General features: G+C 36.5%; 2 protein-coding genes across 2 annotated transcripts; one reads left to right on the plus strand and one right to left on the minus strand.

The window, feature by feature from the left end:
- Positions 1 to 12,540: 12,540 nt before the first annotated feature.
- On the plus strand, positions 12,541 to 119,599 carry WDR33 (WD repeat domain 33). Its single transcript, XM_078146787.1, is given in 23 exon segments — positions 12,541 to 12,678; positions 46,517 to 46,743; positions 55,279 to 55,347; positions 56,617 to 56,721; positions 58,684 to 58,779; positions 58,975 to 59,126; positions 60,857 to 60,954; positions 95,501 to 95,627; positions 97,182 to 97,336; positions 97,494 to 97,572; positions 98,049 to 98,159; positions 98,748 to 98,842; positions 101,274 to 101,360; positions 101,756 to 101,895; positions 106,966 to 107,118; positions 108,007 to 108,534; positions 108,536 to 109,105; positions 112,063 to 112,171; positions 115,689 to 116,127; positions 117,071 to 117,237; positions 117,359 to 117,451; positions 117,760 to 117,966; positions 118,943 to 119,599. Coding segments are annotated over 22 exon segments (4,014 nt in total). The 5' UTR covers positions 12,541 to 12,678; positions 46,517 to 46,539; the 3' UTR covers positions 119,173 to 119,599.
- A 2,637-nt stretch (positions 119,600 to 122,236) lies between these two features.
- Positions 122,237 to 124,761, minus strand: SFT2D3 (SFT2 domain containing 3). Its single transcript, XM_078146789.1, is given in 2 exon segments — positions 122,237 to 124,305; positions 124,308 to 124,761. Coding segments are annotated over 2 exon segments (687 nt in total). The 5' UTR covers positions 124,731 to 124,761; the 3' UTR covers positions 122,237 to 124,041.
- Between the last annotated feature and the right edge of the window lie 5,841 nt (positions 124,762 to 130,602).

Below are 130,602 nucleotides of genomic sequence, written 5' to 3' on the forward strand. Positions count from 1 at the left end.
TGGTCCTATGATCCTGTATCTAATTCTCTGCGCACATGTTATACACAGCATAAAGTGAGTGCCTCGAGGGCAGGACTATTTTGGTATTTTTATCAGTAGCATCTAGCACTAGAGCTGTAACCAGGGAAGGGGTGACTGTCTTTGCACCTGGGTGTCAAAATTTAGTGGTTGCTGATGACAGCTGTAATTTTCAGCAAGTGAAAGCAATGAACTTAACACCTAGTTAGCAAGAATAATTAGTTTAAAAAGGAATCTCCTAGATCACATTGCTTCCAGAGAGTGCATCCCAGGTGAGCTGCTTCTTGGTCTGGCTACAACCTTATCTCTTCCCTGTAGTGACTGGGGCTCCTGGTTCCCCTGCTCTTATGAGGTGGTTTCTTGAGGTGTCTCCCTTGATCCGGTCTTGTGTCCTGAGCTTTCTCCATACCCTACCCTCACACTAAACTCCTTGCCTCCGGTACCAGAATTTCCAGGTATGGTTCCAAGTATAGAGTGCTCAGCAGGCACTTAATAGCTAACATTTATTTATAACTTATTAGCACTTTAAGGTTTGCAAAGCTTTTATATGTTATCTTATTTGATCCTCACAACAACCCTATGAAAAAGTACTTTTATTATCTTTATAAAACATTTAAAGCATTGTTTTTTTTTTTTTTTATCAATCTATCTCTCTTACTATACCACTTCCTTCCCTCCTCCCAATTGGGCAAATTTTTAAAAAAAAATCCATCAGTACATATCTACATGGTCTGGTATAACAAATTCCTACATTAGTCATGTTGGAAAATGTATGTCTTTGAGTCTGAAGTTCACCATTTCTGTCAGGAAGTGAATGGTACGCTTCATTTTCATTCTTTTGAATGCTGTAGTTTATCATTGCTTTGATCAAATTTCTAGTCTTTCAAGGTTGTTTTTTCCTCTATAATGTTATCATTGTATAAACTGTTTTCCTAGTTCTGCTCACTTCACTCTGTGTCAGTACAAAAGGTCTTCCAAGTTTCCTCTGAAATATTTCCTCTGAAATATCCATATCATCATTTCTTATGGCACAATGATATTCTATATTATTGATATATCACAATTTGTTTCACTTTTGTCTAAGAGGACAACCCCTTAGTTTCTAATTTTTGGCTAACATGAAAAAATTGCTCTTTTCTTCAGAAAAAGAGCCTAATAGTATATAGCTAGGGCAATGGGTATGCACAATTTGGCAACTTTCTAGGCATATTTCCAAACTGCTTTCCAGAAGGGTTGGATAACTTTCTGCTCCATTAGCAAAATACCTTTCTATTTTTTCCCCATTGTTAATGATCAAGTAATTTATTAATATAATCAGCCTAGAAAAGGCAAAAAGACATAAAAATTAACAAAACTGCCAAAAACAGGTTGTAATAATGTCACAGCTGGGCTTCACTTTTCTCTTCCTTCCTCACTCCCCTTTTTTTCTCCCCTATGGTCAGAGAGGGACAAAAAGGAAAGTGATTGAGGAGGAGTTTCCCTTAGCACAGTGTTCTGGGGAAACTAGGTGAGAAAGAGGCTACAGAGTAGACAGATTGTATGCTTCCCAACTGAAGCTGCTAGTTTGGTCTAATCCGGTCTCGGCATGTGTAGGTTAGCTACTATCCAAATCTTCCTGGCTCCAGTTCACTCCATATTCAGTAAGCACCTGGCATCTGCCTTTGGGATTATCATCTCTGCTTTTCCCTGCTTGTGGCCAATGGGGCAAAAAACCTTTATTCTCTCCTTGCTGTCATACCATATGGCATAACAAGCAGGGAAACGCCCAGAATGATTCTCCTTCCCTCCTTTCTTCACCTCTTTACATTTATGTACCCAAATTCCTGGGCAGAAGAATCTACAGGGCCAAAGGACCCAGAAACCCCAATGAACCTGGGTAACGTCTATGTGTACTCATTCTAGTTCATGAAATCTCTATGCCCTTTTGTTCTCTAAAATGCCTATTATACTTCTGTGGAAGCATTGAGGTAGAGGGAGCTAATTTCCTGTCACTGGAAATTTTTGAAGTTCCTTGGATAACTTGACATCTGGAACATCATAAACGCAGTATATCCAGAATGGCTATTCAGATATCACAGGTAATCATTGATAATACCATTGACCTCATATCCACTTTAATATTACATGTAGTACACATAGCACCATACAAAGCATCACTTGATTGGTTGCTTCTAAATTATATATTCTAAATGACTTTTCTCACAGGCCTCCTCTAGAAAAAGGACACGACTCAAGTGGATCCTTTGGGTTTCAGTGTTTGAGACAAGGAGGCAGATTTTGTCTCAACATAAAAAAACCCATTGCTGCCCAACAGACGAGCAGGCTACCTTGAGAGATAATGTACTAAGAGGTTACTGGATGTGATGTATATCTTGGACATTCATACATAAATATAGCCTCCTCTTTTCCTGTTCTGCTTTGTGTATAGAACTGTTCACAGTTTTGATGTTTGTTATGTTCATAATAATAAAAAGAAAAAAGGATTGAGGTCATTGGAGGTATTCTTAGGATTGCAAATCTAGAAGTGAAAGGCCTCAGAGGCCACATAATCCAAACCTTTCACTTTACAGGGAGTTTAAATGATTTGCCCAAAGTCATGCCATAGTGGTATGTCAGTGTCAGAGATGGAAGTTGAACCCGGGTTTTATTCACTGGATCAGAGATTCAGAGCTGGAGAAGACCTCGGGGGCCATCTAGTCCAGTCCCTTCACTTTGCATATGAGGAAACTGAGGCCTAGAGAGGTTAAGTGATTTGCACAAGATCACACAGTAATAGTGGTTGGATTTGAACTGAGGTCCTCTGAATCCAGATTTAGTCCTTTCTACTCTACCATGCTGCCTTGCAAACAGAGGTTTATTGATCAGCTGTCAACAGATGCTACAGAAGGATTCATGGGATTAAAAAATTTAATGTTGCAAGGGACCTTAGGGAACCCAGTCCAGCTCCCTTATTTTGCAAAGGTAGAAATGGTGCTCCCAAGAAGAGATGTGGCATATATGTGTCACACATATCAAATGACCAAAAAGGACTCTCTTATACCATTCCTCCATTGGGGGTAAAAGGATAAGCCTGGAGTTTTCTAAGATCCAATCTCCTTCCAACTCTAAGATGCTATAACTTTTCTACTTCAGTAAAGATGAAAAGTTAATAAAATGAAAAGCAAACCGGACTTTGAACCTGAAGACCTGAATTGTTTTTCTGGTTTTGTCCCGTCCTGGCTCGTATGACTTTGGCCAATTTATTAAATACCTCTGAGCCTCAGTTTCCTTACTTGTAAAATGGGAATAACAATTACTTGCACTACCTACCTTATAAAGCCTACATTTTTGTTGTCGTCGTTCAATTGTGTCCAACTCTCCATGACCCCCATTTGGGGTTTTCTTGGCAAAGATACTGTAGTGTTTTTCCATTTCCTTCTCCAGCTCATTTTACAAATGAGGAATCTAAGGCAAACAGGGTTAAGTGACTTGCTCAGAGTCACACAACTAGTAAGTGTCTGAGGCCAGATCTGAACTCAGGAAAAGGAGTCTTCCTGATTCCAAGCCCAGTACTCTTATCCACTGCACCACCTAGATGCCACTGTACTTGTTACTAAGTGGCTATCAATCTTTTGCATCTTGAGCATTTTCAATAAGCCACTATGGCTGCTGAGGGGTTAGGAGGAGGACAGAGAAATTCCTACCCCTACCCTTAGATCTAAGTCTAAGGGAGAGAAAGTACTAGAATGGAGTCTGATCAGAGAAAAGCCTAAAATTCAATCTATTCTTTCTTTAAAAAAATATTGCTTTCTTTTGGTTTTATGTAGGCAAAATTTCTTACTGCTTTCCTCTCAGCTATATAAACAAATAATTTTCTTAAATGAAAAAAGAAGAGAAAAAACCAGCAAAATCAATCAAAAGATTAAAAAAATCTGACAATGTATATAATATTCCATACCATTGGACCATTCTACCTCTGGAAGCAGAGGGTATGGGAAGTAGAGCAGGGGGAAGTCTTTTCCTTGACAAGCAAGGGGCTGTCATTGTATGGCTCAAAGGGAGGCAGAATAGATATCTCTAGCCTTTTCTCCCCTACCCTATTCCAAGAGAGATTTTCATTCATGCCAGGAGGGGAAGCAGGTGTTTGGGGCTGGAGGCTACCACTCTGATCTCCTCAGAGAGAGCCGGGTACCAGGCTAGAAGTATATCTATGGGCTTCCTTAAATACTATTAGGCTAGGAGATATGATTGAGTTAAATCTAACTTCTGATCGTTTTTTTCATAATTATTGGGAGGAAGGAGGACTCTAAGCTTTACATTCAAGGCTTGACCCCTTTGCCATTGAATCTCAATTCCACAATGAATACACATAGTGGATATCAAAGAAAACCCATTTATCCAAATTGGTAGCAAAGCAAAAATCAGAGAAGGTTATATGTAGTAGAATATATATAGAGAGAGAGAGAGGAAAAGAGCTCTCCAATCAGGAGCAAGGTAACTCAGTCCAACTAAGAAAGAAGGTCCTGGATATCCCAAGGGGAAACTCCCCAAAGCCTCTAGATGAGCAAGCTAAGGACAGGGATTATTGATCTATAGTTTTCTTTCTTAACTTTTTCATTCCCTAGTTTAGATCAAGACCATACTTGTATCATAAAAGTCATGTGGGAATATACCTTCTTTTTTCTAATCTTGCAAACAGTTTGTGTGATATTGGAATTAATCTGATACTGGGGCATTTTTCTTTGGGAATTCATTTATGTCTTGCTCAGTTTTTTTCAGAGGTCTGAGTCAAATTTATAAGAATACAAATAATTTCCCAATTAATAAATGGTCAAAGGATATGAACAGGCAGTTTTGAGATGAAGAAACTAAAGCTATCTATAGTCACATGAAAAAAAGTGCTCTAAATCACTATTGATTAGAGAAATGCAAATTAAAATAACTGAGGTACCACATACACCTATCAGATTGGCTAACACGACAAAACAGGAAAATGATTAATGTTGGAAAAGATGTAGAAAAATTGGAACACTAATGCATTGTTGGTGAAGTTGTGAACTGATCCAACCGTTCTGGAGATCAAATTGGAACTATGCCCCAAGGGCTATAAAACTGTGCATACCCTTTGATCCAGCAATACCACTACTAGGTCTGTATCCCAAAGAGATCATAAAAATGGGAAAAGGACTAATGTTTACAAAAATATTTATAGCAGCTCTTTTTTGTGGTGGAAAGAATTGGAAATTAAGGGGATACTGATCAATTGGAAAATGGCTGAACAAGTTGTAGTATATGAATATAATGGGATACTATTGTTCCATAAGTGATGAGCAGGCAGATTTCAGAAAAGCCTGGAAAGACTTATATGAACTGATGCTGAGTGAACTGAGCAGAACCAGGAGAACAATGTACATACTAACAGCAACATTGTGTGATGACTGACCTTGTTAGACTTAGCTCTTTTCAGCAATGCAATGATCTAAGTCGATTCCAAAGGATTCATTATGGAAAAAGCTATCCACATCCAGAGAAAGAACTATGGAGTCTGAATGCAGATTGAAGCATACTATTTTCTCTCTTTTTTCTTTCTTGTGGTTTTCCCCTTTTGTTCTGATTCTTCTTTCACAACATGACTAATGTGGAAATATATTTAATATGATTGCACATGTATAGCCTATATCAGATTGCATGCCATCTTGGGTAAGGGGGAGGGGGCAGAAATTTAGAACTCAAAATCTTGTAAAAATGGATGCTGAAAACTAAATAAATTAATGAATAAAAAGATTTTTAGTGTCTTCTGTTAATGATTTCCTATTTCTCTTATATATAGCTTGTTTGTATATATTCGTTTGTTTGTTGTCCCTGTTATTAGATTATGAGCTCCTTGAGGGCAGGGATTGTCTTTAGTCTATTTTTTTTATCTCCAGTACTTAATAATGTTTGATCCTCTAAGGCCCTTTATTGAATAAAATTTTTATTGCATGATGTTCAGTAAAGGATTTGTTTAATATTTCTGATTTCCTTTATCTGTCTGTGAGGTTATTGTGTCTTAATACATTGTCAATTTTTTGTAATGTTGCAATGTATGGATGAAAATATGTATGTTCCTTTCTATTCCCATTCATTACACACCAGAGTTCTATCATATTTAAGTTTTCTAAAGTTTATTCAAGTTCTTAACTTCTTTCTTGTATATCTTTTTGTTAAATTTGTTTAAGTCTGAAAGAGGTATAATGAGGTTCCAAATATTATAGTTTTACTGTTGATTTCTTTTCTTTGAATTATGTTTTATGGTTTCCTTGTCTAGATAATGATTGCTATGCTTGTTCTTTTGAGGTCACAAGAAGTATAAAAATTCTGTTCCAGTCCCTTGTTTGACCTTTGTGACCTTTTTTTGTGTTTCAAGAGTTTCTTGTAAACAACATATTATTGGAGTCCACTATCTAATTTGCCAACCTCTTCTGTTTTATAGTGGAGTTCATTCCATTCATGTTTATTATGTATTTCCCTCTATCCTATGCTTTTATACTTTTTCTTCTATTTATCTTGCCCCCTTCTTACAAAGTGGAAAAAGATAGAGTATTTTCTCAACAGTATTGGGTCCTCTGCTTCCATTACCCTGCCTCCTTGATGACAAGTTTTTACCATTTCTTTTCCTTTTAATTTCACAAGCCAAGAATCAAAGTTGAAGTTGGCTGATGAGTATTTCTTTTTTCCCCTGTATTCTGAGTCCTTTACCTTTCTATCAGGAGATGGGTAGGATGTTTCATGATTAGTCATCTGGAATCCTGGTTGGTCATTTCTTCAACACAATAGTACTTCATCACATTTATATACCACAACTTGTTCCTCAATGGATGAGGAAACCTCAATTTATGAGTATCCCCCTCATATTCCCATTTTTTTGCCACCTCAAAAAGAGCTTTAAATATATGTGTACATTCTCAGAGTATGTTTTGCTTAGGACTAATCCCTCCCTTAATCTACCCTTGTTCTAATTCCTGCTCCCCACTCTCCTCTTTCCCTCTTATTTCCCCATTGAGTGAAATATATTTCTGTACCCAACTTTGTGGGTATGTATACACATATACATACATACATACATATATACATATTTATTTAAATACACACACACATATAAAATCTTTTTTTCTTCCTTCTTTTGACCAGTTCAGTTGAAAGTAGGTTCAACTATCGGCTGCTCTTCTCTACTGCATCCTCCTTGTTTGTACAGATGTCTGTTTATATACCCCTCACCCTCCCAGAGTATTCCTCTTCCCCTTTCTTCCCATTCTTTTCTTAAGATCATCCAGACATAACAGAAGCACTCCCAGGCCTTGTCTAATTGGACTGCCTCTACAAATCTTGATGATAGGAGTTGGAGAGGACATGTTTCACTTCCTCATAGCTGATTTTAAGCAATTTATCCTTGTTTAGCCCTTTATCACTGTTCATTTGTGTTTACCTTTTTAAGTTTCTTTTCACTCCTGTGTTTGAACTTCAAAGTTTCTCCACAGCCCTGGACTTTTATATTTAGAAATGCCTGGAAGTCCTCTACTTCATTAAAGACTCATTTTTCCCTGTAGCATTATACTAAATTTTGCTGGTAAGTTATTCTTGGCTATAATCCATATCTACTGTCTTCTGGAATATTATATTCCAAATTCTCTGTTTCTTTTTAGTAGTGGCTTCTAAAGTGTGTATGATCTTGACTGTAACTTGTTGGTACTTTACTTTTTTCTCTCTGGCCACTTGCAGTATTCTTTCTTTGACCCGGAAGTGCCAGAATTTGCCTATGATGTTTCTGGAAGTTTTCATTTTGGGATTTCTTTCAGGAGGTGATCAGAGATTCTTTCTATTTCTACTTTGTCCTCTGGTTCTAAAAGATCTGGGCAGTTTTCTTTTAAGAGTTCTTGAAATATGATCTCTATGCCCCTATTTTTGGTCATATTGTTCAGATAGTACAATGATTCTTAAATTTTTTCTCCTGTATCTGTCACTTGTTTTTGCTATGAGATACTTTACATTTTCTTCTATTTTTCTAGCCTTTCAATTTTGTTTTAATATTTCTTGTCTCATGAAGTCATTGGCTTCCATTTGGTTCATCCTAATTTTCAGAAAGTTTATTGCTCACACAAGGTTTTGTACTCTTGTGCCAAGCTGTTTGTTAATTCCCTTTTCAATTTTTTTCAATTGCTCTCATTCCATTTATAAAAACATTTTTTTTTGTGAGGCAATTGGGGTTAAGTGACTTGCCCATGGTCACACAGCCAGTAAGTGTCAAGTGTCTGAAGCTCGATTTGAACTCAGGTCCTCCTGACTCCAAGGCCAGCACTCTAACCAATGTGCCACCTAGCTGCCCCCATAAAAACATTTTTCAACTCTTTAAAACTCTTGCTTCATCTCTTCCTGGAATTCTAGTTGAGTTTGTGCTCAAGCTGCGTTCTTCTCTGATGCATTGTTTATAGATGCTGTGAAGTCATTCTTTTCTTCTGCGTTTGTATTTTGAGTGTTCCTGCCACATATACTAACTCTTCTTACGGTTTGGTTTTCTTTCTGTTTGTCCATTCTTCCAGCCTACTTCCTGACTTTGGACTTGATATTAGGGCTAGGCTCTCCCATACTTCTGGAGGAAAGTTCTAGGCTGGACTTGTTGCTACTTTCTTGGATTATAGAATACAGTTTTATTTCAGGATCTCAGGGACAGTTTGGGGACCTTCAAGCTTTAAGTGCTCCCAAAGTGGTCTGTTCCAGAGCAAAATCTAATTGCATGGTTTGAGCTCTGCAAGTTCCTGATTTGGGTTTGAGTGGGAGTAGACTGCTATTGGACTCCACCTCTATCAGTCAACTCTGTTGGTTCAAAGAGTGGCAGAATTGTAGCCTCTCCAGTGGTCAGGTATTCCTGCCTTGGTCATTTGTCTGCAGGCTCCTCTAGATGCTGGAAGACCCTGCTCTGGCTTGGGGATCTGAGCCATACTTCTGCTGCTGGTTTCTGAGTTGCCTCCTTTCAAGGTCCCTTCTTGGGGAACATGACCCCCCTGTATAGGTTCCCCTTTTTCAGTTGGCCCCAGATTTGTGACCCAGAACTGGGTAGTAGGAGCTGCCAATTGGCACTTGTCCACAGTGCAGAGGCCCTCTTTTCTTGCACTGGTACACAGCCCATTCTTTGGCACTGCAGTTCAAATCTGGACTCAGACACTAGCTGTGTGGCCCTGGGCAAGTCATTTCTGTTTGCCTCAGTTTCCTCATATGTAAAATGGGGATAATAATAGCACCTACCTCTGAGAGTTGTTATAAATATTAAATGAGATAGTAACTGTTAAGTACTTAGTATAGTGCCTAGCAAATAGTGTTATATAAATGTTAGTTATTGTTGTTGTTACTGGTTCCCAGTGTCCAAAGACCTCCCTGTCTCTATACTAAGTTCATCTGGACAAATGACTCACTGTGACTTTTTTTTTTCTGGATTTTCTCATCATTATTTGGTCGGGTGCATTTTCTAGATTTCACTGGAGTGGAGCTTACCCCACTGCTTCTTACTACTCCTCCATCTCAGCTCTTCTTCTATTTTTCTAAGAAGGCAAAAGTACTTAACTGAAGGCAAGTCACCTACATTTTCAAGCATCAACATCCTTCATCTGAAAAATGGGGATGACTGCAAGTAGCTAGTAAGAATCTAGTGAGCTAATGTCTATGAAAGACTTTGCTAAACTGTAATATGGTTTAGATGGCTTTTCTTCCGCTCAATTCATACACACCACAGGCAAAATGCACGAGTTCTTTGTAGGAAGATAATCACCACATTGAAGCTTAGGGACATTGAGAATGACAACATTTGAGATGTCTGGTGATGGGTGATGTTCTTTTAATTATTATTTAGACCTAGCATTCACCAAGCAGAGTCAAAGGAAAGAGGAAGATTCCCCAAGGCATTGTTAGTAAGGCTGTAAATATCAATAAAAACATATTGTGCCCTTATGTCATAAACCCAAGATATTTTTAACACTTTAATACAAATAATTACTAGACAATACAGAGGGAAGGAGCTCTCCCTTTTGGAGCGAGATAACTCAGATCAATCAACAGAGAGAGTCCTGAATCTCATGCTAAGGGAAAACTCCCCAAAGTCTTTGCAGTAGCAAGCTACCAGTAGAGATATGATGAAGACTGCCAGCTCCTCTGAGGTCTTCCCAGAGTCTTTTACTTCAGCAACCTGAAGTGAGACTAGCCTCTTCCACTTTCTCTCTCGAAGCTGGAAACCCACTGTCAATCCGAGAAAGCTCTAGCTTGGAGGTCCCCAAAGTGAGGACTCAAAGGTGACTTGAGAAAATTGAAGCTCTCACTTCTCACCAACTTTATCTCCCCCAGTAAGAAGACAGTCCCATACTAATGGCTTTAGGACAGCAGTTACACAAATATCTAACTATAATGGTCTGTTATTGTTTGAGTGGGGAAGGAGTGTCATCTGGGAATAAAAATAGATGGTAATAGCACCTGATCCAAATTCTCCTGACTAAAAGAACCATATAATCATTGAACCGGAAGGAACCTTAAATATCATCTGATCCAACTCCCTCATTTTTACAGATAATGAAACTGAGGCCAAGAGTGATGAGGTGGCTTGCTCAATTTCATTTAGCAAGTTAGTGGTATAGAAAAGGCTAGAATTCAGGGCTCTTCTACTCTTTGTTGTGACTTCCTCAATGAATATGGATATGAATTTAACACTGGGTAGAATTTCCTTAGAGCAGTGTTTCTTAACTTTTTTGTGTGTGTCATGGACTCTCCCTGGCCCTTGGCCCCCCTTGCTGCAAACCTCCCACCTCACCTGCCAGGACTTCTCAGAATGTTTTTAAATAAACATAAAACAAAGTGCTTGGGCTTACAAAGCAAACCAATTATGTTGAATTAGAGTGTGTAGACAGGAAGTCTTTGATAACATGTAATTCAGAGTCTGGCCAAATAACTACAATAATTTTGAAGTAGTGATGAGAGTAAATGATTGTTGAGATATCTATCTGTACAACTGTACCGTGGTATGAAAGTATCTGTGATTTCTACTGGTGATAAGTCACATTCAATATTCATAGTATTGTGGTTTATTGCCTACATTCATAATTGAAAGAAATGCTAAATTTCAGTTAGCAGTTAGGGAAAATAAAGATGCAATATTTTTCCCCATCCAAATAGAGACCCCCCTGAATTCTATTTTCATGTTAAGAACCCCTGTCTTAGAGGGTAGGAAGGCATTTGTAGCCTATGTGTCAGGTGGTAAGATGCATTTTGTAGCATCAGAAGAAAAGCAGGGAGAAGGCATGGCAGGTAGCCTTTGGACCTTCATAATGGTTTGTATATCATAGGAATTTGTTAGTCCAGCTTATTGTAAATCATCTCTTCTTGATGACCTCAACCATCACCCTGACAACCATTGTGCCTTTATCAAAATTGGAAAAATTGGTGCCTAAGGACAAAAGACCTAGGGCCCTGTAAATGATAAGTCACTAACATTTACGAAACTGGTTATCTCATTTGTTTAGGGCATAATGATAACACCGGACCCAACTGTTCTTTCTCTAGGTCTATTAGCTTTTCTTCCTTTCATACTCACAGACTACCTCTACATAACCTGTTACTGGTCACAAGGAGGGCCTGGCATGAAAGTGTGAATGGTTCAGGCGAAGCCCCTATTCATTGCTGGAGCTACATTTAAAGTTCACCTCTGAATATTTTGGTGGTTCAAAAAACATCCCCTTTTACTTGTGGAGGACAACACATCATTAAGCATTCCTTTGCCCTGGCAGGGATTTATAGCAGTTAATGACCAAAAGTCTAAAAATAGGTATAAGCATACAATCAAAAACTTGAGAGGCCCAAGCAGCCTCTAAAGAAGTCTTCTGGTGCAAACCCTTTGCGTTTGGGCAGGTAAGTTATTATTATCAACATTTAACACAGGAAAACAACTGAAGCCCGAACAGATTATTCAAGTCTTGGCCAGCTTCCTTCCATAGATAACACTGGCAAATCTTAGAGGCCTTTCACAGGTCTGTGAAGACAGGCGCTGACACCCAGGTACGCATATGGTCCTGATCCAGAGACCAGAGGAGAGCCCGAGAGGAAAAGATGATAGAATCCAGAGAAGTTCTACGCATGCTGAATTTTGGTTAATGGTTTATTTTGGATGTACTTAAAGAAACCATCTAACCCTTTTGGATGGCAGATGATGCTTCAGAAAAACGAATAAGCACTTCCTGTGTTAGTAAAATAGGGAGATTCGCATTTCCGGGTTTTTAAAAGAAGGTACGCACCACTCCTGGCTAAGCTGTAACAAAGGGGAGCCAGAACCACCTCTGCAGATTTCAGAAAGCCGACGCTTCCTCACCTGTGCGCAAGCTCTGATCAAGCCTCAAAGCTAGCAGCGCCTCTGGCCATCTAAGTTCCGCCCCAGCACCCTTTGACCCTGAGGCGCACCAGGTGCGTGATGACGCAAAGGCGTGCGCCTGGTTGCTCGGAGGGGAAGATGGCGGCCAGCTTGGGCCGGTGAGGCTGTAACTCCTGTGGTGGGGAGAGAGGGAGTGGAGGTGGCGGGAACGGGCCAGACGGGGGAGACCGCTAAGAGGGAGCCAAGGCCGAAGACCCCACCCTTAACTTGGGCGGAGGGGAGTCCAGCCCAGAGACTGGACGGTGAGTGCGGTGCCGGCGAGGGACGCGGGGCGGCGTGAGGCGGTGGCGGCTCCTTCTCCGCCATTTTCAGGCCCGGCCGTTGCGTGCTTCGGGGCTGGAAAGAGTCGCCGCTGCCGCAGGCTGCCCCCGGGGCCGGGGGAAAGGACAAGAGTCGGGGGGGAGGCTGCGGAAACCGTCGCCGTGGGGACGCGGCCCCTGCCGCAGAAGGAAGCCAGGGGCGTGGAAGGCCCGGCGGGAGGTGGCCTTGGCCGAGGACTGCAGGCGGGGGCTGGGCAGGCCCCCAGAAAACCCCGAAGTTTGGTGGAGACAGGCGCCCCCCCCGCGATGCAAGGTCGGGGGTGCCCGCCGTGGGCCGGGGGCGTGGAGGGGAGCCTCGTGAACGCTGTGCGTGGCGCCCGGAGCCTCCGGCCGCGGGGGTCTGGGACCGGAAAGCAACGTGTGTCATTTTCAGGTCGCTCCGGGGGGAGGCCCTTGTTTGTTTGCTCTGCAGCGAAATCCATTTTTAGTCGAGCGTATTGCTTTTTTAGAGATAATGTTTGTCTTATTTTTTTTCTGCCTCTGTTTCTTATTCTAAACTGCAGACCATGTATTGGTAAACTTAATATCTACGGTCATAAGCCCAACCTTATAGAAATACTAAATGTTAGCCATTTGAGTTTTGCATTTGTAAGCTTTATCTCTCAAGAGTAGTGCTGCTTCATTGGCAGGGGCGGGGGAAGATACCCAATTGTGGAGCTGGATCCAGGAAAGCATGTGTTACTGGGTCAAAACCTTGAGAAGAAGAGCGTATATCTGCAAATACTAGTTAACTGCTGGAGCCAGAATCTTTGCAAAGAATTGCAAAGAATATTTTGCTATTAAATCACTTTGAGATCAAATGAGGTTATTTGTAAAGCACTTATGATAGGCTCTATATAAATGCTTATTCTCTTCCCTCCTTTCCACTATTATGATCAGCTTTATAAATAATGCATTTAAAAGGGAACTCTCGAGATCCCCAGGGTTTGGGTTTTTTTTGCTGTCATAGATCGATCTTATAATCTGTTGCTTCGGGCATAATTTTTTAAAAAATATTTAATTCGGTTTTCGAAAACATCACTGTCAAATACTCCCACACATTAGAATTCTCCCTTATGACAAATACAAAACAAACTATAATGCCGTATATATTTCCTACTTGCCTTACCATAATATAGCCATGACAAACAATTCTGATACTTTGAATGTGAAATAAAGGTTAGGGTACACTAGAGATTGGCTGTTCAGGAGAGAAGTTTTTAGTTAGCACTAAAATTGCATTGATAAATATTAAGATATTGATGGAATTAGAAATATGCTGTATTTTTCATGAACTTCACGAGAGTATAGGAATTTTACTCATGCCTTTTAAGTAGTTTTATCAGGTAGGGCAGAAACTCCATTGGGGGAGGTCTGAAAGGGAAGGCACCAAGATTAAGGAGGATTGGTAAAGAATACCACCTTTTCTAACACCAAGATCTTATCAAATTTTAATTTGGTCACTTGGAATGGCCAAAGTTTTTTTTCTCAATTATATTTCATTGCAGTGAGTAGCCTCAGATCACCATTGAGCTTCCTGGTCAAGTTTCTAAAGTTTTGGTTTAAAATGTGGGGAACAATCAAGTTAGTTTCCTACCAACACAGCTCATCTCCTGGACAGAAATTTGACTTAGCTCTGTGGCGAAGCGCTGTTGTGAAAGAAAGGCTGCTGTTATATTGATGGATTTAGTACACTAGAAAACCTCTCAGATTGATGTCATCTTCCTGGTCCCTGAAGTATTTTCTAAATTTTGTAGTGGGGTGAGGGATTAACTAAATGTAGGTTTTGTAGGATACTGTTTATATATTATTTGAACCTGATATCTTAGTCAACAAATATTCGAATGCTTCCTTTGTGCTGAGTCCTGTGGGTGACTCGATGATGTTCAGATATAGCCCATACCAATATACCATATAGTTTAGTCTTGTTGGAAAGACAGTTTACATATACGAAACAATTAGAAAGGAAGATAGTATATAATAAAATCAGTTATGTGGTGGCAGTCGTAATTGCAGTACTTTGCAGAAACACATCATGGGTTATATATAGTTTCTGGGGAAGGTTTCATGGAGGAGGTGTGACTTAAATACAGTCTTGAAAGGTAGAAAGAATTTGAATCTTTAAAGAAGAGGAAAGGAAAATGCATTCCAGGTAGAGGAAATGGTTTGGACACCATATTTCTAAGACATAAGCTGTGTGGAGCTTTTGTGTTGGAAAGTAGTGGGAAATGAGGAATTAGGTTTATGTTTGATTTGGTAGGTTGTGGGGAGCTACTGTCTATAGGATTAATTTCTGATTTTATAGGCTTGCCTTCTCCCTACCCTCAGATTTTTCCCTCATTCACCTTATTCTTCCTGCCTCAGCTTTTGTTCTTCTACTTGTTCCCAAGTAAGAGGCATATCCTATCTTTTTTTGTCAGACTAAATTCTATCCATCTTTCAGATTGCTGCTGGAGTATTTCATACATAAGACAATTTGTTATAGCGCATCTTGTATGATAAATGGATAATACAAAAGTTCAGTTAAAAGCTGGTTTGAGAGAGAATGGTATAACGGAGAAAGCCAGCCTCAGTTAGTTAGCTTTGGGTTCAAGATTTTGAACCTAAAGTTTGAAGTTTGAATATTGACTGGGCAGCAGTGCCAGTGTCCCAGCCAATTCCTAAGACCATAAGTTGCCAGGAGAATTTATTTGCATGTTATGTGTCTGAGGCTAGATTTGAACTCAGGTCCTCCTAACTTAAGGGCGATCTGTCCACTGCACCACCTAGCTGCCCCAGAAGATGGAATCTTAACTGAGACTTGAAGGGAGCTAAAAAAGCTAGGAGGCCAAGATGAGGAGGGAATGAGGGACAGCTGATGAAAATAGCTGAGGCAGAAAACTTCAAAGGTAGGAAGAAGCCAGGTTTATGGAGGACTTTACAATACAAACACTATTTTCTGTTTGATCTTGGAGTTGATTAAATATGGAGGGTAGGGAGAAGAGGTGACATGGTCAAACTTGTACTTTAGAAAGATCTGTTTGACAGGTGAGTGGAGAATGGACTGGAGTGGGAAAAGACCTAAGGCATGGAGAACAACCAGCAGTTTATTGCAATAATCCAAGTTTGAGGTTATAAGGGCCTGAAAGCCAGGGTGTTGGCCAGTTCATCAAAGGAACTGTGAAGGAATGGTCAAACAGGTAGGAGGAGAACCTGGAGAAAACAATGTCGTGAAAAACTAGAGAGAAGAAAGTATACAGGAGAAGAGGGTGATCAACAATGTCAAAGACTGCAGAACAGTCAATGAAGGATAAGGTTTGAGAAAGGGCCATTAGATTTGACAGTTAAGAGATAATTGGTAAATTTGGAGACAGCAGTTTCACTTGAGTGATGAAGTCAAAGCCAGACTGCTTTGAGTAAGAGGAAAGGAAGTGGAGGCATTGATTATAGATAGCCGTCTTTTGGAAGGGAGAAGTCTAGCCAGAAAAGGGAGAAGGAGATATAGGGTAATAGCTAGCAGGCATGAATGGGTCAACTGAGAGTTTTTTGAGAATGGGGAGACATGGGCGTGTTTGTAGGCAGTAAAGAAGCAACTAGTAGGCAGGGAGAGATTGAAGATAAGAGAATGAAAGAGGTATGAGACAGGAGGTAATCTGTTAGAAAAAAAAGGGGTGGAATGGGATTACTTGTTTGTGTTGAGGGGTGAGCTTTGGCACGGAGAAGGACCACCTCTTTGTGTGAAACATGAGTAAAGGAGTAGAAAATGACAGAAGGCATGTTAGTGGTAGAGTGATGAGAAGGGAGTGGAGAAGAGGGAACTCATGGTGAATAGCCTCAATTTTTTTTAGTAAAATATGAGTCAGGGTCAGCTAAGAGAAACCTTCCTCATGGGGGAGCCATGGGAAAGGTTTGAGAAGTGACAAAAGGGTTGAAAATCCACCTTGATGAATAGGTTAGTTAATCAGTTAGGGAGGTTTAAAAGGATTGCCTTGCTCTTATGAGGGCCTAGTTGAGATAAAGTAACAAATTTGAATGAGGCAGCTAGCTGGCTCAGTGGATAGATAACACTGGTCCTACAGTCAGAAAGACCTGAGTTTAAGTCTGGCCTCAGACACTTATTGGGCCGGGCACTTTAACCTCTGTTTGTTTGCCTTAATCCCTGGAAGAAGGAAATGAATGGCAAACCAATCCGATATATTTGCCAGGAAAACCTTATGGACAGCATTGGTATAATATGGTCCATAGGGTCTTGAAGACTTGGACACAATTGAAAAACACCACAAATTTATAGTGGACCCAGTCAGCATGGTTTTTTGCCAGCTTCATTCAGCAGTACTTGTGTAGGGGTGGAGGCAGGGCAGGGAATGATGGGAGTAATACAGGGCTGTGGCTTGGTGGGATATTTTATACTAGAAAGTGTAAAATATCAGCTTTAAATTATGCTAACCTCAAGACTCCGTAAATTACTCCATTTTCAATTAAGTTCGTATGCACTAGATAAAAGGCTTAACTTTATGTCCTCGCTGCTAACCTAAGCACCCAAGAGTTAGAACAGTTGAATTCTGGTTTGATAGAACTGGTTATTAAGATGATTATGGGGGCAGCTAGGTGGCACAGTGGATATAGCTCTGGCCCCAGATTCAGGAGAACCTGAGTTCAAATTCGGACTCAGACACATAACACTTACTAATTGTGTGACCCTGGGCAAGTCACTGAACCCCATTGCCTAGCCTCCCCCCCCAAAAAAAAAGAAGGTGGTTATGGATATCAGTGGTGTCCAACTATAATAGAAATGGGGGCCATTAACTGGACATAAAGATTCCTGCAGGCCACATATTGACTTATTTTTGAAAATGTAATATTATGTTTTGTTATATTTTTATTTGTTTTGTTAAATATTTCCCCCTTACATTTTAATCTAAGTTTGGCAGCATGTTTGACACCTGATGTGCATAGTTCTCACATAGACTTAATTACCTTTTTTTTTTTTTTTGGCAAGGTAATTGGAGTTAAGTGACTTGCCCAGGGTCACAAAGGTAGCAAGTATCAAGTGTCTGGTCTGAGGCCAGATTTGAGCTCGGGTCCTCCTGACTCTAGGGCTGGTGCTCTATCCACTTCACCACCCAGCTGCCCCAGACTTAATTACTATTGAAAAACTAGGAAATTGAGGGTATAAAATTTTTTAAAAATTTATTTTCAGTTCCAAATTCTCTCTTTCTCTGCCCCCTTACCACTCAAGGCAAGAAGGTGAGAACTTGATAAATTTTGAAGATGTTTTCTGATCACAAGTTACTAAAAAGGTGTGACCTTAAGGTAATTTCTAGACCAATTTCAATACTGTTTTTTTAGACTGCATCTTTAAAAAATTCATAATTTTTTTTTCTTCCTCATCTCTTAATTGTGAGGGAGGGCCTTAGACTAGTGCTCGATGGTCACTTTCATCTCTGTGATCTGTGATCATAATCTTATTTCATAGTATTCCTCTTCACATATACCATCCCAGTCAGACTGGTCTGCCGGCTCTGTCCCTCTGGTATGCCGCTGTACAAGTGATTCCCTGTGTCTGGTTTATTGTGCTTGGTTAACACCTTGAGCTCTAGAATCTCTACCTTCCTTCAGAAGACAGCTCAGGTAACATAAAAGGCCCTCCTAATTTTCTTCCCCTCCTCAATTATCATTGCTTTCTTAGATGTGAAATTTTGTGTATCTGTGTTACCAATACAGTAGCTCTTCAAGGATAAGGACTAAGTTTTTTGGTTTGTTTTTTTTTGGTAGCCCCAGAACCTTTCACAGCGCTTTGCCTGTAGCAGGTACTTAATAAACAAACGTTGGTTTGATTCAATGGTTCTGTGAAATGCTTTATATTTAGACATTTAGGTAAAGTTGCTTTTTTTCGAAGTTTCAGTATTGGTTTCATTCACTGTATTGAGAAACAACGCCTTTTTTGACTTTTAAATATTTAGTTTGAAATCATGTAACAATTTCAGATTATTCAATAGTTTAATATAAGGAATTAGTTTGTACTTTGAAGTTATGGTGAAATGTAAATATTTTGGAAATATTTTACAGTAAATTTTAAACAGTATGACAAAGAATATTCTGCTGAAGTACTCTTTTCTGCAAGGTCTCATTTTAGCGTGGAGGTAGCTTGGATTCCCGAAGGTGGTGGAGTGTAAGTTCTGGTTAGGCCTTAATCACCTGGAAAGGCTTTGAGTATAGGTCCTGTGATAGATTGTATGTTATCTGAAGTTCAGAGAGGCTCAAGATTGGTCAGTGAAGAGTTTTTAGGCTTTAGCAGCTGGTTGCTGAGGTTAGGGAAGTACCCCTACTGACCAAAATTACAGATTCATGAGTTACATGAAATATGAAAAAAGAATATTGTGCATTTAGTTTTTATCAAGCTTAACTTTTCCACAGAAGTCATGATAGGTATAAGAAGTTTGGGACACACACACACACACACACACACACACACACACACACACAATGTATATATACCTATATCTTTTAAAATATGTATATTTTGAAAATAAAAGGGGAATGTGTATCCTTATAAATTACCTAGTGGATGGACAAGTGTAGTGTTCTGTTTTAGTCAAAAAATGTGTAAATAACATTATTAAAATTCTTGTTTGTCTAAGTGATTAGGCCATAGTTAAAAATTTTTTTTACACTGAATATTTACTTTTAAAAAGAAGCAAATTTAGGGTATGTATTTTAAAATAACTTTGATTTCTGTGTTTTTTTGGTCACTGAAGAGTGAAGAGCATAAACTGTGGTCATAAATGTTAGTATGAACTATTCTTTCCCAGCTAGTTAGAAAGGTTTATATTTAGGCATCCAAAGGCTTTCATTATGTAAGAAGTTGTTTCATATGCCTATTCTATAGATTCTGTCCATTTCCAGCATTTAGTAAATTTAACTACTATTTTGGAAGGCATGAGATGCATGAAGTAGTAAAAAGCACTGCCATCAGAGGTATTGAAGATTTAGATTTTTCAGTTTAGTATGCTGTTGCTTTTCTATAGTGTTGCAGTTAAATGTTACCCTAATAATTCTGTAGCTTACAACATGTGAATTTTCTTGCCCAGGGGAAGAGAGCCAAGTTACACTAGTGTAGATTGTTGTGTTGGTATAGTGTAAGCATTAAACCTGTACATAGGCTTTTAGGGATTTGGTAGGGAGCATTGATAAAGTGCCAGTAATGGCCCTCTCTGGAAATCATTCCTGATGGACATTGAGAGAAAAGTAAGACATGGAAATTTGCCAAAATGCTATGTTATACTACAGAATTTGGTAGGAGATTTTGTTGAGGGGGGTGAGTTTATATTTACACTTCATTGTCTGAACTATAAGCCTTTCAAAAACTAAAAGGTGGCCACTTAGAACATGGAAGGATAATTTTATAGAAGTCTTCAATATGTTTGGAAAAGATTTGTACACTCTAGTCTTTGGAAAAGTGGGAGAGCATAGGCAAATAACAAAGAGCTTTAATATATAAGATAAGCAAAAACTGGTTCTATAAAGTATTTTGAAGTTTCACTTAAAACTTAAAACTTTTCTAAAATGATTTTTTGAATGTTGAATTTGTGGTTAATCCTTTCAACTAATTTATTTTGAAAAAATATCTGAAATTCATTTTTATAGTTGCTTGCTATTCCTTTGTTAACAGGCCTCTGAAATTACTCACTTAAGAATGATGAGTTTTGATACTTCAGTGCAGTGAATACAAATTGAATCTCAATTACTATATTAAAATGGTGTACTAAAGTATAAAGACCACTGGTCTAGGATTCAGGAGATTGGGTTATATATAGCCTTTGCTCTGATGCTCATTACTTGTATGGCTGAAGACAAATCACTTTTCTCTGGGCCTTAAGGGAGTTTGTCTGATTTTGATACACAAAAATTAAAAGGCCTTAAATGTTTCCTTGTAAATTTGTTTTTTTGGATTTGGTACATTTAAATTTCAAGTTGTTAAACAGTCTCTGATAATCATTGATACCTTTTTTTCATTTCTATAGTGACAGCATTTAATTCCAGGTAAGGTGAAGAAACTAGACTCTAAGGGCCAATCTTATTTAAAAAATTCTTTTAAGACACTTTTGCCCCAAGTCTAATCTAAATGCCCTCTGACCCAACATAGTGAAAGCATCCTATGTAAGAGTGTTTTAGGTGGAACTTGGGTTGGTCTTTTATAGGATTGATATTTTTGAAACATTTCATTATTCTTTTTGTTCCTGGCATGATTTTATAATTGACTAAGAGAGCCAGTCAAAACCAGAGGGATGCCCTAAATGTCTCATTAAAAGTAGCAGTTCTTTTTCTGTTCTGGTCACTTTCCTTTTGGAATGTTTGCAGGAAATTGTTTCAAAGGCTTTCAATTTTATAACATCCTCTTTATAGTCTGTTTAATTCCATTTGCAAGCTGGGTGGTAAACCAGTTATTTGTCATATTTAATTGTTGATGAAAAGGTGAACTACTTAGAGTCCCTTGGTAAAAATATTTCCAGGTTTTCATATACGTACTCATTCCATGCAAGTCATAGAATTTAGAGCTAGAGATAAGGAAATGAGGTTCAGTGAGTTAACCTTAATTGCTTCAAAGTTATAACTGGTTAATGGTAGAGTTAAAACTAGAAGACAAGGGTTTCTGACTAGTCTTTTGACAATCCAGTGTTCTTTCAACTATATTAAACTAAATTAAGAAAGTATTTTTTAAAATAATATAACTTGAATCTCTTTTGGAGTTTGTCTTCAGATGACACCTAGCCTTGCAGCTGTTCTAATTTTAGCTGACATTCAAATAACTTGTAATAAAATACACAGATCAGATTTTATTACAACAGAAATTTAGTACTTTGATGGACTTGCAACCGGAGCTTTTGAAGTATTGTAATTTTAGTGAATGTTCTGTTGTGTTGGTAAGTGACTTACTTGTAGAACCTTGATCAAGGGCTTTGGCTGAAACTTTCTTAGGAGATACTTTTCCTTATCCCCGTTACATACTTTGTTAAATTTTTTTTTCTATTATACATTAAGATTACAGTAGAATGCGTTTCTTCCTGGGACAGGTGTGTATATCCCTGGAATTAGGAGCACTAAAAAAATTAACCAGTAAGGTACCAGTGGTTTGGGAGTAGTAGAGACTTTTGCAGTAGAGGCAAAAAAGAGAGTAATTAGGAATTTGAACAACTTGTAGTTAGGGCTCTTATTTCTTTAGTCTGGAGGTAATAGGTTTTGAGTTGCAGCTTTAATGGGTTTAGCCCTCTACTCTCAACCTAACTCCCCATCATCTCATTTTAGTACACTCATATTTGTTTAATATTCAGTTATAGAACATTTTATATATTACACAAAGAATTTTGACAGGTCCATGGGAGAGACTGTGTGGGCAGAGTACCTGTCTTTGAGTCAGTATGACTTGGATTCGAATATAACATTTGACACATATACTGACTTTTTGACTCTGGGCACATCACTTAATCTCTCAGTGACAAGGCACGCACTTGTAAGATTCAAAGTTGTAAGTTTCAAAACAGTTGCAGATCCACACTGGTATAGGGAATGCCCTACACCAATGAAATCACAGTTCTGAACCACCTTTTTGTCTTGTGGTCTGTGTCCCGTTCCTCTGATGCCCCCCCCCCCAAACCCAGCAAAAAAAATTTAGATTATGGGAAAATTTGGTTGGGGTGCTCTGTGAGAAACAATGTTGATGTTGTTAGTTACCCTTACTTCAATTCACTTGACATGCTATTGTCAGACCGATCTTTGTAAGATTTTGTCCTTTCCCTTCACCGTTCAAAACATTCCTCTTTTCATAGTCTAATAAAGGATTTAGATCTTGAAGGGATCTTAAAGAACATCTAGTCTAGAAGTGTCAAATTTGAGACCTGCAAAACTGTGATTAAACCAGGTTAAAAAAATTTGGAAGTGTTTAATAAATAAAAATACAATTCAACATAGATAATGTTGATTAGTGATTTTAGTCAATAAGCAGCCCGTGGGGATCCTCCATTTCTTTCTGAGTTTGACACCGCTGATCTACTTTATTCCCTCATTGTACTTTTAAGAAAATTGTGAGGGTCTGAGTTGTATGAAGTTAAAACTGGCGTTTAAGTTCTCCAAAATGTGCTTGTGGACAAGAGTGACTCTTAAAAGCCTCTCTGCTTGAACATAAGCAAACCCCTTAGAACCAGATATAAATATTTCATTAGGAGTCTTCTAGATTTTATCTTAACATACAGATTTTACAAAAGAAAACCTTTAATAAATGTGGATTGTGCCTTATCTGTGCTAATAGCCAGTATTGCCCTTTGATCCAACTCTAGTAGAACCCATCTCTTATAAGAGTTGACCACACATTAGGCCAAGGAGTCAGATTCGAACTTTTAAAATTTATAATACCTTTTTCTTTGTTCCAATGATATGCTTTCCCTTTGTCCCAGAATTATGACATCACTATTGAGCTTCTTATTTCTGTCTTGAATCTGTTCTGTCCCTTTCTCTTTAATTCTTTAGAAAGAACATAGATAATACCCATCAGTCAAGCTGTGTTTTAACAGACATTTAGTAAATATTATGTTCAGTCTGGAAGCTGAGAGTAGGATATTTCGACATGAGTTTTGCAACCCAGATAACCTGTTCTCCACTATTTAAAATGTATCATATCAATAAGGTTTGGATTTGGTTCAGTGAATATTTATTAAGGATGTACCATGAGACTGAAGTGGATACAAAGATGAATGACATGGTTTTTGCCCTCTCTGAATTTATAGTATGTTAAGAGATAATAAATTGCAATTATTAGCTTGAAAAGTCAAATTCTATTCCAGATTTCTTCTGAATTTCTTGTCAGAGAAACAGCATGTATTAAACAAAACATGTTCCCCCGTTAAATAACACCTTTATATTAATGAGATCGTTAGTTGTCTTAGCCAAATGGACAACTGACAACTTGAAATACAGAATATTAAAACTGAGTCTAAAACTAGTTATTCAAAGTACAAGTAGATACATGAAGAAAATATATTTATAGCAGTGCTAAAATTCGAACGATTATTGTCCTAATGAGTACCTTACAGAAGTTTCAAAGCAAGCATTCAGTATCAGTGCTGTTAAAGTATAAAATTTAAATGGGAACAATATATACCGTTCCTATGTTACCTAGAGGCTTATTTGTATTGAGAGTTCGAAATATCTTATTAGCCTTCAGACACCACAATATTTGCTACCAGATATATAGAAATATTCCACAGTTTATGACTTCAGTAAATTCTGCTATATCATCAAACTTTTCAGCTAATGTTCTTTTCAACTCTTTGTTTTAACTTGTGGTTCACCTGCCCTTTGCTTCTTTTATTCCTCCCGTTTCCTCCTATTCCATCCAGTCCCCCTTTATACACACATGCACCTAATCAAGAGAAGTGTGCTTATTTCTGCTTCCAGATCTCTACTTTGATTCCAGTTCTTTAATGCTACAAAACTGTTGATATAAATGTTTATGTGCTGTATATGGAACCTTTCTTTTTATCATTGACCTCCTTGAGGTGTATGCCTGGCAGTGGGATCTCTGGGTCAAAGTGTATGGACTGGGATCTTTGGTCCCTTGATCCATACCTATTCTTTTTTTTTCTTTCTTTTTTTCTGTGTGAGGCAGTTGGGGTTAAGTGACTTGCCCAGAGTCACACAGCTAGTAAGTATCAAATGTCTGGTCTGAAACTGGATTTGAACTCAGGTCCTCCTGACTCCAGGGCCTATCCTCTATCCACTGCAGCACGTAGCTGTCCCCATAGCTATTCTTTTTTTTTCTATATAAATTTATTTATTTTTAGTTTTCAGCCATAGCTATTCTTTTAATTTAGTGATTTGCAAACTTTGTTGATTCTTCACTCTTATAAGTAAGCTACTTTTCCAGCATGTACCTCAAAGTATATATTTATTTATTTAAAAATTTAAATACCATGCTTACCACTGTACTAATTAATTATGTATGTTATATATTTTATACAAAAATGAGGAAGTTTAGAACAGAAGTGGTTTGGGGGGGAAGTAATGTCATTAGATTTGGGGTTCAGATTAAAGCCTAGCCATACTTTCTAATACTGTGTTCACTCACTAAGAGTTGGAGGAGGGTGGCAAGGCTCTTACCAGTTACTGCGTGGAATGCAGTCTGTTCTTCAAGGGATACCTGTCACAGCCACAAGGTGATCTAAAGGGAAGAAATGGGTATACTTTGAATGAGGGAAGATTTTCCCAATGGCATCTGCACAGTTGCTGCTGTGGGTGCTTTGGTGACTGGTTATAACTGTTGTCTTTTCTTTTCTTTTCTTTTCTTTTTAATTTTGGAGGCAATGGGGGTTAAGTGACTTGCCCAGGGTCTCATAGCTAGCTAGTGTCTGAGGTTGAATTTGAATACAGGTCTGCCTGACTCCAGGGCTGGTGCTCTATCCACTGTACCACCTAGCTGTCCCTGGACTGTTTTGAGAGATACATTCCTGATTCAGGAGAGAGAGAGACAGAGGAGAGAGAGAGAGAGAGAGAGAGAGAGAGAGAGAGAGAGAGAGAGAGAGATTAGGAGCTTACACATAGGGAAGGATGAGTCAGAAGGAGGTGAGGGGAGTGTTAAAGGGAATGAGGATAGGTGTAGTTATGTTGTAGGTAAGCCTTGTGATTGGCTGTGATAGTCCTAATCTGTGCCCACAATTATTTGTCTATTTATTCATCCTTGATACCATAGTTTCCCCCTACTTTTTATTACCCCAAAATCCTTGTTCTCAGGATTTTCCTGTTTCTGACCTGTTGAGCTTTGAATAAACTAATAATTAGTTCCTAGTAAACTAAACTACTATCAAGTTATCATTCACCAAACTACTAAAATATGTGATAATATAACCACAACTGAAATGGCTTTTTTTTGCCCTTATTTTATTGCTTTAACGTTTCTTTCTCCAGAATGACTGTTTTAGATCTTTTGAGTATGTTTTTATTCATATTTTTATTTTGATATTGTCTATATCAGAGGTGTCAAACATGAGGCCATCATTTGACCCACAGTACTCTTATACTTTAGAAACCAGATTAAAATATAATTAGGGGGGCAGCTAGGTGGCGCAGTGGATAGAGCACCGGCCCTGAAGTCAGGAGGACCTGAGTTCAAATCCAGCCTCAGACCAAACACTTGATACTTACTAGCTGTGTGATCTTGGGCAAGTCACTTAACCCCAATTGCCTAGCGCATATATATATATATATATATATATATATATATATATATATATAAATTAGGAATAGTTAACAAAATAAAACAAAATATCGATAATATATTTCAAAACTAATTCAGTATGTGGGCTACAGATAAGTGGTCCTCCTTTCTATTTGAGTTTGATTCAGAGTATCCCTCCTCCATTCCTTTCCATCTGCACTCCAGAAGGCTCATGTCTTTATAAGGAAATTATTTAAAAAGAAAAAAAAGAAAAAAATTCACCAAAACAGATTAATATATTGAAAAACTGTATTAGTGTATTGAAATGTATTGAATGCAATTTTCCATAACCATGGATCCTCTACCTCTGCAAAGAAATGAAAGGAGTTAACTTATTATAACTTTACTTTGGAACCAAGCTTGTTCTTTATAAATTTTCACCATTTATTGTTGTAGTCATTGTGCATATTTGTGTTGTTGTAGTCATTGTGCATATTGTTTTCCTGGTTCTGCTTAATTCAGTTTGTAGCAGTGTATGTAAGTCATTCCATAGTTTTATGTATTTGATATGTCCGTTATGTCTTATAGCACAGAAATATTTCATTACATTCATATACTACAATTTGTTTAGCTATTCACCAGGCAGTGGACATATACTTTGTTTCTAGTTCTTTGCTACTACAAAAAATGCTGCTATATTGATGTTTTTGGAGCCTTTTTGTCATTGAACTCCTTAGTATATGCCTAACAGTGGAATCTGTGAGTTAAAGGTATGGACATTTTAGCCACTTTATTTTTGTAATTTCATGCTGCTTTCTAAAATGGTTATTCTAGTTCCAGCTCTGTACAACTGGGCATTAGCATGCTGGTCTTTCTATAACCCTCCAACCTTGACTATTCCCATCTTTTGTCATCGTTGCCAGTTTGCAGGACGTAAGGGGAAACCTAAAATTATTTTATTTTAATTTCTCTTATGTGGAGCATTCTTTCTTACGATTGTTAATAGTTTTCAATTCTTTTGAGAACTGTTCATATCTTTTGACCTCATATTTATTGGTGGAATGGCTTTTGGTCTGATATTTTCAGTAGAGTGTAAACTTGAGGGGATAGACTATTGTTTCCCCTTGTTCCTTAGGCAGATTGTTATGGCTGACACTTATAGGTACATAATAAATTCTTGTAGGTTTCTCTTTAATTTTCTTTTTATTATGAATTTGAATATTTTATTGATTTGACTTATTTCACTGAGAATACTGAGGTTATCTGATGTCAGCTCTTGTTAGTTCTCTTCCATTCCTCAAAGCTTTTCACCATCATTTCACACTCTGTACTAGACACAGGTTTACTATTTACTAAGACTAATCCTTCTATCTATCCTTAATTCCATTCTCTTCTAGCCTATCAAGGACATTGTTCTAGCAGTCTTCCCCACTGTTTTAGATTTCTCCCATCTGCCTACAAATATGAGTATCTCCCCAATCCTCAGACACTTTCCTTCCCCTTCTATACCACCCAGCTACTAAACCATTTCTCTCTTTTATACTTAGAAACTTTTTGAGAGTTAGAAAAGAAACCTCAAGGTCCGGCTAGTCCAACTGTTATTAATTGAATATTAATTGCCTACCATGTGTCAACCCTTCAGAGAGACCTTATTGGAGCAGTCTTTTCTGTTTAATGTTTCTTTCTCTCTTTTTAGGAGGTGGAACTTGAGTTGTTTTTTGAAAAAGATGGAATTCTTAGAGACAGAAATGAGGAAGGAGTGCATCCTAGAAATGAAGACCCACATGAACTAAGGTGTTATCTTGTGGGAGTAGATAGCAGAAGATAGATGGATGGTGGAAATGGAGTGGAGGTAGAAATGAAAAGATTTGACAACTGATCAGACATGAGGGGCAAAAGATTGATGATTCTGAGATTTCAAAACTGGATAATTGGAAGGAATGGCAGTATCCTCAATAGAAATAGGGAAGTTAAGAAGAGGAGTAGATTCTTGGGGAAAGATAGTAAGTTGTTTTGGACATGTTTAGTTTTCAAATACCTATGGAAATCCAGTTCTAGATGTCTAAAGGAAGTTGGTGGTGTGAAACTGGTCCAGAAATCCAAATCTAATGTGTAGAAGTTGAAGAGAGAAAAATACAAGGTTGATATCAGGAAAAACTTTGTAAACTACTGGAGCTCTCCAAAAGGTAAAGTCATTGTCATTTTGAATAGTTCACTTTCCAAATTTCTGTACTTAGTGCAGCACTGAATGTGCCACATCTGTTCTTCATTGCTGTCAGTACATAACCTCAACTTCCTTTCTTGTTCATATATGTATACTCAATGACTTTTATATCACTTCTTGTGTACATCTTGTAAAACTGTTTCAAGCTACTTATAGTCGCTTTTATCTTCATTGTGCTTTGGGTAAGCTGCAGTTTTGGTTCTTGGAAGGTCATAGTATTCCATAATTTTCAGCCATTTCCAGGAGAATTTGGGTTTGTAAAGATGGGCTTTTATGTCATGGAACAGCTTTGGTTCTTTCAAAGTACAGGATATTTAATAAGATAGCTCATGTGTGTAGTTCTTAAAAGGTTTGCAGAACACTTCCTTTGTCCTACCATACTGTTCTGAGCATCCCATGTAATTGCTAGCTGAGTCAGTAATACATGTATCATTTCTGTTTTACAGATGAGAAACTATTTAGTGATTTGCTTATGGTCACAGAGCTATTTAAGTACCGGAGAGAGAATTTGAACTCATCTCTTATACAAGTCCATGGCAGAGAAGGGGAAAGAAGCGGGGGTCCGGGGGAGCGGGAGAGAAAATATGAGAATGAATGCATGTAGTGCAGTTCTACTGTCTGCTGTTCATCTTATCTAATTTGTCTCTTTTGGAAATACAGCCTTCTGTTGTTGTATTGACAGGCAGCTTCCACTGTGTTAATGAAACCTATGAGATCAAATATACCTCTTTACATTAAGGCCTTTAGTATGTTAACCATATTCTGCGCATTTATATATAAATTTCTAGAGCTCTGAGTTATTCTGCCTTTTCTAGAGTATCGTGTACAGATGATTATTGGACCTCTCTATTGATAACTTTTAAAAATGTCATACTTGTTACTCTGCATGGTATCTGGCTTTGATGGATGTAGATGTAGATGGAGGGCGCTCTCCTTTCTTTTTCTGATTTAAAGCCTTCACATCTTCAGGCTAATAGTAGTGTTTTAACAGTAAAACATTATTTGTTGCCTTTTGTTTTTATATGGCATTTATTTCCTCCCCTCTCATGCAATTTTCTTTTGTAACAACAGATATTTAAGTAAAACCTACTGGCACATGGACCAAATTTTATGCTATATACTGCATACCATATTTGTGTTCTCCCATTTTTTTGAGGGTAGTGAGTTATGTTTTTGAGTTCTGAGACTAGGGGACTGTTTATGCCATTCTGCATAGGACTCTTGGTATTGTGTACAGCACAATATAGCCATTACCATTATTGTAGCCATGTATTTTGTTTTTTGGTTCAGCTTTCTTCACTCTTTATTACTTTATTCAAGTCTTTCATGTTATCTGGATTCTTTATATTCGTTTCTTAAGGTTCAGTAACAATCCATTTATTTGCCACAATTCAGCTTTTCCTCTGTTGATAAGCTTCTATTTCATTTTTAGTTTTTTATGGCCTCGAAAGGATATTCAGGCCAACAAACAAATGAATGAATGTCTTATACGTAACACATATATGATTTTCTTATATCTTAATTTATGGTCCAGACATCCAGACCCAATTCTTGAAGCATACCATCTTTTAAAGTAGTTTTTCATTCTCTAAATATGCATTTTATGTAAATTCCTCATTTGAAAATACTCTCTTTAGTGTCTTTCCCAGAACTTTAAATTGTTAGGTTTTTTATAGTGGCACCATTTTTCTCCGTAAGAATCACCAGAAGTACACAGTAGATCTCTGATTTTTGCAAATTCTAGTAACTAAGGCTCATATTCTAACAGCATGCCCAGGGAAGGCAGCATATTTCCTTCTTCTTCTTCTTTTTTTTTTTTGGTTCATGTCATGCCTAGATTTATTGTTTCCTCTCTACTCCTCATCAGGGAGGTGCCAATCACCATAACTTAACCTACTTTTACACTTCAGTTAAAAAAAATGACTTCAAGTACAAGATTGGGGAGGCATGCGTGGTTAGACAGCATTTTGAACAAGATCTGGAGGTTTTAAGGGACTTCAAGGGCAATGAGTCAGCAGTGTGATAATAGCAGCCAAAAAAATCTAAATGAATCTTAGGATGCATTAAGAGGAGCATAGCTTCTGGGAATAAGGATGTGACAAATGATCATATCTTGCTCTGGTCAGACTTTATCTAGAATATTATGTTCAGTTCTGGGCAGCACATTTTAGGAAAGAAATCAATAAACTGGAATATCTAGAGGAGAATAACTAGTACGATGAAATGGGTCTTGAATCCTTGCTCTATGAGGATCTTTTTTAGAAACTGGGAATATTTAGTCCCAAGAAGAGTAGATTGGTGAAGAGGGGTTTAGGATGGCTCTCTTAAAGTATTGAAGGATTGTCCATGTAGTAAGAAGATTAAGTTCTGTGTTTGGCCTCACAAAGCTAAACCATGAACAAAGATTATCATGGAGAGACAAGTTTAGTCTTGCTTTTATGAAAAACTTCTAACAGAGTCATTTGAAAATAGAATAGGTTTCCTCTAGAGGTAGTGGGTTCCCCTTATTGAATTTAGGTCTTGAAAGTCGAATTTTCTATTCAGCTCTGGCCTTTTCAGAAAGAGTGCTTGAAAGTCCTCTATTTCACTGAATATCTATTTTTTTCACCTGAAGGGTTATTCTCAGTTTTGCTGGGTAGGTGATTCTTGGTTGTAATCCTATCGCCTTTGACCTCCGGAATATTATATTCCAAGCCCTTTGGTCCCCTAATGTAGAAGCTGCTAAATCTTGTGTTATCCTGATTGTGTTTCTACGATACTTGAATTGTTTCTTTCTGGCTGCTTGCAATATTTTCTGCTTGACCTGGGAACTCTGGAATTTGGCTATAATATTCCTAAGAGTTTTCCTTTGGGGATCTTTTTCAGGAGGAGATCGGTGGGATTCTTTCCATTTCTGTTTTGCCCTCTAGTTCTAATATATCAGGGCAGTTTTCCTTGATAATTTCTTGAAAGATGATGTCTAGGCTCTTTTTTTGATCTTGGCTTTCAGATAGTCCAATATAATTTTTAAATTATCTTTCTGGATCTATTTTCCAGGTCAGTTGTTTTTCTAGTGAGCTATTTCACATTGTCTTCTATTTTTTCATTCTTTTGGTTTGTTTTACTGTCTTGATTTCTCATAAAGTCACTAGCTTCCTTTTGCTCCATTCTCATTTTTAAGGAAGTAAAACTTCAGTAAACTTTTGGACCTTCCTTTTCCATTTGGCCAATTCTGCTTTTTAAGGCATTCTTCTCCTCATTGGCTTTTGGACCTCTTTTGCCATTTGGGTTAGGTTTTTTAAGTGTATATTTTCTTCAGTATTTTTTTTTGGGGGGGTCTCCTTTAGCAAGCTGTTGACTTGTTTTTCATGATTTTCTTGCATCACTCTCATTTCTCTTCCCAGTTTTTCCTCTACTTCTCTTACTTCTCAAAATCCCTTTTGAGCTCTTCCAAGGCCTGGGACTGATTCATATTTTTCTTGGAGGCTTTGGATGTAGGAGCTTTGACTTTGTTGTCTTCTTCTGGTGGTATGTTTTGATCTTATTTGTCACCAGAGAAAGATTCTACGGTCTAACTTTTTTGAGCAGTTTGCTCATGTTCCCAGCCAGTTACTTGAGTTTTAAATAAACTCTTTGTTTAAAGTAGGGGTTTGCTTCCAGTGTGGAGAGTGTACTATCCTAAGCTTTGGGGGTTTTGTGCAGATGTTTTCAGAGATACTTCTAGGGACCTGTAAAATTTCAGTTCTTCCAAGGTGGTACAATCTTCCAAGGTGGTTACTCTTTTCCTGGCCTGTGCTTTGGTCTATGAGTGACCACAGGTGCTCTTTTCTGCCGTGGAACAGTGAGTAGGCTTCCTTCTGCACTGCCACTATGAGCTCCGCCACACCAGTGTTCCTCCTTGCCCCAGGTTTGCCCTCCAGAACTGTGACCCAGATCCAAGCACAGGCAAAACAAGAGAATCCTGCCTCAACACCAGCAAAGAGATCTCTGTGATCCTCCTCTGATCAGCCACTTGATTCCCCCTTAGTCTGTGGGGTGGAAGCTTGGGAAGCAGCCGCTGCCCCAGGGCTGTGCCTGGGCTGGGGCTGGGATGGAGCTCCTCTCTCATTACAGCTGACAGATCTTTCCTACTGGCCTTCTAAGTTGTCTTTGGTGTTTGTGGGTTGAGAAGTCTGGAAACTGCCACAGCGGCCCATGATTCAGTCCCTTGAGGCCTGTTCTAGGTTCACTGAGACCTGGTCTTTGCCTGTGTGCCCATTCTGAACTGTGCTCTTCTCCCTGCCCGGCATGATAGACCTTTCTAATCAACTATCCACATTGTCTTGGGCTGGAAATTTATTTCACTCTGTCTTTTTGTGAGTTCTGCTTTAGAATTGGTTTGGAGCCATTTTTTACAGGTATTTGGAGGGGTATGGGGGAGAGCTCAAGCAAGTCACTGCTTTTACTCCACTATCTTGACTGTGCCCCCTCTTAACAGTGAATTCAGGTCTTGAAACAGAGGCAGTGTGACCACTTGTTAGGTATTTTGTAGAGGGGATTCTTTTTTGAGTATCAGTCAGTCTGTGTGGCTGCTGAGGTCACTTCCAACACTTAAATTCCATGAGCATGTCATTTTTCTCTCAGTACTAGATTGCTGACCTTTTCCATATGGATTGTTTTGTCTACCATAAACATTGAATATGAGACACTATTCTCTCCAGAATATAGCTCCCCAGCTCGTCCCATAGGAAGACCTTCAGAGTTGTTACATAACTTCAGAGGTTCAGGAGGCCTTCTTAACTTTCTTTTCCAAATCACATTGTACTAACTAGCCTCCTGACACAACCTTTTGCATCCTTAGAATCTTTGTTTTCCTTGAAGTCTTTCTTCCATTCTTTCAAGCAACTTTAAAAAATTTAAAAAAAATTTTTAGTTAAAAAACTTTAACAAATGTTTATTTTTTCTTCTTATACCCCCACACCCCCAATATCTTTGTAGCAAATAAACAGAAGCAAAAAACTAGATTTTCGTATTGGCTGTGTCGAAAAATCTTTCTTCATATTTAGTCTAGCACCACTTTGGCAGGAGGTAGGTAGCATGAGTCACTACAGTTCCCCTGGAATTGTTATCAGTCATTGCATTGATTAGAGTAAGTCTTTCAAAATTGTTTGTTTCTGTAATGTTGAAGTTATAGTATAAATTATTCCCCTTCTTTGGTTACTTCATTGCATACAAATCTCACTGGATTTCTATGAAGGTAGGCTCTTCATTTCTTAAAGCATATTAGTATTCCTTCACATTGATATAAGTTTTTTATCTACTACCCAATTGATGAGCGTCTCCTTATTTTCCTTTTTTTTTGCCACCACAAAAAAGAGCTGCTATAAATATATTTGTTCATATGAATCCTTTTACTCTTTCTTCAGTGTCTTTGCTATGTTGGCCTAGTGGTGGTATTGTTCTTCTGTCCATTAAAAAATGCTTAAATAACCCAAGGGGAAAGGGTGGCAGCAAGGTAGAAGGGTGGAAGGCAACCCTTTCTCTAGTTTTTCTTATCCCTCTCCCTATTTTCCCCCATTGAAAGAGAAAAGCAAAGTCTTTTTGTTTTTAAACAAATGTGCATGGTCAAGCAAAAACAATTCTCACATTGGCCATATCTCAAAATGTGCTGCTCATTCTGTACCTTGAATCCATAACCTCTGTGTCAGGAGGGGAGTAGATAATAATTGGTAGTCTTGTAAAGTGTAGTTCAGTTACTCTTAGCCTGGCTTTTTTTGTTTTCAGAGTTTGGCTGATTAACATTTTTTTCTTTGCTTGCTAGCAATTAGAAGATAAAAGCAGATGTCTTCCTTTGAATAATTTAAAAAACACTGCCTTGAATGTTTTTTTTTTTCCTTTAAGAGCTTGATCTGTGAGAGGTACGTGTCTCTAATTGATCAGAGGGGGGGAATTGAGAACATTGATCCTGTATCATTTTTCCATTGATTCCATTTACAAGTAATTGATTTTGTCCTGTAACTGCTTAAGTCATAGTCCTTTATCTCTGAACTTAGTTCAGAGTTCAGCTGGCCAGTAGTGGGTTAAATTTAAATGTCCATCTGTTCTTGCCTCAAGGATTTTTGCTAACCTTGGGAGATGTATGTGAGAAAGCAAGGAAGTTTGAGCTTGATATCTTCATGTCACCAAGCTATCCTTCAGGGATGTCTGTTGCTATACAGAAGTCTGGATCACTCTCACACCTGGCTCAAACAAAGAGCTCTTCTTAGTCTCATGAGGCAAGAAGGGAGGAGGGAGGCCATTGCTCAGCCTCAATCACCAAATTTCCAACTACTCATATTCCCTGTGTCTCAGCTCTGCAATCAGACATATTGCCCTTAATCACATGATGTCACATCTATTCTTATCTGTTCTTCTGTATTTCCTAAAGCCCTATAAAAGAGGAATTGTCCTCTTGCTTGGGTTCTTTGGCATTAATGGAGGCAAGCCATTGACCTATTTGACAGGTAATATGCCCCTGCATATCTTGCATGGAAATCTGCCTCAGTTTACCTTTTTGTTAAAATCTCAGTTGTGAGAAGTTTATTACAGTTCTAAATTGTGTTTGTTTAGTTAATTGTTTACTCTTCTGTCTCTAAGAATCTTATTTTGAGAGATGTGTTTTTATACTCAGGGGAAGAACTGTGGTGAGGATTTCCATTCTGCCGTCAATCACTTTGTTGAATTTGTTGTTAAAATAGACTTCTTCATATTTAGAGCAGCGTGGGAGATTTGTATGAACTCACACTGAGTGAAATAAGCAGAACCAGAACAATATATACAGTAACGATAACAATATAAATGAAAAAAGATCACTTAAAGGAAGCTGTGAACTCTGAGAAATTGAAAATCCTATAATGTTCCCAGGGAAGGAATAATGAAATAATACCTCCCCCCTCTTGGCAGACAGGTATAGGTGACCATGAAGGCACAATGATTGACAAATTGTCAGGCTGTTGACTGTATTAGATATTTTTGCTTAGCTGTTTCTTTTTACTGTAAGGGAAGGTTCAGTTTTTGCCTAGATTGTTGGAACCAGGTGGGGAAGGGAGGTACATTCAGAAGTGAATATTATGTAAAAACAAAAGGCCTTAATAAAACTTATTTTAAAGAAAGAAAAGTCCTCATTTGAAATTCATAAATTTTCAGACGGCTTGGTATACAGTGTAAAGTATACTCAGCTTGAATCAGGAGCTGGATTCAAACTTAAATGGGTGACTTTGTCAAGTTACTTAACCTATTTGGCCCTCGTTTTCCTCATATGTGAAATGAAGGTTTTGGACAAAATACTTTTTCCTGCTCTGCCTCTAAATCTGTGTTCCTAAGATGTTAAGAACTTAAGCTATTAAAGATTGTTGAACAGTACCCATGGCTATAGGAACAAAAGTAATTTTTCTCAATTCAGTCATCATAAGGTAGGAAAAGTAATTGCAGTGTTGTTTAATTGCTTTGGCTTTGAGGGAAGGAGGTGCAGATAGAGAGGCTATCATAAGGGTCAGGAGCAGTGCACTAGCCTATCATTGACAGAAGAGTTGGTAGAATAGAATATAAGAGATTTGTATAGTGTTTTACAGTCTGCAACTGTTTGCATTCTTTTTTGGCGGGGGGGAGAAGTCCCACAGCTAATTAAGTGTCAAGTGTTTGGTCTGAGGCTGGATTTGAACTCAGGTCCTCCTGACTTTAGAGCTGGTGCTCTATCCACTGCACCACCTAGTTGCCCCTACTGTTTGCATTCTTGATAAAAGTTAATACTTAAAAATGATAGAAGATAAGGCAAATTTAGAAATTGTAATTTTGAATATATATGGATTTAATTCCCCAAATAAAATGAAAGAGGATTGCAGAATAGGTTAAAACACATAATCCATTAATATGGTCTTGATGTTTGATATTAAAAGATGTACATAGATTTAAAGGGCTATCAAAGCATGTATCCTGTTCAAGAAAGTTGAGTGTTTCAGTGATGACATCTGACAGTTGGATTCAAACCCAAAGAGATTGGGAGCAATAGGAATTGGTATCCTTTTAAAGGTACCCCGGATAATGAGAATATAATTTTGACTGTATGTGCACCAAATAATAAATTAGTTAAATCTATAAAAAGGAAAGATAACACTTTTATCAGAAAATATTTTTCCAAAAAGAGAGTCATAATAGCTCTTAGCTATAAGACAACTATAAGAGAAAAAGGACTTAAGATTGAAGAAAGTGGATTTCATAGAAATAGTGAGGTGACAAAATGGATGATGCAGGGAATATATTTTTCACATAACACATGGAATACACCAGTTATTTTTTAGTTAATAGAAAAATCAAGTAAATTCCAAAAGCCAGAAATTGTAACTTTAAGAACACAGTATACAAATTGATAAAGTAATCAGAAGATGCAGGGTTTGGTCAAAATTTAAAAACAATTTGTTTTGAATGTCTGGATTAAAGGGCAAGGTATATAAACAATACAAGATTAATAGACATGACAGTTCAGCACATCAAAATTTTTGGACTATAACCTAACTAGTATATGGAGGATAATATTTTTGAAGCACTAAAAATTAATTTCACAGAAAGGGCAGTGGAACAGTGCATGCACCTGCAACATATTGGTTGTGTATCAAGGATGAAAGATGACAGGTGAACAGTCTGAGTGCTCCACTGTTAATCCTTCTGATGTGTGAGATTCAGGACCTCCAGAGTAAATGGACAAGAATCCTACAGGATGAGGCAACCTGGATAAATTGTGATCTGTTTTGTTGGAGGGAACAAACAAATATTTGTGGTCACAGATCTATTTGAGAGCTTTAGTAATATTCTGTGGCAAATTTATAGCCTTAACTTCCTGTATTTATAAAGGATAAAAGGAGGAGAATAAATTATTTGCATTTAAAAAAAAATTAAAGGTGAACCAAGCCTTGGTACCAATTGTACTTTAAAAATTTTATAGAATTTTCCTGTGGAGAATTTCTAACTATTAACCACATGGATGAATGCTCCAAATCATTAATAATGAGAAAAATGCATATTAAAACAACCCTGAGGTTTTAATTGACCTATAAACAGGCAAAGATGACAGAAAAATGGGAATATTGTTGGAAAGGTTGTGGGAAGATAGGAACACAAGCAAATTGTTGCTGGAGCTGTGAATTGACACATTTATTTTGGAAACCTATTTGGAATTATGCAAATAAAGTGACTAAAATGTCCATACTCTTTGAAAATGACATTCCATTATCAGGCTTGTACCCCACAGAAGCCATTGTTAAGAAGAAAGTCCCCATATTCACTAAAGTATTTATAGAAGCACTTTTTATAATAGCAAAGAATTGGAAACAATTGTGCCCGTTTGAGGAATAACTAAACAAATTATTGTACATCAATATAATGTAATATTTTGTGCTGTAAGAAAATACAAATATGATGTCTATAGAAAAGCATGAATGTTGCAGAATGAAGTATGTAGAGTCAAGAAACTGTTATACTCAGTGGCTACAATAATATAAATATAAAGAGTCAACCACACACAAAAAATAAAAAATGAATTTTGCAAAATTACGAAGAACAAGCATGGCTCCAAGAAATGATATAAAAAGACACGTCCCCTCCTTGAGTATTCATATATTTTCAGACTTCTTAGATCAGTCAGGTATTTAAATTTATTTTTGGCTAGGCAATGGGGTTAAGTGACTTGCCCAGGGTCACACAGCTAGTAAGTGTTATGCGTCAAAGGCTGAATTTGAACTCAGGTCCTCCTGAATCCAGGGCCGTTGCTCTATCCACTGCGCCACCTGGCTGCCCTGATATATCATTCAGTTTTGCTGGGTTTTTTTCCCCTTTCTTTTTCTTCTGTCTTTAAAAATTATTTGTTATATGGGACGGGGCAGGTTACTGGGGGAAATTTTAGTGATGTAAAAAAAGCAAAAGACATCTATACAAATTTATTTAAATAGGGAAGTGAACAGAGTCCTCCATATCTCAGTTCATATTTGCTCACCTCATCCACTTTGCTCTCTGGAATACCTATTCTATAATTAACAAATCTCTTTTTATCTTAAATGTCCTTCTTTCTAACTCTTTTCACCCTTAGGTATTCAGTGATGACACATCACCATCTTTTCCAGCACTGGTTGTACTTTTACTTATACCTTCATTCACTGGTAGACGATTTTGAATTCTTGTTGGAAGTCACTCCCAGGCTGTCCCTTTATCACCTTTACTTAGTAACCTTTTCTTCTTTCAGATTTAGGTTATCCTCATTTATCTGTGCCCCAGTTTAGTTCCTAGTGGCATTATCAACCTCCCAGGACATTATCCTTTTTTTTCCCAGTGTATTCTTTGCCTGGTTTACAATCATTCTCTCTACCCCAACTTCTACCCTCATGTCAAGGGATTTTAATATGCATATTAATGCTCTCTTAAGTACCCAAATTTCTCAGTTCATCTCAGTTTCCATGACCAATTCTTTACCCCGCCTTAATTACACCCATCATATACTTGATCTTACCATCACTCACAAGTGTTCCACTTCCATGTTGCATAATCTCAGCTGAGGCAAAATAATAAGGCTGTTCCTTTCTGATAGATTTTCTAACCTGCTTTCTGCAGTGGCTGTTCCAGACATCATCCAGTGATACTGGCCTCCTTGTAGTTCTTTGAACAGGAAACTCCATCTCCCCACCCCCTACATTTTCACTAGCTGTCCACCGTGGCTGGATTTTTTCCCTTTTCCATCTTCATCCTGGCTTCCCTGGGTTCATATCTCAGATAAAGCGTCACCTTCTTCCAGAAGCCTTTCCTGATGCTTCTTAATGTTGATGTCTTCCCTCCATTTATTAGCTCCATGTTATTTTGTATATAGTTTGTACATATTTCTTTGTATGTTGTCTCCCCTATTAGACTTAGTTCTTTGAGTGCAGAGACTGTCTTTAGCCTTTCTTTCTATCTTTGGTGCATAACACAGTGTCTGGTATATAGTAGAGGTTTAACAAATGTTTGTTGACTGACTCTTCTCAAGACTCCTATGCCCTCTTTGCTGAGCACTTTGCCTCATCCTTCCTTGTAGAAATTGAGGTCATTTACTGAAAGCTCCCTCTTATTCTCTCACAACATTTAGCTGTCTTTCCCCTACTATCTCCTACATCACTCTGATTTGTGTTGAGATGATCTTTTTCCTTGTTAAGGCCAATCCCTATTCATGCACCCATGATGGTATCCCATTTCAGTTTCTCCAGCAGATTGTCCCTGCCATCTTCCCTATTCTCACACTTATCTTCAATTTCTCCTGACATAAAGGGTGTCCCAAAAGTTTTAGTGAAATTTTAAGCTTCAGTAGCTTCTTATACTGGCTGCTTCTCCCTGCCTGCAAACTTGCCTATGTTGTCTCTGTTCATAAACACTAACTTGATCCTGCCATCCCCCTCTAGCTATTGTTCTAATTTTCTCTCCAGTTTGAATGAGCTTTCTCTGTAGAGAAAGTCATCTCTACTAGGTGTTCAAGCGTTTTCTTCTTTCATCTTTTTTAAAAAAATACATTTTTATTTATATTTTTTGTTTTTATATCACCTAGATATGCCCTTGCATCCCCCCCGAGAGCCATCCCTTATGCCAAAGAATTTTTTTTTAAATGAGAAAGAAGAAAAAAATAGTTTAGCAAAATCAGCTAACACATTGGGAAAAAAAATAGATGTATGCAATGTTGTCCCTCTTCTCTCTTGCTCTTTCTTTCTCATCTACTATCTTTGTTTCCTGGATCCTTCCCTGCTTCCTATCAACATGCCCATCTCTTCATCCTGAAAAACTCATTAGACCCTACTATGCTTGTCACTTTTTCTTCATCATCTGACCATGTTACTTCTTTCCTTAATAGGCTCCAGTGCCTCCTTATTACCTCCAGGATCAAATATGTGGTACTTACTTTGGCATTTAAGGCTCTTTATACCTTGTCTCCCTTTCTGCCTTTCCAGTCTCCTTACTTTTTACAGCCCTCCATGCACTCTGATCCATCTACAGTGGTCGGCTTAGGATTGTTCTTATAGGCACTCCCATCTCTTTTTTTTTTTTTAATTGATTTTCCCCCATTCCTGAAATGTACTTCCTTTTAGTTTCCCTGACTTTCTTCAAGTCTCAGTTCAACTCCCACCTTTTATATCAGTCCCCTCTGAGATTATTTCCTGTGTTCATATCTTGTTTGTACCTAGATAATTAGATGTTGTTTCTCCTTTAGAATGTGAGCTCCTTAAGATCAAGGATTGTAGCTTTTTTTTTTTTTACTTTTTCTGTATTCACAGCACCTAACACAGTACCTGGCAAATAATAAGCATTTTATACATGCTTTTTGAATAATTAAAACAAAGCGGACTGAAGACCAGAAATTAATAAAAGTCAAGCACATATCAGTAATTGAATTAATAGCTAAATCCAAGTGCCTTTTATTTTAATTAAAAGAAATTTAAAGTATTTTCCCCTCTGTCCAATTACTCCCTCTTTCCCAAATAAAGAAAAACTGAAACCCTTGTAACAAATATGCATAGTCAATCAAAAGAAATGCCTGTTTCTTTTTAAAAAATTTTTTTTTTTTAGGCAATTAGGGTTAAGTGACTTGTCCAGGGTCACACAGCTAGTAAGTGTCAAGTCTTGGTCTGAGGCTGGATTTGAAGTCAGGTCCTCCTGACTTCAGGGCCGGTGCTCTATCCACTGTGCCACCTGGCTGCCCCTAGAAATGCCTGTATTGTCTGTGTCTAGAAATGTATGTCTCATTTTGTGTTTATGACCCATTACTTCTCTGTCAGGAGATTGTCCTTACAACCAACCTAAGGCAAAATGGTTGATCATTGCATTGATTAGATTTTTTTAAGTCTATAAGAATTGTTTTTTTGGGGGCAGCTAGGTGGTGCAGTGGATAGAGCACCAGCCCTGAAGTCAGGAGGACCTGAGTTCAAATGCGGCCTCAGACCAAATACTTAACGCTTACTTAGTTGTGTGACCCTGGGCAAGTCATTTAACCCCTGTTGCCTAAAACAACAACAACAACAAAACAAAAAAAATTGTTTTTTCAATGTTCAACTTTTTAAAGTTATCCTCTTGGTTTTGCTCACTTTCCTTTGTATCATTTCATGCAAATCTAGGTTTCCTAGAGATGCTTTAAAAAAAATTCAATATAATTAACAATTAATTGAGGAGAAAGGAAAAAGAAATCAGTAGCAAAATTGGAAATCAGAGTGGGGAGATCACAAGGAAAAGGGAAATCATAATGAATGCCAAAATTTAAAAAAAAGGACTATTAAATACAGCTTTACATCAGCAAAATTTGAGAGTCTTTTACCCAAATCATGTGCCACGTAGATTTAGAGCTGAAAGAAACTTCTAAGAGCGACAAGTCTAATCTGTTGCTTTACAGATGAGGAAGCCAAAGTCCAAAGAAGCTTAAGTTGGTTGTGTAAGGTCACAGAGGAGTTCATGTTGAACCCAGTTCCTCTAACTCCAGTGCCTGTGCTTTTCTGAGAGTACTGTGCTCTGAATATTAATTAGCAAGTGTTCAGTTCTTACTGTGTTGCAGGCATTGTCTGGGGGTGAGTTGGGACATACAAGTAGAAAGAATGAAGCAAAGTTTCCTTCTTGAAATGATCTTTCATTTTAATGGGTGTGAAAAGTTCATATAAAATATATATAACAAAAATAGAAAGTTAATGTATATTCATAGTACTTAATATAAGGTACTTCAGGACAAAGAGTTCTAGCATTTAGTGCAGTCATAAAAGGCTTCATGCAAGAAGATGGCACATTAGGTGTGTCTCAAGAGATATTCTGTGAGGTAATGAAGTCAGAAGCAGGAGGAGGTGTAAATAAGGAGCAGAGAAAGGTCTGGGTTGGCTAGATAATACAGTATGGGAAGAGGGGTACTGTCTAATGAGATTGGAATGGTAGGTTGGTGCCTGGTTGTGTAGGGCTTTAAAAGCTAAGCAGGGGAGTTTATGTTTTATCCTACAGGCAATAGGAAGTCACAGGAGTTGGTTGAGTAGGGGAGTCACCTGGTCAGATCCATGGTTTAGGAAAATTATTATTATTATTTTTATTTTTTTAGGCAATTAGGGTTAAGTGACTTGACCAGGGTCACACAGCTAGTAAGTGTCAGGTGTTTGGTCTGAGGCCGAATGTAAACTCAGGTCTTCCTGACTTTAGGGCAGGTACTCTATCCACTGTGCCACCTAGCTGCCCTGGAAAATTACTTTTTGGCAATTGTGTGTAGGCTCAACTGGATCAGGGAGATGCTTGAGCCAGGAGGACCAATTAGGAGGCTGTTGTAATCATCTAAATGAGAATTATTGAGAACCTGAACTAAGGTGATAAAGCTATATTGGTAGAGAGAAGGGTTGGATTTGAGAGATGTCTGGAAGGTAGAAATGACAAAATTTGGCAATTTATTGAATATGTGGAGGGAGGGAGAAGTGAGGATAATGCTGAGATTTTGAAATGGATGAATTGGAAGGATGATACTTATGCCTTTGACAGGAATAGGGAAGCCTGAAAGAGTGGAGAGTTTGGGGAAAAGATAATGAATTTATTTACTTATTTATTTATCTTTTATTTATTTATTTGTATTATTTATTAATTTATTTTGATTTATCAACAATCACTTCCATATGCTTTTGAGTTTAAAATTTTTCTCCTCCTTCCTCTCCCCCACCCTCCCCAAGATGGCGCACAATCTGATATAGGCTATACATATACATTCCTATTAAACATATTTTCACATTAGTGATGTTGTAAGTAAGAATTAGAACCAATAGGAGGAACCACCAAAAAGTAGAAACAAAACTCAACAGAAGAAAAAAAAAGTAGCAAATAGTATGCTTCGATCTGCATTCAAACTCCATAGTTCTTTCTTTCGATGTAGATAGCATTTTCCGTCACTGGGCCTTTGGAGATGTCTTAGATCCTTGTATTTCTGGGAAGGGTTAAGTTTATCAACGTTAGTCATCCCACAATGTGGTTGTCATTGTGTACATCATTCTCTTGCTTCTGCTCACTTCACTCAGTATCAGACCATAGAAGTCTTTCCAGGTTTTTCTGAAGTCAGCCTGTTCATCATTTCTTATAGTACAATAGTATACAGTTTAGTGCCCCCCCCCCAATTTCTATTTGAGTTTGACATCACAGGTGTAAATAAAAGGCAATGTACATTGTGTCCCCAAAGGCTTAGGGCAGTTTTAAGCTATTAGAGACTTTTAAGACGTCCTATATGCTGTGTATGGCATTTAGTGGCATTGAATATCAGGATTGCCTCAGCTTTTACATACTAGTACAGTTGCCCAGGATCTTTTTTTTTTCTTTTTAATTTCTCTCTTTTATGGGTTCTGAGGTAGAAATTGACACGTATGTTGCAATTCAGTTTAATCCAACAAGCATTTATTAAGTACCTACTTAATATTGTATGCCAGGCACTGTGCTATGTTTTGGGGTTATAAAGACAAAAATAGAAATGTAAGTGCTCTAAATGCACTTACATTCATCATTCTAAATCTCATTAGTAGAATTATAAAAATGATAGGTTATTCATGCTACTTTTTTTTGGCCTTCTATTTATGTGTTTTTAAACATTTACATGAAAAAAATTGTTTGATGCCTTCAGTGGTTTTGGGATATGCCTCTTTGTCTTTCCCCTTGACCTCCAGCCAAATGAACCTTTATTTGTAATCCAGAGAACCAAGAAAAATAATTCAGTAAAACCAACCAACGAATAGCAACTTCATCTGATGGTGTTTGCACCATTTCTCATCCATGCATATTTCCCATGACAGAATGAAGGTACATTTCTTCGTATATTCTCTGACCCCAAAATTGTAAGTTTATAATTAGTCTTTGGTTTCCTCATGGAATTTAAAAATGTTTTCCCCTCCATTATTACAGTCATTCGACTTAGTGATAGTACTTTACTCTGTCACCGCATACATATCTTTCATATTTCTCTGAATTCCTCATATTTGTCATTTTTTTAAAAAAGGCAATTGGGGGTAAGTGACTTGCCTAGGGTCACACAGCTAGTAGGTGTCAAGTGTTTGGTCTCAGGCCAGATTTGTCTCTTTTTTCTTCATACTTTTCCTTCAAACATACTCCTCTTCTGAAATTTTTTATTTGTCATGAGGGCAAAACTGTCCTAACACCCAGGTTAGAACCTTAACTTCTCATTTTGAAATCATCTTATCCCAGTTTTCTTTAATACTTCAGTGAATCCCTAATCTCATAGTTGTGGGCATTTCCCCCAAAGATGCAGAACACAACCCATCCTTATCTCCCCATTTTCTCTGACTCTTGACTTTCTAGTAGGTATTTATCACAATGTAGAGGCCTTCCTCTAGATTTCTTGAAGTGCTCCTTAGATTCTTAGTTTACTCTCAGGAGCTGAAATAACAAAGGCAGACCTGAAGTCAGTTAGGAGTTGACAACTTGGCACTACCTTAGTTGCATGTTCCATCCATTTCCCTGATTTCAGGTTGCATAGATATACTAGTGGAACCCACAAGTTGTACACTATTATCTCTTCTTCTAACTATGTAATTGGCTCATATTTTTCCTGAGTCAAATATGTCTTTTGGTAATATGTTGACTTGAGCATTTCTTCATTGTATAATGTGCTCGCTCATTCTATGTGTGTCTCTCCATTATCTTTTTAATGAACCTTCACTTTAATTCTTTGACAGTTTGACATATTTTATCCTTAATATGCATATAGCATCACTGGAAGATTAGCATATAACTGGGGGCCTGATTTTTTTTTAATTGTATGATCTAAAATTAAAGATCATATCTGTTTTGAATTTTATTGTGTAATATGGTGTGAAGATGTTCTACACCTAATTTTTGCCAGTCTGCTTTTCCAGTTTTCCCAGCAATTCTTGTCATACAGCTAGTTTTTTCCCCCAGGCATTTTATATTGAATTAAACAATCTCTGATTTTTCTTTGTCTAGTGGGGTTCATTGATCATCTTTTTCTTTTTTAAAATCAATACCAAATGGTTTTGGTAACTATTGTTTTATAATGTCTGGAACGTCTTGACAATTTAGACCTTTTGTTCTTCCACATGAAAGTTATTATTTTGTCTCTCTTTCTGTAAAATGTTCCTATGGTTTGACATTCCTCCAAATTGACTTTGGTAGTAATTGACATTTTCATTATATTAGTATAGTCTTGAATTAGTACTAAATATTTGTCCAACTATTTAAGTCCTTTATTTCTATAAGGAATGTTTTGTTATTGTATTTATATAATTATTTAATCTTTGGTGGATTGACTCACACATTTTATGAATTTCTGTGCCTCAGATGCTCTATCTTTTTAATAAATGCCATTTCCACTTGGTCATGTAGCGCATAAAAATTATATTAGCTTCCAAATATAATAGTTTCATTGTTACTAATGATGAAAAGTTTGTTATAAAAATCTTTCCTATCTCAGTCTTAAACCAAAAAGAAGTTTACTTAATATTTTTTAACTAGCCTTGCAAAGACTCAGTATTGAATGTTACATAAATTTGAATGTAATTGTAGTATTGGTAAAAGTAATTTAGATTTAATAGAAAAGCACTGAAGCTGAAAAAAATTGTTTTACTATTGTCCAAGTATTTTTTAAGATTTTAGATTTTGGGTTAATATTATTTTATATTATCTTCTGGCATGTAATTCCAAATCTTACCATGTTTTTAAATAACAGTTTTCTGAGGTATTGGCCACAATTTATCCTATTTTGTCATTTTGAAGCCAGTAGATAAAAACTCATGTTTTTTATTCCTATGTTCCACAAAGAAATGTTGATCACACACACACACACACACACACACACACACACACACACACACACACACACACACACAGACACACACACACACACACACACACATATATGTATAGAGGGATCTGGGGTTATGTGACTTGCCCAGGGTCACACAGCTAGTAAGTGTGTCAGGTGTTTGGTCTGAGGCCGGATTTGAACTCAGGTCCTCCTGATTTCAGGGTGGGTTCTCTATCTGCTGCTCCACCTAGCTGCCCCCAAAATGTTGATGAGTCTTAAAGGCCTTTTACAACTCTTCTTTCCCCCCACATATGTCAGAGGCTCTTTTAAAGAACTACAATATTCTTTCCCCCTCATTGTGGAATCAAACAATAAATCTTACTTATGGATCGTTTGGGCAGCTACCCGCATTTGAATAACATGACTATGTAGCCTCAGTTTCAGTTAATTTCTGCATTAGATTGATGGAAAAATAAAAATTTCTTCAGTTTTGAAAATGTGAAGCAAACAGTCATTGACTGCATGTTTTTAAAATGTTTTCTGAGATGATACTTTACTATATTTATATTAAAAGGAATTTTTAAAAAATTTCTTTCAGTATCCTAGAAGGAAAACATCACCATGGCTACAGAAATTGGTTCTCCACCTCGTTTTTTCCATATGCCACGGTTCCAGCACCAGGCACCGAGGCAGCTTTTTTACAAACGACCAGACTTTGCGCAGCAGCAGGCAATGCAGCAGCTCACATTTGATGGAAAACGAATGAGAAAGGCTGTGAACCGGAAGACAATAGACTACAATCCCTCTGTGATCAAGTATTTGGAGGTAAGTTCAGTTAGCAAACCATATAAGAAATATAGCTGCATTTATTTGTTTCTTGCTGCAGAGATTGTACTTCAGATAAATTCCTAAAACTACACTTAGTTACCTATGACTGTATTAGTCAATTGACTCTTGTTTTTCTCCTCCCTAAAATGAATAAGGTTGTGCAGCCTGTGCTGAGTTTAGTTTGGAGTAAGGTGGGATGCTATTCCACCTTTTATGAGAAGGCCCTGAAATCATACTTTTCTTACTTTAAGTACCAATGTGTAGCTAATTCAGAAATAATTTATGGACTATGGGAAATGCTTGATTTGTTTCTTCAACAAAAACATGTTTTTCATGTGGAAATTCATTGCAGTTCAAGTAGGAGCTTGAGTCATCTTGTAATTCTGTAAATATTCTTAGAACCTTCTCATTTCAGTTGTTTAAACATAGTCCAACTACTCCATCTAATTTTTGGTGTGCCTAGCTTACATCTTAGAGGCTTTAGTAATGGATTCTTTCCATTTAAAGGCTAGAGGTATGCTTTGTCTAATGTCATTGAATGGCTTCTTCAGAACATTAGGTGAAATATCATGGGGTTGGGTCTACTGTTTATGCATATGGTTTTGTGTTATGGACAATCAATCCATGACAATATAACATAGTTCCATGGCATTGTGGTTGAACTCAGGCTATAATTTACTTAAAAAAAAAAAAAAGAAAGTACTGATGGTGTTATAAACTAATGTGGCCATGAGAATGTTATTCAGGCTATGTCTGTTTTAAAGGGTTCAACAAAACATTATAAAACAGAAAAAGTGATGAATGATGAAATTGCAAGCAAGATAGTTTTACGTTGGAATAATCTTCATACAGATATTTAAGGATTGAGGACATAGTTCTACATTTCCTATGTTCATAAATCAAATTAGGGAAATATTTTATCTTTTAAAAAGATGATTGCCATTTATTTACTTTTGTTAATATTTTTTTGGGGGAATGTTAAAGAGGACATCTATATTTTGGCATTGAGAGGTTGCTGTATATTAATACAGCATGATCATAGGAGCTTAGCTGCAGAGCCAGAGGGACCCAAGAAAACATCTAGTTTTATACCTCTAATTTTGTAAATGAGGAAATAGCCTCAAGAAAGTTGTGACTCCTCCCAAAGTTGCACAGGTAGTAAACATCAGAAGCAGTATTTGGATTCACTTGCTTTGATCCTGGAATCAGTACTCTTTACACTCTGTACCACACTGCATTCCAATATTTCAGATAAATCCAGTTTTCAATTGGTGATTGCCTTATATTCTGTTCTAGCAGTTATAAACCTGACAAATATATGAGTAGAAGTAACTGCCAGTTTTAAAGAGTTTTGACAGGGACCCAAACAGTGATTGTGGTATAACTGCTGCATTTGAGATTAACGGCATTAATCTGCAGTTGTAGCTGTTCAAATTTTCCATAGGATAAAAAGTTAAAATAATGTATTTGTTTTATTGTTCAGATCCAAAAGCACTTAGTAAATTCATTCAGTTAGCAAGAGCAATTTGTGACATAGAGGAAAGAACAGTGAAACTTGAAATCTAGTGAGACCTGGTTCGAGGCTTGACTCCATCATTTATTAATTGTGTGGCCTCTGTGAAGCCACCCAACTTCTTTTAGTTTACTTATCTTATAAAAAGAGAGGATGCTTTTAGTCCTTAAAGGGTTGTTGTGAAATTCACATGAAATAATGAACGTATTATACTGTGCTTTATAAACGTTAAAGCACTATATAAATTGACTTCAGTCCAATGATTCATTTTGGTTTCTTTCTTGAATCATAGAACCAGACTCAAAGGGTTATGTAATCTTGTCAGTTAATGGTTCCTCTACTATTACACATTGCAGCCTATCATTTGTGACTCTTGTCTGTGCTCTCTCAGTATGGTTAACATAGATCATGGCATGCTGGAGGTCTTCTTCACTTTCTTTTAATATCTTCATCATACCAGTAGAGCACACAGTTTGGTCACTTAGCTCTTTATTTTTGCCATGTGATCAGCTCATCTTCTTTTTAGCTATACATTTATCTAAGCATGTCCTTTATTCATTTTCTTTATTCCATGTGATGTATTGCAGCCTGCTGTCACCTACCACTTGCACATTTATTGCCTGGGGAATGAGTCTCATTTTTATTTCTTCAGAGATTGTAGTTTTTCATACTTTATGGTTTTATACAACACTGATAGAAACCTGATATTCAAAAGGTAGGGCTTTTGTTTTTAAGAGATGTTGAGGCCATTGAATAAGTTTTGCTTCTGGTACTGTCTATATGTGTGGCCTTGGGCAAATCCAACCTCAGTAGGACTCTTATCACTAAATTAAAGAAGTTGGATGAGATGACTCCTAAGATTGGCCTTTAGGGGTCCTTCCAGCTTTGAAACTATGATCTTACTGACTGATAAATTCCATTTCTGGATAATAAAAATTTAAAGAGATGATGGTTAAATTGTCAGTGGTTTTTGAGAAATCAAAGAGAAATGCTTTGGAAATGAAAACAGGTACTGTTGTACTAGTTTTCAAAAAGAAGAAGTTGGATTTAACAATTCCATTCAACAAATATTTATTGAGCACCTATTATATGCATGACACTGTTTGGCATTAAAGACACAAAGACAAAAGATTATTGTCTTCAAGAGCTAATATTCTGATGGGGATAGAATACCACATTTCAGGTTAGAAGCCAGTGAGCTTGATTATCATTTCTTGGCAAAATTGTGGGGTGCATTATTATAGGGATAGTTTGTGAGCACTTAGAGAAGTGCTACCTCTAATCCAGAACGGGCTCATGAAATACAGATCATAAGAGGCTAGCTTCATTTCCTTTTTAACAAACTTACTAATAAATAACAAAACGTACATTAAACTTTAGCACCCTTATGGAAAAGACAGAGATAGACCATGTGACAATATATTTATACAGATCTGGAACTCAGTGAATAACCAGAATTACATAGGCATGATAGTATACTTCCTCTGTTTTCTGCCACTTTCTACATTAAGTTCTGGACCACATTTTAGGAAATAAATTGTTAAATATGGAGAGTGATCAACATATTGGCAAGACTTATAACCATTCTATAAGAAAATCAGTTGAAAGAACAAGAGATGTTTAACCCTAAGAAAATAAGGTTGGGAAATACTGCTGTACTGTTTGAATGTTTGGAGCACTGTCATGTGGAAGAAAATCACAGAGAACAAACTTAGAACCAACAAAAAGTTGCCATAAGTAGGATTTTTACTAAATATAAAATTTCTTAACAATTGAAACTGTCTAAAAATCAGTGAGCTGCCATGATAGACAGTGAATCTCTGTTACTCATGGTCTTCAAATGAATATTTGTCAGGAATGCTATAAAGGGGTTTCCTAGTCAGGTAGGAAGCTTTCTCTGAGGTTCTGTCCTTGTAAAGAATAAAATCAAAAAGATATAGAGTAGGAAGAAAATTCTGTCTTGACCTGAAGGTATGGGAGGTACAACCACTTTATAAAACCTTCGCAAAAGGCCCAACTAAGCCAAATCTCTCAGAACACTTAAGGAGAAAAATGGGAAAATTATGAAGAGGAAAAAAAATGGAAAAAAATCTGTTTTTTTTCTTGATATCTTTTGTCTTTATATTGCCTAAATTTCTCCTTTTATTTCTTTTCCCCTCTCCCAGAGAGCTATCCTGTATAACAAAGAATATCTTTAAAAATAAGAAAGAGGAAAGAAAAAAATCTGCAAAACTAAACAATGCATTGGAAAAGTCTAAAAATATATGCAACATTTCACACCTGTGGGCCTCCCATCTCATCTATCTTTTTTGGTTCCATACTTGCTCTTTGTAATGTTGCAGCATTCACTTTTGATTATTTTATGGTTGTTTTTTCCACGTTCATTTTTGTAGTCATTGTGCATTATTTTCTTTGGATCTCCTTACTTTATTCTGCCTCAGTGCATGCCTTTCCATGCTTCTATGTATTCATATGTATTGTTTCTTAACATATAACATGCATAATCTTTCATATATATAATTTATATAATGTAAAACATTACATTTATGTACCATGTTTGTTTTGCCATTGCCTAATGGATAAGCATCTACTTTGTTTTCATTTTCTTGCTTCTGTAGAGAGTGCTGCTATACAATACCACTTCCAGATCTGTATCCCAAAGCGATCATAAAAACAGGAAAAGGACCCACATGTACAAAAATATTTATAGCAGCTCTTTTTGGGGGGGGGGGTGAGGCAGTTGGAGTTAAGTGACTTGCCCAGGGTCACATAGCTAGTAAGTGTCAGCTGTCTAGTCTGAGGCCGTATTTGAACTCAAGGCCTCCTGACTTCAGGCCTGGTGCTGTATCCACTGTGCTGTCTAGCTGCTCACATAGCAGCTCTTTGTGGTGGCAAAGAATTGGAAATTGAGGGGATGCCGATCAATTGGGGAATGGATAAACAAGTTGTATATGAATGTAATGGAATACTGTTGTGCTATAAGAAATAATGAGCAGGTGGATTTCAGAAAAACCTCGAAAGACTTATATGAACTGATGCTGAGTGAAATGAGCAGAACTGGGAGAACATTGTACACAGTAACAGCTACATTGTGCAGTGACTGACCTGGATAGACTTTACTTTTCTCAGCAGTACAAGAATCTAAGACAGCTCCAAAAGATCACAATGGAAAATGGCATCCACATCCAGAGAAAGAACTTTGGAGTCTGAATGCAGATGGAAGCATACATACTATTTGCTCTCCTTGTCTTTTGTTGTTTTGTTTCTTCTTTCTCGTGGTTCCTCCCATTAGTTCTGATTCTTCTTTACATAGTGATTAATGTGAAAATATGTTTAATATGAATTATAAGTAGAGCCTGTATCAGATTGCATGACATCTTGGGGAGGGGGGAGGAGAGGGAGGGGAAAAAATTTAAAACTCAAAATTTTGTGAAAGTGAATGTTGAAAACTAAAAAGAAATTAATTTAAAAAAGAAAGTGCTGCTATAAATATTATGATATGTATAGGGACTTTTCTTCTTAGCAGTGACCTCCTTTCTCCTTATTCTGTACATCATTCTCCTTGGTTGAGAAAACAGAAGTAATAATGGAGTAGACCAGCACTCTTGCATCATCAGTTTTCTTCACTTCCAACTTCAGAGATTGTAGTGTTCCAGGATTTGCAACATCAACGGGAGAATATTGATGTTAAAGATAGTGAGGGTGTGTGTGTGTGTGTGTGTGTGTGTGTGTGTGTGTGTGTGTGTGTGTGTGTGTAAATAGATTGGGATGGTCTATGCCATTTTCCAAATACAACCTAATCTACTCTTTTTTTCCTTTTCAATTCTGGGTCCAGTTTACTGTTCTTTAGCAAATTCTATTTTTAGCTAGATTTACTAATATACTATATACTATCTAATTGCTTGTCATAGGAATTTTTTATTAATTTGGTATTTTTCTTTATAGTTATTAGGGCATGCTTTTTTGAGGAAGGCCCTTCACAGTTTTGCCCCTTTCTACTTTTTCAGTCTTCTTATATTTTAATCCTTTCTCTAAAACCTAGAATCCAGCTTTCCTATCTTACCTGCTTTTCTTCAAATATAACAGACCATCTCTATATGCCTCTCCCTTCTCATATCTGCCTCCTGTGACCTCTGACTTTATTAACAACTCAGTTCAAATTCCACTTTATATGAGACCTCTCACTGTATTGACCCCTCTCTTGTTCCCTAATTGCTATGCTAATGCCTTCCCTCTGAGATTATTTCTAATTTTTTCTCACATATTTCTTATGTACATGGTTTGCATTTTGTTTTTCCCCATTAGAATGTGAGCTCCTTGAGCTTAGGGACTGTTTTTGTTATTATTTGTATCCGTATTCCTTAACACAATGCATGGTACATAAAAGCGCTTGATAAATTGTTGACTGAATGAGGAATTTCATCTTGAAGGCCCTTTATTATTCTGGGGCTAGAATCAATCAACATTATATCATCTGCAGATAGTGGCATCTGCATGACCTTGTGCTTTGTATGGAATCTTACTTTTATTTGGACCTCATATAGGACATAATCCTTGACAGTGGCAAATCATAAAAGTATTTTTATACAATTGAAATAAAACAATACAGAATAGGTTTTTACTTTTCAGTTTTTCTTCCAAATCAAGAAACATTTTATCAGGTGCTTGCTGTGTGCTGGCTATGTAGTGGAGCTACAAGAATAATAAAAGGTGGGAAAAAACAGTCTATTGTGGTAATACAGTATTTTCAAAAATCAGTTAAGTAAAACATTTACCAAGTACAAAACTTTTTCTTTTTTGCTAACTTCTTAATATTATAAATAAAATATCAAAACAACCTAGCATTTCAATTTTTTATATTCCAGCATTTTGTATATATCTTTGATTTCCTAATAAAAATCAAGAACATTCCCATAGTTTATGTTTTAATAGCTTTTAACCAATATCACGTCTTTTTACATTGCTTAGACCTCTTCCCTCTTATTTTTGGAGACCCATATGTACAATAAATATAGTAATACAAATTAATTCATTGATAAGCAATATATGCTTTTTATGGGTGAAATGATTTGCCCAGAGAGCAGTACAGAAACTCACTTTGATGTTCATCACCGTATAATATGTTCAGATATCTATTATGTCAGTAATGAATGAAAAGTAGTAAAATTTTAGTAGTCTACTTTCTTCAGCCTAAAAGGGGAATTGGATTAGGTGTGGGGTGGTAGACATTTGAGAGCATGATAGAAAAAGAAGTTGAGAGAGTCGAGCAAAGGCCGGAGAAGAATTAAGGTATGAATGTGACTGCTCTGGCACTTTCCTTGAATTGGAGGTTCCCTGTAGACTGGACACGTTGAGGAAGGAGCCATAGGACCTCTTCAAATCTCCAGGGACTACCACCTCCAATATGTTAACACTTTTAATGTAACATAGTTCTAAAAATGGGCTCTTTCAATGGTCTGTGGCAGCAACATTTTAAAAATCCATGAAATGGCACATCTTCTAATCAGAGAAGATAATATGATCATAAAGGTAAGTTATTAAATTCCTTTTTTCAGAGGAAGACATTAAAATAGTGAAGTAAGATAAAGAGTATTGTGAGGGCAATGTTGGGTAATGGAAAGCGCTTCGGAAGACTATAGGAAGTGACAGCTAGGTGGCGCAGTGGATAAAGCTCCGGCCTTGGAGTCAGGAGGACTTGAGTTCAAATGTGACCTCAGACACTTGACAGTTACTAGCTGTGTGACCCTAGGCAAGTCATTTTACCCTGATTGCCTCACCAAAACCAAAACAAAAACTATAGTAACTTGAATTGTAGCCATTTGTTAACCATGTAGACTTGGGCAATTTATAGAATTAGTTTGGAGCTCATTTTCCTCATCTGCATAATGATGGAGTTGGACTAGAATTCAGAGGTGGGGAACCTGTGGCCTCAAGGCCACACATGGCCCTCTAGGGCCTCAGGTGTGGCCCCTTGACTGAATCCAAACTCTACAGAACAAATCCTCTTTAGGTAAAGATTTGTTCTATAAAACTTAGACTCAGTCAAAAGACTACACCCAAGGACTGAGAAGGCCAAATGTAGTCTGGTGACCACCCCTCGTCACTAGATGATATCCAGAGTCTTTTGTAGTTCTAAATTATTACAATTGTAGATTAATTCTGCTAGGAAGGTTGAAGTAGTTGGATTGAAATATTGCAGAAATGCCAAAGGACATAGATAAGTTAATGAAAATGAGTTTGTGAATGTGAGAAAAACTCAAGTGTGAAGGCTGCTTAAGCCATTGCTGGTAGATAGTTTTGTAAGGAACCCAGTTTTCTGTTGATTGTTCTGTCCATCACTTTTATGAGAGGAAAATAAGACAAAATTTAATGAAAAAAGCATATTTCAGGGTATAGCTTTGTGGCAGAACAAATTCAGTGTCTCAGCTTCTATAAACTGTATCATAGTTGATCAAAATGAAAATCCTGAGCCCTCAAGTAAAGGTGATTATGTTCAACATTCTCTTTACTAAAGTAGAAATGTAGAACATTTTAGAAAGGCCTTTTTAAATTTTAAAAAGGGTGGAATTGAATCATGGTACCCAAAGAGTTACACTTTTAACGGTCAGTGAGAATTCCTTCCTTCTACCCTGCAAGGAGAAAACATCAAACTTACTCATCTTTGTACTTAGTTATATTGTTATTATATTTCATTGTTATAAAGCATCAAAAGAACAAACGTTCAGTAATTTATTGCAAGTTATGGGTATAGCATTTGCTTTTATCAAATTAAATAAATTTTAAAAGCACAAATCCTCTTTAAATCTTGACTTTGATCTTTAAGTGCTTGTATTCTCTTGGCCTTGATAGATTATACAGTCTTCAAAAGATTCCTTTGCTTAGGAATTTCACAATATTCACTGTGCAGTCTCAATCCTGCTTTTTTCTCCTATTACTACATATCCTTTTATTTTGCTCATGACTCATTGGAGTACAGAAGTGAATATAATCAATTTTTTATTTTTTTAAACAAACTACAGAATAGAGTGTGGCAGAGAGACCAACGAGATATGCGGGCAATCCAACCTGATGCAGGATATTATAATGATGTAAGTATTAGTTTGTCAGAATCATAATAAAGCATCCTTTTTTGGAAGGTTTGATGAATAGATGATACTCTGAGCTTTGAAGGTACCCTAAGAAATAATGCTTCTCACTTTTCTACCACTGTGGAGACCAGTTTAGAAGTGTGCCCAAAGGGTTATAAAACTGCACACTCTTTGATCCAGGAATACCACTATTAGGTCTGTATCCCAAAGAGATTTAAAAAATAAGGGGAGAGAGGGAGGACCTATTTATACAAAAATATTTGTAGCAGCTCTTTTTGTAGTGGCAAAGAATTGGAAATTGAGGGGATGCCTATCCATTGGGAAATGGCAAAACAAGTTGTGGTATATCATTGTAATGGAATATTACTGTGCTGTAAGAATAATGAGTGGGGGGATATCAGAAAAACCTGGAAAGACTTATATGAACTGATGCAAAGTAAAATGAGCAGAACCAGTAGAACATTGCACATAGTAACAGCAGTACTGTACTATGATGAACTGTGAATGACTTAGCTATTAGCTTTCTCAGCAATGCAATGATCCAAGACAGTTCTAAAGGACTCATGAGGAAAAATGCTTTCCACCTGTTGTGAATGAACTGATTGTGTCTGAATGCAGATTGAAGCATACTATTTTTTACTTTCTGTATATTTTTCATGTTTTTTTTTGGTCTGTTTTTTAAAGCATGACCGATATGTAATGTTTTGCATAATTGAACATATATAACATATCAAATTGCTTACTGTTTCAGGGAGGGAGAAAGAAACTTGGAGCTCAAAATTAAAAAAAAAAATTGTTAATTATCTTTACATGTAACTGGGGGAAAATAATGTTATTTTAAAAAATAGTGTTCTTGAGATATTCTTAAGTATGAAAGATATAGTTATTCCTTGTCAGATCTTACATGAAAGGCTCAAATGGTATTTCAGGAGATATGTAATGTGAAAATTATATTGAGATTTGATTTTCCGCAACACTTTAGGATGCGCTAGCTTTCTTGCTGTTAAAAAAGAATTAAATTAGATTCAGAGATTTTAATTTTTTACCATAAATTTGTGTATTATTGATGGACTTTTATGCATTTATTTCTTAATCTGTTTAATAACTTACTCCTAATTCAAGAGACTGTTGTAGTGTTGTATAGAGCATTTTGTAACCTTTAAATGCTTTAAAGAAAAATAGCAAAGATTACTATTATTGCTACTTCATTTGCTAGAATTGTAATGCTTATTTTGTTCCATACTCTTAACGTGCTTTCTTCTTTTGTAGCTGGTTCCACCTATAGGAATGCTGAATAATCCTATGAACGCAGTAACAACTAAATTTGTTCGGACATCTACCAATAAAGTTAAATGTCCAGTATTTGTTGTTAGGGTGAGTATTCTTTTAGATCTTTTTGGGAACTAATCTTAATCTGGGCATTCCAATTTATAGTATAGATTTTTTAAAATGAGGGAACTTCTCATTAGATAAAACTTTAAAATGTATTCCTGAGGCTCTGGGTCTGTTTAACTTCTTTATCGCATATTTAGTACTCTACCAAACTGCTACTCTAGGCTAGTTGTTGTTAAATTATAAGTTTACAAACAAATCATTAGAAGTCAAAATTAATGAGTTAGTTACCTTGCTTGGAGGGAAGGGGCATGGACTATCCCATCTTTCATGTCTATTTGTTGTGCATTGTAGGATATACATTCCTTTCTGGCCTCTTTCTTGATGTTGGTAGGATATATATGAGTCAGCTAGTGTTACTTATTTTACCAGGCCTCAGACTTTGCCTTCATAAGTATTTTAGTTTTTTGGCTATGAGGTATCTGGCAGTCTTCACTATCTGGTATGGTTGTGAACCTTGGAGTATGTAAGAAAAATGTCTCCACATATGAACAGTAACATAAAAAGCTTAGGTATGCTGAAGGATTTCCCTGATGTCTTGATTGGTCTTTTTTGCCAGCAAAAAGGAAAGGAAAGAGGATTCATTTGCTTGTATGTTGTATTGCCTAAGACACTTAACCAGTGAAAGAAAGGGGCAAAAATGGAGGCAACGCTTTTCAATATTTAATGATCAAAGAGTTGGCAGTATAATGCACAAGAGTGGCAAGAATCAGAACTACTGATGAGAAAAAAGAATTGGCAGAATATGGAAAGAGAAATAGTAATTAAGGAAAGAGGAAAACTAATTAATAAATGGGCTGGGGAAAGTCAATTCAAGGCCATACCACCATACATACCTCATTCCTTTTGAGGGGATCTATAGATGGAAAAAAAATACCAACTGTAAAAGCACTGTTGTCAGAGGTCATTTAATGTTGGGGCAAAGCAGGCCCTATGTCTGTGCTATGGTTTAGGAAAATATCCATTTTTAAGAGGTAAAAGGAAAAAGAAAACCTGGGGTGGTAAATGGTTAAATTTAAAATGCATAAATTATTTTGCTATTCTTGAAAGATCTCATCTCCTGACTGTGCTAGATAACTCGATTATTGCTCTAGTTGCCATTTGTATTGTTTCTTTACTAAAGTACAATGTTATACTACTAGTCTAATACTAACTCATCATGAATGTATATTACATGAGCTTAGAGAGGCTTTTCTGAGAATTATGAACTTGGCTAAATTTTGGGTGAATTTATAAATTAGCATAATTTATAATTTTAATATAATTTAACAGATCAGCACTTCATGGGTGCCTTTTCATACTGCCCTTTTAATGTTTCTTCCCAAATTGGATCACCACTAGTTGTAGAAAGTTGTTTTCATACAGTTACTAACCAAATGAAAACAAGCTATAATGATAATTTTCACATTTATTTCTTGGAATATATAGGCTCTTTACTGAGACTGGTGTGTGTTTTACATAAGCTTATTGTGTAACTTGTAAAATAGATTCTGTATGTCTTGTTTGTAGATATACCATGCACGGGTGGTTTTAAATACATGTGAAATTCATATTTATTCTATTTCATTGCTTTCTGTCCAGTACGTCAGAACTGTTTTGAATGAATGGAATAAAACAGTGTTCTTTAACATAATTTCACATAACTCTGAAGGAGGTATTTTTAAGCAAAAGCCAAGATTTTCTATTTATATTAATCAGGAAAGAATATAAAGAAGTTTAGGGGCAGCTAGGTGGCACAGTGAATAGAGCACTGGCACTGGAGTCAGGAGGACCTGAGTTCAAATGCGGCCTCAGACACTTGATACTAGCTGTGTGACCCTGGGCAAGTCACTTCATCCCACTGCCTCAAAAAAAAAAAGTTTAAACATTATTCATGAAGCAGTGAAAGTCTAGGGAACTTTGACTTTTTTAAATTTCTTTTTTTTTTTTCTTCCCCTTCCCCAGTGGACTCCTGAAGGGAGACGGTTGGTTACTGGGGCTTCTAGTGGAGAGTTTACCCTGTGGAATGGACTCACTTTCAATTTTGAAACAATATTACAGGTAACTGTATTCATCAGACGGTGGTCCCATTCTCTTGGACTATAAAGAATGTGAAGTATTTTCATTTTACATAATTTGAAACACAGACAAGACTAATCATTTATGTAACACAGAATCACAGTATGTGCTCCTGTAGGTCTTGTAGATCAGATAAGCTTTGAAGAAGTATCTGACAAATATTTTGTGATTCCACAGGCTCACGACAGCCCAGTGAGGGCCATGACCTGGTCACACAATGACATGTGGATGCTGACAGCAGACCACGGGGGATATGTGAAATATTGGCAGTCCAACATGAACAACGTCAAGATGTTCCAGGCACATAAGGAGGCGATTAGAGAGGCCAGGTTTATACACAATATACCATTTTCTGTAGTTCCTATTGTCATGGTTAGACTGATCTCTAAATGTATGCTGGGTGCAGAGATGCATGGGCTCTGTCAGATTCTGGGAAACTTTGTGCACCCTAGAAACACAATATTTTCCTTTGTTTCCACATACTCAACATTTTGCTGGCACCTTTCTGAAGTAGTATTGTCCCAGTATCCGCCTCTGCAATATGTTAGAGATGTATTGTCTGCCGCATTTTGCACTGGTATTTTTTTCTTCATATATATGGTTTACAATGTATTTAAGTTATTCCTTTTTTATGCTCATTGTGTAAGACAAGAATATTTCATTCCAAATAAAGAATTCAGACTTTAATAATCCAAATGAATAAAATATAAAGCCTACAGAAATAAAACACCTACATAGTTCTCACAAATACAAGAAAAAGGCTTAAGTGAAGAACTGGTTGGCTTGGTTATTCCAAGACTTCAGATAAGAAGTATTAGTACTAAAAACCCTTACAGATAAACTCTCTGGTTGTGAAAAACATTAAAGGATTAATGAATGGGTTCTTCAAGCTTTGAAATTGTAAGAAGCAAACCATGACAAGAAGACTGTAGGACATTTCTCCTGATTCACTGTTGATACATCAGTTATGAAAGTGTATTTTTAAAATAGAGTTTAAAGTGATATTTTCAGCAAGCTGTTAAACATAATCTTTCAGTATGTACAGTAAAACTGAAGAAATGTTTCATATCAATTTCATATCTGAAGAATTGCTGCAGCCTCAGAATAAAGCTATGCAGCATTCCTTTAGATTGGTGTGGCCCCTGTGTGGTAGAAGGTTGACATTGTTACAAAAACACCACCCACAGCAATCACTCTTCTTCCTTTTGTGTCTTATGGAGTAGTCAGATAAATGTACCTGTGCTTAACTGTCTGGTTTAGTGTCATCCATACACTGAATTGCCACGTCAGTCCCCCTTAGTTATGACAGTGATGCTTTTGAAATGAATTAGTGAAATTTGGTAACCTTTAACTGTGTTGAAAAGGAAGTGACTGCCTTTCCTTTTTCCCTGTAGTTACACCATAGGAAGCAGCTTCTATGGGGTTTTCTAGGAAGGAAATGGGGAAATTCTTCATACAAACATTTTCAAATGAGTTAGAAACATTTTACATAGGACTCTTTAGCAAACACTATACAACTGTCTTCCTACTTCTACTTATATTTTTTCCATAAAGACATATCGAGCATTATTCCTACATGTTTCACAGTGGCATGTTTTCAGAAATATTGCCAACTATGTAATTAGTTTAGTTCAGCTGTTCTTCAGTTTCTCTTTGTGTCTTTCTTTGTCTTACCCCTGACCCTCACTTCTTAACACCCCCCCCTTCCCCTCCCCTCCTCTATCCCTTGTTTTTCTTGCTGGCACCAAAGGACAAATCTATATTTTGGGAACGTATGCAAAATTAATGTTAAGAGTAAATCGTTAGGCCACTTTTTAAAATAAATTCTCAGAATAGAGGATTGAATACTAGGAAGCAGGAATAAATACTCTGCTGAGTTCATCTTTTGATGAAATGTGCCTTTCAGCTGGAACCATTCTCCAAGGGCACCATTGTTGGATGCTTTCCCTTTCATCCTATTTATAACGCCATACAGTATTTTATTTTGCCCTGTCTGAGAAGCACAGATAATCTGTTAAATGCTGACTTCTTTCCCCTGCTGTGTGTCTTCATGTAACAGTTTCTCACCCACGGATAATAAATTTGCTACATGCTCTGATGACGGAACTGTTAGAATCTGGGACTTTCTACGTTGCCATGAGGAAAGAATTCTTCGAGGTATGTGTATCGACAGTACTGATTGGAATTATTTAAATAGGGAAGACACTTTTAGCTAAGTAATCACAATACAACAGTACCAACTTTCTCCATTCTACCTTTAAATCCTTAGGCATAATCTTTAAAGAAAGCAGAGCTTTCAGTGATCCACAGTTGTTTTAAAGTCCCACTTTCCAGATTTCTAGTATTTTTCTAGTTAGTTTAGTCATGGAGTTGAGTACAAGTATGTTTTCACATTAGTTGCCTTTGTATATGCCTCTTATGAAGGGGACCTGATTCCTTCCTGTTTCTTACTTTGGGTGCCATTTTTATTATTAATAAACACTGAATATAAACATGCTGATGACATTTTATTCAGATTGCTCACATCCTCATGGCAATAACTTTTAGAAATACTCTACTCACAAATTTTATTATGTAACAAGTTCCATTAACTACGTTTTTTCTTTATTGATGCATAAATTAAAGCAGTAAGTTTTTCCATGCACCACCTTTGGGCCACATTCCTCAACTTTGCTTAATAGTCACTCCTAAGTTATGGAGAGCTCTCTTTAAGCTATAATTTTTTGGTATTTAGAAACTACTGCTAGCTTGTATGAATTACTCTTTTGTTTCTGAAATCCCATAATACTTAGGCTTTATATAGAGACCAAAGAGGATGGGGTAACATTATTAATAAAGGTAAAAATTAAAGATGAAATTTTTTTCACTGCATTGTGTATATTGTAATAGACAGCTACACACATTTACACAAACTGGAGCATATAAGCTATATCTTGTACAAGTTGGTTATAACTCTGGTCCAGAAGTTTTATTTTTTAAGAATATGGCCTGAACTTACACTGTTTTAATCATAGTCAATAAAAGTACTTATGCACTCTTAACTCTTGATTCCAGTATACTACAAACTTAAAATCTTTCCCCTGATACATACAATCATGGATAAATAAAAAAAGACTGGGCTACAGAAATTGGTGTTCAAGATTTTCATTTCTGTTCACAGTTAACAATATTAGTGTAACTAACTCCCTTGTGAATAGCTAAAAAATAGATCCAGCAATTCCTTTTGTGTATTTCCTCATACGGTTTGAACAAGGGAGAAAGATATTGTTCCTTTTTATCACTAAAATTGTTAGGTTTTACTTTTATCTTATTTACAGAATAATAATTCTATACCTAGAATGAAGACACAATATCTTCAACTTACATATTGTATATACACTTAAGATTATGTAATTGTGAAAATTTTTGACAAAAATAATTTTAGACATTATCTAAAAAATTGTGCTCATTTTGGCCTATATATGACTTGTTCAAGGTCACCAAAATAATTTCTTACTGATGTGGTACAATAGAGATATGCTGCATTTAGATTTGGAAGACCTGGGTTCAAATCCTAGCTTTGCTATTTATCTAAATTGCTACCTTGGACAAATAAATCACTTATCTTCTCTGTTTCATCATCTGTAAAATGAAGGAATTGGACTGGAGGCCCCTGAGATTCTTTTGAGCTCTAAATCTCTGATCCTCAGATCGTGTTAGCTGGGAATAGAACCCAGATCTCTTGACTCTTATTTTCCCTTTTTTTTTTTTTGCTGTTCCCTCCCATCTTTTTTCTTTGTCATTAGTACTCTTAACTCTTATTTTAAGTACATAAATATAAATGAAACACAAATTTTTCCTGTAGTTATGGTTAGGAGAAAATGAAAGAAAGTGAAACTTGGAATATAAAACTAGATTTGATTTCACTGAGGACTAGAACAGCAGGTGAGAATGATGTACCTATGAACTTCATCAGTGGAAGGAATGGCACATAGAATAACCCTCCATAAATGCAAATCAACAACTAGTCTATGAATTATCTTAAAGAGTTGCTTCTGGCACTAAAGGGATAAGGATCTAGGGTATGTATCAGGGAGGCTTGAACTCAGTTCTTTCTGATTTCAACCTGGCACCGTAAACACTATTCCATGAAGACTGGCTACCATAATCTCCTTTTCATCCAGTGTCTCCAGTTGTTTTTTTCTCCAAGTTTGACTCACAAAGTAAGCTCTAAGGAGGTTATAAATGTTATTCAGAAATTATATTGTAAGATTTTGTTTTTTATTTATTTCTTTCATCCCTTCATTCCCAACTTTATTACCATAAACATTTAAAAATTGGTTAAAAGTTAAGCTAGTTCTGAAGAGATTTTACTTCTAGTGATGATTTTATGATTTGTACTTTTATGCCAGATAGATAATATTGTATGATGAAATCAAGGTGTAAGAGTTACCAATTCCAAAGGTTTGGGAAATCACCTTTTTACTTTGTTAGTGTCCAAGTAACCTGTGTTGGTTTTTGTAATAACAACTTTTGTATATTATGTTACCATGTTTATATTTGAATTTTATGATTTATAAGTCCCTAGCTTTAGATTTGTAAGGGCTGTGTTGCAGACATTGATATTGATTGGGACCCACAGTTTCATGTTGATTTTTTTTTTGTGCCCTTTTTGAATCAGCTTGTACTGATGCAAAAGGAAAGCAAGTTATAGAGGAGAAAATCTTTAGTATTTTTCAGGCTCTTGTATTAATCTAGGCCGGCCTCTAAGAAAGAAAAGAACACTGTGTATAATTTCTGACACATGAAATGGCCTGGGTTGATTCCTCTGCAGGCAAAAATGATTTGAAAAAAGAAAAATTTGTTGAACCAATTCTCTTACAAAATGGTACATAGTATCATAAATCAGTTCACTGCTCACTGTCATGCAAATCATATTCATTTAATACACTCTTATCACTATGTTTCAAAATAATTAATACTGAGGAGAGAATGATGTATCAGATAATTGTGTATCTTGAGAAGTAACCATTTGGAAAACTTGAGTCTAAAAGAACCCTTAGCTTATTACTCAGTTATGTATTTGATTCTAACCTAAGTAGACCCTTACTTTAGTAACTTAAAATCAGAACTCTTTATTCAGCAGATATTTATTAGGATTTTGCTTTCTGTTTATTGCTCTGTAGAGTTCAGAATTATTATGAAGAGACCCCTTGTCTTCAGTGAGCTTTTAATAGTCTGATAGAGGTAAATAGTACATAGATATATCTCATTACTTACGTGATAATTACTATGTGAGTGGTATAGACAACATGATGTATGGGTACAAATATCAACCCTTAAATCTCATCAGTTTTATTATCTGAGATGAACAGTAAAAAGGATGGAAGAAACAATATGGAATCTACAGAAAATACTGAAACATCTATAAATTAGCAGAGTTATTAATCTTGTGTACTTTCTGAATCTGAATAACACATTTGTAAAAGAAACATTGTAATATAGAAATGTTCAAAGTATATATAACATCGAATTATTAATTATTGAATTTTATGTGTACAAGTTAATTTTGTGGAACAAATATCTGAGTAAATAATTTGTGGATTATTTTGGCATAACATGGAATAAGATCATTTGTTTTATGAACCAAATATGTGGCACGAGTGCTTAATAAATATTTGTTGTTGAAGTAAATTAAGTCTAAAATAGATCTATCAGCAGAAAGCTAAATTTCATATACTTTTCATTTTGTATTCAGTGAGAAATTTAGGAAGCAATTCAGGTTATTTTTTTCTTACCAAACTAAGCTTGCAATATTTCTTCCTGAAAAAAAAAAGGCAATATTTCTTCCTGGAACACTTTCATATTAATTCCGTATTAAAATTATTGTTTATTCCATGATAAACTTCAATTTCTATCTCAGATTTCAGCCTTAGATATATATAAGTAAGGTGTAGATGTATAATTTGGGTATGTATTTTAAGTGAGGTCATAGTCGCTTTGGAAAATGCTGAGCTCTGTCTGAAATTCGTTACTGATTATTTTGTCACATCATTAATGTGCATATTTTCTGCATCTGCTCTGATTATAGTCCATGCAGCTTATGTTTTTTCACTTTAGTTTTATAGAAGAGGAATTAACAAGCTGCTGTTCGTATGGGAAACTGATAAGAATTATTATTGGTATCTTGCTTGCTTTCATAGAAATAGGTGCTACTAATATAGTTGAAAAGTTTTCTTAAATACTTTAAAGGTACTCTCCCATATAGCTTTTGAGCTCATTTGATTGTTAACATTTTTTATGAGTTTTGTGAAGAGAAATTTAAGATATCCAGATCACTAGAGTTCTGAATTTATATGTTCAGAAATAATCAGGTTTTACTTTATTATGACCTTTATTGTTTTACAATTGGTTGAATACCAGTGAATGAAAACATACCTTGGAGAAGAGGGAATATTATGTTGCTCTTTTGATATTTTCTTTTGGCTGTTACATTTTTCTGTGCCAAATAAACGAAGTAGGGAATTTGGCATTTCATCCTTTTCCTTACAATAAGAATATTCAGTATTTTGTTCTTTCATATTTCTCAAAATACACAGTATCTTTGGAAGTTTACTTTCTATCTGTTGTATGCATAAAAACTAAACTACGAATGCATATTTTACTTAACTCAGCCGTTCTTGCTGTTGGATATGTAACGTGCTAAAAAAGCATTCTAATTTTAGATGAGTCAGAACTAAAAAAATATTTAAGAGTGATTACAATGATAAAACTTACTTTGCTATTTTATTGTGAAATAAAATAAATGATATTTAGGGGAATAAATGGTAGATTTTGAGTAACTAATGTTTTAAAAAATCCTCTTTCATAGAATATTACTCAGAAATAGAATTTTGCTTAACCTAAAGCAATCCTGAAGGAAAGGCTACCTTTTTTATCTTTCAGATTTTCAGCCAGAAAAGTTTTTTAATTCAGTTTTTAAAAGGTCACCTGAATTGTACCCTGGGCAATTTGCCATTGTTCTCATTGTTGTAGTTTTGGAGTGTTTTATATATAGATTAATTCTTCGAATTACTTCCACACTTCAAGCTCCCTTGGTGTTTTTTAGCTGATTTTTTGGAAAATACTAATGCAACCTAAACATATTCCCTGGTGAGTTTTTTACACACACACACACACACACACACACACACGTATATATTAGTTTGATGGATTTAGGACTAAACCGAGATGCTTACCTAAATGCTGGGACTATTCCATGTACCCTGTATCTTTCCTGTCTTTGCACACTTCTCTTTTTGTCATCATAAATTGACACACAATGTGGAACTCGCCTTCTGAGCCCTACTACATCACCCATGCTACTACTGTTGTTGCTGGGTTCAATTCAGTTTAATAAGTAGTGCCTATTGTATGTATTACAGTCTACTTGGGCACACTACAGTTATCTGAAGTTCCTAGAGCTTTTTATGTAACGGCTTTCTTTTCTGGTTCCTCTTTTCTTTTTCATAATTAAGCAGTGATATTTTTAAAGACCTAATCCTTACTACAATATTCACAATTGCCTCCATTTTCCCTTTCCTTTCTTCTCATTTATTTTCAGCATTGTGCTTGGGAGTTCCTAGTTTTGTGTCAAATGGCAGAAGTTCACATATTTAGATGTACTGTTGAATACGTAATACAGAATAGTGTAGTGTATGTATAGTATATAGTATATAGTATATGGTATATAGTATATAGTATACTATATAATAGTATGTATGGCTTTGAAGCCAGAAAAATCTGGATTTGAGTCCCACCTCTGACTCACGTAGGCTGTTTGACCCTGGGCAAGTTTGTTAACAGTTTTCTAGGCATCTCTTTCTAAGAGTTTAAGTTGCTAGGTAGATAGTATGCTGCATTGGTAAGAGGGAGTTTCCTTACCTGGATTTCACTGTATTTAATGAAATCACAGGACCAGTCCCAATCTCTGTGCACCATAGAATTTAATGTGTAGCAAATGTAATAGGTCAAGTGATCTTGCAACCCATGTGTAATCTTTAAGGCATCAAAGAGAACATGTAATGCTAGAAGATTGGAAATGGAAATTCTACATGACAATTTAAAAAAGGCGAAAAGATGGATTCTGCAAACTGATGAGCAAGATGTAGATTTCTGTCATTAAACAGGGTAATTTAGGTATAACTGGAAAGAGAAAAGAACGTTAGTGTCCATTTGGATTTACTGAACTAACAGAGAATCCCATCAAACAACATTTATTAAGCATTTTCTATGTGCTGAGCATTAAGACTATCTAGACAAAAACACCTGAACAGCCCTTACCTTCAACTCACATTGTGTGGAGAGAGACTGTACTAATACATTTACAGAACATATTCATGCACAGTAAATTGGGGTAATTGGTTTAATGTAAGAAGTTGCATTTGAGCTGAGCTTTTAAGGACACCAGGGGTCATAAGAGGTTGACATAAGAATGGAAACCATTCTAAGGCATAGTTGGACAGCCTTAGCAAAAGCAAAGAGATGGAATATGTAGTTATCACATATGAGGAACAGCAAGAAGGCAAAATTGGCTAGACCATAAAGTGGGGGGGTGAAAAGTAATGTATAAGAAGGAAAATGAGGTTAGAACCATGTTATGAAGAACTGTAAATGCTAGACAAGTTTGTATTTGATTTTAGAGTTAATTGGAAAGCATTAAAGTTTACTGAGCAGGGGAATCAACATGTCAGACTTGGCTTTTCTATCACTTTGACAAGTTGAGTGGAGGATGGATTGGAGAAGGAGTGATTCTTAGGCAGGGAGACCAATTAGAAAGCTCTTACATTAAGTAATCCTGGGAAAAGAAGAGGAGAGGGTCAAACAAGGATGATGCCAGGAAAGGGGCAGATGGGAGAGATCTTATAGAGGTTAAATTGGTAAAAGATTTAGGTACTGCATGAATGAGGGAGAGTGAGAAGATGAAGATTACCCTAAGGTTGAGAACCTAGAAATGCAAGGAAAGTAAAATAGGGAAGTTTTGAAGGTAGGTAATTTTAGTGGGGAAAGGTAATGATTTTAATTTTGAATGTAATGATCTGCATTTAATCAAAGTGTTTGACCAATTCTCATAATACCCTAGTGAACCTGAAATGTTTCCTGGATAATATAGTTAGGTGGAGTCATAGCTGGTTTAACTATCCATACTCACTGTAACACAGTGTTCTATAGATGCAGTCTCAATTTAGTTCTGTTCAAAAATGTTTATCCATAAATCAGAGAAGATATGTAAGACATACTTTAAAAAATTTGTGGGAAATACAGATCTGGGGGGGCATAGCTTTTACACTGATAAAATAAGTTCAGAGTGGAAAAAAAAATCTTGATATCCTAGAACTGGGGTTATTAATTTGTAGTCTTTGAACTTAATTTTTTTGTTTGTTTTTTTTTGCTAGGCAATGGGGTTAAATGACTTGCCCAGGGTCACACAGCTAGTAAGTGTCAAGCGTCTGAGGCCGAATTTGAACTCGGGGTCTTCTAACTCCAGGGCCAGTGCTCTATCCACTGCGCCACCTAGCTGCCCCAGTCTTTGAACTAAAAAAAAAAAATTGATGACTTCAATATAATTGCTTTCCTTTGTAATCTTTTATCCTTTATTTTATACATTTAGAAACATTATTCTGAAAAGGGGTCTGTGGGGCTTGATAGGCTGCCAGAAAGGTCCATGATACAAAAGAGTAAACTTTTGTTCTAGAACAAATTGAAGTTAAAATGTGATAGCCTGCACTTGCTTAAAAAAAAACTGTACTGCTGAAGCTTTGACGAGGCCTGAATTAATGACTTTATGTTAAAAAATAAGCAAACAACAAAAATTTCAATGTGTTAATTGACTGGGCTCATAATAAGCAAACAATTCAACACGAAAGCGAAACAAGCTAATGTGATCATGTGCTGTCCAGAGAAAGTGTGGTTATAGTCCCACTGAACTTTACTCTGGTACCACATCTGGAGTATTATTTTTAGTCCTGCGTGCCTAATTTTGGAATATCGACATTGGTGTATGTTAAGGAATGGAAAACTAGGAAGATGAGATTCAGAGCTGTCACGCAAAGATTAATGGAAAGATTCAGTGATCTTTAGATTTAGGGGAAATTATAGGGATACATACATACATACATACATACATACATACATACATACATACATATATATATATATATATATATATATATATATATATATATATATATATATGAAAGGGTTGTTATGAGGAAATACGACAAAATTATGAAGACGTTACTAAATCTTTATGCTAGGGACTTTGGAAACAGATTGGATGTGCCTCATGGGGTTGAGGTTGCTCACTTCTACTATTGTCCTTTTGTTGAGTTCTAAGACACATTAAGATACATAAATAAAAAAGTACCTTCAGAACAATGTCTGTACTTTGAGCAGAGTAGTCTTTACTGAAATAAACCCAATAGTATGTTTTTAGTTCTTTATAATATTCTTTTTTTTGTTTTCTGTAATTTTCTAGTTTATTTCAAATTTCTCTTGTACATAATTTTCCTTGTAATTGATTTATTTTTATCTTCCAAGTCCATTGCACATATGTAGCTGTTAACACCTTTTTCTCTTTTGATTTTTTTTTTAAAATTTTCACTTTCCTCAATAAAATTCCCAATCTTTCATCACCCTATGGGTATTGAGAATCTTTTCTCATTTTTGGCACATTTATATAGAGTTATCTGTTTTCTTTTAGAAATATATTTTCTTCATTTTGGAAATGGGTAAGATGGGCATTCACCTTTTTAGTATTGCTACATTTTTGTTTTACTAATTACATCACTTTTAAATGACACATTATTTACTTTTAATCATAGTGTTAACAAGTAATCAGAATCCCACATGGCTTTTAAAATTGGTCAGTGAACTCTACAGTAAAAAGTAAAACTTATATAGATGTCAGCCACAGCTTGTCAATTGCTTAGAGTATAACTTAATCTAATTCTGACTCTTGTATATATTTGGATTTTTTTGTTAAATTTTTGTCAGTATGTAGACTTTACTCTTAAGTCTGCTTTTCAATTCATCATAGAGTTCCATTGCATTTCTTTGCTACAGTTTGTTTAGACATTCATGAATTGTTTCCCATTTTTCCATGTTATAGAACTATGAACCTTTTGTTCAGTAAGTAATGATTTCTCTTGAGGTATATTCAGAAAAGTGGGATTATTGGTTCTTATGATACTGTTTCATGTCCTTATTTGAAAAACTCATTTAAAACAGTCCATTTGAAAATTGGGAACTATTAGTCTTCTAGAAACCAGTTATAAATCCACTTGTCATTTAGCATGCATACTTAAAGTCTTATTCTACAGTTTAATCAAGTACAAGTACCTGAAATATTTTTTAGTGTTAATTGGAATTTCTTATATTTTTGTTTTAAGAATTTTAAATATATTATTTAGAATTTACTTCAAAGACATTCATAGAATTGGTTAGGAATTATAGTAGTTGAGTAGATTACTTGTTACCCAGATTCTAAATTTATCGTAGAGATGATTCTACCCTTTTGTGTTGACATTACTTTATCATATATTTTATTTTAAAGAATGGTACAACAGTGTCTTTGTCAAATTTAATTTGTCAAATATTCGACATAGATTTCACCAAAAATAGTTTCCAAATCCTTTAGCAAAGGTGAAGAAGGCAAATTCAGGCTTCATTAACATTTAACAATTTTTGTTGAAACTTTTTTAGGTGGTGGAGCTGGGGGAGGAGTTGGGTTATGAACCTATGATTATAGTCATGTAGAGAATTCCCTTTACTAAGGTATGTTGGTGATATAGTTTCCTGGGACACCAAATTAAAATTAAATGACTTTCCTAAGGTCACAGAGAAAGATGTGTTGGAGATGAAACTTGAACCCAGAGCTCTGTATGTGATACTTCCAAGGTGAAAACAGAAATCTCAAGACATCACTAGGCTTGGAGCTTAGCTTATTCAATGCTTACATAAGCATAATTGAGATTCCATGAAAGTGTGGCTAATTATTTTATCTGCCGTTGTAGACTAGAGTTTAATTCATGCACAAAACTGACAAGAAAATGAAGCCTGTCTTTCTGTTATGCTTTCTATGAGGCATGGCCAATGGAAAGTCATCAAAAGGGAGAGGACTAAGGGATTTGGCCAACTCACATAATAAATGATCTAAGTAATTGAGGTTTGACTACTTAATTAGGAAAGAGGCTAACAGCTGTCAATTCATTTCTGATTACTCAAATCATAAGCTCCTTAGGGGCCAGGGACTACATAGGTTACCTTTATAAAGCATCTAGCATGCAATTGTTGCCAAATAGATATTTGTAAGTATTTTATGATATTGAGATCCTATTTTTGGTTTATTAATGCTTTAAAATTTAAGACTTAAAATACAAACTCCTTATTTACCATCAAAAATCTGTTTGCTTAAAGCAAACATCCTTCAAATACAAATTCAGTGAAGTATTTGGTCCAATTCTCTGGAAGGAAGACCAGTAATGTCACCTTAAAATTAATAAAACTGTTCATTTAGCTTTGAATTAACTGATTTTAACATTTAATTTCTTAACATTAAAGTGGGCAAACTAGTGTTAACATTTTCTATACTTTTTCCCTCACACAAGAAGGCATCTGAAGGAAAAGCACGTTGAAAATTGGACTGAGAAACCTTATCAGAAGCAACATAGTAAAGTGCTCTTGCAGTGGCAGATAATTGTAGAACTTATCTTAGTTTGGTTTTGGGAGGGGCTAGCAGTTGTTGCCAGTACAGGGTCAGAGCATCAAGGACAATTTAAGTTCTTTTCAAGTTTCTCAGTGATGGGATTTGCAGCACTGAATTATAGTTGGAATTTATGGTGAATCCTTGATCCAAAAACTAATATTCAAATTAAACACTGATTGTTTTTTTTCCCTTTTTGCCCTTAGGCAATTGGGGTTAAGTGACTTGCCCCGGGTCACACAGCTAGCTAGTAAGTGTCAAGTGTTTGGTCTGAGGCTGGATTTGAACTCATGTCCTCCTGATTTGAGGGCCGGTGCTCTATCCACTGCTCATCTAGCTGCCCCTTAAACAAACACTGCTTGAAAGATTTATAAGCAAAACTGGTAGAGAAGATATACTTTCCTAGGTTTCTGTCAGTCTGATAAAAAGTGAAATGAAAATATAGTATACTTTTTTTGTTGTTGTTTTGGAGGCAGTGGGGGTTAAGTGACTTGCGCAGGGTCACACAGCTAGCTAGTAAGTGTTTGAGGCTGGGTTTGAACTCGGGTCCTCCTGACTTCACTACACCACCTTGTTGCCCCCAATACAATATAACTTATTTATTTATTCATTCATTCATTCACTTATTTATGTATTTATTGCCTTTTGGTGAGGCAATCGGGGTTAAGTGACTCGCCTGGGTTCAGACAGCTAGTAAGTGTCATGTGTCTGAGACTGGATTTGAACTCATGTCCTTCTGACTTCAAGGCCAGAGCTCTATTCACTGCGCCACCTAACTGCCCCCCCCCCGTACACTGTACTTTTAATTCATTTTGCTTACTTACGTTATCTACCTCTTCATCTGTGTAGCTGTCTGTAAGGCTAAATCACTTTTCTAAGATTAACCCATATCCTTCTTGTCATTATCAACTCTGTATGTATTAAATTGTTTAAAAACACATAAAACACTTCTCAGACATTTCTGGAAACTGAAGGTTCTCAGTTTTAAAGCATTGTTAGGCAGGAAGATGCTCATAGTTAATACATACTGTCTTTTAAACCCTGAGGAAAGTTCCTCCTTCAGGTTTAGTCATGTAATAGATGTCTTACTGTGTAGGCACATTTATCTATGGAACATAGGACGCTTTTTAGTTTTCTTAACATGTGATTTGCCCTTCTAAAATAATTACATGTACAGATTTCTGCACTTGTTACCTTTTATACATGAGTGGTAGTCCATATTTTCTTAGAGTTTCCTGAAATTTTGTAGTGCTTAATATCTCTACTGGCAGTTGAAAAACGTTATCCTTAACTCCATAACTTCAGCTGTATACAAGAGGAGTTCTTGTAGTCCAAGAATTAAGATGTTTTTATTCACCCATCTTTGCCAAAATGAGGACCTAGGTAGGCCATCTTCTTATAGTAGATGGATTGTCTTCCTTTCTAGTATTTTTTAATCTTAATTGCCTATTATCAGCAATACTGTTGTCAGTAATACCTTGTACTTAATACCTCTGTCTTAAGAGTTTAATATTCTCTATCAAAAGTGTTGAAATGAAAACAAAACCAGAAAGTCTAATTCCAGAATACTTCAAAAAGCTCTATTTATACTTTTCTGCTATTCTTTAACCACACAGTTTTTGTTCTAAAATGTTTATTACTGCTTAGTTGTAGTTTGCTTGTTGCCACTGTTTGTGGAGTTCAGCAAGTAAAAATTAAGAGTTTAGTTGTTGTGTGTCCCAGATCTGTATATGAATATGGAAACAACACAGAACTAGAAGCACATTTGCTTGGTATTACTTCATCTCCTCCCCTAAGACAAAACTGAGAACTATTAAGTACTCAGCAGCATCCCTTATGGATGTTTTCATGTTGGCTTGAGGAAATAGTTGAAAGTTCAAAAAGAACTTATTTGAGATTTGTTGGATTAATCTCTGGTGATCACTAAAGAAGACATACCTCTTAGTAATGGACCTTGGTTAGCAGTTTATAGTGAGGGTTATTATTTGATAGTAGACAAGAGCCAACCAATAATTTTGTTTTTAGCTTGCCTTGGTGCAAACCATTAAATAAGTTTCATATTATATATGTGTTTCTTTTGATCTCAGACATATTTTTAGAAAAACATCTATTTTTAGTAGAACTTCACATTTTTTATTTTTATTTTTTTTAGAACTTTACATTTTACTTAAATGAATCAATGATTCCTGAAGAGGATCACCTTTTTTTCCTTTATTATAAATGACAGGTGAACAATACCCAGCATTTAAAGAATTAGCAAAGGTTATATTTTATTATGTTATATCGTGTTATATCATATTATATTGTTATACAAATGCTAATTTAATTTATAGCAACAACTTAAATTTTTTCTAACTTTGAGATTCTCTGCTGTGCTGTTTCTCTGAATAGCATACATTATAATGTCTTACTAAGATTAGTTGTTCTGGTAAGTATAAATAGATAACTCAAAAGCCAGGAAGTTACTGCTGTTAAATCAAAAAACAGACATACCATGTGCCAGGCGCATAAAAGAAAATATTAAATTTATAATTTATGACAAAACCGTTGCTAATTTCCAAACTGAATGACTTTCTTAAAATATCCTTCATTCCACATGTATGTACTATAGTCATCATTCACATGGCGTGTCCACTGGAGACTTGACTCCTTAATGTTACATTGTAGTCTAATTTCCTTCTTAGTCCTTGATACCTCATTTTTTGGGGGCTTAATTTTAATATACAGAGTTACACGGTGTACAATATGCAACTATTATATTTTATTCTTATTGTGAATGAAATAGCTTCCACTGAAGTCCTACTCGTGGACCTCTTGTATCATGGAGAGATGTCTATAAATTTTTTTGAAGGCTGTGCCAATAGAAGGGATGCTCTAGTAGATCCCTACAAAGGAAACTGTAAAATAAGGATCTGACAGCAGATTATTTATGTCTTCAAGTACCATTGCAGACAAGTTTAGGGACATTTTCACTAGCAGTTTGACAATGATAATAAATTTTCTAACCGTAACAGTTCATAAAGTCTAATAAGGCCCCAGAAGGGTTATGATTTTTGTTGTTAATTGGATTACTACACTCAAAAGCGTGTCTTTTTCAAATCTTTAAACCAAATAACACATTTGATGGGTGGCAAGTAATGAAAGAAATGGAAATATTTAGCTCATTGTGCAAATTATCTCATAGGCAGCCAGCCGCAGTTTGTACATGTTGTTCTGATATTTCCTTTTTGCCAGGAATGGACTGCTTACAGCATTGAGAGCAAGACAAATTTTCCTCCTTTGAAATCTTTGTGATACTTGCAATTTTTTCAGTTTTTAGTGGTAATTCATAGATTGGATGACCCTCTTCCTTAGGTACTAGATTGAATCTCGTATTATATTATGTGCCTCTATTCCCCATAAAAAAAAAAAGTGATGGCAACTTATAGTGAACTAGAAGCTGGGGCAAAAAAAGTTTCATTATTAAAATTTTTGTCCAGTCTGTCCTCCTGAAGAAGTTAGTTCATTGTGAAATGTTTGAAACTTCAAAAGAGCAAAAGGTTTGCTCTTATTTGTTTAGCACATTATTTTATGAGTAAACAAAATGTATGTTTTTCAGAATTGTTGGTGTTGTTCTGAAGGGGCTTTGAAGAGTTCATAAAGGATGAGGAATAGAAATGAGGTCATTAATTGAGGAAGAATTAGTGTGAGCGTAGCTAAAACGGAGTTATGAAAATGTTTTGACTGATGTTTGGCTATGTATTACATGCCTCTCTGATACGAAGTCATTAATATTGTAAAACACACTTAAATGTGATAGTAAAATGGAATATTGACTTTTTTAGTCAGTTTACTCTTTGCTTTTCCCTCAGGTCCTAATCTCACTTTATTGGTATAGAAATATTCTTAAATATTTAAATGGTTTCTTAAAGGCTGTTCTTGCAGAATGCAACTTAGATCAGGTTCCAGCAGATTAGGAAAAATTTCCAGTGTGGTCCTTATGTGTCATTTGAGAACCATGCTAATTAAATGTAGAGAAGCTCATTACTAGATGACCACATTGATTTTTCAAAGGGTTCTTTGAAAGAGTAACTACACTGATAAAATCACAGATCTTTTGAAATAATCCATTGACACTGTATTCCTTACTACAGTACTGCTATAGAGCAGAAGCAATAGAAAATTATGCCTAAAAAGGTTAGCAGAATCTTTTGAAAATACTGTCTAGAAGCCTACAAATATTGGATCTGATTCTTCAGGCATCTTTCTTTTTCCAGTTGTCTTGGTGACTTGGTTTTCCTTCTCTGTCATAAAAGTGGCTGTATTAACTCTAGCAGATCTTTATAGTTTTATGCCTCCTAGTTTCCTCATCTCCAAAATTTAATGATCTCTTATGTCCCTTCTGCCATTATCTATATGCAAAGATTGAAAAGCAGCTACAATCATAAGATTCCATCTGTCTATTAAAATTGGGCTCCACCTGAATACTTGAAGGAGTTACTCCAAAATGCAGGATGTCTGAAAAGTCACAGTGTGATTTTAAGCTTTGATAGCTCTTATGCATTGGGCTAGAACCATTGATTCAACTCTTGTGAAGGTAACTCATTGAAATTTGGAGGCCATCTGTCCTTTCTGTTGTTAATATTTTTTATTGGTATTTATAAGGAAGATCAAAGTTGGGTACCATTAATATTTTCTTTTTTTTCTTCCTATATTTTTCTTCCTTTTCTCAGTCATAAAAATAAACAATTGGGGGTTTGGGGGGGATCATCTTGAAAATCCATTCCAAATGCATTGCTAAGACTAAGATTTTCCCTTTGCTTTCATTTTATTTAGAGACATTAGATTGCAGTGTGGCCCAATGGCTAGTAATAAAAAATATTTTAATTAGATTGGCGAAGAGAAATAGATAGAACTACCTGTATATTTTCTCTCTAGTTCACCTTCCTAAGCCATTTTTTGCTTATTTAAGCCTCATGGCAGCTTCGGTCATATATCTTTACATAATAGTATATAAAGTATTGTAGATTTAGATCTTACTCATTCAACTGGGACAACTTCTGAATTATTGATTGCTATGGCAATCACATATATATATGGTTATCTAGCAGCCAAAATTCATAATCATGAAGGTTTGTGATATACACTTAAGTATATTCTTTATAATATAAAAATGTTATTGAACCACTGTCAGATCATGTGTTTCGAATTGTTGTAGCAGTTGTGGATTTCCATCATTCCAGAGTCTTTATGAACATGGCATAAAATTACAAAAGTGACTGGTCAGACTTCAGTCTCAACATAGACCAAAATAACTAGGCTAGATGGGAGTCAAAACTGTAACCATGATCTAATGATTACTATGTTCCAGGTAACTGACCAAAAACTGCTTGTAACATAGTATATAAAGCTATAGAACATTATGCGTGGGATTCTTTTTCCCCCTTGTCTGAACAAGGAAATAAATGTAATCTATAACGTGGAAGTAAAGTTTTGATTTCTCTGTGTGTATTTGTGGGGAAAAGTGGTTAATAGTTTGAAACTCTTTTCATCATGATTTGTAATAGAAACTCTTTGCTTCCTAAGTACAGTGATAACTTGTAGAAGTATAGGGTCACAGATTTTGAATGGAAAGGGACCTTAGATTAAGTGACTTGACCTGTCACTGATTGTGGTTTTATTATGCTTTTGGGGTTTGGATAATGCTTATTATTAGCACAATGTCTGGCACATTGTATGCCCTTAATAAATACTAGTTAAATAAATATGTGAAAGGCTAGGATTTGTGTTAAAGGAAGATAGGCATAGATGAATGAAATAGGTTGGCATGGGGAGAAGAGGCAGATAAAAGGTTTATGCAGAAATGGAAGTGAATGATAATGTTTATAACCTGAATGTTTCATATAGCATTTTCACTGGCTTCCAAGGTAAGGCAGGACTTATACCTGTCAACTTCTCTTGTCTTTAGGGTTATGGCAAATTAGATTTTTGAGATATCCTTGTACAGAGCCTATTAAAGAGTATCAATAAATTGAAAACAGTTTCTGACTAGATGTGGATTGTCTCCATATGTTTTTTTTTGAAGTTTTTACATTTTTATTTTTATAGGATCATATATATCATATATAGCTGAAAGGGATTGTAGAAGCCATCTTGCCCAACCTTCTCTTTTTATAGATGAGGAAACAAGACTATTGGGAGATGAAATAATTTGGACATGGGTCAATCAAATGTTTATAGTTAAAATCTAAGGAAAAATGGAGAACTGGGAGTTTTAAAAGAATGATTACACAAAATATTTCATAGAATCTAGACTGGATTAAACAAAGACTGTCTAGTGTGTGACTTTGGACAAGTGACTTAATCTTGCGCCTCAATTCCCTCATCTGTAAAATCAGGGGATTGGACTAGATGGCTCCTGAAGTTCCTCCCAGCTCTGGATGTGTTTCCCGGATATAAATAAATAACCGAAAAATAGTGAGGAAAGTTTCTAAAAGATTATACTTTATGAAGCCTTAATCAGCCACTCTCAATAACTGATCTGATGCTGAGATTTGCTTCCTTCTAAAAGGACTTGAACATCAACAGGATGATTATTTCCCCCCCTCATTTTGGGGATAGGATCCTTACATTGTGATTGTATGAGTTGCATTACAAGTAATAAGTATCTTATGAAATTAATATTTATTCTTTTCTACTTGAGTTCAATTTTTTCTTTAAGAAAATTTAAGTCACTTCCAAAGGTCATCTCCAGCTTTCCATTCACTGTAGGAATCTCTTCAGTGTCATCTCTGACAGGGTACATCCTGTTTATACTGATATTTATGACAAGAAGGTGTTCAGCCATAGAATGTATGCCCAAAAGAAATTCCCCTAGTGATTCTGATTTCCAAGTTGATATTTGGTTTAGATATATTGTTTAGGACTAGGATATTTTCTTATTGAGATCAACTGACACTTGAACTAATGCACTTATTATACATCATTGTCTTTACTACATTTAGAATTGCTTTGACATGATAATTTTTCTTTACCTGCTCATACAACTTTCAGAATATTAAGTTTGAAGGAGACTCCTTAAATCTTAAATTCTCAGCTGGGTAAAGTTGATTATTTCCTTCCTACAGTTGAAGGAGGAATGTCAGATTGTAATATAAAATGGAGACTGTTATTGTTTATTTCATTTCCACAACTACCTGAGGAGCAGTATTTTAACAAGCTTTCAATCCATTTTTTAAGATATTGATTTCTTTTATATCATTACTTTACAATAATTCCTTTCCTCCATTCACCAAATTGAACCTTCTCTCTTATGAAGAATTTCAGTTGAGAAAGACATCAACATATTGCTCATCTGTGACAATATATGCTTCGTTATGCACTTAAATTGTACTGTCTCTCTGACAGGAGGCATGCTTCACCATCAGTCATTAGAGGTTACAGTTGGCCATTGTGTTAATTAGAATCGTGAAGTCTTTAAATGTTCAATTCATTTTCCCAGAGAACATTTTTACTGTTCCAAGTCTAAACTTAGAGTCCTCAGTTGACTTAACTAGTTGACTTAACCATTTGATAATTTAATGACTCATATAACCTTTAGGCAGATGAATTCTTCATTATTTAATACATAGAAATCCCACCTAACATTAAAACTGTTAGATGAAAGAACGTTACCCAGAGCAATTTTGTTACAGAGGAGTAATTTAATAAAGAGATGATTCGATGAATGGTATGGTAGCTAGGTTTAAATATGTTAGGGTCAATTTTCACAATGGAGTTGCAACTTTATTTTAAAATGGTCTTTTGTTAGACTGATATAATATTGCGTATGCTTGCATAAAGGTGATGTTGTCTTTAGATATCCATGGTTGAACTAATGCCAGTTGAATATTATGTGAACCCCTTTCTATAATTCAAGAAATTATTTTCTTATATTGACTTGCTTATTCATCTGAAAATCCTTAAAATAAATTTTTAATAATAAGCATGGAGAACTTTGTAAAAAAGTTATCCAGAACTCGGTTTAAGAAACTCACTCAGCCATCCTGTTTCTATTTTGAATCACATATGCCAACCTCCATCAGTAAAACTAAATCTCAGTGCATTTGTATGACATTAAAGGTCATTCAGTTTATAGTAATTTTTACCAAGTCAGATATTGCAGAACCTTCTATGGATTGTATGAGAACTGACCGTGCTTACTAAGGCCCAAAGATTTAAGTACTGTATTTACAGTCCTTGGTAGTCTTGACATTTCTAGATTTGGGGAAGTTTAAGCATTATTATCAAGACCTGGCTATACTTTGAAGTCTTTCTGTTCTCACCTTAACTCAAAAATAGCTTTTTGTTTTCCTTTTTTTTTGGTGAGGCAGTTGGGGGTAAGTGTATTAATCTTTTTTTTGGGGGGGTGCTAGACAGTGGGATTAAGTGACTTGCCCAGGGTCACACAGCTAGTTAGTGTCAAGGGTCTCAGGCCAGATTTGAACTCAGATCCCTCTGACTGCAGGGCTGGTGCTCTATCCACTGCACCACCTAGCTGCCTTCTTTTTTTCCAATTAATAAGCATTTTCTCTTCCTCTTCCCTCCTTGAACAAACATAACAAAAAAATGAAAACTTTATGGCAAATATGCATAGTTGAGCAAAGTAAATAATCATGTTGTAATTATCTGGAATTGTATGTCTCTTCATTTTGAGTTCATCTCTTTCAAGAGGTAGCGTGCTTCCTTATTTTTCTGAAATTATGGTTGGCTATTGATTAGAAAGACTGAACAAATTATGACATGTGAATGTTAATGAAATACTGTTACACCTTAAAAAATAGCCAAGGAATGGATGTAGAGAAACCCGGAAAGACTTGTATGAACTGATGTAGAATGAAGTGGGCAGAACCAGGAGGACAAGTTATATGGTCAGGATGAAAAGACAGCTTTGAAAGGCTTAAGAACTCAGTGTAGTGCAGTGATCAATAAAAGCTTTTTATATTTTTAAAAATAGTATTTTATTTTTTTCCCCAATTACATATTAAGAAAATTTTTAGGTAACAGCTTTTTAAAGTAATATCTGGGAGGAATCAGTTGTTACCAGCATTTTAAGAAGAATGTATCTTGTTTCTTCCTGACAGGCCTTTTTAATTTAAAATTTTTTTCAATAATCAGGCATTAATTCTTTTCTTCCACCTGATCCCACCCACTAAAAAAAGAAACCAGGTACTATTGGTTATGTCAAAAAATGAATAATCATGATGATCCATTATTTTGTCTCTAAACAAGGTGCTCAATCCATTGTGCCACCTAGCTGCTCTGCAAGGTGGGCAGCATTCTTTATTGGACCTCTGGAATCATGGGTGATCATTTAGTTGATAAGAGTTAAGTCTTTCAAAGTTGTTCATTTTTAAATAATAGTATAAATTGTTCTAATTTTGTTCATTTTGCATCCGTTTATACAGTTCTTTCCATATTTCTTTGAAATGATTTTTTTTCTCATTTATCATGCTTCTGTCATATTCATGTACCACAGTTTGTTCAACCGTTCCCCAGTTGATGATAAGTTTCCATTTTTTGCTGTGTCAAAAATGAGAAGCTATAAATATTTTTTCACATCTTTTCATCTAGGAGCAGCTAAGTGGTGCAGTGGATAGAGCATTGGGCCTAAACTCAGGAGAACCTGAGTTCAAATACAGCCTTGGACACTTAATAGCTACGTGACTCTGGGCAAGTCACTCAACCTCTGCCTCAGTTTCCTCATCTGTATAATGGGAATAATAGCACCTACCTCCCAGGGTTGTTGTGAGGATCAAATGAGATAATGGAAAGCAGTTAGTACAGTGCCGGGAACATAGCAAGTGCTGTATAGATGTTATTATTATCATTTTTATTTCCTTTGAGTCAAAGAGCATTTACCCTTTTCCAGACTTTAAGTACCACTCATTTTGCACCCTTTCAAAGATTACTAACAGTGGCCCAGTTCTTTCTGTAGTTAGTTCATCTGGGTCTAGTGTCTTGAATTTGTCAAAGACAGGTGCTTTGCCCCATTTGTTTTTGGTTTCAGAGTCCTTTTTAACAAATTCAGCCCTTTGAAATCCAAGATAATTTTTCATCGTTCTTTTCCTGCTATTCCCAGCACTTTACTTTCTAATGTCCCCGGAATAGGAACTGTACCTTGGAATAAGGTTTTACCATTTCTAGAGGCATCACCAAAAAGACCTACCAGATACACCAAAGCCAATTTGGATTCCTCTTCCTCTGTACTGATGCTCCCACTTGAATGAGCTCATTATCTTCTAGTCCTATAGCACTGTGCCAGTTCTTCTGGGCCAGTCCCCTGGAAGCTTAGGTTCAGTATTGGAATAAAATGAAGCACTCATTCAGCTATTAACAAAAGATTTTACTTAGCCATTGACAAAAGTATATTCAACAGGAGAAGGCATGGAGGTCACCTCAGGCTCAGCTGGACAAGATTCACTTGCCTGCATTGCCCATTGTGAGCCACCAGAATTGTGACACACCCTTCTGCTATCTAAGACTACACAGGATTTTCAAAGTACTTTACTCGTAGCTCTCCCTTAATTTGGCTTTTTCCTACTTTTTTCATTGTTTCTCTAACTATATTAAAGGTGGGGAGAGAATGCAATTCACTTTCTTGGAGGAACTATTTGACATTTGAATCATAAGAAATATCGTATATAGAATGAACACTGAAAGAGATCTTTGAGGTCATTTAGTCCAACTCTCCATGTGAAGAAGGTGAAGTAAGTTGTCCAAGATCAGTACATCTGTAGAGATCTCTGATTGTTATTTGTTGCTTGACTATTTGTAAAACATGAGAATTTAAGACTTTGAAATATTCTTTGCTTCCTATATTTCTTAATTATTTTGCTTGATAAAGTAGAAGGAAGGGTGATGATAAAGAATCATACTTTTAATCAGAATCAGGAGTATATGAGGATTCTTATGAAATACCAAGATTCAAAATTGTTTTTATTTCTTTTGCTATAAGCCTGTTCTACAGAATTTTTTATTTCTTGCTTTAGATTTGTTTCATCTTTTTCCATTTGGTTTAAAAAGTCTCTATTACTACGTTATCATTTTACATTGTTCCTGCAAGGAACAATACTGTAGTAATCTACTAAAGAGCACCTCCTCTTTTGCTTCTGTCATTTTGTTTTCCACCTGCTCCTCTTTTGTTCTTAACAATGAGCTTTAACTGTAACTGTACTCCTTGGTTGGGTTTTTTCTGATACACCAAGACCTGGAACTTATTTATGTTTTATTATTAGTACAACTCTAAAAGCTAGGAAGTACACATGTCATTTAGGAGTTCTTTTTCTCAAAGCATTTAATTTGGAAAGTACTGTGAACATTGTGTGTGTTTTATTTTCCTGTAGTCTTAACAATGTTAGACATTGTTACCATGTTTCCTTTGATTTTTTTAAAATTTTTCATTGTCCTGCTGGGTTTTTTTTTTGTTTTTGTTTTTGTTTTTTTGCTTTCTCTTGCTTAGAAGACGTAGAAGGATAGGGTTTCAGTTTGTGTTACATTTTTCTTTACAAAAGCTGTCAATGCTTTTCTTACTACCAGTAAATTAATTGTTAGATTTGGTGTGCTTATAAAAAGTTGAGAAACATTTCTAAGCAAATTCATACATTTAGTCAGTTTGAAAGAAAAAGATCTCTTATTTGTCTGAATTACCACAAGCTGTTTAGGGATACACAGCTACTCTAAGAATAATGACAAAAACCCTTTGGAAAGTTGCTATTGCTATGTAGTTTCTGGAAGGAAAGTTCTGTGGAAATTTTCCTGTTTTTGTTCTCTAGTTAAAAATTAATTAACTTCATGCCCCTGATGGCTTTGAAGGACAATGCAGGAAAAAAATTCAGATAGCATGATGTAGTTCTCAGATTTATCCTTTCTAACTTGAAACTGCTTATTACTACTGAATAGTATAGGGAAGATGTGCACTGAGATAGTCTGGCGCATTCTCAAACTCACTGGTACTTTTACATTTTATCAGTTTCAAATTTTCTAAAATAAGTAGTAAAGATGCAAGTATGCTCTGAAATTTCGTTTTTATCTTCTCTTTTTACTACACTATGGAGAAGGAAGTGTGTTTTGAATCTATTGGAAAGAGCACAGCAAATTTGGGGTAACGTCTGGGTTTAGGTTCTAGTTCTTTTTCCTGTATGACCCTGGGTGTTCACTTAAACTCTGTCCCTCATTTCTACACCTATTAAAGTGTTATCGTAGATGTTTTCTAAAGCCCTTCCAGCCATAAGCACTATGATCTAAGATGCAAATGAAGTTTCTTCTTTTTATTACCTTTTTCTCTTCCTCCCCCCCCCCCGTATTTATAGTTTTGCTTCATGTAGATTTGGGGAAACTTTAGCTTTACTTAATTTTCGCTCTTTGCTTTCTCCACAATATTAATCTACCCATACCACATATATGGCAGTATCAGATAATGTCCAATCTGAGCCCAAAGTTATGCAGCACTAAGTGCTATGACTGATGTTTTAAATTTTAATTTTACTGATCCACACCATAATTCATTTTAGGCCCCTGACATTTGGCCAGTCCTTATTTACATTGTTGACATAGAGTTTGTCTGTGTCTGTGTGTCTTGTCCGTCCTTGTGTGTCAGTGTGTCCCCTTGTACTTGACCATCCTCTCAAGAAAAAAAATACTTGGGGCAAAAAAATCAGCACTTTCATGTTAATCTGTCTGTTTCCTTAATACATGTAAGTTCTAAGTTTTCTTTTTTTATGTCCTTAGCTAACAACATAGTTCCGTAGAATGAGTGTTAGATTGGGAATCAGCAGACCTTAATTTAAGTACTGGCTCTGCCATTTATTAACTTAGTGACTGTGGGGAAAGTTAGTTAACTTGGTCTTATGCTCATACCTCTTTTGTGCTCAATTTGTACAATTTTCAGAAGCTTGTTTTGTGATCTTGGAAAATTGTACAATTTTTTTAAAAATGGAAAGTAAGAATACAGTCATTAATACCTTACTTTGAGTTACATTTTGATAATTAGATGGTGTTTCTTAAGTGATTCAGAATTAAAATATTAATTTTTTTATTCTTTGAATCATATCCATTTATTTAAAGAGTATATTGCTCTTCCTCTAGTTGATATTTGACTCTTTGGTTGTAATAAAGAAGCTAACCATGGATCACCATTTTATTACCTTCCTCCCTAATTGCAACTATTAAGATTTTATATTGGGGAGGTTTGAGATTTTCATCTTATTGTTTGGAATTAGTTTTTTATTATTGTAATGTTTGATATTTTATTTAGTAACATTATCCCTACCGTTGCTGTACAAAGGAGTACTTGGATTATTTATTTGCTGTTTTCCTTTCTGTATCTAAAAATCATGCTACTGTTTGTAAGAATGTGTAAAAAGGGAACAATTTCCAACTGGTTCTTTTTGTTGATAAAATTACCCCCCTTCCCCCCAAAATAAAATGGGATGAACACAATTTCAAGCCTTGTAAATCTTCTTAAAGTAGTAATTTTTCAGACAGATTTTGACAGAATGCTTGATGTCCATAGGCTTTTCTGTAAGAGAAGTGTAGTTGTGCCACGTATGTTTGAATTTTGTCATTTCTACCAATACTAAGCTTTAACTTCTCACTTATCTTTTAGGCTACTGGGCTTCAAAAAACAACATAGATTCCACAACCATAGAAGGTTAAAAGACCCTAAAACATTTTCTATGCAAACAGTTACTTCAGCTTTGGGTTTTAAAGATGTTCAAGAGACTATGGTATTATTTTGATAGAATTTAGATTTTAAAACTGAATACTATATTAATCATTTATTCAATTGCTATGAATATCATAAATTTAGATATGGTCATCTAATTGGTTTGACTAGAAAGGATTTTTTCCTGCCTTGAGTTTACCGCATAAATTTTTTAAAACAGTGCAAATATATATTAGGGTTTACATTTTTAAAATTCAGATTTTCATCTATTCTGATGATGAACATTTTCCTTAAAAATTTTTTTCTTGAAATCCTTGTCTTTGTTAAATGATATATTAATACCACATTGCAAAGGTTGGTTTTTTTTCCTAGTAGTACTTTTTTTTAATGATTTTTTAAAAAATCAGCTATTTTCCTGTAAGGATACAAGCCAGAAGTGCACTGTTCATGGTAAATGATCAGTAGATGTTTGTTAATTATGATCATGGATTGAAATGAATAAAATCAAAATCCTTTATTACTAACCTGAAATTAATTGTTTATACAGTCTTGGCAGGTAGCTCTTTGCAAAGCTTCATAATAATGGTAGCAATAGCTAGCATTTATTTAGTACTTCAAGGTTTGCAGAGTGTTTTACAAATGTTATCTCTTTTGCTCCTCTCAACAATCCTGTGAGATGGTTGCTATTATGATTATGAAGTATTTAAACATTTCAGTGAAGTTCAAAATGTGCAAATGATCATCTAAGTCTACCAACACCTTTTATGTAGCTAAAACAATAACAAAACCCCTAAGAAAACACTACTTATTTGCTTCTCGTTAAACTAATGAAATAAGCACCAGATCAAATCAAAATTTGAATTGAATCCATTACCTTAGCCATTTGACCTCAAGAATAAAAAAGAGCACTTTGTAGTAATTTTAACCTTAATTTTTCCCCCAAGGTAGAGTCTTTTACTAGATTAGTTAAAAAACCCCACAACTTTAAAGCCCGTTAACTATCACAGGTTTTCTTCCTTAGGCACTACCTGACATAGTTGGTTTATAAGTAAAACTAAAAATATACTTCCATTTAAGGTCCCTTCCAAGTTTTAAATATTGTGATTTGGATCATTTGTTCAGTGTGAAGTATAACTTTGTCTACAGTGAAGAATAAGTGCTTTTCATTATTTAATCTTGTAAATATTTGTAATACCAGTATAAAATAATATGGTCCTAGTTTTCCTTTGAAGGAAAATTTCTCAATTATAAATTCATTTTAAATGGATCTGTAATTTTAAGTGGATACTCAAAGATGCAGATTGAAATTTATCCATAACTTTACATTCTTTACAACTTATCCGTGTTGTCCTGTAAGTCTTCTAAAGCAGGCATTCTAGTTTTCTTGTCCTTGAGTAAATACCAGTGGACTCTTCGATCATTAACCCTTGTTCCAATGTCACACCCACTTTCTTTTCCAGTCATATATTTCTGTGATGATATTCATTACACAATGTCTCTTGTGCAATTCTCAGTTGGGAATGTGTTATAGGCACATGCACATGCACGTTACCCCTCTGCTTTGCCTTTGAATGACCAGCAACTTTAATTCTTTGGAGACAGTGTTATTCAGTGATTGTGGTATTCTGTGATTCAGTTACACAGCATCACTGGAAAAAGAAACTTGTTTTTAAAAGATGGGCTTCTGTTTCAGGGAGAAGATTGGGGTCAGTTAAAGAAATTCAGTTTTCCCATAAGCAATCCAGCCCGCTCGTTTCTCTTTCTATTTTGGGTCTGGTTTATTGTCTATCCTATTCTCTCTCTCCCTTCACCTCATTTCTGTCTGTCTCTCTCTCTCTCTCTCTCTCTCTCTCTCTCTCTCTCTCTCTCTCTCTCTCTCTCTCTCTCTCTCTCTCCATACTGGTGGATCAACTGGGTTGTTCATGAAATCCATATCATAGTCTAAACTAGTAAATATTCAAGGATTTGACATTTCTAATATGACTAGACCAAATTGTTTTAAATGATTATAGTTCTCCTTTAGGAGTTTCTGTAATGTTCTACAACTTGACACAGTCAGCACAAGGTCATCTGCAGTTTGGAGTATCAGAAAGAACTTCCTGTTCATGGGATTATATATTTAGAGCCTGATGGGACCTTTGAGGTCATCTAGTTCGGCTTCCATATTTAACTGGAGCCCATAGAGTGACTTGTCCCAGATCACACAGGTCAGAGCCAGAATATAAAACCATATTGTCTGACTCTTTGTCTGTGGCCCTTCTCATACCTTCAGGGATGTCCTTGATGAATATGTAAGTACACAGATATTTCGTAGAATGGGACATAGTAGGTTTCTGTCCCAGTAGTTATTAGTATTTTGTTGGTCACTTTGGATAGAAATAAAATTTCTAAGATTTTTTTCCTCTTATAGATGTATCTCTGAACTCTGTTCCTCAACATCCTAAATATTGTGATGTGTCATGCAGATGTTTGCTTTATTTGATACACTTTCACTGTTCTTCCCATCTTCATTTTTTTGGGTACTATTTCTGTTTTTTTCATATAGTATATCTGGTACTATGATTTCAAATATAGTAGTTGAACTATAATTGTTAGAGAAAATAATTCTTTTCCATTTTTCCCTGTTATATGTTTATTTTGTTTCTTCCATTTTCATCTCATTTATTTGCATCACTTCTAAAATGAGGAGATTAGGATTAATTCATAGAATCACATACTTCTGTGCCTAAATGGTCTGTGGGGTCCCTTTCACTCCTAGAACTGTTATTGTATTGTTTTCCAAGTTCAAAATCAGATAATTTACTTAGAACTTTAAATCAGTTTTCTGTAGGTGATGATATTTTAGATTCTTAAATATATAGCTTGAAGAGATTTTTAAGAGATTAAGTGACTTGCTCAAGGTTGTACGGGTAGTTTCATTTTTCCCATGCTTGAAGTTATGACTGAAAATTTAGGTAAGAAGCTTTGGTGCAAATCTCTGCAAGCAGAATACCTAAAGATTGCTATTTGTGGATGCATCCAGGAATCTGTCGATCACTTTTTGAAGCCCTTGTTCAAATTCTCACTTTTCATAATTTCTGTGGAAATATGGGTGAAGCCACAGAAAGTCTCCATAGCTTTTTAGAAGAGCTTACCCTGATGGCAGTCTGTATATCCCTAAATTTTTAAAGCCATAGCTTCCAAACACTGCTCTTTACATGATTTTTAATTCAGCTAGTAATATAGTCATAAATGAATATTCATCAATATATGCTCTTTGGTCATTAAATTGTTCTTAAGCTCTTTTTAATAGTTTCTGTAATGCTCTTGACCATCTGGAAGACAAGTTCTTAGAAATTTACGCACTCACTATACATTCAACTTTAGTTTCTTCATCTGCAAAATAACAATAATGATAATGATAGAAGTTAGCATTTATATAGTTCCTACTATGTGCAGACACTGTGCCAAGTACTTTGCAAATATCTCATTTTGTCCTCAAAATACCCCTGGGAAACAGGTGCTACTATTATCCTCATTGAAGAAACTGAGGCAGACAGGCCAAATAACTTGCCCAGTGTCAGGTAGTAACTGTGAGAGCCCAAATTTGAATTCAGGTCTTCCTGACTGACTCCTTTACTACAGTTTAATCCACTGTGCCACCAGCTGCCTGTGGGTGTGAGAACAGCACATACTTTAACAGGTTATAATGAGGACTATATTATTACTGCTGCTACTGCTATTACTACAGTGGTACTTACATATCAAATTGCTCCTTGAAATATGTTTTCATGTTGCCATGGGATTCCTTACTGTTACCTTCATCCCTGTTTTTTGTTTTAGTTACCTACAGTTTTCAGGTGCTTAATATCTAGCTGTCTAAATCATTTAGATTACATTTTGAAATAAAATGCTTGTATCAGTAGGAAGAGCTTACATTCTTAAATGATTCATGTAGATTTCTTCAAAGGCTCTAAATGTGGTTGTGCCTTTGCAAATGCCAATTTAGATAGTGAAGACTATTTGACATCTAAGGAGATGTTACCAGTTTTTAGAAAGCTTCATCTTTTGCCATTAGTATGCTCTTGGGTTTCTTTTCATCATAATGAGAAATAACCATGAGTGATCCTGCCCTGCTATTCTTCTAAAAGTTGGCAGATTTTTAATTCTAAAAAGGAAAGAAAAATAATAATAAGTCCTTATAATACTACGTAGACATGTTTCCCTCTCTGGCCACCAACTAGTTGTGTTGACTCAAGCTAATGTCTTCCTACTATCCCTTCCATTTCAAAGATTCACTTTCTTCACCTGTAAAATAAAGGGGTTGCATTAAATTACCTCTGAGGTCTCTTTTAGTTCCAGAGACATCCTGTAATTGTTCCAAAAGTTTATTTGCAAATCAGTAGTTTAGAACTTGGGATAAATACAATTTTAAAATGCATAGATTCCCATTCCATGCCTCAAAAGTTCAAAATAAAAATGAAGTTTAGCAGTTTTGGAACTGTACCTAAGTGTTATTTACAAAATTCTGTGGGAAAATGCATTCATAGTTCCTTAGTTCATTGTGTTCTTCTTTGTCATTGGAAGATGAAATATAGCAGTAACTTGTTAACTCAGCTTACACATAGGATGAAGCATTGATCTAAGTAAATAATTCTTCAGATGTTCTGAATTGGAGAGTGTAGGTCAATTGCTTGAGGATGTGTTAAGGGGGAGAGTGTTGTGCCAGATCTTAGACACTTTAACTTAGACTCCCAAGTTGTAAATTACTGACTTACAAGGAACAAATAATTCCATTACTTGTTCTGTGTATGACAGTGAGTGGCCCAGAGAATAGAGCACTGGACACGATATCAAGAAGACCTGAGTTCAGATTTGTCCTCAGACACTTACTGGCTCTTTCCTAGGTGAGTCACAACTTCTATTTGCCTGAGTTTTCTCATCTGTCAAATGAGACTAATAATGGTACCTCTCATCCATGGTTGTTGTGAGGAAAAACAATAAGATAATATCTGTAAAGCACTTTGCAGCCTTAAGCACTATATAATTGCTAGCTATTACTACTACTATTATTATAAGGAGGAGGAGGAAAGAAAGAGTAGGTCAGAGACTGCATGGAAGTATGATTAATTTCCTTCCCCTTTCCCTCTTAGGTCCAATAACCTTTTTTTTTTAAAGTGTGCCTAATGAGTAGCCAAAGAAAGAATTTTTTTTAATATGCCACCTTTTTCCCCTTTCACCCACAAAGTACTAGTCACTTTGCAGAATATTGTTAATGAACTGATATCGCCACAGTGTCAATTCTTTGACCATGCCAACTAGTGAAATACATCTGAGTGATAGTATCCCAGTGATGGCTAGAAAGTGGAAGAATGTATTAAGAATCATGCATTTTTTAGGGGCAGGTAGGTGGCACAGTGGATAGAGCGCTGGCTCTGGAGTCAGAAGGACCTGAGTTCAAATCCAGATTCAGACGAGACACTTGACACTTACTAGTTGTATGACTCTGGGCAAGTCACTTAACCCCAATTGCTTTAAAAAAAAAAAAGAATCATACATTTTTTAGAACAGCTTGAAGTTTTGATTTGACTGTTGGCACTTTAAATGTGAGATCCTTGTCTAGTGATCACTGAGTAATCATACTGCAGGAGAAGATGAATCTTAATAATTTTGACTTTCTAACGATAAAGAAAACCAGAAGAAAGAAGGTTGCAGCTTAAAGGTGCTCCTTGGAGAGGCAAAGAAAGGAGTTGATTTTATGCTGTGCTCAAAGGCAACAAGAAGCATTATTTCTAGGAACAGTTGGTCATCCTGTATTGCATGCTGATAATAAATATTTTCAAAAATACCATGAAAAAAATTGTAACTCATGCACCAAATTGGTTGTAGAACATTAGGAAGTAGAGAGAACTTTGTGAGACCCTCCAAATTATATGAGCATACTCTCTAATACCCTGACTTAAGGGAAGGTATTGGAAATTAAGAGAGCATGGGGAGAAATATATCAGAAAGCATGGGCCAGAAAGAAATGACAAAAGGCCAAAAGCTTATAGTGTACAGAAAAATATGACATCATTACATAATGAATTCTTTTTCTGAGAAAAAAAATTAGGCAACATACATGGCAAGCAGTATAATGAAATTGGTTATGTTTTAACAGGAAAAAACCCTTATTGTGGAAGTCACCCATGAATTAGCTGTCTGTGTACTGTCAAGCCCGTTCATTTGGTTAAGATCAGAATTACAAACAAATTAAATTAAAAACAAAAGACAGAATAATCAGAAAATAGATAAAATTTAACCAATTCTGTTGATAAATCAAAGTCAAGTGATCTTGAAAAATGGATAACGGACAGCAGAAGTGAATGATGTGACGACAATTATAATAATTTTATAACATTAAACTAGTGTAAACCAATTGCCATGTCAAAACCAAAAAAACCTAAAAAACCCTTTGGATGCGAAACACTTCACTTACTTGCCAAGCAGAAAGAGATGCTAACTAAAGTCATTACCGCTTTAGAATATGATCTCAATTTTGAGATCTTATGAAAAAATAAAATGATTCAGTATGAGTTATATTACCTCATAAAACAAAGAAACAGTAGAGGATAAAACCAGTTTGCCAAAACACTGGAAAGAGCTCCAACTGAGAAAAATCAAGCCAGGGGTTTTTAAGGATGAAGATGCTAAGGACAGCAACAAAAAGAAAAATGGAAAAGATCTACAAAGGTTTTCTTAATGAATTTTTTTAAATCGTTAAGGACAATGCAATCAACACAAATGAACTTTTAGTATTATAATAGTGGATGTGCTTATGGAAGAGGTGGAAATGGCCAACCAACTGGAAAACCAACTGGGTTGAACCGAGTGTGCACACATCCATGTTTGTGGCTACAGAAGAGAGCTGTAACAATTCTAAGGGTTGTTGACAGATAATTCGCAAGTTATCCAAAAGATACCAAGGCTGAGAAAACAATCTCACCTATCCACCTGTATTTCTACATTGCCATCTGTTTAAAATCTTCATGAGAATTATATACAATTGCATCACCTTGATAAGATTATCAGTAGAAAACAAGCAGACTTTTACAAGTAATACAACATTAACATCTTTGTAAATATGATGTAGAGTAGAGGTGTCATGCTTGTACAAAATCCCCAAGTGCAGCCAGAACCAGATTAATTGGCAAATGTTTAACAAAATGAAAGTAAACATGACATAGATAACATAATTTGTGGCTTTCTAAGTCAATTTGTGGCTTTCTGGGATTTGTTTCTTTTTCTTTTTTTCTTTTTTTTTTCCCCAGGCAGTTGGGATTGAGTGATTTGCCCAGGGTCACACAGCTAATAAGTGTCAAGTGTTTGGTCTGAGGCTGGATTTGAACTCAGTTCCTCCTGACTTCAGGGCTGGTGCTCTATCTACTGCGCCACCTAGCTGCCCCTGTGATCTGTTTCTATCTGAGTTTGACACCACTGACGTGGAATATAAGCTCCCACTTTGCTTTTATCATTTAATGAAAAGGCATTTGACTTGGTAGAGCAGAACACTTTAAAAACTTTCTTGTAACAAGTAATATCATTTATATATCAAAATTATTCAAGATTCATTTGAAGATACAAGAGAAGTAACTTGTTCAACCATTCTCTGATAACAAACATCAGCTAAGGCATAAAGCAAGACAGCATATGCTTGCCAAATGTGTTTGCCATTGGAATAGAAAAGATCTTTTGCAGTGTGAAGGATTCCGTGTGGATGGTGAGGTCCTTCAGATGCTCCTGTCTGGAAATGACATTGTGCTGGTTGCATCAAACCCCAGAGGATTATGGGGGAATCTGTAACCCTCTAAAAGAGTTTTGTCTGCTCATCCACATAGGAAAGATCAGTGGATGAAGAATGTTTGTTGCCCACATTATGACATGCAGTTCAATAGAGCTTGTTTATCAGTATGTATTATCTGGGACAGGCAATTCAAGTGGATAGTTAGTTGGGCCAAGAATTAAACAGGAGATGGAGATCAGGCTGGATTGCACTGTGACTGGGAAACTGCAGGCTCTTTGGTAAACTTCATCTTCTACTGGAAACAAAGGCCTCTCTTTTTAAAAACAATATTCTACTAGTATACCATTGCATTAGAGTACAACAGAGAGACATGTGCTGAGTGTGTATAGGCTGCAACATATTACCCATGAGCAACTGTAAAGACTACCAGGACTAAAGGTGTCATGAAGGAAATGTATGATAAGAGAAGATAGGCTGGTCATGTGATGAAGGATGACAAGTAGATAGCCCAAGTGCTCCAATGGTATCCTCAGGGTGTCAGGAAAAAGCAAGGAAGGCCCTCAGTGTATTGAATATACCACTTTTCGTAAGCTTTTGTGAAATGGCTAATTGTTGCATAGGTTGGGCAGCTGTGGATGGATTGCAACCTGCATTCTTGGAGGGAACATTCATATTCATGAGATTTTAGGGTTGTTATAGGGAGGAAAGATCATGGATATATCACCCCTGATTAATAACTGGTGGGAATTGATGGAATTGGATGATTTACACACTTTTGGAGTCGATTCAGATAAAAATGTTTTTGAGTGATTTTGAAATGCAGTAGTTTCTTTTGGATATACACTTTGTTCCCAATCAGTACCCAAAGGTTAAATTTTTTTAACCATTTTTCCTAAGAGTATTCTAGTCCTCAGAAAATTAGCTGTATGCATAGACCTACTTTATATATATATATAATATATGTGCTCCTGTAAATAGAATTTTAAAAAATCAGAACCTGTTAATGTAGATCACAGTTTCCCAAGTGAAGACTTAAGTATTATGGGATCTTCATTTGACAGTGGTGCCTGACCCTTTAAGCTTCTCTGTACTATATGTCTCATGGTCAAATAGAAGGAAGTGGAGAACATCGTATTTCAATTTTTTGTTTACTTTAATTAACTTCCTCCTTTTGAGTAAGTGCAAATAATACCACTTTTATAATCTTCCCTTTTTCCTATTTTTTTTTCTTGTCCTTATCTTTTTCTCTTGTGTTTCTTTCTAAAGTTGAAAGATATTAGTGGCTATGCTTAAAATTGGGAGTTGGGAGAGAGATGGGGAGATTCCTAATTATTTTTTAAATTTAAGTTGCAAGTAAATATTTTCTCTTTTAGTAAACTTGCCATTGAAAGGAAATTTGTCATATCTTTTAGTTTGTTTGTTTTTAGGCATTTGGGGTTAAGTGACTTGCCCAGGGTCACACAGCTAGTAAGAGTCAAGTATTTGGTCTGAGAACGGATTTGAACTCAAGTCCTCCTGACTTCAGGGCCAGTTCTCTATCCACTGTGCCACCTCGCTGCCCCAAATGAACGAGTTAATTGAAAGCTTCATTTTTTTTTTTTTGCTTTTAGGCAATTGGGGTTAAGTGACTTGCCCAGGGTCACCCAGCTAGTAGGTGTCATGTGTTTGGTCTGAGGCCAAATTTGAACTCAGGTCCTTTTGATTTCAGGGTCCGTGCTTTATCCACATATCTCTTTGTAAGACAAAGAATCCTTCTACTTTTTTTTTAAACAACTTTGTAAGTCTTGATTTTCATATATTGATTTTTCATTTAAGAAACATTCAGCATGGCCTAGTGGATAGAGACCTAGCCTCAGAGCTAGGAAGACCTGGGTTCAAGTCCTGCCTGTGCTGTCAGTGTGACTTTGAATAAGTCCCTACCTTATCAGGACTCCAGGCAACTCTCTATGAGAGAAGCCACATGGTAGAAGAGTATTCCTCATAACAACCTGGGCATTCCTTATAACAATGAATTAAGAGATCCAGTCCTTAACATATAAAAGAAGATGAAGCAAGCATTTTACACGATGATGGAAAACTTTGACGTGTTTGACATGACGGGAAAATAGTTATGAACTAATTAATTAATAAACTGTTTTGACAAGAACACCGTCTGTGATGCAGAATGAGCTGCTTATGCCTTATTTTTACACCTTAATAAAACTTGGACCAGTCTGTCAAAGAGCCTCAATTCTACTACTAGCTAGTGGGAATGCTACGTAGTTAGTCTCATGTTGCTTTTATGTGGCTTTGTCCTACGGAGGGATGAGCAATTCCGGATTCCTAGCACCATAAGGTGCTTGACTATTAACGAATGATTTTGGAATGATAAGACCAAAGATGTCATCTCCTAAAAATGAGATTTAGGGTCATTTAATGCTGAAGTGAAAAATAAATGTTTAGAAGGTCCCTTCACATCTTCTTATACTAAGTTAGATTGTAACCCTAAAGATTTTTAATTATTAAATTATTTAATTGACTTTTGTGTTTCCAACAGGGCATGGTGCAGATGTGAAATGTGTAGACTGGCATCCAACAAAAGGTTTAGTAGTTTCAGGGAGTAAAGACAGTCAACAGCCAATTAAGTTCTGGGATCCAAAGACTGGGCAGAGCCTGGCAACGCTGTAAGTGAGAGGAGCAAAGCACTCTTAATTTATCAGTTTGTTTGTAATGTTTAATTATTTCTCATTGGCAGATTTTCCTGGAAAGGTAAGCATGGTGGTTTAGTGAAATAGGATGCTTTGGGGTTAGTTTGGATAACAGATTTGTTTCATTAGCTTTTTGTATTAAATATTCTCCATCCACCGTGTGAAACAAACTTTTGTTCTGTCTTCCACATTTGTTTCAGTTTGAGTGATGCCAATTAAAGAATAATATTACCCATACAGTTCATTGTTTCACTTACCTGTTTATCATTGAACAATGGGAGGTGTAATCATTTATGTTAGTTACCAGAAAAAGCACCACTTTCTTCTTACTGTTCCTTCTGATAAGATGTCATCTTTATATTTGTAGCCCAATTATTATCATGACTGATGAGCATTTCATGAGCTCTTGTTGGAGTTACATGGGCAGATTTGTATTATAGACAGTATCTGCACTATAATAAGAATATGCTATAGGCACTGTTTGGTAATATTACTACAAATAGCTGACATTTTTGTGTCACTTTAAATATGTTGTTTCATTTGATCCTCACATTTCCACTGTGAGATAGGTATCATGGGTGTTATCTTCATTTTACACATGAAGAAATTGGGTTTTGTAGGCTATCAACTTGCCCATGGTCACACAGCCAGTAAAAGTCAATGATAGAATTTGAACTCAAGTTTTCCTGATTCCCAGTTCAGTACTCATTATACTACTTCCCTTAAAATCTGAGTAATAAAGGACTTTAGAGGTCTTATAAGATCAAATCCTATCTATAACAGTATTCTGATAGTCAGAGTGAATTATCTTACATGTCATGTAGATTGGTCTTAAGTGTCCTGTAACCATGTGGTTAAGTCATCAAGGGCAGTGTGACAGAGTAGAGTGAGGAAGTATATCTCTCCCTGTAAAGGATGGGATTTGGAACATTTCCTATAGCATTGGACCTGGAGTTGAAAATTCCTTTGTTCAGATCTTGCCTCAGACGTTTATTGACTGTATGACCCTGGGCAAGTCACTTAACTTCTCTAACTCTTAATTTCTTTATCTCTAAAATGGGGATAATAATAGTATCTACTTTCACATAGTATCTACTTCACATTTGTGAGGATCAAATGTGATAACATATGTAAAGTACTTTTTAAGCTTTAAAGTATTAGATCAGTGTTAGCAGGTACTATTTATTTCTTTGTTCATATGCTCTACAAATCAACTTTTTACTTCAGATTGAAGCTTTTCTGCTCTTTAGGCTTGTTAATGCAAAACCTAAGGGGTTTCTCTGGAGTTTTTCCATTTAGTTTCTTAGCTGTCTTTCCAAAAACAGACTTCTACTACCTTTGGTATCTGGAAGTAAATAATGCTGGGGTTCAAATTCCTATAATAAATGCTCAGTTTATTAGTTTTAGCCACATACCCTTCTAATCTTGGTCCTGTTATTTCTTAATTGAAGAGGTAGTTATCTTGTTTTGTTATGTTTTCTTAAATTTCAGGGACACTGCTAATTTGTTTCATTGGTAATTTGTTTCTAGACATGCCCATAAAAACACTGTTATGGAAGTGAAATTAAATCTCAATGGCAATTGGCTGCTTACAGCATCCCGGGACCACCTCTGCAAACTTTTTGACATTAGAAATCTAAAAGAGGAGCTTCAAGTCTTTCGAGGGCATAAGAAAGAAGCCACAGGTCAGTGACCACATTTGTAATTTTTGATCATGATGCTATAGATAATCTATAGCATTCTCAACCGCCTAACTTGTTGTTTTGATCTTAGTTCAAAGAGACTCCAGCTTTATCCAATGTATTCTTTGTTATAATTGTTTCTTTGATTTGTGTTTTACAGCGGTAGCCTGGCATCCAGTTCATGAAGGTCTTTTTGCTAGTGGAGGATCAGATGGTTCTTTATTATTCTGGCATGTTGGGTATGTGATTATTTCCTGAGAAAATTTATAATTTTGTGAGGATGATAGAACTAAAATGCAACTTTCCTACTCTGTGGCTCTGTATTCTCTGTCAAATTCTGCATCTGTAAATATCAATTTCTAAGCCTAGCCTAGGATGGAAAATTTAAAATCTCTTTTGTTATTAATGTTTGAGAAGATAGAATATATTATTTTTGTGTTAGAGAGTATATTAGTATTATTTCTTAATATCAGATAAAATGTCAGATTTTTTTATTCAGGTATTACTTGTATTTCATTAACACATACATGGAACTGTCGATAAACCAGGGAGAAAATAGCATAGTGTCTGGCACATAGTACATGCTTAATAAATGTTGACTATATGCTGAAATAAGCATATTGAAGAACAGTTTAAGAAAACAAAAAGAAAATGTCTGTTTTCAACTTATGTGAAAAAAATTTACCTATATAATATTTTTATATTGTGGTTTTAGGGTAGAGAAGGAAGTAGGTGGAATGGAGATGGCCCATGAAGGAATGATCTGGAGTTTAGCGTGGCATCCTCTTGGACATATTCTCTGTTCAGGATCAAATGACCATACCAGGTAATTTTAGGTACTAAGAAATTGCAAGGAATAACTTTATCTACATGATGGCAATGAAAATTATATAATTGCATGACTCTAGGTTTTATTTTATATTTTAATACAATATTGTGTTTTATAGTTATTTTATTCTTTTAAACTGATCTTTTTAACTTTTTAATTGCTATAAGAGGTTGGCTGTTTGGGAGGGGGAAGATGAATGTGTGTATGTTATGTTTCAAGAGTCTTAGTGTCATTTTAAGCTTTAATCACTTAAGGCTTCACTAAGGTGTTTCAGATACCCTGTGTATGGAGGAATGTTGGTAACTTAAACAAATGGTATTAATAAAAATTAAAAGAAAAAAATAAAATCAATATAAGACAGGGATAACATAAATCTTTTTTCTCATACCTGTATCTCTAATTTTTTCACATGTATTTAAAACTGATTTGGACTAAACTAAAAAAAGACTTTGTATTTACTGTTTGGGTTTTAAAAGGACAATCCCTCCTAAGAAAAAAAAGTAGTAAGTGCTAGCCTTATATTTGACTTCTTAATACCCAGAAATAGAATTGAAGCCATACTTTTTTTCCTTTTTCCTTGCATAGCAAATTCTGGACCAGAAATAGACCTGGAGATAAAATGCGGGATCGTTATAACCTGAACCTACTCCCTGGAATGTCAGAAGATGGAGTAGAGTATGGTGAGTATAACTCATTCCTCTTTTTTGTGCAGCTGCAGTTTTTCAAAATAATGTCATGAAGAAATTTGGTGAAAGAAATGGGTGACACAGTCAAAATTAGTTTCTGCTCTGTAGTTCTGGAAACCTTTAATTTACCAGTGAGGAAGTGGTATGGCTTATCAATTGGAAATGTGCATAGAAATTTACTGAAAGACAGTCCTCTGATATCTCATCATAATCTATTTCTTGCTATTACTTTCTGTTCCACATTCTTCCTAAATCTGTTCTTCATCCTCATTCTGACTTTCAATCCCTGTATCCCCTCAGTACTATATCAGATATCTGATGTGGCCCTATTCTTTTTCTGTCTTCTCAATTCTTGACTTCTTGGTGAACGAGTTCAACTCTGCCCTATCTTCTGCTGTTGAATCCTTTGTTCCCTTTTCTTATCATTGATCATATCTTGTCAAACCTCATCCCTGGATTACTTCCTTTTTAAAAAATTTTATTTATTTATTTTTTTACTTTTTTAGGCAATTGGGGTTAAGTGACTTGCCCAGGGTCATACAGCTAGTAAATGTCAAGTGTTTGGTCTGAGGTCGGATTTGAACTCGGGTCCTCCTGTCTTCAGGGCTGGTGCTCTATCCACTGTGCCACCTAGCAGCCTCCCTGGATTACTTTCACTATCTCCCTCCTTCATTTTTGCTCACTTGTGGCTGAAAAGAACTGCAGTCAGTCATCTCAACTAGACCCTTAATCCAGCAAAGCAATCCTACTTCTCCCTAATTGACTTAACACTTTGGCTCTTCTCCTTAAGTCTCTCATTCCACTTCCTTCTCTGTTCCTCTTTATTCAAGACTTCTTTTCATGCTTCGCCAAAAATATAGGGGCCGTTTTTCAAGAACTCCCTCTTTTCCACTCTTCATTTCAATAGTCCTCTGACATCATTCCCTATTATCTCCTCTTGCACTCTAGTCTTTGATAATCAGGTCACCTTTTCTCCTTGTCAAGGTCAACCCTTCCACATGTACCTTTAATCTCACCCCTTCCAATTTTCTCTAGTAAATTGCCCCTACCATCATCCCCACTTTTTAATCTTCATTCTTTATTTACCTGTTCCTTTCCCACTACCTACAAACATGCCAAAGCCTTCCCCATCATTGTAAAACCCTCACTAGTTCCAGTCATGCCTGCCAGCTATTGCCCTATATGTCTCTTCCTCTTCTTAGCTAAACTCCTTGAAAAAGCTGTCTGCACTTGGTAATTCTATTTTCTCTCATTACACTCTTAATTTCTCTGCAGTCTTGTGTTTGATCTCATCATTCACCTGAAATTGTTCTCTCCAAAGTTGCTAGTGACCTTTTACCTAGCAGATCCAATGTCCTTTTCTCTATCCTTTATTATTGTTGATCTTTTCAGTCTTCTTTGCTGAATTTCCATCTATGTCATGTCCCTTAACTATAAGTGTTCCCCAAGATTCTATCCTGGATCCTCTTCTTTTCTGTCTGTATTCTTTCACGTGGTGACCTTTCAGCTCTTAATTTGTTCAACTATCATCTCTGTGCAGATTATTTCTGGATCTGTTTGTCTAGCACTAGCCTTTCTCCTGAGTTCTAGTCCCATATCACTAAATGCCTTTTGGACAATTCAAAGTGGATATCCTCTGGGCATCTTGAACTCAACGTGTCCATAACAGAACTCATTTTGCTCCACAGATTCTCCCCTCTGAAGTTTCTTATCGCTGTTGAGGGAATCTCCATTCCCCGAGTTTGCAACCTTAGTGTGATCTTGGACGCCTGTATCTCGCTCAACCCACACATCCTAATTGTTGCTCAATCTTATTGTTTCTACTTTCACAACATTTTTTATATGTTCCTCTCTCTCTACTCACAGTCACCATCTGGGTTTAGGTCCTTGTGCCAATTGTTGCCTTAACTATTGCAATGGTTTTTAATTCAGTTCTTTATATTGAATATTTCCCCACTCTACTTTTAACATATGTGTGCCTTGCTACACACTCTGTGGTCCATCTATACTCACCATCTTGCTGTTTCTCAATGAAACACTTCTATTTACCATTTTTGTGCTTTTGCATGGGCTTTCTCCTATTCCTGGAATGTTCTTCTTCCTTGCCACTGACTTAGAATCCTTGGCTTTTCTTCCTTTTGTTTTTGGTTTTCTTTAAGGTTCAGATCCAGTCACTTCCTCTGAGAGGACTTTTCCAGTCTCCACAGTGCTACTTCACCACTAAAATTTCTGTCTACTCTGTATTTATTATATATGTGTTGATTTATGTTGGTTGTTTCCTCCATTAGAATATAAGCTTCTTCAGAGAAGGGATTGTTTTTTCCTTTGTATCTGTAGGTCTTAGCCCAGCATTTGGCATAGTAAATATTTACTAAATCCTTCTTGGGTAATTGCTGATTGATTAATAATATGTTGTTATCTGCAGATGACCTTGAGCCTAATAGTCTGGCAGTTATTCCAGGGATGGGAATACCAGAGCAGTTAAAACTAGCAATGGAACAAGAACAAATGGGTAAGACATGGAAATTATGCATAGAAAGCTTACTTTTGTTTTTTTTTTAAATTTTTTTTTGGTGAGGCAATTGAGGTTAAATGACTTGCCCAGAGTTACACAGCTAGGGAGTGTTGTGTCTGAGGCCAGATTTGAACTCAAGTCCTTCTGACTTCAGGGCTGGTGCTCTCTGCCCCAAATCTTACTTTTGAAACCATTTTGAAGGTATTGGCCCCATCTCTTTGGTCTCCTTAAATTATAAACTCATTAAAAATGGTATCTTTAACAGTAGGTCCCCAAGAGCACTGGTAAATGTCATCATGATAAACTCTTTCATAAAGGTAGAGAAATGGGCAGCTTTTTTTTGTTTATTTTATATATGAGAAGTTCTGAACTTATTATCTTCGTGCTTACAGGGAAAGATGAGTCAAATGAAATAGAAATGACCATTCCCGGATTGGACTGGGGAATGGAGGAGGTAATGCAAAAGGACCAAAAGAAGGTGCCACAAAAAAAAGTTCCTTATGCAAAGCCTATTCCAGCTCAGTTCCAACAAGTAAGTATGGGAAAATCAATCTTTATTTATAACAAAATCTGTATACAGTGATGAGATACTTTTTTAAAAGCACTATTATTAACAGTTAATCTCTTTGAATTGTATTTGACCTGTTGCCAATAAAAATATTATTTCTCTTATTTTATTTAAGCATTCATTTAAAAATTTTCAGCTGCAAATCCCCTTCCTTGCTCCAGCCTCTCCCCATTGAAAAGGCAACCAATATGATTCCCGTTAAACGTGTGAAGTCATGCAAAACATTTCCATATTGGCCATGTTGTCCCCAAGGTGAAAAAAAAAAAGGAAAGAAAAATAAAGTGAAAATAAATGTGCTTCAGTATACACTTAGTTCATCAGTTCTCTCTCTGGAGGTGGATAGCATTTTTCAACATGAGTCCTTTGGAATTGTCATGGATCATTGTACTAATCAGGGTAGCTAAGTCTTTCATAGTTAATTATGGTTACAATATTGCTATTGTATGCAATGATCTCCTGGTTCTGCTCACTTTACTTTGCATCAGTACATATCAGTCTTCCCAGGTTTTTCTGAAACCATCCTACTTGTCATTTCTTATAGTATAATCATATTTCATCACAATCATGTAACACAGTTTGTTCAGACATTCCCTGATTGATGGACACCCCCTCAAGTTTCAGCTGTTTCCCACCACAAAAAGAGTTACTCTAAATATTTTTGTACTACATGTACAAAAAGGGTGTGTATGGTCTTTTCCCTTTTTCTGATCTTTTTGAGATACAGACTTAGTGGTATTACTGCCATCGAAGGGTAAGCAAACTATATTATAAAAACAGTAATCATCAAAACAATCTGGTATTGGATAAGAAATAGAGTGGTGGATCAGTGGAATAGATTAGGTACACAATATACAGAAAAAATGACCACAGCGATCTACTGTTTGATAAATCCAAGGATAAAGCTTTTGGGACAAGATCACACTATTCAATAAAAACTGCTGGGATAACTGGAAAGCATTCTGGAAGAAACTAGGCACACACCAACATCTCTCACCATATATCAAGATAAGTTTAAAAATAGGTACATGATAAGGATGGTTATCATAAACAAATTTAAGGTGCGTGGAAAAGAAGGGAAGAATTTATGACCAAATAAGAGATAGTGAAGATCTGGGAGTGGGGTTAGTGGGGGTAGTGGGGGAGGGGAAGAGATGATGAATAATTTTGATCATATTAAAAGGTTTTTGTACAGGTAAAACCAATGCAGCCAAAATTAGAAGGAGAGCAGGAATGGGGAAAAAATTTATGTCAAGTTTCTCCAATAAGGGTTTCAATTTCTCAAATATATAGGGAATAAAGCCAAATTTATCAAATAAGAGCAATCCTCAATTTCTTGAAAGGTCAAAGACTACAAATAAGCAGTTTACAGAAGAAATCAAAGCTATCAGTAGTCATATGAAAAAAATGCTCTAAATCATTATTTATTAGAGAAGTGCATATTAAAATAACTCTGAGGTACCATCTTATATCTCTATCCTATTTTTCCTCATTATCCTTCTTTCTATCTTTTTACTCTTTCCCTTCCTCAAAAGTCTATTTTACTTCGGTCCACTGGCTCCCTTTATATGTCTTCTTTCTTATCACCTCCTCCCTCTGCCGCTGTAATCCCCTTTCCCTCCAACTTTGGGTAAGAAGGATTTCTATACATATGTGCGTGTACACACACACACACACACACACACACACACACACACACACACACACACACACACTCACACTCTATTCTTCCTTCTTTGAACCAGTTCATATGACAGTAAGGTTCAGGCATTGCCCAATCCCACTATTTTCCCCTTCATTGTAAAAACCCTTCCTTGTACAAGTTGCCTATTCTGTGTGAGATAAATTTCTCCATTCTTTCTCTCCCTTGTTCCTTCTCCCAGTGCATCCCTCTTTCTGACCCTTCCATTTTTCTTTTGAGATCATTCCAATATGATCAGCTCACACCAATGCCTCTATGTAGACTTTGTCTAATAAGCTGTTTTAATGATGATAATCTTCTTGGGGGTTGTATGTATGATATTCCCATGTAGGAATATACAAAATTTAATCTTAAGTCCTTTATGATTTGTCACTTATGTGTGCCTTTTTATGCCTTTCTAGAGTTTTGTGTTTGAATGTCAGATTTTCTATTCAACTTTGGTCTTTTCATCAGGAATGCCTGGAAATCCTTTTATTTCATTACATTTTTTGTCCATTTTTCAAGAATTAAACTCAGTTTTGCTGGGTAGGTGAATCTTGGTCATAATCTTCATTCCTTTGCTTTCAGGAATATCCTGTTCCAAGCCCTCTACTCCTTTATTGTGGTAGCTGCTAAATCTTGTGTAATCCTAATTGTGGCTCTACGATATTTGAATGGTTTTTTTTGACTACTTGAAACATTTTCTCCTTGACCTGGGAGCTCTGGAATTTTGTTATAATATTCCTGGGAGTTTTCTTTCTGGGATCTCTTTCAGGGGGTAGTAGATTTTTACAATTTTAGTTTTCCCCTCTAGTTCTAAGATAGCTTGGTATTTTCCCTTTATGATTTTTTACAATATGATGTCTAGACTCTTTTTTTGATCATGGTTCATATAGTCCAGTGATTCTTAAATTTTGTCTCTTCTATCTGTTTTCCAGGTCATTTTTTTTTCCCAATGAAAATTTCACACTTTCCATTTTTTTTATTCGTTTGACTTTGTTTCATTTTTTCTTGATGTCTCATGTAGTCATTAGCTTCCAGTTGACCAGTTCTTATTTTTACCTTCTTCACTGAGTTTTTGCACTTCTTTTTTCCAGTTGGCCAATTCTGTCTTTTAAGGAGTTATTTTCTTCAGTGTGGCTTATTTTACCTCTTTTACTATTTGGATAATTCTGCTTTTTCAGGATTTATTTTCTTCAGTATTTTTTGTGCCTCTCTTACCAAGCTATTAATTCTCTTTTCATATTTTTTTTTGTATTGCTCTCATTTCTTTTCTCAGTTTTTTTTCTCTACTGTTCTAATTTGGTTTTTAAGATTTTTTTTTTGCTTTTTTTTAAATCTCTTTCTTTAGCTCTGTTAGTAATTCTTGTTGAGCTTGTTTCCAATGTGCAATATTTCTTTGAGGCTTTGCTTGTAGATATTTTTTTAAGTCATTATCTTCTCCTGAATTTTCCTTGAGTTTCCCTATCACCATCAGAGTTTTTTATTATCAGGTTCTTTGTTGTTGTTGTTGTTGTTGTTTTATCATTTTTCTAGCCTATTTCTTGAATTTTGACTTTATGTTAGAATTTTGCTCTGTGCCACTGGGGTAGGGGTGAGGGTAGGGTTACTGTCCCAAGCTTTAGGCTTTTTTGTCCTACTGTTGTTACAGCTAATTCTGGGGGCCTGTAAATTTTCAGTACTTCCAAGGTGGTGTGATGTGGGGAGAGGTGTGGTCACTGCTCTCCTGGTCTCCTCTCTGGGCCTTGCTCAGGTAGGGCTTCAGTTTTCTTATGTTCACAAATCCTCTCCTCCCTACAACTATGAATTGTACCCAGGTTGGGCCTTTGCTCCCTTGTGACTGCCAGGTCTCCTCCTCTTCTCCGGAACTGTGACCTGGAATTGAGTAATGGGCAATGGAGTTGCCGAATGGCACCTGGTCCTGTGCCCAGTACTAGCACAGGCGTCCACTGTGAATCTTTGTTGTTAGATATTGAGTCCCTTTATTATTTCTGGGCGGTGAGTACTCCTGGTACAGTGTTGCTGTTATACGACCTCTAAGACCCACAGGCGATATTGCTACTGTACTGTGTTCCTGATTAACCCCCACTGCAATGCTACTGACCTCTCCTGTTTCAAGTTGTCCTGGGCTGGAAAAATATGCCATCCCGACCTTTTGTTGGCTCTGCTGCTTTAGAATTTGATTTGACTTGTTTATTTTAAAGTTTTTTAAAAGGAAATGTTGGGAAAACTTGGATAGAATGCTCCCTTTATTCTACCATCTTGGCTTTGCCTCCCTTAAAAAAATGTTCTCATCTGCTACAAATTCCTTTGGAGAATTCTCATTGTCATCTGTGTACATCATCTGTCTACATATTTTGCTTCTGTTTGACCCAAGTTATTAATTACATTTGTGACAAACTCTTACTCTTGCTGTCATTTATGTTATTGTAGTCATTATGTATATTATTCTCTTTGTTTTACCTTCTTTTAGCGTAGTTCATTCAAGTCTTCTCGTGTGTTTTGGAATTCTGCATATTTGGCATTTTTATGATATCATAGTATTCCGTTGCATTTATTTTTTGTTTTATTTTAAAGACTTTTATTAAAGCCTTTTGTTTTTGCCTAACATTCATTTCCAGGTATTCTAACCTCCTCCAGGGCACTGTCCCTTCTAACAAAATAAAAACAGAAGTAAAATTAGTTCTGGTTACTTTGCCCCAGTTCAAAGCCTTCTTATTTTTCTGAACTCCTAGTTGATTTTTTCATATAGCTCGGTAATATTACATTCTTTTCCTATGCCACGTTGAGGGGACTCCATTTTTGTTTCTAGTTTGTTATCCAATATGCTGCTCTTTTGTTGTCTATAGTATTTTTTTTCCTGGAAACTGGCCATAAACCTTTTACTTCAGCTAGTTAACTTTTTTTATTCTCCATTCAAACAGATCTAGGCTGTACTTCCATATCACTAGGGCCTTAACAATAGGGAAACAGATAGCTTAAGCTGACATTATTTATATCCTTCTTATAAATTCTTTAGCTTTTCTCCTATACAAAGAATATGAACCCATTAATGACTTATAGATAAACTTTATATAATAGACAATCATGGGTTTTTTTTTAAGCTTTTAACAGATTATTAGTTTCTAATTAGAAATATGCATATCCTAGGTCACCTAAGGATTAGTATTAAATAAAAGTGTTATACCCCGGTGAACTGAACAAAGTCCAATTCTTCTGAAGTGCATCACTGGCAGTGCAGAATTTTGTTATTAATTGAATACATATAGCTCATACATAGCAGGTTTTGTTTTTAACGTAGTAATCAGGTTTTGTTTTGTTTTTTAACTCTTCTCTCTTTTTCTTCATCTTTTTAGGCCTGGATGCAGAACAAAGTTCCAATTCCTGCCCCAAATGAAGTACTAAATGACAGAAAAGAGGATATTAAACTTGAAGAAAAGAAAAAGACACAAGCAGAAATAGAGCAAGAAATGGCAACATTGCAGTACACTAACCCACAGCTTTTGGAGGTATGTGAGAAAGCTTCAGGTTTTCTTCATGTTTAACAATCAAGTGATATTCCTCTTTCTTTTACGGTGTCTTGTGAATATAAAAGTCAAAAGAGGGGAAGGAGGGAAGAAACTAAAATGTTAAAATAGAGTGTTATTATTACATAGTGTTTAAGTCCAACCAGCCATCTATAAAGCATTTTAAAGGTAGTGTGTGAATACCATTTCTAAATCTCAGTTTTTTGGTCAGAGAAGTTTATCGTGCTATTTAGGTCTTACCTAGTTAAACAGATTTGTGAATTTCTGGCAAAATAGAACATTCATCCTTATATTTAAACTTCTTTTCCTACCACATATCAGGAAAGATGAGGAAGTATATTAGCTTTACTTGTTTCCCTTACTAAGATGAATATGGTTCTATTTTTCCCACTAGCTAAATGAAAGACAATCATTTTAAATTTTAATTAAAAACCAAATAAGTTTTAATTGACATCTTTCATTTTTACATCACCTACATTGCTCATGCTATCTCTCCCTCACCCCTTTCCAGAGAGCCATCCCTTATCATAAAGAAATTTTAAAATAATGAAAAAAGAAACAAAAGCTAGCTAATAACATCAAAAAAAGTCTTATATGTGGTATCCCACATTTGTTTCTGCAAAGTATTCTGTCTAAATTGATTTTGGAAGCCTGAGTGGTACTAACATTAGGGATTTCACGAAATATTACTTTTTTTTTTCTGAAAAAAGGGACAGTAAGTCTTGCTATTCCTTTTACAAAGACTTTAAGGAATCGAGAAATGTATAAAATGAGAGTCTTTGTTCTAGAGAGGTTTATTTAACCAGTGTTATTACTATTAAATGCTATAGACTTGTTTGATGATTATGATTTTTTGGTCTTGTTTAATAGCAACTCAAAATTGAAAGACTTGCACAGAAACAAGCCGAACAAGTCCAACCACCTCCACCACCAGGGGGTCCTCTACTTGGACCCCAGCCTTTTCCAGGACAAGGTCCAATGTCTCAGATTCCTCAAGGTTTTCAGCAGCCTCATCCACCCCAACAGATGCCAATGAACATGGCTCAAATGGGACCCCCTGGTCCACAAGGACAGTTCAGACCTCCTGGACCTCAGGGGCAGATGGGACCACAAGGCCCTCCATTACATCAGGGAGGTGCTGGTCCTCAAGGATTCATGGGACCACAAGGACCTCCAGGGCCCCAAGGCCCACCACAAGGACTCCCAAGGCCTCAGGATATGCATGGCCACCAAGGAATGCAAAGACATCCTGGACCGCATGGCCCAATGGGACCTCAAGGACCACCTGGGCCACAGGGTAGTTCTGGGCCACAGGGTCCCATGGGCCCCCAAGGTCCACCTGGGCCACAGAGTCATTTGGGCCCCCAAGGTCCACCTGGTCCCCAAGGTCATTTAGGCCCCTCAGGGTCCACCTGGTACTCAAGGGATGCAAGGACCACCTGGTCCAAGAGGGATGCAGGGACCTCCTCATCCCCATGGAATGCAAGGAGGACCAGGCTCTCAGGGGATGCAGGGTCCTGTGTCCCAAGGGCCTCTAATGGGTCTGAATCCAAGAGGAATGCAGGGACCTCCAGGTCCGCGAGATAACCAAGGACCTGCTCCACAAGGGATGATGATGGGGCACCCACCTCAAGAAATGAGAGGACCTCACCCACCAAGTGGACTACTGGGACATGGTCCTCAAGAGATGAGAGGTCCTCAGGAAATGAGAGGCATGCAAGGGCCTCCACCACAAGGGTCAATGCTGGGGCCTCCCCAGGAAATGCGTGGGCCTCCTGGTTCACAGGGACAGCAAGGGCCACCCCAGGGTTCTATGGGACCTCCACCTCAGGGAGGCATGCAGGGTCCCCCAGGACCTCAAGGACAGCAGAACCCTTCAAGAGGGCCTCATCCTTCTCAAGGCCCATTACCATTCCAGCAGCAGAAAACACCCCTTCTAGGCGATGGTCCACGTGCACCCTTTAATCAGGTATTTCTGGGTTACACTTTATATAGGCATTTGCACATTAAGAATATATATTCATACTGCATAGGCCCAAATGATCATATTATACAGAGCTAAAAGGGAAGGGACCTTACCTATATCATCTAGTCTAATACGTATATTTTATAAATGATGAAACCTATGCCCAGAGAGTGATTTGCCCATGGTCACACATATAGTAAGTAAGTAGCAGAGGTGGCTTCAATCTCAAGTCCACATTAAAGTGTGTGAGAGCTGAAACCTGTATTGATTTGAACATTACAGAACATGAAAAAAAACCAAAAGAACTGATTGATGGATAGACAAAAAATGGTGGAATTGTATGTAGTTTAGCATAATAGCCTTGAGGCTGGAAAGCCGTATTTTAGACAAGTTTATATGATCCTCTAGTAATCTCTTTAATCCTTTTATAAAATATAAACTACTTGTAATAGAGTTGTAACATATAATAATGACAAAGTGAACTAAAAGAGATCAGTTATCAATTTTCAATATACATTAAAATGATACTCCTGTACCATTAATTCCTGAATGGAAAATTGTTTTTGTTATAAGTTTTCCATCTATTTTAAGTCTTCTCTTTAACATTGTACTGAGATGTTTAGAGGGAAAGGGGATAGAAGGTAAGGCAAGAAGAGTTTACTTTGGTGGTGCTATAGAGAGAAAACAATATTGGACTGTCCCTTTTTTTTTTTTAAACTAAATACTGTGGTATTTGAAGTATATTATTTTCTTCAGTATTTGATGGTGGGTTTGCAAATGAGAATCGGACCTGTGAAAGAAGTGAACAATTGGATTCTTTGGGTTCAAGAACTAAATTTATTCTGAAATGATGGTTCTTTGGAATATTTCTTAGTCCACATATGCAAATACTTTTCAGTGGGATTTGGGGAAAGAGAATATGTGTTAATAAAAATAACTTCATTTTTTAATAAACTGCATATACAACTCATTATATATGTATATACACACATATAGATAATATAAATACAAAAAAAATGAGCTTACCAACCTTTTTAGATAAACATATTATATATATTGGTAAGCTAATGAGTTTACCAACCTTTTAGGTAAACTGCCATCAACCTTTGAGTGTTTTTAGTGAGCAGTCCAAATAATTTTCAGTGTTCTTTCCATACTTAATGTTAAATTAATTGATTATGCTTGATCTTGTTTTCAAATTTTTCTAAAATTCTTAACTTTCTTGCTGGCTTTTTTCTTTTGGGCTTAGTCTTGTTTCTGAAAGAGGCCCTGGTAGTAATTTGCATTAAAACAGCAGAAAGTTTCACTAAAATTTTATTTTACTAAATAGGTACAATTGAGGTTTTATCTTCAGTGTAAGGAAGAAAAATTTCCCATACAGTATTTTAAGCAAAGAAATCAAGAGAAGTGACAATATTTCCTTGAGAGAATTAAGAAATCACATTTCTAGTAAAACCTGTCTTTTGCAAAATTTGCAGAACAGTTAAAAAAATTAAGCTGCAACATTAATAATTATTTCTCTTAAATTTTAGAGGAGGTGAAAGTATAGTATATGCTTATTTTTTTTGGCTAGGCAGTGGGGTTAAATGACTTGCCCAGGATCACACAGCTAGTAAGTGGCAAGTGTCTGAGGCCGAATTTGAACTCAGGTCCTCCTGACTCCAGAGCCAGTGCTCTATCCCATTGCACCACTTTGCTGCCCCTGAATATGTTTTTATTAAGGAGAACGGGCCATATGGCTCCTTTTCATCTGTGCATGTGCATCGTGGGGGATTTGTAGCCTAAGAAGTTGGCTGAGGAAAGCTTTTGATTTTATCTTAGTCCCTAATTGAATTCTCAGCCCATGGCCTCTACTTGTTTAGGATTCTCCAGTATGTGGACCAGATTAATCCTGGAACAAACTAGAACTTTTCATATCAGTATTGTTTTCATTTTTATATTAATTGTATAAGAGTTCCTTTGTGATAAAAGTAGCAGTGTTATGTTGATAATCTAAGAGGTAATTTTATTAACAATTCATAATACAATTGTTCAGGCTTTAGTCATGACTATGTCCTTATATAACTAGAAATAAAACAACATTGCTATTTTAATTTTTTTTTCTTCTGGGCTAGTGCTTTGTTTTTATTTGTTGAATGACTTTTTCAGGTCCATCTGATCCAAAGTTCTTGGGCTGAATGTGAAGAGTTATTTATCTAATTATATATCTAATATACTCCCATTTATTCCCAACCTCCTTTCCATACTCCAGTGGCAAATGACTTAGAGAAAGGTCTGAGGGGAAAATGTTCCATTAGGATTATTGATACCAGTGTTTGGGTCCATGAAGTCAGAACCAAAGGTTTAGGTAGAATAGATAGATCCTAGGAGATTTTAATATGTCCTGAAGTATTGGTGGTGGTACCTTTATTTGGAATGAGTAATAGAATGCCTGGAAAGGGAGGTAGAAAGAAAGAAAAAGGAAGCAAATGAAAAACAGAAAGAAGGAAAATTAGATCCTCATTTGTGGCATTCATCTGTTAGGTAGGATTATTTAAATATTTAGTACAAAAGGAGTTAGGAAGGAGAAAAACAAAAATAAATACAGATTTGTAGATTCAAATTTTATTGAAAGTGTGTATCTGTATAGCTGCTATATATTGTAATCCAGACTTTATAAGAAACAGATATTATGCTACATTTTCTGATATCCATTTAAAATTCGTGCCTGAAATAATTGAACCCATGAGTCTAAAGTGTCTATATTTCCTATTGTCATAGTTTCCTATAGTAAATATGTAGAATGTCATTAATTTTGAAGTATTTTTAAATGAAAGTTTACCTTAATGTCTTTTGCTAAGTATTTCCCAGTGTATACTTTGAGACCATCTAATATTACTGTTCTGTTGCTTGGTGATGAAATTGTTATTCATGAAATACAAATCTGTGATTTCATTCCATTTAAAAAAAAATCTTTTCAGGAAGGACAGAACCCAGGCCCCCCACCCTTGATACCAGGACTAGGGCAGCAGGGATCACAAGGTCGAATCCCCCCTCTTAATCCGGGACAAGGACCTGGCCCTAATAAAGGTAAATATGTGGTTGGCTTAATAAAAGAGACCATACTTGACCACTTTGACAATAAGCAGAATTGAAAAATACTTTGTTCTTTTGGTAAGTAAATAATAATATGATCATTTGAGGCTTCTAGAAAAGAAACAGAGGACAGCCATTTGAGGTAATTGCTATGTCCAGTTTTGTTTTCTTAATAAATTTGCCTTAGTAACTCATAAATACCGAGAAAAAATAATTTGGCTCTTTATCACTAGGAGTTAGGAACTTTGAAATCACTTGATAACCCTAGTTAGCCAGGTTGATGTTTGCAATGTTCATGGTCTAATTTATTCAGGAGAGGCAGCTTGGCAGCTGGATAGAGTTCTGGATTTGGAATCAGAAAGAACTGCATTCAGATCCTGTGTCTGACACACAGCCAGGCTGTGTGACTGTGGCAAGACACTTAACTTGTCAGAATCTCAGTTTCCTCATGTGTAAAAATGGGGATAATTTCTTTAGTAACCTTCTTCACAGGGTTATGAGGTTCAAATGAGATGTGAAGCTCTCTGCAAACTTTAAAACAATACATAAATATTAGTTAATATTGCTCATTTCTTTTGAAAATTTATGGTCTTTAAAAGTGGTTTCCATTCTACATGATCATAAATGAGTGCTTTTAGTCACTTTTGGAGGACCAAAGTGAGCATTAAAGTTTAGATTTTTTCCATGGAGAGAAAAAAACAGAAGTTTCAACTGACTTTTAAAAATAATTGTGTCAGTTGTTGGGTCTCAAAGTGATAAATCACTTTGAACTGTAATTGAAAATGAGAAAATAAGCAACAGTGTCAGCATTATGCATTATATTTATGAAGTTTGAAATTTTATAAGGGGAATTATAGGCAAAATTGTGTCAAATTGTATTCAATATTTGAAGTAAGAGCACATGGGAATCATAATTATAGATTTGGAAAGGACTTTGAAAAAGGCCATCTGGGTTAGCCCCCAGTCTTTAGGCAAGTAAATATATAATGGTTTCCTTAAAGACCTCCTGGGATGGTGAATATGTAACTTACATCAGTGGTCATTGTTATGTTTTATGTTTCAATGACAATGAAAAGTTAAGCCATGACATAGTGTTTCACCAGTAGTGATAAAAAAATTTGCAGACATTTTTTAAGTAAAGAGAGTAACTTTATTAAATGTATAAAGTGTTAAGACCATTGGGTACTCTGAATTCAGGGGAGAAGTAAGCAGTGGAGTGGTATCTAAGTCTGTATTCAGTCCTTACAAGAGGTACCTAAAATAGATAATTTTGGTGATTACTTTGTAATTTATTTACAAAGAATTTCACAATTCTTTTAAACATTTTGTTAGATAAACCCTATACCAATTAGAGATATGTTACCTGCATTTTACCAGATGTAGAAACAAAGGAGTAGTCCTAAGACTTCAGTGTTCTTACTAACATTAGAATCCCCAAATCCATTGTTTATCTCTAGAATTTTAAAATTTGAAGTACTTTAAATTTTATAGGTTTATATACTTATTTTAGGCATAAAGTGTGGATAGAGAAAAGTTGTTAGAGGAATTTATCTTAATCCCATCAGCATGGAAGGTAATAGTTAAAGTTATAAAGAAGGAAGTTGGCCAAGAGGGAAAATATGGAAGAAAAGATTCCAAAGCCAAGCCTTTAAATTATTGGGACCTCCATAGAGGAAGAGTTTTGCCCAGAGGTGGAGCCATCAGCAAACTGAGAGCCCCTCCTCTCTCTTCCTCTCCCCTACCGTCTGTGTCTGTCTCCATCTGTTTCCTTTTCCTTCTTTCTCTCTCCCTCTCTCTCTCTCTCTCTGTCTCTCTGTCTCTCTCTCTCTCTCTCTCTCTCTGTCTCTCTCTCTCTCTCTCTCTCTCTCTCTCTCTCTCTCCCTCCTCTCTTTCTCCTCCCAGGGACCAAAGGGAGAAGGGAGAGCCGAGAAAGTGGCCCCGCCATCCCCTACTGGATTAATCAACGCCGCCGCCCTCATCACCGGTGGCCACATCCCTTCTAATTTGTAGTGGTGGGTTTGTTTCCTTGGAGGAACAGGGTGTGGGTGAGACTGAATATTTTTTAAACAGATAGGAATGATAGGAGGAATAATACCCATTAGGTAAGTCATAGTAGTGTGCCTTGAACCTCCTCAGGTAAAAGGTCTGCTCTGTCAGAGGCTGCACCAAGTTCAAGAATCACAAGGTGAGAGAAGCTGCTTTTTAGCTGCATCTGTTTGAAGAATGTGGGCCAAGTAGGTATAGGATGTTTGACAGTCAGTTGAATGATTTATGAGGGTACTTCTTTCTCAGGTATCTTCCTGAGCAAAAATGGCCTAGAGATGATCTAGTTAATGTAACTTAAAAGGAAGAGGAGATACAATAATGAAAAGGTTATAAAGGAAGGAGATATTTCTCTAAACGTTGTCTTTGTCCTAAGAACCATAAGTTTTCATATATGTTCAATTTTTTGGAGGGGAAGAAAAGTGAAAGAAAAGAAAGTGATAAGAGGGATATTGAAATAAGAACTAGAACCAGTCTTAAATGCATGAGAGAAAAACTTTGGGCATGTGACAGTCTTAAATTGTATCCTTTTACTTTTTCAACAATGCTTCAATTGCTGTACGTGTTGACAGAATTTTATATAATGAAGCTATATATTCACTAGCTAAGGAAATGACACGTTGAAAAGTTAGTAATTATAATTGTAAATATGCCACAGTAAATCTAATCAGCCACATAATATTTTTATTCATTACTTTGTATAAATTTTAAAATGTACTCAAATATTTTCAGAAGAGCCCAGTTTATGAACTTTTGTTTCTGGGGGAAAATATGTATCTTACTATAATTTGGAGATATTGGTAGAATAACATCATCTAGTAGAAATAGCTTAAGAATGTGTTTCTATAAATAATGAAGTGTAACGTAGGGGCAATTACTAAAGTCAACAAATACCTGGTAGAAAGAATCTCAGTAAGTTCTCAAATAACCCATTGTATTTTAGGAAGAAATCTCTATATTTTATAAGAAACATACAGGAAAAAATCTGTATGTGCCTTTTTTTAAGTCATTGAATTAGGTTATATTGAGCTATTGAATGAAGAGTTGAGTTAAAGTAGTAATACCTGTGACAATAGCTTGCACTTGGTCATATATTACTGGTGTGCTTTCTTAGGCTACAATATTATTACTGGTGTGCTTTCTTAGGCTACAATATTAAGTGCACAGTTGAATTCCTGGTCTTTTGCTTCTGGCATGCACTATGAATTCTGCCTACTGTCTCTTTATGAGCTCATTTCTGGCATATATGGATTATTGTTTACTGGCCTTAAGGAAAACACTTCAGCTATTACTGAAAAGATTGGGAGCAGTGACATATATCTTCTAAGGCCTCTAACGGAACAAACAGAAATAATTTGATAAATTAAAGATACTGACTGTATTTTGTAACTTTTTACTTCTGATAATGAGAAATTTCTTGGAACGTTTTCTAGAAGACATCATAAAAGTCAGATGTGTTCTCCTTTAGGTGATTCTCGTGGCCCTCCAAACCATCACATGGGCCCAATGTCAGAGAGGAGGCATGATCAGAACAGTGGTCCCGATCATGGTCCTGAGAGAGGGCCATTCCGAGCTGGCCAGGACTGTAGGGGTCCCCCTGATAGACGTGGGCCTCACCCAGATTTTCCTGATGATTTCAACCGACCAGATGACTTTCACCCTGATAAGCGATTTGGCCATAGATTACGTGAATTTGAGGGAAGAGGTGGACCTTTGCCACAAGAGGAGAAATGGAGGCGAGGGGGCCCAGGTCCTCCATATCCTCCAGATCACCGAGAATTCAATGAGGGAGATGGCCGGGGAGCAAATCGTGGCCCCCCAGGTGCGTGGGAAGGACGAAGACCTGCAGATGAGAGATTTCCCAGGGATCCAGATGACCCGCGTTTTAGAGGAAGACGGGAAGAAAGGTAGGTGGGTTATGTTTAGGAGGTCTCAGTTGTATTGGCCTTCAAAGTTACTTAAAACCTCTTCCATATAAAAATTTTTTTTGCATTTTGCCTGAACGGGCATCATTGGATTTGGAAACATTTTATTGAAGGGAAATTGTGAAGAGGCAGCACTCTACTTAATAATGACCTTTTCTCCTTAGTTCTTACACATTCAGGGTAGTCTCCTGTCTTCACTGTTAAATTCACTGTTAAGCTTCCATATTTACTTCTTTTACTCTCAGAAGTCTTAGAAACTTGGAGTTTCTCTTCAGCCTTTTTGCCTCTTAGTGGATTTTTAAAACTCAGAATTGTCATCCTAAATTGAGCTTCTTAAAACTGGTAGAATTTTCCTTATCACTCATTTGTTTATTACTGGCATAAATATTTATATCATACATAGTTATATACTTATATAGTTTTTAATAATTTTTTTTTTGCTTTTTGGTGAGGCATTCGAGGTTAAGTGACTTGCCCAAGGTCACAAAGCTAATGTCAAGTGTCTGCGGCTACATTTGAACTCAGGTCCTCCTGACTCCAAGGCCAGAGCTCTCTCCACTGCATCACCTAGCTGCCCCTGTACTTACATAGTTAACTGATTTGAGTTGCTCCTTTTCCTTTCCCTATATGGTAGGTTAAAGTTGTCAAAAATGTGAAAAGCAGAGCAAGACATGTAAAAGTCAGTGACAGTGATAATTTAATAATTTGGAGAATGCCCACTTAAGTCTTTATTTGCAGAAAGATTCCTTTAAAAAATCTGTATTATATTTTAGTATTTAAGTTTATTTGAACCCTGTTCAATAAAAAATGTACTCAAAAGAAAGTTTTCTCTTTATATAACTTTTTCTCTTTGGGGGGTTTATGCCTTTAAAGTAGTAAGTATATTACTTTAGTTAACAAGCATAATTCTCTTTTTGTTTTATAGCTTTAGAAGAGGGGGTGCACCTCAACGGCATGAGGGTCGGGGTCCACCCCGAGGAAGGGAAGGTTTTCCTGGTCCTGAAGACTTTGGGCCAGAGGAAAATTTTGATGCATCAGATGAGGCTACAAGGGGAAGAGATCTTAGAGGCCGAGGCCGAGGTACTCCACGAGGTATGAATCAAAAAGGAGAGGCCATTGGAAACATTTAAAAAGTGGCAGGATGAAGAAAGTTATTAAAGTCCTGGAAAATAGTTTGTGTGTGTAGTATTTTAATAATTTTTTAATTGCCTAGGAGGACGGAAGGGTTTACTTCCCACACCAGATGAATTTCCTAGATTTGAAGGAGGACGGAAACCAGACTCATGGGATGCAAATAGAGAGCCAGGTAAAGAAATGAGAAATTGTGATTAGCATATAGTGACTATAAACAGGAAATAATGTAAATGTCAATATACAACCTATCTCCCTCTCCATAAATAATATCAGTTGCTTTTTCTCTAGCTTTAATCTGAACCATTCTAGTGGTTTGATATGTGCATTAATTTTGTGACAACTAGAATTTCTTTGTGATACTACCTTTTTGTGTTCATTGTAAGATCCATCTGCTGCCCACTGTATTTTCCAAATCATGAAGTTGGAAGAATGTTCCTGTTCATTGATGTATGTGACAGAGTATTTTTATTCCATGACCAGGCCATGAGCATTTCCGGGATGGTCCACGTTCTGATCATCCTCCTCATGATGGGCATTCTCCTGCCAGCAGAGAACGCTCTTCCTCTCTCCAAGGCATGGATATGGCTTCTTTACCACCCCGAAAGCGTCCCTGGCATGATGGACCTGGAACATCTGACCACAGAGAAATGGAGGCTCCAGGTGGACCTTCAGAGGATCGAGGCAAAGGTAAAAATTGCAATTTCAGATTGCTGGGGATATATGAAATGGCCTTACTACCAGAGTTATAGTGACAGTTAATAAATGTTTCAGGGAAATTCTCTCTCCAGGGTAACCTTTCTCATTTCTAGAACATGTTTTTGCTCCCTATTGTGCCTTCCCATCCATCAAAATATTTGATATGACACAGGCTCAAGTATAAATTTAATGTTTATTAACAAGTACTTACTAAGCACCTTCTATATGCTAGGTACCTGTGTTAAGTGCTTTACAAGCATTATCTAATTTCATCGTTTTAAATGTGGACCAGTGAGTGGAGGCCCCAAGTGGCCTTGCTGTGTCTCATGCTTACAACTTAACTTCTTTATAGGAACAAGCACTATTTCATAGGCACTAATTTGGTGTATTGGCTATTTGGCAGCAGTAATCACTGAATTATAAAAGAAACTTTGGGATCAAGCTAACTAATAGGTGGATTATATGGTCTGAGATATAGGTCTTTTGAGTTTGAAATACTTTTCATTGCCAAACTGTCACAGTGCTTAAAACTGCACTGTTAAAGATTCATTCATCCCTTTGGATACTGATGGTTTATTGGTCTTACTACTTCTTAGCTTCATTTGAAAAACTGTCATCCAGGTCATGCCTGTTAACTCTGGGTATCCCCCAAGGCTCTTCCTGGACCCTTTTATACTATTTTGCTTGCTCCCATAGATTAATTTTTCTATATACATATGGTTCTCACATAACATTTTTTCACTAAATTTTATTTTCAGTTGCAGATTCTCATTGCAGTTTACAAAGCACTTTTCCTTACAATTCTGAGAATATTTAATGTAAAAGTTATCCTTGTTTTAGAGACAAGGAAACTGAAACACAGACAAGTGACTTACCCCTCTTACATAGTTACTAAGTGGCAGAGCTGGGACTTGCACCCTGGCTATGTAGCAAAATCAGATGAGAAATAAATTTACTGTTGTTTCAGGACGAGGTGGCCCAGGACCATCCCAGAGAGTGCCAAAATCTGGACGATCCAGTTCCTTGGACGGAGATCATCATGATGGATATCACAGAGATGAACCTTATGGGGGTCCTCAAAGCAGTGGCACCCCTTCCAGAGGAGGAAGGAGTGGAAGTAACTGGGGGAGAGGAAATAATATGAACTCTGGCCCACCACGGCGAGGAGCATCAAGAGGTGGTGGAAGGGGCCGGTAGAAGAGGTTTTGGCTGGGAAACCCCCAGTCTTAACTGGACAGTATTTAAATAATTCTTGTGGACTCAAGAGAAACAAAAGGATTCCTGCACCACCACAGCACTGGTTGGACTCTTCACTGGGCTATTTTTATACCCAGTAGCTCCCAATAAGGTCTTCTAGATCAATAGACTGCTACTGGCTACATCATGGTAGCTGGTTTTCTGTTTTGTCCTGTCCACCTTTTTTCTCACCCTGCATTGTTTTGTGAAGATAAAAGCTGGAATCTTTTTTTTTAAGTGTTGTGAGACATGGAGCACCTCACCTCCACAAATTTGAGTTCATGTCTAATTGGAAACTTGTTTCTATATGTACAGTTTGTCAGAAAAAAAAGTTAAGTTGTTTTTGTATGAATACAGAATGTGATTTGCGTAAGAATTAACAGAACAATCATTGTGTCATGATTTTTATTTACAACTACAGTTGTGAAATACATGCCTTAACGAAACCCTGAACTTCTATAATATATTTCAATATCCCCAACCTTATTAACTCTGTTGAACTGTTAAAGAAATTCTGTTAGTGGAATAGTAAATACTCCAGATTGAAGTTTGGTTATGATACCGTGTTAGGTTGACATGCCAGATCGATTATCCTTCCATCATCTAAACTTCTAAGAATTGATTATGAGTTCATTTGGAGTCAGAAACTCCTTACCGTAATACAATAATGCTATGTATGGTGATCTATTAAAAGTATCCTCCAAATGGAAGTGGATTGATCACTATATATTAATAGTCTTTCTTTCCTGGTGCCAGCCCTACACCACTGCTGTCCAGGAAAAGGTGGTCACTTTCTGAATTTCATGACCCAGTCACCTAATTCTAGATGCTATGGTGGGTGAGTTCTTTTCTACTCACCACCTGAGGCAGAGGTAAGGTAGAAGCTACTTATATGTGGACCACTCATGACACTACAACCAGAAAAACATTACTAGTACCACTAACAACTGAAAGCATTACTTTGAACTATTATTACTGTATTTTTACCACTTAAAAGAAATTGTCATTTAAATTTTAACCTTGTTTTTCATAAAAGTTATAAAGCATCTCTTTTTCAGAACTGTCTTCTCCACCAACACATATTCTTGTGTTGTAAATTATAGTTTGAGAAGACTTCTTTCACATAGGCCATTGTAGGAAACTTCCTTCCTCTACCCTAAACCAATAAAAATGTTCCATTTCATAAAGCAGAAACAGAAAATATCTATTGAGAATACCTTGAAAATTACAGTACTAAACATTGTGTGTATGTGTGTGTGTGTGTGTGTATAAGGAATTTGTTGTAAATATACTTATCTATAAATGATGTCGCTCTTCTCCTTCCCCACAAAAGCATTCATTATACTAAAATATCCTTTAATTACCAGCACAGGCTTTCCTCTTAAGTGGTAATACCTGGGTAACAGTAAGCAATGACAGGAGTTTCACCATAGTATCATTATAACCAAACAAGTCATGAATAAGAGTTATGGATAATAGCATGTTTCAAAAGAAAAACCATTATGCTGCTTAGAATTGATTTTTCACTTCACATAACAGACCTCTGAGGTTAAAGCAAAATAGTAAGTACTCTATTGGGTACAACTGTTTTGTGAGAATGATTAAGATTTGGACTTCAGTATATTGTGACTTTTTTCTGGATGGCAATTAATCCAAAGCATAAGCATAATCAAAACTTGTTTAGATCTCAAATTGTTGATAAAAAGTTATAAAGGAAACATGTTGAAACTGAAGATTATTTTAGAAAGAAAATTGGATCATCTTCAAAGTTTAGGTCTACTTTACTAAATGTTTGGTTCAAAACATTTTTTTCTCTTGTGTTGGGTATTTACTGCTAGAGCTAGAAAAGAAAGAGGCAAGGAAAGGCATCAAACTGCCTCTCCAGTAGTTGAATCTAGGCAGTTTGGTATGAGACAGCCTGGAGTAGAAAAGTCAATTCAAGACTCTTGGCAAAGTTTTGTCCAGAGAGTAAATCAAGAGGTCAGTTTAGCCGCTTCATTTAAAGGACCCAGGACCAAGTAAAATTACTTATTTAACTTCCACCTGTTGGGAAACTAGCTAATATTTGGCAGTATTAACTTTTTATGTGCTGAAACAAAATTCAAGAAATAATTTATCATTTTATCATTTGGACCTGGAACCCTAGCCATCATCTAGTCTAGAAGCTCTCTCAACCTTTTTGGTATCAAGGACCCTCTGTTGGTCTCATAAAGCCTAGGGACTCCACAGAATCATGTTTTCAACTGCATAAAGTACATTGGATTATAAAGGAAACCAATTCTACTGAAGTAGCTTTCAGCGTATCTTAAAAATAAGTTCATGGATTAAGAAAGCCTGCCTAGTGCAGGGCTCTCATTTTTACAAATAAGGTGACTGAGACCCAGAAAAATTAAGTGATTTGCTCTAGGTCACAAGTTAGACTATCATTATTAAGGAATTCAAATTTATTTCCGAGGGTCTATCTGTGGGAATGGACAGGATAAATAGGAAAAATCAAATTCTCCAAAGTTGAAAATCTAAAATTAATAATACTTTTTAGGAACCCAAGGGATAAGAAGACTTATGTGAAACCAAAGTCATCAACAAAACCTTATTTTATTAAAAACCAAAAGCTAAATGCTCCAACTTATATCAGGCTGTTCTCCAGATTTATTAAAGCATTTCTTATAATTTTAAATTTTATGCCTTGATCAAAAGCAGTCAAAGCTCACTCTATAATGAACTGCATTGTTGACATGTAACAATGATTCTATCCCTGAAGAATCCATTTATTAAATGCACAGAGATAATGTGCATGGAATTCTCAACTGTAATGGTCACTGTACATATTAAATATGATTTTTTAATTTGTATAAAAATTAGGCCTTTAATGAATATCTCAAGTCTCCATTAAATGCTGTTTTATATAGGACAAGCATTGGTCTTAAACCCTCTTAAATTAAGTCAGCATCAACAAAGAAAACACTTGGCTTACAAATATTATATACTGTGAATATAAAATCTTTCTCAACCAGTCACACTATGCTCATTCTAAAGAGACTGTTTATTAGACAAGACAAAAATTCACAAAAAATGCTCATTAAGGATTCTTCACAAGACAATCAGTGGTACCAATTTTTCTGATCTGAAAGTCAAAATTTATTGTAACCCAATACATTAATACAGTATTATGATATTGTCTTTGAGAGGTAGATAGTTATCCCTATTTTAGAGACAGGGAAACTGAGGCAGAAAGTTATAACTTGCCCAAGTCCACATAGAATATCCAAAGAATTTCAATGAGAATATTCGTACCAGAGACATAACCTGAGTTTACCATAAATGGGACATAGGCTATCATACATACCCACTTTGCAATCACTATCTCCTGTATAAGAGTTGGCAAACAGGCATTAAAAGTTACTCAACAGTTCTGGGAATCAAGGAAATTTGACAGCATGCACCCAAGTCCAACTATGCATGTAAATATTGCCCAGCATTTCAGTTCCTGAATTGAAGCTGCAATCAATGTTTCTAGTGCCACTTGGTGTACTGCTTTCTTTTAAGAGTAATGTATGGCATGTCTAGCCTAAAATCACAATGGTGAAGGCCAGTTATTCAAACCGATAAAATCTTATTCAAGATTTGCAAATTTTCAATGTATAACACTTATCTTCCGACTGTTTAGATAAGTTTCTCTATTCCTAATCATTAGGCTCACAATCAAGTTTAAAGTGCAATATAAGCTTGTAAATAAATGATAATTTAGTAAGATTGTTGAAACTTAGGAATAATAACCACGAACAAGGCATTTGTCTACTAATGGAAACACCAACAGTACCTTACAATTTTTTGTCAGTTTACAAAGTTGTATACTACAGCTTAAAGACTAATAATACTATTTAAAAGTCTTACATTAGTTCTAACAGAAAATACATATATGGTTTAACTAATTTGCTCCCTTTGGACACAACATAAATTGTGTAGTAACTTGCTGATTCTCTAAATTCTTCCGTGAGGTTTTCCAGCACCATGTAGCTGTCTGTATTCCCGGCTGATGTCTTTAAACTTGCCAAGATAACAGCTCATTCTGAGGCAAGTTCTAGGAATCACGGCTGTACGCAGGTACATTTCTCCTTTATCACTGTAGCTTCCTGAAGCACAGAGCATTTTCTCTTAATCCTACAAGGCACCATAATGGCAACTTAAGAAAAAACACTCAAGAGAAAATAGAGGTGAATTACATAACTACAAATAAAATTCAGCTCTCAATATTAAAACCGCACAGACGCCTAAACTCACATTGTAAAGTTGCAAAATCAGTTGTTTAAAACTATGAGTGAGGGGAAAAAAAGACTAGGGTTGGTTAAGGTATTGTGCGCGCTCCGGTAACTTTAAATAAAAAGAAAAAAAAGATGAGATTAAAGTACAATAATACTCCCACCCAAAATACCTAAACGAAATAAAAACTAGCTAGTTAAATAAAAGCCCAAACGGAAGTCTTGTTCGTTTTCACCGAACTTATTTTAGTACAATGAAAAAACAACATTCGCAAAAGCTATTCCGCAGGTGAAGTCAAAAGTCACCGGGAGAACATTCGTGGTTAATTCACATCAGAGGTGCCCGAGTCGAGGGGCGCTGCTGCGCGCTCCATTCCTGGTATCGGGCGCCGCCGGGCTCGGACAGGCGTCCCTGGGCTTCCAGGCTCCTCGATGCTCGGGGACCCGGCCCCCGCGGCCACCCCCCCTCACCGCTCACGAGGCCCGCGGTCCAGCGCCGGGTCACGTCCGCGGGCCCGGGCGTCCCCGCCCCGCCTCAGTCTCGGGGTTCGCGCTCAGCAGGCCGGGCGGCTCACACTGGCAGGGTCCGTGCCAGGCCGCCGCAGAGGCCCCCGAGCGCGTAGCGCAGGGCCGGGCCACCGCCCCAGGGCAGCAGGCCGAAGAGCGCGGCCAGCAGCGCGGCCACCTGCGAGGCGGCGCCGAGCGCCGTGAGCGCCGTGCTGCGCAGCCCCAGCGCCGCGTACAGCGTGCCGCCCAGCGCCGCCAGGTAGAGCAGCCCGGTCCGCGACGGCCGCTCCTCGCAGCGCAGCAGCCGCAGGCAGGCGGGGCCCCCCCGCGCAGCAGCGCAGAGGCCGCCAGCGCGAACACGGAGCCCAGCGACCAGAGCAGGGCGAACTTGCGGGCGCGAAGCAGCAGCATCGGCGCGTAGAGCGCGGCCAGCCCGAAGCAGAGCGCCGCCAACACCAGGCACACCCCGGTCGCCGACAGGCGCTGCCAGCGCGACAGGCTCGGCAGGCACGGCGGCCCTGGGCCCGGCTCCGGATCGTCAGGCGGCAGCGCCGGCCCCCGCAGCCAGGCCCAGCCCGGGCCGCCCCGGCCCGGGAAGGGATTCGCTCGGCCCAGCCAGACTCCCACCGAGGACGTCCTCCCCGCCCCAGCCGCCTCCTTTTCTTCCGCGGGCAGCAGCGGGACTGTATCCGCCGAGCTGGCGCCTTTTGACTGGGCCAAGTATTCCTGCAGCTGCCGGTTGAGGTCCGCCATGTTAGAGGGGGCGGGAGTCGCCTGGAGTGCATCCGGGTCACTCACCCAGTGAGTTTCGTCAAGGGGCGGGCACGTGCAAGGCAGGAAGGGCGGGGCCGGCAGCTGGGAGGCCGGAGAATGCTGGCATCCCTCCCCCTCCACCCCCCCTCCACAAAACCGATGTCTTTGGTCTAACCACGCCCTGCTCTGCAAGGACGCCTGGGATGCGCACAAACTTTACACAAAATTGAGATGAGACCTGAGTGTTTGATTAGGGGTTGAGGCACCTACACAAGTCTTTAAAATGAACATTAATATGAAAAAGGTACAGTACTTTTGAAGGGCTTCCTTTTAGGAGTGCTGTCCTATAGTTTGATTAGGGTCTAGTGACACCCTCAAGATAAAGAGCTTTAGAAGGACAGACCAAAAGCAATGGAAAGTACCAACAATTCCAGAGAAGTATTCCATATTTAACTGGAAGTTTTGCAGAAACTCAGTTTAGACCAATATCTAACCACATACATGTAACAGAACCAAAATAGCAAAGTAAGCTCAAAGTATGTATGTGCTCTGATTATTAAAAGTTTTGAGATTTGCTTTCTCTCCCTCCTTCCACCCACTACTTTGAGAAAGCAAGAGAAGCAAAACCCGGTTACAAACATGTACGGTCAAGCAAAACAAATTTTCTTTATTTGCTGTGTCTAAATATCTATCTATCTATATATCTCTATATAGAGAGATATATAGTCTGAGTGCCACCTTTCAGGGGACGAGTAACAGGCTTCTTGAGTCCCGTGGAATTGTGGTTGTTCTTTGAGTCATATTTTTAAAAGTAGAAAAGAACCAAATATGGTACTTTTTTCACAGCTGTAGTTGGGTGAATTCTCAACCAAACAAGTGGTAGAAATGTGAAAGAGAAAATAGACAGTTTTCACGTACGTGAAATTGAAAAGCTTTTGCCTGAATAAAATCATTACAACTAGAATGAGAAGTGCTCATTAGGAAAAAAATTTTGCATCATATGTCTGATAACTGGCTTAATATCCTAGAGCTATAGAGAACTAAAGCAAATATATATATCACCAAATGCAATTCTCTAATAGATAATCAAAGATTCTGAATGGTCTCAAAAGAAGAATTGCATACCATTAACAGTTATAGTAAGGGAGAAGCAAATTAAACCGTCTAGCCTTATTTCACACCCAAGAAATTGGCGAAGATGACAAAACCAATTGGAATGGTCAGTGCTGGAGGAGTGGTAAACATTAAAAACGCTAATAATAAACAGTTTCTGGAGCTGTAAATTGGTCCAACCACTCTGTGAGTGTGGGAAGAAAATGACTGAAATGTCCATACCCTTTTGACCTAGATATCCCACAGCTAAACATAATACCCCAAGGGAGGTCAGTGATTAAAAGGTCCCACACACACCCAGATATTTATAGCAGAACCTTTTCTTTTTGGTGGAAAAGAATTGGAAACAAAGTAGATGCCTATCTATTGGAAAATAGCTAAATAAGTTCTGTTACATGAATGGAATACTACCCTGTTGTAAGGAATGATGACTGAAGAGTACAGAGAGGCATAGAGAAGCTCATATGAATTCATACGAAATAAACAACCAGGAAAGCAATGCACATGATGAGTACAATAATATAAATAGAAAGCAACAACAAGAGAAGGGAAAAGGAGTGTTTTGAAATTATAATGACCAATCTAAGTCTTCAAAAAACAGATATAAGAATGAACATCCCTCCTTTATTTGAAGAGGCAGGGAACTATGTGTGTGGAACACTGCAAATATTGGACAACTTAGTTATTTGTTGATTTTTTTAAACTTAATTTTTTTTGAAAAATAAGATAGCTCTTTGGGGGTAGGGAGTATGGAGAGATATATTGGAAAATGAAAGTGATTTTAAAATGTAAGCAATCCATTTAAAAAATGTAAAAAAAAAAAAGAGGCCCTAATTGTTAGGGGAAAATAGCCCATATTTATCTAATTTTATCTTGAGGTTCACCAGCCATCCTGCTTAATTCACTTCTAGCTCTCTCTCTGATATTCTTCAGCTCCCAATCAGTTGCCTTTCCTGGTAATCTTCCTTCCCTCCCTCCCATCCTCCCGGAGCCCCACCCCTATGTCTCTCTTCTCCTATTAGAATGTAAGCTGCTAGAGAGCAAGGACTTTTTTTTTTTTGTAAACCTCTCACACATCCTGGCACATAGCAAGCACTTAATACATGCTCTATCATCTGTCCATTATAGAATCTCCAAGTTAGTTACTAGGAAGCCTTACTATCCAACCGATAACTTGAACAAAAAAATCACCTCTCCTTGTATTTTTACAAGTTATTATCCAGCCTTTATTTGAATGCTTCCAGGGAGGGGTGAATTTACTACCTCAAGAGGCAGTCTATTCCACTTTTTAGTAGCTCTGGTTATTAGGAAGCTTTTCCTTACATGGAGCCCAAGTTAACTGTCTTCAGCTTTCACCTGGTATTGATTAGTTTTGCCCTTTGAGCAATTGTAAACCCTTCCCCGTATGAGGAGTGTTATACTTCAAATACTTAGAAACAGCTATGTCACCCAAGTTTTTGTTTTCTAGAGGTTGTGTCCTGAATTCCTTCAATCAATCCAATATTGAGGCCCTTAATTTTTTGACTCAGCATAGTATAATGTAATGGTAAGAGTGCTGGATTTTCAGTCAGGACCTGGGTTGAAATCCCATTTCTGCCATTTAATTCCTGCATGACCTTGGACAAATTGCTTCACCTCTCTAAGCCTTAGTTCCCTTATCTCTGAAATGATTGGACAAGATTGGCATTGGACTAGATGACCTCGTAAGTTCCCTTCTGTCTTGTTCCCTGAGTACAATATTCCATCTTGGTTTTCCTTGTAATGTCTTACAACTTATTCATGGCTTTGCTAAAATGTGGTAACTGAGAATTTAGCACAATATACTGTGTTGTCTTCTGAATATGGTAGAGTACTGTAATCTTCCTATCATATATTTTACTTCTCTACTGAAAATCATACTTTAGTGCCTCATTTTGGTATAGAGTATCAAAGAGTCTGCCAGGAGTTTGAGCACATACTCGGACAGCTCAATTTGGAAAGACTCTTAGTTGGGCAGTAATGCCAAGTGTGAAAAAAGCTCTTCACAAAGGGTTGGTTAACAAGTAAAAATGTTTCTCCACACCCTCCTTGCTAAGGTGTGGGGAAGCTACAGTGTGTATCCATTTAGGGAGTAGCCACATGGACACAGTTTTGGATCTTTTGAAGAACTGCTGTATACTTCAAGTCACTTCAGTTTAACACATTAATTACCTACTATGTGTGAGGTTCTGTGGGGGCTGGAAATACAAAGACAAAAATTAAATAGTACCCACCCTTAAGGAGCGTCTGTTCTACTGTGAGTGGAAGTGGAGGTTACAGCATTTGGAGATCAGGAAAGGCCATATGTAGTAGCCACTGAGCTACTGAGAAGTGAGAAATTCTAAGAAGTAGAAATGAGGAGGGAGTTAATTCCAGGCATAGGGAACCATCTGTAAAAAGTTGCAGAGGTGGAAGATGGGATATTGTATTCAGGGAACAGCAGCTAGTGCACCAGTGTGACTAGAATGTGTAGTATGTGAAGGGGAGCAGTAAATCTGGAAAGATAGGTGGGAGCCATATTGTGGATGGCTTTCAATGCCAGCCTGAGGAGTTAGTATTTTGTCCTGGAGGCAGTAGGGAGCTGCAGGAGCTTTTGGAGAAAGGAGACTGACATGTCAGAGCTGTGCTTTAGGAGTATCAATTTGGCAGCAGTGTGGAGGATGGGTTTGGGGGGGGGCACTTCAGTCAGGTACAACTCTTTGGAGGCTATTGAAATTTTTCCAGCAAGAGGTGATAAGAGCCTGAAATAGGGCAGTGGTGTTGAGAGTGAAAAGAAGGGCATGATTGCAAGAGATATTACGGAGGTAGAATTGAAAAGGTTTGATGGGAGAGAGGTGGAGAAGGAAGGCTCAGGATGGTTCTGAGGTTCAAAACCTGGTTGACTGAAAAGGTATTGGTACCCTTAGCAGAAATAGGAAAATTTGGCACAGTGGTGAATTTTGGGGGAAATATAATCAATGCCATTTTAGATATATTGAATTTGGGATGGTAATAGCTAAACACAGAGGAGAAATGCTTATCTTCATCAGGTAGTTGCACAGTCATTTCTTACTCTGTGACCTGGTGAACCACAGCATGCTAGTGCTGGCCATGGGATTTTCTTGACAAAGATGCTGAAGTGGTCTGCCATTTTCTTCTCCAGTGGATTAAGGCAAACAGAAGTTAAGTGACTTTCCCAAGGTCACACAGCTACTAAGTACTGAGGCTGGATTTGAACTCAGGTCTTCCTGATCCAGGCCCAGCACTGTATCTACTGAGCCACCTAGTATGATACATACCTTGTGAGTTCCAGTGTTGTATTTTTAATTGCTAGGTATATATCTTCACCTGGATGTTCTACCTGCATGTTAAACTCAACCTGTACAAAAACTGAATTAATCAACTTCCCTTCAAAACTGCCTTTGTAATTACCTCCCCCAGTTCTGTTAGTAACACCACATCTTCCCAGTTACCACAGGCTTGAAACCTAAGACTTTTGACTCTTCCCTCTTTTTCATTTCATATTTCTTACCATTTTTCATGTGCTATCTGTTCTGTCTCTGCAGTCTCTCTCCCATCTGTCCCTTCTTCTGTACTTCATTGAAAGCATTCTAATTCACACACCCATTTCTTCTCTCATTGAGTGTAATAGTCTCCTAATTGATTCAAGTCTATCCCCTTCCCATCACTGAATTATAGGCACTCTTATGGAATGGCTCAGGGGTTCTCTGTGCTTGGCCTTGTGCTGGTGAACATTTTGATCAGGGACTGGATAAAGGCACAGAGAGCATACTCATCAGATTTGCAGATAACACAAAGTGAGGAGGGATGGTTAATACTTTGGATTATAGAATCAGGATCTAAAAACATCTTGTCAGGATAGAACATTGGGCCAAATGTAACAACAGGAAATTTAAATGAGATAAGTGCAAAGTTTTTCACTTGTACTAAAAAAATAATAGTTTCCCACTTCCAAGATGGGGAAGGAAGGTATAGCTTGACAGCAGTTTATCTAAAACGGAGCTAAATGTTTTAGGGGACTGAAAGATCAATGTAAATAGTTGTGTGATATGGCAGTCCACAAAGTGTCACAGGAAGCATCTTGTCTAGGGTGAGGAAAGTGGTAATCTGCTTAGCCCTTTGCCTTGGTCCAGTCACACCAGGAGTATTATTTTCAGTGCAGAGCACCACATTTTGGGAAGACATGGATAAGCTGTAAAGCATCAGGAAGAGGATGACCAGCGTGGTGAAGGGCCTTGAAATCATGCCTCGTGAGAGTCAGTTGAAAGAACTAGGGATGTTTATCATGGAGAGAAGACAGGATAGGGTGGGGGAGGAGGGAGCAGGTGACAATAGCCATCTGTAAGTATTTAAGTGACCGCTACATGGAAAAGGAATCAAACTTGTTCTACTTGGCTGTGGAGAACAGGAGTAGAAACAATGGGTGGAAATTGCAGAGAAACAGATTGAGGTTTGATATAAAGGAAAACTTCCTAACAACTGGAGCGATCCGAGAGGAAGCTACCTCAGGAAGGAGTGGGGTCCTCTTTGAAAAACAAAACTATTTTGATGCTAACAAACACCAACTAAAATGATCTCTGCTATAGAGGCAGAACAGGAAAAAAAGAGGCTTGTTTATGAAACTGTGATTGTGTACAGTTGCTTAGATTCCCTCTCGCTAGATGCCCTCCAGTAAAGGCCTGAGGACCATGTGTGCATGTGGTAGAGCTGAACTAGGAGGGCTTTGAGGTTCCTTCTAACT

The sequence above is a fragment of the Phascolarctos cinereus genome, unplaced genomic scaffold (genome assembly GCF_003287225.1).
Source record: "Phascolarctos cinereus isolate Bilbo 61053 unplaced genomic scaffold, phaCin_HiC Scaffold_726;HRSCAF=1367, whole genome shotgun sequence".
Classification (NCBI taxonomy): Eukaryota; Metazoa; Chordata; class Mammalia; order Diprotodontia; family Phascolarctidae; genus Phascolarctos; species Phascolarctos cinereus.